This window comes from Stomoxys calcitrans, chromosome 5 (assembly GCF_963082655.1).
Source record: "Stomoxys calcitrans chromosome 5, idStoCalc2.1, whole genome shotgun sequence".
Taxonomy (NCBI): domain Eukaryota; kingdom Metazoa; phylum Arthropoda; class Insecta; order Diptera; family Muscidae; genus Stomoxys; species Stomoxys calcitrans.
Window position 1 is genome coordinate 142,237,838 of NC_081556.1, and position 112,331 is coordinate 142,350,168.

The following is a 112,331-nucleotide window of genomic DNA, read 5'->3' on the forward strand; positions in this document are numbered from 1 at the left end:
CAAGCTAAAAGTAACAGCTGATAACTGACAGAAGAAAGAGTGCAATTACAGAGTCACAAGTTGTGAAAAAATTTGTCAACGCCGACTATATGAAAAATCCGCAATTACTTTTTGGGCAACTCAATACTTCGCGAAATACTCTGGCAATAGGCCTTTATTAACCTGAAACGTATTGCAGCAGCTGACCCCGTAACTCACGCAGTAATCGTAGAAGGCGTCCATCCTACCAAGAAGCTCGCACAGTAGAGGGCCCACTTATACTGCAGCACGATCTGCTGCAATCAGTGATTCATATCTGGCAACTCGTCGGATGCTTCGTTTCTAGCCACACTTTGATGGCCCGGGACTCAGCAGAATCTCTCTCATGGTTCGAAAAAGGTCTATGCATCTTCTAACCAGTTTCGACCTCACATAGCCCGTCGCATAGTGGGATAGAATCAAAAAAAAAAGTCTGCTAGAAGTCCACGTAGTCGTAGTCTCCACTGCAAATCCACTCAAAAAATGCCGATATTGAAACCATCATTGCCCGAAAGGGATATTTAGGGGATTTTTATACAAAACGAAGGACAAAATCTATTTTTGGTTTTTAAGGACACTTTTATGTGTAAAATTCAAAAAGAATTTTAAAGATATCTTTATTCGTTTTTTTTTCATACTTTTTCAAACTGTATGAAAATTGGTGTATTTCTTGTACCTTAAGCGAAAAATTTTGGAAATCGGACAATAAACAAAGATTTTGCAGTAAATTTTCGAAATAGTGAGGTGACAAACTGAGAAGCGTGCCAAAAGGCGCCCGGACATTCTAGGAGCTTGAAATTTTGCACACACTAACATCTCAGCTCTAACCATTTCAAATTTCAAAGATATATCTCTATCCGTTCCCACACGGCATATTGCGGTTCTATACTACTGTGCCCTGCCAGAGCCTTCAACGCCGCCGGACTGTCCATGAATATCGTAACAGTCTGATTCGGCGACCTACGCCTGAAATACGCTGCACCCTTTCAAAAGCCTATAATTCCAAGGATTTCAATGCCTATGATTGCAAGGATTTCCGGTACCCCATACAATGTATACTCAGCTCTTTGCACCCCAGGGTCCCAGGGGAAGGGTGGCATGCCCCAATTTCAGAGTTCCCTTTTCGGAAAAACGACAGATTTACTATCAGTCATGCCGCTACGGAACATTTCCATCTCTCAGCAGAACAGAAGAATGCCCAAAGTTTGAGTAGCACCATATGCCCAACTCCTTTAGTTTTATGGCGATCTTGGTTGCCACAAACCCAACATACAGGTACATAGACCTAAAGTGGAGATGGCATTCAGCGCCTTTTTGGGACACGCCTTCTTGCCCCAGAGATCAACACTGCCGCGGTACCTTTACCTTCTTAAACATCTTGCGGAGGACAAAGTTATCCAATTATTTACCGCACTAGATGGTCAAAAAGGACAAATGCAAATTTGAACATTCCCTTAAGGAACAGGAACAGGGGGCAAACTTCCCATATATATCAATGAGTGTTGTCCAATTCAAGTTTTCAGCTCAATGGTAAGGGGCCTCCTTTTTATAGCCTAGTCCGAACGGCGAGCCACAGTACGATACTGCTTTAGGTAGAAGTTTTTACATGGCATAGTACGCCTCAAATGTCGCCAGCAGCCACAGCTTAAAAATGTTTTTGTTTTTTTATGTTCACCGCAGGATTTGAGCGGCCGGGCTTCAACGTCATAGGCGGACATAGGCTCAGCTCTACGGTGGCCTCTGCCAAGAAGGCTGAGTAAAATCGTTTACGCCCGAATTCGCCTCAATATTTCCAATTACATCATGAAGGGCACTGCTAACCGACCGATCCTTAGTGTCAGCATACTGATAGCCGTATACCAGTGAAGGGTTGAGATGGTTCCTAATAGAGGGTGCCCCGGAGAAACTTTATTGTATGAAAAGAACTCCCGGTGAGTTGGGTGGGGAAGGAGGGGCATTTGGAGGGGGGAAGTCCCCAAGTTTATTTCTTTATCAAGTCAGTTGCCATCATGCTCTGCTCTAGGCTGCAGTGGGCCTTCGCCGTCGAGAGCTTCTTTTCTAACGGTCGCTGCTTTAAAATTCCTCCTCACAGACTTGTTCCTGGCTGTAATTCGACTCAGTCGTGGGTAAACTAATTTCGGGAGTGTGGAAGTGTCGCTGAACTTAGGAATGGACTTTAACGGACAATCAGCACTTCGGAAAATATCGAAGGAGAGTTCCGACACCTCTTAGAATGCTTAAAAGAGTTTTCGGATATTTGGAGAGCAATCTGCGGATCCTGGAGAACTCATTCAATCCCTCTACGCCTCGCAGAAACAGGCCGGTTCTATTTTACGATTTCACCTCGCCCTTGCACTTATTTAGGTACATATTGCTCAGGCCACAGTAGCACAGAGGTTAGTATGTTCCCTTATGACACTAAGCGCCTGGGTTCAAATCCTGGCGAAAACATAAAAAAAAATTTCAGCAGTGCTTTTCCTCCTTTTAATGGTGGCGACATTTGTGAAACTTTTACTTTAATTGACAGAACCTTTGTCCCATTAGCCGAACTTAGAAAAACGTTCCAAGAGCCTCGATCTTCTGCACTCCTTCTTTTAAATCTCCGACACCAATGGCATGCATAGAAGCCATATAAAAACTTCTCCCCAAAGAGTTGTCGCACGAATAAGCGAAGTGTTTATGGTCCGAAGCTTTGTATCCATGCTCTCAGCTCAGCGGTTCTAGTTGGTCTTTCCGGGGTTCCTGTATGGTGAGCCCTTGTCCTTAGACCAATGTCAGTTTAAGAAAAGTTAATCATAAAACAAAATTTTTAGGAAAAATTTAGAACCCTTGTAGCTCTTTAAATACGCGTTTAAGTGAGAATCGGACTCCAGCAATGCTTATATACACTAACACATACATATACATGTATGTACATTAAGCATATACTCACACCAATTGCGACCATATATGAACCCATGCTCATTCATACTCATCCTAACATAAAACACACCGACAGACGGACAGACGGACACACTTGTGTGTATTGTCTAGTTAAGTGTGTTGATTATTATTTGGTGTTTCACTAAATTTGCTGACAAAGAAGGGATTATTATCGTATCCTGTATTCTGTCGCTATTTTGCCATTTACCCCCCTCCCCAGCACCACTAAAATTTTGCGCCATCAAAACAGAGGATATGTGTTTTTCTTTTCATCTTTTGCTGGCATTCGTTCTCGCTCTTGCTTGTTACGCTCAAATTGTCCTTTTTTTTCCTTCGATTGCCACTCGTCTTAAATGAATGCAAGTATAAATAATTGAAAGCATGCTTGGTTGCCAGTGTGGTGGGATGTGGAAGATTTGTTTGGCATCGTTTGATGGTGCCATCGACCAAATTTAATTGTCTCTATGTCTCCCGGCGTAACCATGATTTGTGGCAAACAATGGAGAAACGCCATGCAATGTCCTGCTGTGATTGGTAGCGATATCAATTGAAGAGTATTTAAGGCGATGCCATATAACAAATCCAGCTAAAATAGTTGCCTTGCTGGCTGGAAGGCAGCCAGGCAGGCAGGCAGTTAAGCACAAACAGCTTGCAGAACAAATAGAAGATGAACATTTGCTAATGGTTATCCTTAGTAACGTTCCTATAGTTTAACTGTGAAATTTTTCTATAGCTGGGATTAGGTTGGCTAAACAAAAGTAGTCTCAATGACAACGGCATGTTGTGAGATGGAGTGGAAGCTGTCTGTGAGGGGAAAGTGGTGGCAGCCTTTACCACACTTAAGGCAACTTTGTGCCAAGGTTTTAATAAAAAAAAATTATGGTTTATAGAAATTTTCCAACTTTTTTACGAAACATTTCCTTTGGTGAAAGATATTTTCCTTGAAATTAAAAATATTTTAAGATATTTTAATAGACCCCAACTTTGCATCTTATAATTAAAAATACAAATTTTATATGCTGATCAAAATATCGTTGACAGCTTTGGGACAAGGCAACAGTGTACCTTTGTTAAATACGCAAAAAACATTACAAATAGGAACGTCTTTCAACATTTTAGTTTTTATACCCACCACAGAAGGATTGGGGGTATATTCATTTTGTCACACATTTTTGCACAGATTCCTTTTTTATTTCGTCATTCTGTTTGTAACACCTCGAAATATGCGTCTAAAACCCCATAAAGTATATATGTTCTTGATCGTCGTGACATTTTAAGTAGAACTAGACATGTCCGTCCGTCTGTCTGTCTAAAGCACGCTTACTTTCGAAGGAGTAAAGCTAGCCGCTTGAAATTTTGCACAAATACTTTTTATTAGTGTAGGTCGGTTAAAATTGTAAATGGGCCAAATCGGTCCATGTTTTGATATAGCTGCCATATAAACCGATCTTGGATCTTGACTTCTTGAGTCTCTTAAGTCACGTACTGTTTTGGTATCACTTCCAACAACTGCTCTAAGTATGGTTCAAATCGGTCCATGTTTTGATATAGCTGCCATATGAACCGATCTAGGGTCCTGACTTCTTCAGCCTCTAGAGGGCGCAATTCTTGTCCGATTTGATTGAAATTTTGCATATGGTGTTTTGATAGCACTTCCAACAACTACGCTAAGTATAGTTTAAATCGGTCCATGCTTTAATATAGCTGCCATATAAACCGATCTGGGATCTTGACTTCTTGAACCTCTAGAGGGCTTAATTCTCATCCGATTTGGCTGAAATTTTGTACAACGGCTTCTCTTATGACCTTCAACATACGTGTCTAATATGGTCTGGATCAATCAATAGATTGATACAGTTTCCATATAAACCTCTCTCCCGATTTTGTTTCCTGAGCCCCTACAAGGCGCATAACAGTTCTAATCAATATTCTATGTTTGTCTAAAAAGAGATACCGCGCATAGAACTCGACAAATGCAATCAATGATGGATGGTACATAAGATTCGGCCCGGCCGAACTTAGCACGTTCTTACTTGTTGTGCGATTTAGGGTCTTAGGCCCATAAAAGCTACACTTATTATCCGATTTTGCTAAAATTTTGGACAGTGAGTTGTATTAAGCCCTTCAGCTTCTTTCTTTAATTTGGTCCAGATCGGTCCAGATTTGGATGTAGCTGCCTATAGATCGATCTCTCGATCTAAGGTCTTGCGCTCATAAAAGGTGCATTTATTGTCCGATAGCGCGGAAATTTGGGACAGTGAGTTATGTTAGGCCTTTCGACGTCCTTCTTCATTTTGGTCCAGATTGGTCCAGATTTCGATATAGCTGCCATATAGACCGATCTCTCGATTTAAGGTTTTGGGCCCATTAAAGGCGCATTTATTGTCCGATGTCGCCGAAATTTGGGACAGTGAGTTAAGTTAAGCTCGTCGACTTATTTCTGCCATAACGCCTCTTTACTTGTTAAGGTTAACAAGCTAAGTTAGAAAAAAAGTTTTCCAAACATATGGTTCGGCCGTCAGTAGGCATACTATAACTCACCATTCCAAATTTCGGCGAAATTGGATAATAAATGCGGCAATTATGGGCTTAAGACTTAAAATCAGCAGATCGGTTTATATGGCTGCTATATCGAAATATAGTCCGATTTGGACCATAATCGGTTCGAACATTGGTAGGCATAGTACAACTCACCGTTAAAATCAGCAGATCGGTCTATATGGCAGCTATAACGAAATCTAGTCTGATTTGGACCATATTCGGTTCGAACATTGGCATAGTACATCTCACCGTTCCAAATTTCAGCGAAATCGGTTAAAAAAAGCGGATATCATGGGCTCAAGATTACAAATTGTCAGACCGGTCTATATGGCAGCTATATCGAAATATAGTCCGATTTGGACCATAATCGGTTCGAACATTGGTAGGCATAGTACAACTCACCGCTCCAAATTTCAGCGAAATCGGAAAATAAATGCGGCAATTATGGGCTTGAGACTACAAAACTCCAGATCGGTTTATATGGCAGCTATATCGAAATATAGTCCTATTTGAACCATATTTGGTTACCGTTTTAAATTTCAGTGAAATCGGTCAATAAATATGGCTTTTATGTAATTTTACAAGTCCGATCACGCAGTCCGAGTTAAGGGAGTGGGCTAAAAACGCTCATTTAACACTGTGGAGTAGCGAAACGGTCGGTTAGGTTAGGTTTAAGTGGCAGTCTGCCATCAGACTCAAAATGTAAATTTGCAAATTTTGCCCATGAACATTCCACTAAGGAACAGGGGCAAACAGGAGCAAACTTCTCACATATCAATGAGTGCAGTACGAATTAAGTTTAAGCTCAATGATAAGGGCCTCCTTTTTATAGCCGAGTCCGAACGCCGTGCCGCAGTGCGACACCTCTTTGGAGAGAAGTTTAACATGGCATAGTACCTCACAAATGTTGCCAGCATTAGGAAGGGAAAACCAACCCTAAACATTTTTTCTGATGATCTCGCTGGGATTCGAACCTAGGCGTTCAGCATCATAGGCGGACATGCAAACCTCTGCGCTACGGTAGCCTTCCTGCCATCAGACTCACTCCCAGACTCACTTAGACGTTTTCGTCCATTGTATACCACAGGAACAGAAAAAGGAAGATGGTGTTTAGTTCCTATCGTTGAATCATCCAGATTGCTTTAAAAAGTCCAATAACTTGCGAATGTTCACATCCGCTAAATCAGACAGGTTCTCAAGGAAGTGAGAACCTAAAGTAGTACTCCTTCTGACTGCTAGTGAGAGACACACACACAGAAGGTGTTCTATCGTCTCTTATTCTTTGATGTCCTCACAGCTTCTACAAAAGTCGTTGCTAGCAACCTTCAGTCTGTCAGCATGTTTTCCGATTAGACAGTGACCTGTCATGACGGACGCAATGACTGAGACGTCTGTTTAGCCAATAACAGCAAAGCAGTAGACCTCTTCAAGTCTAGATGTGGTCACATAGTTTTGGAATGCTCACAGTCCCCTCTTTGTGACCATCTCTCATTCATTGTCCTTCGGACCTGGTCCTGAAAATTTAGCTTACATGTCGCTAGAGGCATACCCAAAGATTCCAGTATACCTGGAATGTGTAGGGTTGTTTCTAGTCTCGCAAGCTCGTCTGCTTTACAGTTCCCTGAGATATCTCTGTGGCTTGGAACCCAGAACAGGTGAATTTTGAACCGTTCAGCCATCTCGCTTAGAGATCTGCGACAGTCGAGGGCGGTTTTCGTGTTCAGAAATACGTTCTCCAGGAATTTAATGACTGCCCGACTGTCTGAGAAGATATTTATGCCAATCGTCGTTATGACAATATATCTTAGCCATTACACCACTTTCTTAATTGCAAGGATCTCTGCTTGATACACACTGCAGTGGTCGGGTAACCTTTTTGGTGTGACCGGTTCTAGATCTTAACAGTACACCTCAAAGCCCACCTGGTAATTTAGTCTGGAAGCATCCATATAGAAGCCTATGCAACTTCTGTTACTAGTGATATCGTAGTTCCAATCGGTTCTGTCAGGAATAGTGGTACAGTATTTTTTTTATCAAAAAGCGTCGTGCTTAGTGCGCCTGTGATGCACAAACAGGACATCCTTTGGATCCGGTTAAGTATTAAGCAGCAGGTGGACTTTTGTAGCGCCGCCCACCAGGCTACAACACCATATATCATTATAGGTCTGACAACTGCAGTATATACCCAATGCATGACACGCGGTCTAAACTCCCAACTTTTGCCAATGGCTCTCTTGCAGGTGTATAGGGCAAGAGTTGCCTTTCTTGCCCTTTCCAAAATGTTAGATTTCAAGTTCAATTTCTGTAAGCCATCACCACTACTGTGGTACAGGGTATTATAACTTAGTGAAATTGTTCGTAACACCTAGAAGGAAGAGAGTTGACCCATTGATAAGTATACTTATCTACTCAGAATCACTTTCTGATTCGATTTAGCTATGTCCGTCAGCCAGTCTGTCCGTCTTTCCGTCTGTCTGTCTGTTTGTCCGTCCGTCCATACTATTGGGTTGCCCAAAAAGTAATTGCGGATTTTTTAAAAGAAAGTAAATGCATTTTTATTAAAACTTAGAATGAACTTTAATCAAATATACTTTTTTTACACTTTTTTTCTAAAGCAAGCTAAAAGTAACAGCTGATAACTGACAAAAGAAAGAATGCAATTACAGAGTCACAAGCTGTGAAAAAATTTGTCAACGCCGACTATATGAAAAATCCGCAATTACTTTTTGGGCAACCCAATAATTTGTGTACAAACTACAGGTCGCAATTTTCATCCGATCGTCTTCAAATTTGGTACAAGCATTTTCTTGAACCTAGAGACGAAGCCTATTCAAATTGGAAAAAATCGGTTCAGATTTGGATATAGCTCCCATATATATATTCGTCCGATTTGGACTAAAATTGCAACTATCTCGTCATTTGAGAACCGATTCTCACGAAATTTTGCACAAAAGGTTCTCTTATAAATCTCAATATTACATAAGAATTTCATAGAAATCGGTTAAGATTTGGATATAGCTCCCATATATATGTTCTTTCGATTTGGGCTAAAACTCCAATTATATCGTCATTTGTAAAACGATTCTCACGAAATTTTGCATGAGTAAATCTCTTATAAGTCTCGAAATTATTGCCGAATTTCATAGAAATCGATTCAAATTTAGATATAGCTTTCGTATATATGTTTGTCCGATTTGGACCAGTATCGAAATAATTTGGTTATTTGTTTACCGATTCTCACGAAATTTTGCTCGAGTGATTCTCTTATAAGTCTTGACATTATTGGTGAATTTCATAGAAATCGGTTCAGTTTTGCATATAGCTCCCATATATATGTTCGTCCGATAGCAATAATTTGGTCATTTGTTAACCGATTCACACGAAAATTGGCACAAAGGATTCCCTTATGACTTCCAGTATTGTTATTGAATTTAATAGAAATCGGTTTAGATTTAGACATAGCTCTCATATTTATGCATCTCCCCATTTTCACCTTTAAGGCCTTTGCTAACCCATTTACCAATCGATCTTCTCAAAAATTTGCACAACGATTTACTCTATGGCTCCTACTATTGGGTTGCCCAAAAAGTAATTGCGGATTTTTAAAAAGAAAGTAAATGCATTTTTAATAAAACTTAGAATGAATTTTAATCAAATATACTTTTCTTACACTTTTTTTCTAAAGCAAGCTAAAAGTAACAGCTGATAACTGACAGAAGAAAATCCGCAATTACTTTTTGGGCAACCCAATATATATACGGATTTTGATTTTAAATTCAACGACTTAGTCTGCATATCTAATATGATGTAGGGTATCAGAAGGTCGACTTCGCCCGACTTTAGTACGTCCTTACTTATTTTAACCTAACCTACTCATGTCCGTATATCATAGAATTGCTTTACACAACCACATCTACGGAAAACTTCACACGTCCAACTCATTCCGACATTTAAGAGATATATATGGGATGATTACCTAGTACGCTTTCACCGCTCTGAATTATGTTATGAAAATTTTTCGTTGTTTTTAGTCCAAACATCTAAATTTCCAACCTTACAACAAATGTTGTTGGCCCATTTATCTAAAACTTACCAACATACATAGTAGGAAAGTAAAAATATCGATAATTCGATTGTAAACGCATTCGATTTATTAAAGCAAATCTTATTTTAAGCCAAAAACCTTATCTTAATATTGACATTACTCTGATGTCACACATTTATAAATTTGAACGAACATACCATTCATTACAACGCCATCTTAGAGGCCACAATCATGGCAAGAAAACAGATTTAAAAAATTTCAACTTTATAATTCCAATGGCAAGGAAAACGACAGAAAAACAGACACCATACACAGCAAAGAAAACGGATTCAAAAGAAGAGCTCACAGAGTTATGGTTAGAAAAACATTCGCACATAAAAATGCAAACTTATGCATTTTTATATACGCACATTACAAATACACTCGCACACACACACACAGGCACACATATTTGCTCTCACATAATCATATCAAGTCAAATAAAGGAATAACTTTAGAAGGTACTACAGGCACCCACTAGGCAGCCAACGCTAATATTCATGCATACATTTTTGTCAGAGAGGCAGCGGATGTTTGGGTTTGTGTAGTTGTATGACTGAGTGAGTGTGTGTGTGTGTGTGTATGCTAAAAATGGCATAAGTTTATGTATTTGTGTGACATAATAAAATATTATTATTAAAAGGCACATCAAAGTTACAAAGGTATCTCCAACAACAGCAACAACAACGGCTATATAACATGAATATTAAACTTTGTGAGAGAGAGGAAAATACTACAAGCCCCACCATTGGCTTTACCAACTGTATGCCCCCACACAACGAGTAGCTGCTGCCGCTCAAAAGGTCTCTCAAAACCCTTCTATTCCTCTTTCTCTCTTGCACTCTCTTTTGCCATTAGCTTACTTCAGTTAATGTTTTTGTATAGGGAGTCTGCCAAGCATTCGTCAGCCATTGCCACATCGACGCCCTATTAACTCCCTCAGATTTTTTCGGTATGTACCTCTTCGAGCTCAGTGTGCAAACAAAACACTGACATACGTACAATCAACAACGGAAGGAAAAACAGTGGGAAGGATCTGTAATACAAAAAGGATCTGAAATAATCAAAGCATGGCTTCATACTAACTTCATTACTATATTTGTAACACGTCAAAATATTGGCCTAAGACCCCTTTTATTCTCTATTGTCATTACAATTTAAGTCATAGTTATCCCGGCCGACACGGGATAACTATGAGCACCACACAGGCTGGAACTTTGAGCTCCGACCTGTGTGGAGCTGAAAGCTACCGGGAAGCTTAGCTGAAAGCTACCGGGCGCGTCCACAGGTTGCGGATGATGGAAAGCCCCGGAGTAGCTGCGAATGCGGCCACGGGCAGTCAGCGATTTTCGAGAGAAGAGAGGAGGAGTCAGGTGGCACTGGCTCTTAATTAAATACTGAGTGCCAATAATACTCGAGATGACAAGGCGAGTTATTGGCGCCTTCAAATAACCAATGGCCAATATCAGCTTCTGTTCCCAGGTTAGGAGCGGCTGGAGGCTAGCGTCGGATCTTGTATTAAGCGGTTCGCCACAACGAGGGATACATGTACAATCCCACAAAACCCATGCGGTTGGAACGTGGAACCCGCCCCCGGAAAACTATGAGAACTACTATGAGATACAAAGGAATAGTAAAAACGGAACTCCGCTGCCAACGTTGACAACCCACGTAATAAAAAACCACCATGATTTGCGGATCTGCACTTGGAATGTCCGCAACCTTTATAGAGACGGTGCAGTATACGCGCTGGCGGATGTATTGGAGAAGTATAAGGCAAATATTACCGCCTTACGGGAAATGCAATAGACTGGGAATGGCGTCATTACAACACCAAACGGTGACGAACTATACTACAGCTGCCATAACACAAGGCATGAATTTGGCTGTCGATTTGTGGTTAGTCGGAGACTGAAACACCTTGTCTCCAGCTTTACTCCGGTGAATGAGGGGCTAGCCACAATCCGCATAAAAGCCAAATTCTTCAACATCAGCCTTATATGTGCTCATGCTCCGACGGAAGTCAAGGACAAGCAGACCAAGGATATTTTCTACCAGCGCCTAGAGAGAGAATATGACCGCTGCCCTGCACATGATGTTATAAACGTTCTGAGCGATTATAATTCGAAAATAGGGAAGGAAGACATTTTTGGTCCAACAGTCGGAAAGTTTAGCCTACACGAGATAACGTCCAGTAACGGACGATTACTGGCTTAGGTGTATGTCCATAGTGGCATGGGGCGGATTAATATCTGCACCCTCTTTTCGACCAAACCTAACCCATAAGGGAGCCGGCACCCAAACGATGCGGATTTTCCCATCCTCAGAGATGGCGTTAATCTCCTTCTTACACTGCAAGACTGTTCGTGACCTTACCGTCTGGTTGTTATTGCCCTTCTGGCAATTTTACTGTCAGTAGGAGAAAAGCAAGCCGCATGAAATTTTGCACAAGTAGTTCTTATTAGTGCAGGTCGGTTGGGATTGTAAATAGGCTATATCGGTCCATGTTTTGATATAGCTGCCATATAAACCGATCTTGGATCTTGACTTCTTAAGCCACTAGAGGGCACAATTCTTATCCGATTTGGCTGAAATTTTGCATGAGGTGTTTTGTTATGACTTCTACTAACTCGGACCTTGACTTCTTGAGCCACTAGAGGGCGCAATTCTTATCCGATTTGGTTGAAATTTTGCATGAGGTGTTTTGATATGACTTGCAACGACTATGCTAAGTATGGGTCAAATCGGTTCATAACCTGATATAGCTGCCATATAAACCGATCTTGTATCTAGGCTTCTTGAGCCACTATAGGGCGCAATTCTTATCCGATTTGGCTGAGGTGTTTTGTTATGACTTCCAACATCTGTACTAAACATGGTTCAAATCGATACATAACCTGATATAGCTGCCATATAAATCTATCTGGGATTTTGATATCTTGAGCCAATACAGGGCGCAATTCTTATCCGATTTGGCTAAAATTTTGCATTAGGTGTTTCGTTATGACTTCCAACAACTGCACAAAATATGGTTCAAATCGATACATAACCTGATATAGCTGTCATATAAACCTATCTGGGATTTTGACATCTTGAGCCAATAGAGGGCGCAATTCTCATCCGATTTGGCAGAAATTTTGTACAACGGCTTCTCTCATGACCTTCTCCATACGTGCCTAATATGGCCCGAATCGATCAAAAGCTTGATACAGCTCCCATATAAACCGATTTTGCTTCTCGAGCCCCTACAACGCGCAATTCTTATCCGAATGGACTTAAATATTACACAATAACTTCTACAATGTTCAGTATTCAATTGTGCAACGACTCTCTCATGACCTTCAACATACGTGTCAAATATGGTCCAAATCGGTCTATAGCCGGATATAGATCCCATATAAACCGATATCTATTTTACTTTTTGAGCCCCTAAAGGGCACAATTCTTACTCGAATTGGGTGAACTTTTACAACATGACTTCTACTATGGTCTCCAACATTCAATTCAATTATGGTCCGAATCGGATCATATCTTCATATAGCTCCAATATTATAGCAAAGGATGCCTAAAAAGAGATATCGCCTAAAAAAAGATTCAGTCCGGCCGAACTTAGCACGCTTTTACTTGTTTATCATGAATTCGGTACAATGAGTTGTGCTAGACCCTTACATAGCCTTCCGGAATATGGTGGAGATTGGACTATATTTAGATATAGCTCCTTTGCGTTCCTAACTGAGGCATTATTCACAGTATGATTAATATATATATATATATATATATATATATATATATATATATATATATATATATATATATATATATATATATATATATATATATATATATATGTATATATATCCGAGGTGGTTTATAGGTTTCTTTTTTAAAGAACTTGTTATACGAATGGTCCTAAATCCTGTACCACTGTCAGTGTTGCTGTTGTATTTAACCGAATTGGGATTACGCCATTTTATGTTGTTGTTTTAAATAAAATGATACATAGGAAGAAGAACAACCAACCATGCCAAACTACAACCGAACAATAGCACGCATACACATACGCACATATAGGCCAACATAACTACATCCTGGCATGTACATGAAAAGGAAGAACATCAACATCAACATCAATAACAATAACAACAACAACAGCAGCAGTAGTAGCAGGCGGCAGCTACAGCATACAGTACAGCAGCAGTAGCATAACAACAAAAACAAGCACATCCTTTGTTTGTTTATAAAGCTACAAAACAATCTCAGTAAGCAATCATCCCTTTAGGAAATTAAGCACCCACTTCTCTTCCTTTGCGGTGGGATTTAAGCCAAAAACCCAAAGGGAGTATAGAAGGCACACACAAAACACATGTTCATGGTGTTCTCTCGTTTGCTCCCATCGAAATCAAGAGGGAACTTAAGTCACAACACCGTTACTTTATATCGCTCTCTTTGTCTCTCCCAAGGGCCAGACTATAGGTCAATGTAAGAGTGTGAAAGAGAGTATAGGTGTATGTGTTTTCGAAGGCGGGAAGGTGAGAATGAGTGAATCTGGGGAGCATTTGTTTAACGAAGAGAGATAGAGCACCAGAGAAGGGCGGTCGGTAGCAGGCCGCATCAGTGCTCAATGTTATTTTGTCATAAAACAACAACATAACAACAGTCATCCAGCCAGCCAGCCAGGATGAAAGCGACAGAGGCGGCGGTGGCGGTGTCGGCTGAGACGACAGCTAAGGACAACGATAACAAAATGCGATGAAAACGACAGCGGTTACGGATAAATAAATGTTTGAGTTGTGAAGAAAAACATTTTTATTTTCACTCTCCCCCCTCCCCCTTTGCTCCGCAACAATAGTAGAGTGAGAAAGAGATTTTCAGCGACGTGTTTTTTTTTTTGCATTGTCTACCCTGCCACTGCGCTTTTGTCATGTGTAGAGGATTTGGTCCTGGCTGGTGGATTTGAAGCTGGTCCCAGCCATATTCTTTGCCATGGCAGGCATTTGCAAAAAGAATTCCGACAGCGACAGACAAAACGGCATAACGTAACGGTTGCTGACAATTTGGCGCGTTTTACAAAAAAAGAGAGAGAGAGAGGAAAGAGAAAAATTTTAAAACAAAATCGGAAGTCTGCCAAGCTAAAACGGATGTTAAATGCACTACTCAAAACGCCATACATTAGCAAACGGAAACGAAAACTAAATTTGAAAACTAAACGAAAACGCCAGAGCAGATAAAGTGTTTGTAGAAATTGTTGTTAAAAAAAATTAATGAAAAACAAAAATGTGCAAACTGAAGACCAACAGCAAGAAAAAATTTAATAAAATCCTATAAAAGAACATAAAAAAAAATTAAGAAAAATATTTAAAAAATTTTTAAAAACACAAAATAAGTTCCTAAACTGTGTCAAGAAAAATATAACATATTTAAAAAAACATACCCACAAAGCCCAGATAAAAAAAATTAAAAAAAAAACTTAAATATTCAGCAAAGCTATAAATGCTTGAGTGAAATTTGTAATAGAAAATTAAAAAATTTTATCCCAATTATCAACATGCATACCTCCGCCGATTTAGTTGTACTCAACGCTTGTCCTCCCACCTCGCATTTAACCAACATGCCCTTGTCTCCTCCACCATCACATTTAAAACGCAGATCCGTTGCTTCTAGTCTAGTAACATCATCCGGAGCCTCTTCAGCTATAACGGGTACATCAACAATAGCCGCCGGCTCTAATCATCATGCACATCACCCCGCTTCACACCATCACCACCACCACTCACATCAGCAGCAACCACAACAGCCCTCATCAGCTCCTTCCTCCTCGTCATCGTCGCATGAGGAAAATTCGGCGACGGCTAATAGCAGTGACACAGATGCGGATAAAATCAATTCGCCATTGGTAAAGCCGCCGTATTCCTATATCGCTTTAATAACCATGGCCATTCTGCAATCGCCTCAAAAGAAATTAACCTTAAGCGGCATTTGTGATTTCATTATGTCAAGGTAAGTGCAAGATCTAAGCAGTGCTGAAATAGGAAAAATAAAAGCGCTTAACATTCTGTTATGCCCTATTTTATAAATCGAATTTATGAAGTTTTTTGGATTGATAAATAAACTCAACGAAATCAACGATAATTAAATTCGACGAAATCAGGACCCACATTAGGTTATTGAGCTAAAGTATATCGGAATACTTGGCAAGCTCATTGGAAGCCATAACAGAAATCATTGTGCAATTTTTCAGTTATATCGCTTAAGAACTGTTTTCTCTGGGGTCTCCAAAATCAAATCGGGTGATTGATGGTAGTGATGGTTAATCGACAAAGCGCTTATCAATATCGTAATCTATGACGAATTTTAAGAAAATTTTCCCAAAAAATCATGGTTCTAAAATCAAAATTGAGTTTCCAGTTTTTAACGACAGAGTTTGTCTGTTGCACAGTGGGATAGAGTGGAAAAAAACAAGTGATAAATATACCATTTTAGAACAGATAGGGATAATTCTTTGAAATTTGAAGTGATTAAAGCTGAGATGTTATCGAGATCATGTGGAAAACTTTAAGGCCCAAGGAATTTCGAAAAATTGTTCGGACTGCCAAATCTTCACTTGTGCTCCGATTATCAAAATTCTTTTGTTACTGGATAGTGCTCACAAAAAATCTACTTGAGGTATACAATATCTCAACTGGTTTAGGGGTTATACGACTTTTAATTTTTATTTGTTGATATTTTGACCGAGATTGGCATCGTATATTGCGATTTACGAAGGCATTTGTGGTTCGATTTCAATTTGAAGCATAATTGGGATTGGCGACAACAACATTCGATACATAAAGACTAATCAATGAAAATATTTTTTTTTACCAAAAAATGCAAAAAATCCAATTTTTATACAAGAGAGTTACACATATTGATAAGTATACCGATCGAATCAGAATCACTTTCTGATACGATTTGGGTATGTCCGTCTATCTGTCCGATTGTCCATGTTAATTTGTGTACAAGCTTTACTTACTTACTTACTTCGATTGGCTACGACAGAACATTTGTTCCACAGCCGTTGTATTTTGATAGTTGTAACTATGCTATCGTCGTCATACAGCTCGTGGCTCATACAGTGGAAGGTTAAAAAAATGCACCTTTTATGTGCTTAATAACTTAAATTGAGAGATCGGTATATGTCTATGCTAGTTATATCCAAATATAGACCGATCTGAACCACGCATAACAGTTTGCTACCATTCGCTTTTATAACGCATTCATATTTTCGTTGTTATACCCTCCACCATAAGATGGGGGGTATACTAATTTCGTCATTCTGTTTGTAACTAATCGAAATATTCGTCTGAGACCCCATAAAGTATATATATTCTTGATCGTCGTGAAATTTTATGTCGATCAAGCCATGTCCGTCCGTCTGTCCGTCCGTCCGTCCGTCCGTCCGTCCGTCCGTCCGTCAGTCTGTCGAAAGCACGCTAACTTCCGAAGGAGTAAAGCTAGCCGCTTGAAATTTTGCACAAATACTTCTTATTAGTGTAGGTCGGTTGGTATTGTAAATGGGCCATATCGGTCCATGTTTTGATATAGCTGCCATATAAACCGATCTTGGGTCTTGACTTCTTGAGCCTCTAGAGTGCGCAATTCTTATCCGATTGGAATGAATTTTTGCACGACGTGTTTTGTTATGATATCCAACAACTGCGCCAAGTATAGTTCAAATCGGTCTATAACCTGATATAGCTGCCATATAAACCGATCTTGGGTCTTGACTTCTTGAGCCTCTAGCGTGCGCAATTCTTACCCGATCAGAATGAAATTTTGCACGTTGTGTTTTGTTATTATATCCAACAACTGTGCCAAGTATGGTTCAAATCGGTCCATAACCTGATATAGCTGCCATATAAACCGATCTTGGGTCTTGACTTCTTGAGCCTCTAGAGTGCGCAATTCTTATCCGATTTGGCTGAAATCTAGCACGACGTGTTTTGTTATGATATCCAACAACTGTGCCAAGTATGGTTCAAATCGGCCCATAACCTGATATAGCTGCCATATAAACCGATCTTGGGTCTTGACTTCTTGAGCCTCTAGCGTGCACAATTCTTATCCGATCAGAATGAAATTGTGCACGACGTGTTTTGTTATGATATCCAACAACTGTGCCAAGTATGGTTCAAATCGGCCCATAACCTGATATAGCTGCCATATAAACCGATCTTGGGTCTTGACTTCTTGAGCCTCTAGAGGGCCCAATTCTTATCCGAATGGAATGGAATTTCGCACGACGTGTTTTGTTATGATACCCAACAACTGTGCCAAGTATGGTTTAAATCGGTCCATAACCTGATATAGCTGCCATATAAACCGATCTTGGGTCTTGACTTCTTGAGCCTCTAAAGGGGCACAATTCTTATCCGATTTTAATGAATTTTTGCACAAAGTATTTCGTTATAATATCCAACAACTGTGCCAAGTATGGTTGAAATCGGTCCATAACCTGATATAGCTGTCATATAAACTGATCTGGGGATTTGACTTCTTGAGCTTTTAGATGGCGCAATTCTTATCCGATTTGGCTGAAATTTTGCATGACGTATTTTATTTTTACTTTCAACAACTGTGTCAAATAAGGTTCAAATCGGTTCATAACCTGATATAGCTGCCATATAAACCGATCTGGGATCTTGACTTCTTGACCCCTAGAGGTCGCAATTATTATCCGATATGCCAGAAATTTTGTACGACGGATCCTCTCATGACCATCAACAAACGTGTTTATAATGGTCTGAATCGTTCTATAGCCCGATACAGATCCCATATAAATCGTTCTCTCTATTTTACTTCGTGAGCCCCAATGGACGCAATTCTTATACGAATTGGCTGATATTTTACACAGGTCTCCAACATATAATTTAATTGTGGTCCGAACCGGACCATATCTTGATATCGTTTTAATAGCAGAGCAACTCTTTTCTTATATCCTTTTTTGCCTAAGAAGAGATGCCAGGAAAGAACTCGACAAATGCGATCCATGGTGGAGGGTATATAAGATTCGGCCCGGCCGAACTTAGCACGTTTTTACTTGTTTTTGACTTGGGTTCATTCAATAATAGCGAGTTATGCTGTTGCTTTCAATTTAATTCATATTTTGATGATTGCTTTTTCATGCATACCCACCACCATACTAATCTAGTCATTCCGTTTTTAACACCTCGCAAAATTCGTCTAAGACTCCATTAAGTATATATATTTTTGATTGTCTAGACACTCGGAGCCGATCTTGCCATGTCAGTGCGTCCGTCCTTCTGTCGAAATGACGATAGCGGTTGAACGCCTAAAGCTTACTTTATTTTAATTGGCTATGGCATAACATTTGTTCCACTAGCCGAATTTAGAATAGCGTTCCAAGCGCCTCGATCTTCTGCACTCATTCTAAAATCTCTGACACCAAAATTCGAGGTGTCTCCCACCACTTGATCTTTCAATCGGGTTTTTCGTCTTTTCGATTTGCGTGTACCACCGTGTTTGCTGTCAAAAGACTTCTTTGCTGGAGCTTCTTCACTCATTCTGACAACATGACCTAGCCAACTCAGCCGTTGTATTTTTATGCGTGTAACTATGCTATCGTTGTCATACAGCTCGTGGTTCATACGTCGCCCATATTCTCCATCAACGGAAACTGATTCATATACTTTACAAAGAATCTTTCTCTCAAACAATCTGCCTCGTCTGCTTTCACAAGTATCCATGCCTCAGAACCATATAACAACACGGGTAGTATCAGTATCTTGTATAGTGTAATCTTCGTCTGTCGAGAGTAGGCCTTGTTTCTAAACTGCTTACTTAATCCAAAGTAGCATCTGTTTGTCAGTATTATTCTTCGCTTTATCTCAAAACTGGTGTCATTCGTTTCGGTTACGGCGGTGCCGAGGTAGATAAAGTTGCTAACTATCTCAAAGTTGTGGTTCCCAACTTTCTCCATTTTCTTTATCTGCCCATTTTGGGAGTTGAAACCATCCATTTCGTCTTTTCTCCATTTACCGCCAGACCGGAGTTTTCACTGACTCTCTTTCGATTTTTTCAAAGGCTGCAGTTACTACTTCCGGCATAAATAGTTCGCAATTTTCATCCGATCGTCTTCAAATTTGGTACAGACATGTTTTTCGGCCTAGAGACGAAGCCCATTGAAATTGGGAAAATTGGTTTAGATTTGAATATAGATCCCATTGATTTGGGAGAAGTTTGCCCCTGTTCCTTAGTGGAATGTTCATGGGCAAAATTTGCAATTTATATATTCATCCGATTTGCAGTAATAATGCAATAAAATGATCATTTGATAACCGATTATCTCGAAATTTGGCAGAAAGGATTTTTCTATGACTTTCATCATCATTGGTGAATTTCATAAAAATCGGTCCTCTCATATATACACATATCGCCCGATTTTCATTTAATGACAAATCTTCCCAAAATTTTGTACAACACGTTCTTCGATGACTTCCGCTATAACTAAGAAGTTTGCTCCAAATCGGCTAAGATTTGGATATAGCTCCCATATTTTTATCCGTCCTATTTTGAGAGATATTGCAATAAAGAGTTCATTTGGCAGGAAGGATTTGCTAATGACTCTTAATATTGCCGGTGAATTTCACAGAAATCCGTTCAGATTTAGATATAGCTTCCATATTTATATATATATATATATATATATACAATATACAGAGCCACTGCTAGCGCATTTATTGACCAATCTTGCAAACATTTTGTACAACGCTTTCCTCGAAAACTACCACAATATCCACAATAAGTTTGGTCAAAATCGGTTCAGATTTAGATATAGCTCCCATATATATGTTCTTTAAATTTTGTGTAATTTGCAATAATGTTGTCATTTGTCAACCATATTTGATACGGATTGCTTAATAACCCATCTAAAAACATCCGCCGAGGTCCATTAACATTGGCTCAGAATTAAATGTAGCTCCCACTTTGTACTTATAGGGTAGTTATAGGGTATTATAAAATCGGACTTTTCCCTTTCCTTACTGGTTTTATATGGAGTTTCACTGTGAAATTTGATTTTTTTTATATTCATGATCCGACCACCACTTTGATTACAAAATAAGGACAAAATAAATAAAAACATGGAAGGACGGATATAGCCAACGGTTCATCAATCATTTCATCTGGTCGTAGAAGATAAATAAGTTATGGACAGATTTTGTTGTCAAAAAGAAGCTCGAAGCTTTTTATAGACCTATGAATACTTGGAAAATTTATATCCTACACCATAAGAAGGGGGGTATACTAATTTCTTCATTCTGTTTGTAACTACTCGAAATATTCGTTTTTATGTCGATCTAGCTATGTGCGTCCGTCTGTCCGTACGTCTGTCCGTCCGTCTGTCCGTCCGTCCGTCTGTCCGTCCGTCCGTCTGTCCGTCCGTCCGTCTGTCGAAAGCACGCTAACTTCCGAAGGAGTAAAGCTAGCCGCTTGAAATTTTGCACAAATACTTTTTATTAGTGTAGGCCGGTTGGTATTGTAAATGGGTCATATCGGTCCATGTTTTGATATATTGGGTTGCCCAAAAAGTAATTGCGGATTTTTTAAAAGAAACTAAATGCATTTTTAATAAAACTTAGAATGAACTTTAATCAAATATACCTTTTTTACACTTTTTTTCTAAAACAAGCTAAAAGTAACAGCTGATAACTGACAGAAGAAAGAATGCAATTACAGAGTCACAAGCTGTGAAAAAATTTGTCAACGCCGACTATATGAAAAATCCGCAATTACTTTTTGGGCAACCTAGCTGCCATATAAACCGATCTTGGGTCTTGACTCCTTGAGCCTCTAGAGTGCGTAATGCTTATCCGATTGGAATGAAATTTTGAACGACATGTTTTGCTACGACTTCCAAAAACTGTGTCAAGTATGGGTCAAATCGGTCCATAATCTGATATAGCTGTCATATAAACCGATCTTGGGTCTTGACTTCTTGAGCCTCTAAAGTGCGCAATTCTTATCCGATTGGAATGAAATTTCGCACGACGTGTTTAGTTATAACATCCAACAACTGTGCCAAGTATGGTTCAAATCGGTTCATAACCTGATATAGCTGTCATATAAACCGATCTTGGGTCTTGACTTCTTAAGTCTCTAGAGGGCGCAATTCTTATCCGATTTGGCTGAAATTTTACATGACATATTTTTTTATGACTTTCAAGAACTGTGTCAAATAAGGTTCAAATCGGTTCATAACGTGATGTAGCTGCTATGTAAACCGATCTGGGATCTTGACTTCTTGAGCCTCTAGAGGTCGCAATTATTATCCGATTTGCCTGAAATTTTGTACGACGGATCCTCTCATGACCATCAACATACGTGTTTATTATGCTCTGAATCGGTCTATAGCCCGATACAGCTCCCATATAAATCGTGCTCTCTATTTTACCTCTTGAGCCCTTAAAGGGCGCAATTCTTATTCGAATTGGCTGACATTTTACACAGGTCTCCAAAATATAATTTAATTTTGGTCCCGGACCGGACCATATCTTGATATCGCTCTAATAGCAGAGCAAATCTTTTCTTTTTCCTTTTTTTGCCTAAGAAGAGATGCCGGGAATAGAACTCGACAAATGCGATCCATGGTGGAGGGTATATGAGATTCGGTCCGGCCGAACTTAGCACGCTTTTACTTGTTCTTATTATTTAATGTAGATTTCGATTTTGACAACCGCATAGTGGGTTTTTTTTTACGGGCCACACAAATTGAGCCAGCTTATTTCTATATTTCTACTTGATGTAGGTCGTTGGGGAGTCAAGTACGGTCCGAATCGGTTTATAACCTGATATAGCACCCATACAAACCGATCTCCTGATTTGATTTCATGAGCTCCCAGAAGCCACAATTTTTGTCTGATTTAGCTGAAATTTTGTATGTGGTGTTCTGTTATGATTTTCAATAACTGTGCTAAGTACGGTCCAAATCGGTTTATAACCTGATGTGGCTCCCATATCAACTGATCTTCCGATTTGACTCCTTGAGCCTCTGTTAGCCGCAATTTTTGTCCAATTTGGCTGAAATTTTGCATGTAGTGTTTTGTTATGACTTTCAACAACTGTGCGGTTCAAATCGGTCTATAACCTGATATAGCTGATTTGGCTGAAATTTTGCATGTAGTGTTCTGTTATGACTTCCAATAATTGTGTGAAATATGGTTCATGTCGGTCCAAAACCTGATATAACTCCCATATAAAACGATCTCCCGATTTGAATTTTTGAGAACCTGGAAGCCGCAATTTTTGTCCGATTTGGCTGAAAGGCGGTGTTCTGTTGCGACTTCCAACAACTGTGCCAAATACGATCCAAATTAGTCTATAACCTGATATAGCACCCGCGTAAACCGATCTCTCGTTCTATTCTCTACTACGACGTGTGAGGTTTCAGTGTAAAATTTCTCCACTAAGTAGTATTGCTCTGAAGCCATAAGCGTAAAAGCATCCCCCAGAAAAGTTTAAGCTCCCTCCAGAATTTTAAAAATTACGTTCGTTCGTTCGTTCGTTCTAGACCGGTCGACTGGTTTCACTAATGTCTGCCGTTTGGAAGGACGTCACTTATCATTGAGCTTAAAAATAAATTGAACAGCTCTCATTAATATGAGAGAAGTATCCCCGCTGTCCCTCTATGGAATATTTTGCAATTTACATGCGATGGCTTGTTAGAAATTTTGCATAGAATACACTGTTTTTTTTTTATATCCCCTAATTCAGTCTCTAAGGCATCACTTAAAATGCTTGGATACAAAGTACTTTAACTCACTGAAATAATGAACTGGGTCCCCACAAAATGTATATATTCTTGATCTACTTGAGAGTCTAAGTTAATTAAGTTTTATGCTACCGTTTGTTTGTCGGTCTGTACACAGCACGCTAACCAACGAGTTTAGCTATACGCTAACGAAAGAGTTAAGCTATACGCTAACGAAAGAGTTAAGCTAGAGCCTTAAACATTTTACAGAAATATTTCTTTATTAGTGCAAATCCGATTGGATTGTAAATGGGTCAAATCGGTCCGACCCGAGTTTGGTCTGAACCGGTGCAAAACCGGATATATATTGGCTTCTTGAGCACCATAGAGATGCAATTTTGATCCGATTTCGCTTAAATTTATTATGTGAAATTTTTTCATGACACTTAAAATCTGTGCTGTGTTTGATCTGAATCGGTACTTATCCCGATATAGCACCCATATAAACGTTTTCCCATTTTAGTCTTAATTTCTGCAAAAAAAAGACTTCATAAAGGCGATTCATTTGGGCAGGCAACTAAGCGCAATCATCTGTGATTGAAAGTCAAAGCTCTCTTCCTCTTTAAGAACCTGCATTCTCCATTTTGATGTAATGTTAAACATTTTTTTCTTAAAACATATGCCTCAGTGTATTGGTCACCCCGTTGGGTATTGGTAAACGAAGTATTAAAAATTTTATTTTGGCAAGGCGAAGGTTAAAATTGGCATCGTTTTCAATATAAAAAATGTTTTTTTATTGTCAAAAATTTTCTAAAAAAAAAAAATACTCCCATTTCCTTCAAGTTTTCGCAAACTTTGGCCATGAAAGTATTGGGTTGCCCAAAAAGTAATTGCGGATTTTTTAAAAGAAAGTAAATGCATTTTTAATAATACTTAGATGGAACTTTAATCAAATATACTTTTTTTACACTTTTTTTCTAAAGCAAGCTAAAAGTAACAGCTGATAACTGACAGAAGAAAGAATGCAATTACAGAGTCACAAGCTGTGAAGAAATTTGTCAACGCCGACTATATGAAAAATGCGCAATTACTTTTTGGGCAACTCATATTATCATTTCTTTCCATTTTCACAAATTAGAGGCATTGAGAAAAGTTTTAAGTGCTAATTTGACTCATTTTGATATCAAATCGCCCAGTTATCTTAAAACCAATACGGTCGATTTCTTACTTAATTTCAAAAGTTCTAACGGGAAAAATTTTCACGGGGATTGTTTCACTTTTTTTAAGTTTGAATTAAAGCTTAAATGTTCCAATCTAAGGCATGTCTCACCATGTCCCAGCCATAAATAAGGTTGTGGCAGCCAAAATACTAAAAACAAGTAAAAGCGTGCTTAGTTCGCAGGGCCGAATCTTATATACCCTCTACCATGGATCGCATTTGTCGAGCTCTTTTCCCGTTTTCTCATTTTTGGCAAACAAATGATAAAGGAAGAGAAATGCTATGCTATTGGAGTTATATCAAGTTAGGGTCCGATTCGGACCGTAATCAAATTTCAGCCCAAGCGGATAATAATTGCGCCCTATAGAGGCTCAAGAAGTCAAGATCCCATAACGGTTTATATGGCAGCTATATCAGGTTATGAACCGATTTGAACCATACTTGGTACAGTTGTTGGAAGTCACAACAATATATGTCATGCCAAATTTGAGATAAATCGGATAATAATTGCGCCCTCTAGAGGCTAAAGAAGTCAAGACCCCAGATCGGTTTATATGACAGCTATATCAGGCTATGGACCGATTTTTACTTTACTCACAAGAGTTGTTGGAAATCATAATAAAACACATCATGCGAAACTTTAGCCACATCAAATAAGAATTGCGCCCTCTAGTGGCTCAAGAAGTCAAGATCCAAAACTGGCTTATATGGCAGCTATATAAAAACATGGACCGATATGGCAGTTGCGATTGTAAATGAATCGCAACTGACCTACACTAATAAGAAGTATATGTGCGAAATTTCAACCTTACGTGGCACGAAGTCGTAACGGAACACTACGTGCAAAATCTCAGCCCTATGTTTTAGCGATATGATTAGCAAATAATATTTTGACAAGTATGTTTACATCGAAAATTAGTGGACAAGGTGGCGTATGACGTATAGTATATGAGGAATTATTATTTAATAGTAAACATACGCACCCATGTCCTATAATTAAAAAAGCGTTGGTGTTGTGTCAGCGGCTCTCTCCAAATCATGTGAGTTACGAACTATGAGACATCTCTTCTTCCACTTGGCCATAACCGTGGACATTACACGCATTCCAGATATACAACATGAGGAACACATGGCTTGTTCTAATGATACAAGTTTTAAGCGATAAAGGACCTCCTTTTCATAACCGAGTAGGAATGGGTTGCCGCAGACCTACACCACTTAGTAAATAAGCTTAAACGGTTGCTTACCTGATGGCACCACAGCTCACAATTGTCGCCAGCACTAAGGGGAGGGCCCCTCTAGGCGCCCCACCCGAAATTTGAAAACCAAATTTTTGTTTTTAAGTTACTACAACATAGCACACAAAATTTAGCTTAAATCGCACCAACCATCTCCGATATCTGGAAATTTCCTGAAAATTTGGGTAAGGGGGAGGGTCCGCCCCCCCTGCCGCTATTAAAAAATTTTGTAAACGATTTTCACCACCGAATCATTATGCGCCATCTGTGAAAGTTTCAGGAAAATCAGTTGAGCCGTTTTTGAGTCTATACTTCTATACGAAACAGACAAACAAAAAAACCAACAAACACAAATTGATTTTTATATATAAGATTTTCTTTTTTAACCCCTTTATTACTTGACTCAGAAACCTTGATTTTATTCTCATTGTGATTTTTTTTTACAGATTTGCCTACTACAAGGATAAATTCCCCGCTTGGCAAAATTCCATACGCCACAATCTCAGTCTGAATGACTGTTTCATAAAGGTTCCTCGAGAGCCCGGCAATCCGGGCAAAGGTAACTTCTGGACTCTAGATCCTCTGGCCGAGGATATGTTCGACAATGGCAGCTTCTTGCGGAGAAGAAAACGCTACAAAAGAGCACCGGCTATACAAAGATTTCCCTTTACGTCCGTCTTTGGCACGCTATCACCATTTTGGATACGCAAACCGGTACCCTTGGTGCCGGTACACTTTAACGTGCCCAATTTTCCAGGAGCCACAAGAGATTGTTTCGACATGCTGCATGCGCCTGCGGCGTCAGATGTTTTCGATTCGGTGGCCTTGAGAGGGGTGGACAATAAAAAATTCAACTTCTTTGCCAATGCCGATCTGTCCATGTATCCAAGAAGTGCTGCGGATAAATTTGAAGCCTTTACCCGAGGATCGCAGGTGATGGCAGCTGGAGATAGAGCAATTGTGGACATGAGTGCCACAAGCGATTTGGATAAAATGAAATTGTATAGTTTTGCTACCCTGCCGGCCGGTGGCGATGAGAATGGTTTTAATGCAGCGGCAAGTCATCAACTGCAGCCACATAACGGTCCTGCTGGCCATTATCAGCGCACCCTAAGTTCCCAGGATTCCGATGAGTCCGATGAAGATGATCGCATAGACATTGAAAGTCCCGATGAGCAGGACTCCCACATATCCGACTCCATAGAAAGTTTAAGTACAAATCGTTTAGATGTCCAAGGGGATTCGGATGATGGTGCGGCCGAAAGTGAGAGTGGAGATCTAAAGCAACAGCTAAAGGACACCTCTTCGTGTATTCTGCTATTCAACAACTATGATATCTCGAATTCTCTGATCAACAGCAAATCAAACCGTCCAGACAAAAATGCCAATGAGTTATTGCCGAAACGGCATACAACTTCGCCACCCAGAACGGAAGCAATTCCTGCCACCATCACTGATATAGGCCATACCTACAAGACGACCCTTCTGCCCTATGAATATGAACATGGGCGTACAGCAAAGCATGGTACTGCCAGAGATTTTCGCATAGAAACCCTAATTGGCAACAGAGATGGGCCAGAGGCGGCTTGTGATTGAATACAGAGAGAAAATCGATAATCACTCTAAGATGGGATAAGATACTCAGCACGATTAACACAAGTGAAACACTATACATTGTGACTAATTTCATTTGCCAAGTTCTTGAATGTCCTCACAAAAGACCAATTAGCGAAAGCGGAACTGTTGTTTTTTTCTTTTTATTGTAAATGTCAAACTCATACTCCTCTGATTGTCAAACGAAAATTAAAATAGAAAAACAAAAAAGAAAACTCAGCTAAATTGAAACAATTTTAAAAATCTCTAAACTATAACAAATTATGTACTTAAAGCTAAATAAAAGAAAACAAAAGCAAACATTTAACAAAAATTTTTATTGTATGTAAATGTACTTGTATCTATTTATTTGTCTTGACTAGTCCTTAAGAACAAATCACTCATCTCGCTCACCCTCTTATGTTATTTAACAACAAAAAAAAAACAATAATAACACAGAACACAAACAAAATCAATACTGTAAAAAACGAATAGAGCCAACATATAAAACTAAAAAAAAAGTGTGTTTTATTTAAAAAACTATACTGCCTATGGGTAATTTTGCTAAAATATGGTTTTCGTATACAATTTTGTAAAAATGTCATTTCTAGAGAAATTATGACAAAATTTCATTTCTATACGAAATTTTATCAAAATTTTCTATATAAAGGAAATTTTGTAAAAATTTCATTTCTATAGGAAATTTTGTCAAAATTTCAATTCTATAGGAAATTTTGTCAAAATTTCATTTCAATGGGAAATTTTGTCAAAATTTCATTTCTATAGGAAATTTTGTCAAAATTTCAATTCTATAGGAAATTTTGTCAAAATTTCATTTCAATGGGAAATTTTGTCAAAATTTCATTTCTATAGGAAATTTTGTCAAAATTTCATTTCTATAGGAAATTTTGTCAAAATTTCATTTCTATAGGAAATTTTGTCAAAATTTCATTTATATAGGAAATTTTGTCAAAATTTCAATTCTATAGGATATTTTGTCAAAAATTCATTTCTATAGGAAATTTTGTCAAAATTTCATTTCTATAAGAAATTTTGTCAAAATTTCATTTCTATAGGAAATTTTGTCAAAATTTCAATTCTATACGAAATTTTATCAAAATTTTCTATATAAAGGAAATTTTGTCAAAATTTCATTTCTATAGGAAATTTTGTCATTCATGTATATAGGAAACTAGCTCACCCGGCCCCGCTCCGCTGCGCCTTCTTTTACTTTATATGGAGCAAAAGTTTCCTTGGAATATTTATTTTCGACAATTAAAGAGCTTTTAGTGAAATACCATGCTACAAAAATAGTATTGGGTTACCCAAAAAGTAATTGCGGATTTTTCATATAGTCGGCGTTGACAAATTTTTTCACAGCTAGTGACTCTGTAATTGCATTCTTTCTTCTGTCAGTTATCAGCTGTTGCTTTTAGCTTGCTTTAGAAAAAAAGTATAAACAAAGTATATTTGATTAAAGTTCATTCTAAGTTTTATTAAAAATGCATTTACTTTCTTTAAAAAAATCCGCAATTACTTTTTGGGCAACCCAATATTCATATTTGATCCAAAACGGAACTGATATGGGGCATAGGGTATGCATTTTTTCACCGGATTTTGATGAAAGGTGGTTTACATATATACCCGAGGTGGTGGGTATCCATTTTACTTGTTTTTTTTTTAATTTCTCAACATTACATTTTCAAAAAAAAAAATTCATATACATATGAAATTTTGTCAAAATGTGCGTATGTGCATCCCAAAAGCACCGTACCGGCCTCATTTGAGTGTCTACTCGGTGAGTGCCAACCAGTGGTTCTGCTCGTCTACACATACATGACCGAGTGTGTAGGATTTATCCTATCCTATCGGTTTCTTCTCCGATTTTGGCGATGTCTGTCTCTGGAAAGTCTCCTTAAGTTCGTACTTAAGGAGACTTTCCAGCGACACATCTGCAGATCGCCAAGATCAGAGAAAAACCGCTTACCACAGGGCATATCGCAGCATTGTCCTGTTATAACTCCTCTAATTATACTACAATAAGTAATCTCTTATCAAAGACCAGCAATTCCTTCGTCCTCCCCATATCGATGGCAGCCTAGAATTTCCTGGCAACTCCCATCTCGTCCCCGTTTCCGCACTGGCCACCCCCTCTATTATGTACAGTAGTTTGAAAATTGGCGCATATGCAAGTTCTGCCAATGGCCCTTCTTGGAATATTAGTTCGCCTTTCCAGTTTCCCGAAATACCATCGCGACCGGGAACCCAAGTCAGGGCTATGTCGTTATCTCGAAGTGATTCCAAACACTGCGCCACTCACTTCGACCTCACTCACTTCCTAAGGTTCCCCTCTTTCAATTGATTCTCATATTGTCATGATTGGTCTAAATCAGTGGCGGACAAATGCACACACACACACTATTACACATATTTGTGTCTACGAGAGCAAGATCATAAGCCCATGGGCTTGGAAATATTATGCATACTAGCTTATGTGCCCAACACTGGTCTAAATGGAAAGTTGCTTGAAAAGGGTCTAAAGGGAGGTTATGCGCCTCCCCCATCCTGGCAATTGAGCACAAATTACATATTGTCATATTCGTCTAATATGCCTGCTTAGAGGGTTCTTTGAGGTGAGTCGGCCAGAGTCAATTTAATTTTAAATGTTCAAATTTGAGATTTTTTCTTTCGATTTTACATTGCGCTCAGAAATTTGCGATATCCTTTGAAAACTGTCTAGATAATGCACTTCTCGAAGTAATTCAAGTTGATTAATATGCAAAATGGTCATAATATTGAAAAATATTAGTAAAAAAAAAGTAAAAGCGTGCTAAGTATGGCTGGGCCCAATCTTGGGTACCCACCACCATGGATTCCGCTAAAAATGTACCCTTACTAACTGAGTTTGTATTTGAATTATTTTGATCTCAAGAAGTCATATGGGGTCGTCGGAACTTGGAGGGGCCTATTTCACCACGTTGACCGATTCGAATAAAACTTGACACTGATGTTGAAAGTCACAACACAAGTCTTTGTTTCGAATTTCAGCCAACTCGAATGAAAATTGAGGTTTATAAGGGGTGAAGAAGTCAAATCCGGGGATCGGTTAATATGGGTGATATATCTGTTTATAGACCGATTCGGATCATACTTGACACAGATGTTGAAATTCATAATTCAAGTCGTTGTTCCAAATTTCAGCCAAATCGATTGAAAATTGAGGCTTCTAAGAACTCAAGAAGTCAAACCCGAGGATCGGCTTATATGGGGGCTATATTTGTTTATAGACCGATTCGAATCATACTTGGCATAGATGTTGAAAGTCATAGCTCAAATCTTTGATCCAAGTTTCAGCCAAATCGGATGAAAATTTAAGCTTCTAAGGGCTCAAGAAGTGAAATCCGGGGATCGTTTTATATAGGGTCTATACCAGTTTATAGACCTATTCAGATCATACTTGGCATGGATGTTGAAAGTCACAACACAAGTCTCTGTTTCGAATTTCAGCCAAATCGAATGAAAATAGAGGCTTCTAAGGGCTCAAGAAGTGAAATCCGGAGATCGGTTTATATGGGGGCTATATCTGTTTATCGACCGATTCGGATCATACTTGGCATGGATGTTGAAAGTCAAAACACAAGTCTCTGTTCCAAATTTCAGCCAAATCGGATGAAAATTGAGGCTTCTAAGAACTCAAGAAGTCAACTCCGAGGATCGGCTTATTTGGGGGCTATATCTGTTTATAGACCGATTCGAATCATACTTGGCATAGATGTTGAAAGTCATAGGTCAAGTCTTTGATCCAAGTTTCAGCCAAATCGGATGAAAATTTAAGCTTCTAAGGGCTCAAGAAGTGAAATCCGGGGATCGTTTTATATAGGGTCTATACCAGTTTATAGACCTATTCAGACCTATTCATGGATGTTGAAAGTCACAACACAAGTCTCTGTTCCAAATTTCAGCCAAATCGGATGAAAATTGAGGCTTCTAGGGGCTCAAGAAGTCAAATCCGGGGATCGGTTTATATGGGGGCTATATCTGTTTATAGACCGATTCAAATCGTACTTTGCATGGATGTTGAAAGTCATAACACAAGTCTTTGTTTCGAATTTCAGCCAAATCGTATGAAAATTGGGGCTTCTTAGGGTTCAAGAAGTCAAATCCTGGAATCGGTTTACATGGGGGCTATATCTGTTTATAGAACGATTCAGATCATACTTGGCATGGATGTTGAAAGTCACAACACAAGTCTCTGTTCCAAATTTCAGCCAAATCGAATGAAAATAGAGGCTTCTAAGGGCTCAAGAAGTGAAATCCGGAGATCGGTTTATATGGGGGCTATATTTGTTTATATACTGATTCAGATCATACTTGACATGAATGTTGAAAGTCATAACACAAGTCTTTGTTTCGAATTTCAGCCAAATCGTTTAAAAATTGAGGCTTCTTAGGGTTCACGAAGTCAAATCCTGGGATCGGTTTACATGGGAGCTATATCTGTTTATAGAACGATTCAGATCATACTTGACTTAGATATTGGAAGTGATAATTCAAGTCCTTGTTCCAAATTTCAGTCAAATCGGATGAAAATTGAGGTTTCTAAGGGCTCAAGAAGTCAAATTCGGGGACCGGTTTATATGGGGGCTATATCCAAATCTGAACCGATATGGCCCCTTTGCAATCCCCTATGACCTACATCAATAAGAAGTATCTGTTGAAGCGGCTAGCTTTATAAATTCGTGATTTGGACAAACGGACGGACGGACATGGCTGTATAGACTCAAAATGTCGAGACGATCCAGAATATATTGGGTTGCCCAAAAAGTAATTGCGGATTTTTCATATAGTCGGCGTTGACAAAATTTTTCACAGCTTGTGACTCTGTAATTGCATTCTTTCTTCAGTCAGTTATCAGCTGTTACTTTTAGCTTGCTTTAGATAAAAAGTGTAAAAAAAGTATATTTGATTAAAGTTCATTCTAAGTTTTATTAAAAATGCGTTTACTTTCTTTTGAAAAATCCGCAATTACTTTTTGGGCAACCCAATATATACTTTATGGGGTCGCAGATCAATATTTCGAGGTGTTACAAATAGAATGACTACACTTGTATGCCTCAAGGCCACCGCAGGAAGAGGTTAACATGGCCGCCTATGACGCTGAACGCCGGGGTTCAAATCCTGGCAGGAACATCAGAAAAATTTTCAGCAGTAGTTATCCTTTTCTATGTTGGCTACATTTGTGAGGTACTTTGTACAACTTCTCCCCAAAGCGGTGTCGCTCTGCGGCACGCCGTTCGAACTAGGCTATAAATAAGAGGTCCCTTACCATTAAGCTTAAAATTGAATCGGGCAGCACTCATTGATTTGTGAGAAGTTTGCCATTGTCATGTTCATGGGCATTCCATTAAGGTGGGTATAAAAAGTCTTTAGACATTTCAAAAGTACCATATTTTCATTTAAAATAACGGTTCTAGGATTTTTTGACACTTGACAGCTAATCTGACATTAAAAAAATCCCACACATGCGCTTTGCCAACCCTCGAGTACTTTCACACAGGACGGTTCATAAATTACATGTGTTTCGCCACGGAGCTTTTATCAAATCAAAAGCTTTTATCAAAGATTATGCGCATTGGGCATCCTGCCACATTCCAACAATGACGAAAGAGACAAACCGAGTTGCAGTGGTCGTCAGGTGAAAGATGTCAACTCTATTAGCAAACAAATACATTCCAAAACTTCATTTTCGCAGGACACGTTGCCCCCTCCATCCATCCACAACGTAGTGGCGAGCGAGAACATAGACGCAAGAAGGCAAACGAGCTACAAGAATTTTCGCATTAGAGAGTCACACAATTATAAAATCGCACACAAAACTCTGAGTAGCAAAAAAAAAAAAAAAGTGAAACGTCGAAAATTGACAATCGAATAAAGTGCATAAATGTCTGGGGCCAAAGGATAAGCGATGCGGCAGGATAACACCAGCTAACTCCACCAGCAATTCTCCCCCAAAAGGCCACAAAATGAGTTAAACGGCAACGACAAAGGAAAAAAACAATTCCAGGACGAAGGAAAAAAACTGGCGAGGAAGCAAAAAAAAAACAATAGGTACACATAGCGGAATAATACATTTCGGCCAGGCTCTCGAAGAAGAAGAGGAAGCAGCGTAAGGATACGCAGAGGGCCATAGGGGGTAGGCAAGCGAAAAACGACAACGACAGCGGCGCGGGCAGCAGCAGCGCAGTAATACTCGTAACACACTGAAAAATCCACAAGGATAATTTTTTGTTTGCCCATAAAGGAAAAGGACGACTTTCTCATAAAAGGCAAAAAAGGAAATATAGAACAGTGAAGCGAAGCAAACACGACCAAGTCTTAGAAGTTCTAAAAGTCAATTAATCAATTAAAATAGTTGTAGATATTAACGCGTGTGTCTTTGTATGTGTGCGAGTGCGTGTGTGTGTGTTTTTTTTTTATGATAGAAATAATTGCAAAAATCCTTCCGAACAAACTTCCTACACCCACTGCCCCTGCAAACCCTACTCACAAAATGATTCAACGATGTTTGCGTCCTTAGGCTAAAACAAGAAACTGGAATTTTGAAAGGCCACCCCAGCAAACAACCGAAAAAATCGCAATGCAACGCTCCTTGCCCTCCAATATACAAAAGGGTGATTATGGCCAAAGCACCAAAGACATAGTGTAACACGTCAAAGGCAACTCAAGCAAAACACACACAGAGCGGGAGTCAAGGATTAGGAGTCAGTAACATTTGAACACTCTGCCAGTCAGTCAGTAAGCCAGTCAGCCAGCCAGCCAGCCAGCCAGCCATCCAGCAATTCAAGCATTGAGGAGACAAATCCTCTAGGCTTGCAACAGCATCACGGATACAGCGATTAAAATAAACGAAATCCCGGCACTCCCTGCCCACCCCCACACTCTGCCGAAGTATTAAACGAAACTCATAATTTTTTTTTATCCAAAGTTAAACTTTGGATTTAAAAAAAACACAACAAAGGCTAATGAATGCAACACTGCGTTTATATCCAATGGCGCTAAGACGATATCTAGTATGTGTTAGCATACTAACATGGCTATCGTTGCTAACAAGTAAGTCAATATTTAACTCTTGCCTTCTTCAGCCCCACACAAACACACAGGTTTCATACACTGCGAAAAACTTAATATTTTGACGAAAAAAATAGTTGCCCCTAGTTTTTAGTTAAGCAAAACTGATTTTTTTTTTTGGTCAAAAATTCTATAATTTAATTAAATTTCAAATATTATTTTGGTCTGCCAATTTTAATCTATCTTGCTTATATGGTGGTCTTCAACATCAAACCTCTATCGTGTTAGTGATAAATAATTATTTCATTTTTCAACGAAGTTGGTTTCAAACAAAAATTTCTGGAGGTCCATCTTTATGAAAACTCCTTTAGGAACTATCCCTCTTTATTGTGAACTAGCCTACTCAGCCACGCTGTGTTCTCTTTTACAATTACTTTACTGTACTTTAATTGTCTATGACAGCACATTTGTCCCATTAGCCGAACGTAAAATAGCGTTCCAGGCGCCTCGATCTTCTGCACTCATTCAAAAATCTCGAACACCAAAATTCGAGGTGTTTCCTTCAACAAACCTCAAGAGACATACGTTCGCAAGTTCACCCAGATCACAGAAGAAAAGGCTTCCCACAAAGGAGAGCCTACGTCTCTGCATATCAGGACAGGAACACAGCAAGTGATCAATAGTCTACTTCTCATCCTCATCGAGACAACTCCTACAGAAATCATTGTGCGGTATCCCCATGCGGCCTATGGCACAGTGTCCGGTTATGACCCCTGTCAAGGTACTCATCGACCTCGTATCGAACGCCAGAAACTCCCTCGTCCTACTCTGGTCGATGACTGGCCATAGTGCCTTTGCAGTCCTGCAACTATCCACCGAGTGCCACCTCGCCACCGACGCCGCCCTGTCCATCCCCTCGACTGTGCTCAGTAACTCGACAAATGGCACGTAGGCAAGAACAATAATTGGCCCGCCCGGCGCAGACGAACCCCTCCTGGCGCACTCGTCCGCCCTCTCATTTCCTGGAATCCCCTCATGGCTAGGAACCCATGTCAGGATCACATCGTGGGCCTGGAGCCTCGCATCTCGACCTTACCATCCTCGACTCTAAAGCCTTGAGCGCCGCCATACTGTCCACATAAATTCTGAGTTTCAATTGCGGTAAGTCCCTTATCAGAATTTATATTGCGGCCACTGCAATGGCACAGACTTCTGCCGTGCACTCGTCCGGTAGTCTCAGAGACATACTGATATTGAGTGCATCAGAGTAGACTACCAATCCAATCTCTGACTTCATCTTAGAGCCATCTGTGTAGATCGAAGTCTCACTCTCCTCCAGTACACCATTCGTCTTCCATTTCGTCTCCTCTCAGGAAATTGAATCACGAATGCGCTCACTCCAGTCGGCACTGATGCCAGGTAGTCGGAGATCCTCCTCAGTCTACCCTCCGCATCCATAATACCCAGAATCGAAATGTGGCCGAAACCATTCTTCTTCAGCATGCGGAGCTCCCTCAGCCTAAGAGCAAGCCTGGCGACGCCGTTCAAAATATAGGCCCCAATGAGCTGCATATCCAGCATCGCCTCCAGGCCTGCCTGCGGTGCGAATCTGAGAGAACCTGTGATCACCTGCGCGTAAAACCGGATCTCAGCGCCCCTGGTCAGTCTCTGGACCTTCTCGAACTCCCTCGCATGCGTCCTCTTCCCTATGGCATTCCACCATACCAGTGCCCCATATGCCAGTACCGGTCTCACGATGGCCGTATACATCCAATAAAGCAACTTGGGAGTTACCCCCACTTCCTACCGCTGCATATCCATCCTACAGTAGAAAAAAGCGCACAGTGCCTTACGCCTTCTTTCCTCGGTTTCCCTCTTCCGGGTCACTCTCGAATCGAGGACTATGCCTAGGTACTTCGCCTTCATCGACAGCCGTAGGGTGACCCCATCCAGACGGGAATCTGAACTCCGGTATCTTATATCTACGCGTGAAGAACACCAGCTCCGTCTTGCCTGGGTTGATCCTCAACCCATTTCTGGTAGCCAATCGCGTCAACCTCCTCAGTGACCCATCCATGATCTCCCACCATTAGATTTTTCCTCTTTCTTTGCGTATACAACCGTGATTGCCTTCAAAAGACTTCTTTGCTGGGGCTTCTCCATCCATTTTGACAATATGGCCTAGCCAGCGCAACCGTTGTATTTTGATACGTGTAACTATGCTATCGTCGTTATATAGCTCGTGGTTTATACGACGCCTATATCCTCCAACATATTTTACGAAGCATCTTTCTCTCAAACACTCCAAGCACTGTCTCATCTGCATTCACAAGTACCCATGCCTCAGAACCATATAACAACACGGGTAGTATCAGTGACTTGTTTAATGTAATCTTTGTGTGTCGAGAGGTGGCCTTGTCTCTAAACTGCCCACTTAATCCAAAGTAGCATCTGTTTGCCAGTATTATTCTTCGCTCTATCTCAAAACTGATGTCATTCGTTTCGGTTACGTTGCTGTTGCTGTCTATCTCAAAGTTGTGGTTCCCAATTTTCTCCATTTTTTTATCTGCTCGGTGATACCATTTATTTTATTTTATCTCCATTCACTGCTAGACTCATTTTGATTGTCTTTCGATTCTTTCAAAGGCTACAGTTACTTCTTCCGGTGACCGACCTATGATATCGATGTCGTCGTCATGCGTTCCCTTGTGAGTAGTGTGTCATATCTATTCCCATCTGCATCTCGTATTATCTTCTACAGCAACTTATTAAAAAGATCTCACGATGGACTCTCTCCTTGTCTAAAACCTCGTTTTGTATTGAATGGCTCGGAGAGATTCTTTCCTATTCTTGGTGAGAAACGCGTATCAGCAAGTGTCACCCCGCAGTGTCTTACTAATTTTGCAGGGATACCAAACTCAGACATGGCTTGAAATACCTTTGAACGTATAGGGCTATCAAAAACGGATGGAGATGGTGGGTGTTGATTTGTCTTTTTCGGGTCTCCAGAATTTGCCGCAGTGTGAATATCTGGTCCAGGGTGGATTTACCAGATCTAAAGCCGCATTGATAGGGCCCAATTATCTCATTGACTTTAGGTTTTAATCTTTCACACAGAACGCTCGAGAGTTTCGTATATGCGATGGGGAGGAGACTTATTCCTCTGTAGTTGGCACATTCCGTCTTGTATCCTTTTTTGTGTACGGGACATAATATGCTGAGGTTCCAATCATCGGGTATGCGTTCTTCTAGCCAGATTGAGCAGATAAGCTGATGCATATGCTATATCAGCGTGTCGCCTTCTGTCGTAAATAGTTCAGCGAGTAACCCATCGGTTCCTGCTGCCTTGCCGGGTAACCCATCAGCTCCTGCTGCCTTGTTGTTCTTTAGTCGGTTCAGTGCTACTTGGACCTCATTCTGACTAGAAGGCAAACATACCATCATCATTGATAGGTTCTGCGGTATGTTCTACGCCGCCAACGTCGGACACTAGCAGTTGGATGAAATGTTCTTTCCATATTCTCATCATGTTATCTGTGTCAGTTACCAGATTTCCTTCTTTGTCTCTGCAAGAGGATGTGCCTGCGCCAAAGTTATCGGTTTGATGTTTAATTCTTTGAAAGAATTTCCGGACTTCATTCTGACACCTGTAGATCTCAATTCGCTCACACTCACGTCTTTCAATTTCCTTTTTCTTTCTGCGGAATAGACGTTTATACTCTCTCCTTTTCTCCCGATACCTCTCCTTCATCTGGCGCTTTGCTACTGATTGCAGGGTTGCTCTATATGACGCATTATTGGCTTCAGTAGCATCTCGATACTCTTGGTCGTACCGGCTGAAACTTTGCACAGATTTTATTTTTGTTTATAGGCAGGTTAAATTCGAAGATGGGCTATATCGGACTATATCTTGGTATAGCCCCCATATAGACCTATCCGCCGATTTATGATATTAGGCCCATAAAAGCCACATTTGTTATCTAATTTGGCTGAAATTTGGGACAGTGAGTTAAGTCAGGCCATTCGACATCATTCTGTAATTTGGCTCAGATCGGTCCATATTTGAATATAGCTGCCATATAGACCGATCTCTCGATTTAAGGTCTTGGTCCCATAAAAGGAGCATTTATTGTCCGATGTCACCGAAATTAGGGGCAGTGAGTTGTGTTAGGACCTTCGGCACCATTGTTTAATTTGGCCCAGATTGGTCTAGATTTGGATATAGCTGCCATATAGACCGATCTCTTGATTTAAGGTTGTGGGCCCATTAAAGGCGCATTTATTGTCCGATGACGCCAAAATTTGGGACAGTGGGTTGTTTAAAGCGTCCTCGACGTCCTCCTTTAATTTGGTGCACATCGGTCCAGATTTGGATATAGCTGCCTTATAGACCGATCCCTCGATTTGAGATTTTGGGCCATAAAAGGCGCATTTATTATCCAATTTCGCGGAAATTTGGGACAGTGGGTTGTGTAAGGCCCCTCGACGTCCTCCTTCAATTTTGTGCAGATTGGTCCAGATTTGGATATATCTACCTTGATTTTTGGTCTTGGGCCCATAAAAACCGCATTTATTGTCTGATGTCGCCAAAATTTGGGACAGCGAGTTTTGTTGGACCCCATGATATCCGTTTTCAATTTGGCTCAGATCGAATCAGATTTGGATATAGCTGCCCATAAAAAGCGGCATTTATTATCCGATTTCGCCGAAATTTGGGAAAGTGGGTTGTGTTAGGCCCCTCGAAGTTCTTCTTTAATTTGGCTCAAATAGGTCTAGATTTGGATATAGCTGCCATATAGACCGATCTCTCGATTTAAGGGTATGGGCCCATTAAAGGCGCATTTAATGTCCGATTTTGCCAAAAATTGAAACAGTGAGTTGTGTTGGACCCTTTGACATTCTTCCTCAATTTGGCTCAGATCGGTTCAAATTTGGATATAGCTAGCTCGATTTTTGGTCTTGGACCCATAAAAACCGCATTTATTGTCTGATGTCGCCGAAATTTGGGACAGCGAGTTATGATATCCGTTTTCAATTTGGCTCAGATCGGATCAGATTTGGATATAGCTGCCCATAAAGAGCGGCATTTATTATCCGATTTCGCCGAAATTTGGGACATTGGGTTGTTTGTGTAGGCCCCTCGAAGTTCTCCTTCAATTTGGCTCAGATCGGTCTAGATTTGGATATAGCTGCCATATAGACCGATCTCTCGATTTAAGGTATTGGGCCCATAAAAGGCGCATTTATTGTTCGATTTCGTCGAAACTTAATCCAGTGACTTATGTTAGGCTATTCGACATCTGTTTGCCATGCGCCTCAGATCTGTTCAGATTTGGATGTAACTGCCATATAAACCGATATCTCGATTTAAGGTTTTTGGCCCATAAAAGACTCATTTATTGTCCGATGTCGCTGAAATTTGGGACAGTGAATTGTGTTAGGGCCTTCGACATCTGTCTTCAATATGGCCTAGATCGGTTCAGATTTTGATATAGCTGCCATATAGACCGCTCTCTCGATTTAAAGTCTTGGCCCCATAAAAGGCGCATTTATAATCCGATTTAACTGAAATTTGACACATTGACTTAAGTTAGGCTTTTCGACATCCGTTTCGTCAGATGGTTCAGATCGGTCTATATTTGGATATAGCAACCAAAAAGACCAATTTTTTGTTTACCAAAATTGAACAATGACTTGTTCTTATAAGATCACTCAATGTCTGTGCCGAATTTGGTCAAAATCGGACCATATTTCGATATAGCTGCTATGGAGGCATAAGTTATGCATTTTTCACCGGATTATGACCGGATTATTTTTTTCTATCGAAATAAGTGTCAAGATCGATGATATAGACGTTACAACTTTCGCATATATCATCGGGGCCTGATAATATAATCGATGTACGTCCGGAGGGAGTGGAATATAGTGTCAGATATATTACCCCAGTTTGGGGAAATCGTTATTCCACATACGACAAGCGATGGTGCCAGTAATTCTACGTTCAACGTAGTTAGCCTGGCTGGAAGCACTTGTTGATGTCCTTAAAAAACGTGGCAAGGCTGGTTGTATAGTCTTCAATGGGTTAAGAGACCCTTGGACAGGTGGTGGTTTACATATATATATTGTATATATTGACATATATACCCAAGGTGGTGGTTATCCAAAGTTCGGCCCGGCCAAACTTAACGCTTGTTTTATTTCATTTCGTTCTGTGTACTTTAACCCATCCCATTACAATAACATTCCATTTAATTTTATTATTAAGTAACCATATCTCAACGTTTTGTTGTTGCATTCGTTTCTTCGCATTGGCCACGGGTCACTGTAATTCAATACATTTCCGGCCTTTCTTGGTTAAGAGCTTAGCTTTGTTAATTGGCTGCATTGTCGTTTTCTTACTTTTTCTTCTTCTTCTTCTTTTTCTTCTTGTATATTCTTATGTATCGCCTGCTAATTAGTTACCCAGTCTGTAAGAATAACAAACCTTAAGGTGCCTCATACCTACACACTGGAACGGCACACGGAGCCGGAGCCCTTAGTGCTGGACTGTGAATATGAATTGGGGCCACGTGAGAAGGGGTTTGTGCTCAAATGGCTGTTCAACAATCATTCGATATATCAATGGATACCCTCCGTAAAGGGATTTGCTATGGTAAGTATGAATGAGGCTTTAATCTATTGTTTAGCCAAAAACGAAGAAAAAAACAAAATAACCCATATTAGAAATGGGATCATGGAATATTTGTCATGAAACAATTCAAAAAACCAAATGAATATTTGATAGAAAAATTATGTTAAAATTTTATTATAGAAAATTTCATTAAATTCTAGTTTTGTAGATAGGATCTTAAATTTGCCATAATAAGTAGACAGTTGGAAATAATGAAAAAAAATCGAAAATGTTCACTATGAAAGAAAATATAGTTTAAATTTTATTTTCATAAAAGATTTCATTTAAATACATTCTAGTTATAATAAATAACTAGACTGACTGACTGATCATCGCCCAGCCCAAACGGCTAAAGCAAGAATAATGAAATTTTGCATGAATGTTGGTCTTGGGTCTTAGGCACGCATTAAGGCTGGATTTGCTGATGTTCGTACCTTCAGGTACTAAAAAGTACCAAAAAGTACGAAATGGTACATATTTATCCAAAACGGAAAGGGCTAGAATTATGTTCTTAGGCTCCAATTTAAGAGCGTCTCGAAAAATAAGGTTTGCCAAATTTTTTTTTGGAAAATCGTACCGGAATTGGGAGAAATAGTACTTTAGTACCGCATTGGTACTATTTGGTACTTTCTTTGCTAATTGAACTAGATCACTGAATTTTGGAACTCTTGTACACTATAGCAAACTTAATTGGGGACTATAAGAGTTTTTGGAATTTTGTATATTTAAGTGCTAAAAAAAGTACCAGAATGGTACGATATGGGTGAACTTTGTGCAGGGCGGATTGATAGAGGTAGAATTTTGAAATTTGGCTTAATAGTATGAGGGAGAAAGGCCAAATAAGAAAAATAGTACTGGTAACTCTGGAAAACGCAATTGGTACCATTTGGTAATTTCGTTACAGATGAAGCAAATATATGATGGGTGACTAAATGATATATTCAGAGTTCGTACATTTTGGTACCAAAATTGGTACCATTTAGCACTATCTTTTCGGATGGAGCTAGAGGTCTGAATTTTGGCATGCAGGTACAGTTAGGAAATATATAATGAGTGACAATGATCTTTTTACAATTCGTACATTTTGGTACCAATATCGGTACCATTTGGTACTTTCTGTATAGATGGAGCTAGATTACTAAAATTTTGGATGTAGGTAATACTTAGAAATATATGATGTCCAACTAAATGGTTTTTTCACAATTCTAACATTTTAGTACCAAAATTAGTGCTTTTTGGTACTTTCTTTGTAGATGGAGCTAGGGGTTCGAAATTTGGGATGTTGGCACAACTAAAAAATAAATGATGGATGACTAAATGGTTCAAAATTTTTACATTTTTGGTACTAAAAATGGTACCGTTTTGTACTTTCTGTTCAGATGGATCTTGAGGTCTGAAATTTGGCATGTGGGTACAACTAAGAAATAAATGATGGGTGACTAAATGATCTATTAAAAATGCATACATTTTGGCACCAAAATTGGTACCATTTAGTACTTTCTTTGCAGATGGAGCTAAAGGTCTGAAATTTCGATTGTAAAAAGGAATTACATAATGGGTGACTACATGATCCATTCAAAATTCTTACATTTTGGTACCAAAAAGTGAAAAATAGGTACTAAAACGTACAAAATTGTACATTCTTTATGAATTAAGCTAAAGAGCTCAAAATTGGGATTCGTTTATACCTTGACAATAAATATTGGGCGACTTAAAGGGTTTTCCGATGTATTGTTATTCTTGGTACTATTTGGTATTTTTCTCAAAGAAAGGGAACAGATTTCTACATTTTTCTTAATGTTTATTATTAATTGCCATAAAAATCTGTGTAAACATAGTCTTTTCATAAATTTTAAAAAAATTCTTATTTTTGTAAACTTTAATTAACATTTTTTTTTTTGTTTTTCCCCCAGGGTATCATGAAATCGAAAATAAATACGGAAATTTTCACACTAGAAGGCAGTCCGGGTGTGATATCAATACGTAGGCCAGATTGGAATATGACCGGAGAATACACGTGTTTTGTGCAAACATTCGAGTCAACAGATAAACGAAGTAGCCGTCTTCAAATAATTGGTAACACATCCTCAGAATTTATATATGAGGAGTGAATGAAAAAACTTAATTAATGTTTCGAAACAATTTTTAAAAATTCCAGTTCCTGAATCGGACTTTTTACTAGAAACCAAAATGGATGGGGCACGGGAGAATGTTGAAGTAATGTGTGCCGTTCAAAATGTATTCCCCCAACCGGTGCTATCTGTAAAGTAAGTGATCTTAGGGCTTGAAAGCTTTTATATTGCTATTGATTTTTAGAAAACTCTGTCAATTTGGATGAAATTTTGCATATAGACTAGACCGACCCACGACTTGAAGAAGAATATTTTTTTGCAAATAGGCAAACGCGTGCCCTGCATTATTTCCTTTTGATCCCAATAAGCAAATTACAAAATATTATAGCGATGGCTTAGCGACAACCCTTACCGACACTACGTCCAAAGTCGGATTTAGTTCATTGTAGGTATCCAGTTAAGGATTTTAGGTCTTAAAATGGAATTCGTAAACAAAGTACACGTTTATATGGCATTTATGGTTTAAGCATAAACTGTATACTGCGTCAATACTGTGGTTGCTACACTGTGCGATTCGACTCGCAAATACTTCTTGATTCGGCTTAGCTTAGCTATCTAAAGTCAGACGAAAAACAAGATTTTTTGACTTTTGACATTTTTCGATTTAAGAAAAGTCGACTTTTTTTCCTATTATGGAAAAGTCAACTTTTCCACTGTTTTTTCGAAGCAAAAAAATCGACTTATCGACTTCATTCGATAATAGAAATGTCGATTTTTCAACTTTTTATATTACAAATTTAAAAAAGCAGCAAAATCCCATTATACTTCATATGCACTATCTTCGACAAAGATTTCTAGGGTTCTAAAAATTTGTGCATTTTAGGAATCTTAGGTTATTTCTCGGCAGGTGCAACTTTTAGTTTTCCCGCCAACACAAGCAATGATCGATTATGGAAACTAGAATCGACTTTCGACTGATCGATTATTCGACTTTTAACTATTGAACATTTTAGGCTTCTATTGGGTTGCCCAAAAAGTAATTGCGGATTTTTCATATAGTCGGCATTGACAAATTTTTTCACAGCTAGTGACTCTGTAATTGCATTCTTTCTTCTGTCAGTTATCAGCTGTTACTTTTAGCTTGCTTTAGAAAAAAAGTGTAAAAAAAGTATATTTGATTAAATTTCATTCTAAGTCTTATTAAAAATGCATTTACTTTCTTTTAAAAAATCCGCAATTACTTTTTGGGCAACCCAATATTTTAACTAAAAACCAGTAAGGAAAGGCAAAAGTGGGGCGGTGCCGACCTTATAATACCCCACTCCTAATCTACATGTACAAGCTGAGAGCTATATCTTATCCGGAACCTCGATGGATGGATGATGGACCTCGGCGGATGTTTTCAGATGGGTTATTAAACAATCCATATTAAATTTTGAGCAAATGTTTTTTTTTTCTTTTTTTTACGTAACCAACACGCAGGGGATGTCTCCTATGTATGCAGTGAATTGTGTTGGCAATTAGGAAAGTTGAGGTTTGGAGGGGGGTAAAGAAGGTGTAGTGTTTAGTGATATTCGTCTTAACTTTCTGAACGTCATTAGCCGAAAGTTGAATCCACATACCAATGGTTCGGTAAAGCATGGTTCGGTCGACTGGCCAATCAATTGCAAACGGGTGTGAATTCCCAGCAAGTCTTGTATTCCTGGTGAACATCCTAACATCAGAGATAAGAAGACGAATATCCCTGGAACACATGCCATGAAAGTAACAATAGAGCAGTATAACGCTACCCACATTCCGACGATGTTCAAGAGAAGCAATATAGTTGGATACTCTACTGTCCCCAATCACCACCATAGCTCTCCGCTGAGACCGGTCAAGTAGCTCCAAGGATGAGAGTTATATTCCATCCTTGGTCTGATGTAGATAGTAAAGATATTGAGAAGATCAGAAGAGGTGAAATACTTCCTGCACCGTGTGAGAAAGCCCAAACACTTGAAAGCTTCTTTCGACACTTCGAATACGTGTTTTGACCAACGGACATCACATTGTATCTTCATCGATCTAGCGGTGTTGGCATCAGTAACGTAGCGCACGTAAAATAACTGGGAGTAACTATTTCATAGAGGATGGGTTTCATGGTCCATTTGAATTGAGGGAAGGAAAAGATGACAGGAGTAGCCGAAATAGCTGCGAGGGTCCTGAGAAAGAAGGAGTTCCTCTCTTGTCGAAAAGGGTCTATGATGGCTTGCTTGTGTGAAGGGCTATTTCGACAGATGCAGAACCAATTTTGCTTGACATGCCTCCACTTCATTTACTCGTGAGTTACATGGCTGTTCTGTACAGAGTGAGAAAGGGAATTCCACTTTTTCCATTTTCCATTTAGAGCGTCTTTATGATAGGTGTAAGGTCATATGGACGAACAGTTCCGACAATGGTCGGGTTGATTTACGAAATTTTTCTTGATGGGACGTTCGTACGGGTCTGCCCGGAAATTGGCTTCGGCTTTAGTCTGGGTTTCATACTGAGGGATTTCATACTGCATCAGAGGCATTTGTCCGCAACTGATTTGTGCGACTGTGGAAGACCTGAAGACTTGAGGCATGGACTGACACGCACGCCTGTACTATGCAGACACAAGAGATTTAAACACAACTGAAATTTGTGAGGTAGTGTCGGATTTCAGTAGGGTCCTTGAAAAAACGACTGTTGCAGGGTTGGCCACCTCTTCCCGGTAGGAGACGAACATAATTAAGTGGAGGCATGTATGCACTCTAAATATACATAATGAACCCACAACATGGTGTTGCTCTACAAGCGCGATAGTGGAATTTTGTGCTGCGCTTGCCATGTCCTGGCACCTGTTTTGCCTAAGTTGATGCTGCGGCGTTTGCCATTCGTTGTTTCCGGTTGCTTTTGTGTTTGTGTTCGATTATCCGTGGGGATGGCCGTCAGGGCTGTCGTTTGTGTATATAGTCCTGGTGTATGTTCTTTTTGTGCAAATTCCACATGCTGGCTATAGGTCGGTTAAAGGCGACTTCTCTTTTTTTCCTAGGTGACCGGACCGGAACTGTTTCGGGTTCAACTGGTAGTAGTCTTTTAGAGTTACGAAGTCCGAGCGGAGTCCGATCTGATGCCACGGGTGTCGGGAGCCCCTAGAACTTCGGTTCCAGCCTAACTATGGTGAGGCCCCAGTGGGGTATATTAGTGGCTGTGATTAATACCCAAATCGTAGTAGAGGGCCGGCTAGACGTAGAGTTGCGTTTTCAATCGGATGCCATGACCCATAGATCACAAGAGTTGGGGGTGATACTACGCTCCTAACTAAGAAAGTGAACAAGTCGAAATACGTGGGATTAAATGTGGACCCATGAACAAATGCGGTTTTTATGAGTTTAAGAACCCTAATCTGTTGATCGGTCTATATGGCAGCTATGTTTAACTAAAGTCGAATGTAGTTCATTCTCGCTCCGTATATCGAGAGGGCTAGTGTAACTCACTTTTCAAATGTCAGCGAATTCGGGTTATAAATGCACCTGTTATGGCCTTAAGACATTATAGCTGGAAATCGGTCTATGTGGCAGTTATATCAAGAGACAATATTTGACATGGATGTCAAGGGCTTTAACAGAATTCACTGTTCCGAATTTCACTGAAATCAAGTAATAAAAAAATGTTTTTACTGGCTTGAAACCCAAAATGGATTTCGGGAGGCCTTATAAAACTTTCTGTTTAAAATTTTAGCGAAATCGGGTTATAATTGCGTATGTTATGGCTTAAAGACCCTATACCGGCAGATCGGTCAATACTGCAGCTATACCTAAATATAGTACGATCTGAAAAATATTTGGCAAGTATGTCGAGGAACTTAGAACCCACCGAAGAACCGGCGTATGGAGGAAATACGAATTTGTGCAAAAATTTAGCTCAATATCTCAACTTTTTAAGACTGTAGAGTGATAAAAACACATAGACGGACAGACACACCGTAAGAATTAAATCGCTTTAGAATTTTACGACGATCAAGAATATATATATTTTGTAAGGTAGGAAATTCATATTTCGATGTGTGCAAACGGAAAGACTGAATGAATATACCCCCCCTAAAAATGTGTTTTTAAAAGAGGGTTAATCCGTTGCAAAATATTGTAGTGCTGAAACTATGGCATTTTAAGATGCCTCCTCTCCCACATACAAAGCTTTGGTTAGGCACAACCTTTAATGAAGGATATAACATGTAAAGATTTTAAACAATCATGGCAGTTATATAAAAAAGACACAAATCAATAGTGGTTATGATTTCCTATTCTCCATTTTGTGCTTCTAAAAGCGCTGAATTGCATACATAGGGGAAGCGCACTCAAGTGACACATTATCCTTCACCTATGAATTTAGAGCAGCAGTAAACGCTGAGTAGTTTGAACTTCCCTTACAAAGCTGTTTTTGATCGGTTGTTCAGGTTTTTGATCGGTTGTTGGAGTCTCATATCCAATCTACAAACAATTTGGAATAGTTAATTGTTTAAGACTCCTAAATATCTGTGCCGAATATGGTTTAGATCAGCTACCATATTGACCTTCATTCTAATGAGGGGCCTACTACAACTACTAAATTTACCATGAATATTCCATTTAGGAACAGGGGATACTTTAATGAGTACAGTCCAATTCTTGTTTAAGTTCAATGATAAGTGCTTCCTTTTTTATGAGTCCGAATGGCGCACTATGGGCCAAAATGGGAAAATTTGGCCAAAATTCGATAGAACCCACAAATGTGCTCCGATTTTGATGAAATTTGAAACAATTGCAGAAGACACGTTATATTGGGTTGCCCAAAAAATAATTGCGGATTTTTTAAAAGAAAGTAAATGCATTTTTAATAAAACCAAGAATGAACTTTAATCAAATATACTTTTTTACATTTTTTTCTAAAGCAAGCTAAAAGTAATACCTGATAACTGACAGAAGAAAGGATGCAATTACAGAGTCACAAGCTGTGAAAAAATTTGTCAACGCCGATTATATGAAAAATCCGCAATTACTTTTTGGGCAATATTTTCGAATTTTGACCTTGAAACACTCTGTATTGGCACAAGATTGAAATTTGAACGTTGTGGCCATACATGGTGTCAAAATTTACCATTTTTACCATCATTTACTTTACAGGACTTATAACTTTTGACGTACAAGACCAAATTACATGATTTTATTTTGTGTCACGAAAGAACAAATAGATAAACAAAATGAAGTCAAACAAGTAAAAGTGTGCAAAGTTCGGCCGGGAGGAACCTTGGTCCGGCCGAAAATGAAGGGCACGTTTTATTCTACATACCAAACTTCTGTCAAACCAGCAAAAATTAAAGCTTCTAGGAACCGAAGAAGGATTATCGAGAGCCAGGTTTACATGGGAGCTATATCAGGTTATAGACTGATTTGGACCGTAATTGGTCAACAACTATGCCAATTCGTAGCAGAACACCACAAAATTTCCACAAAATCGGACAATAATTGTGGCTTATTGGGACTCAAGAAGTCAAATCGGGATATCGATTTATATGGGAGCTATATCAAGTTATAGACCGATTTGGAACGTAATTGGAAATCGTAACGGAACATCACATGCTCAATTTAAGCCAAATCGGATAAAAATTGCGGCTTGTAGGGGCTCTAGAAGTCAAATCGGGAGATCGGTTTATATGGGAGCTATATCCAAATCTGAACAGATATGGCCCATGTGCAATTCCCAACGACCTACATCTATGGTGGTGGGTATAAAAATGTTGCCTTAATATACCCATCATCATAGGCGGTATACTAATCTAGTCAAGGGGCGGGCTGCAATGATCGCTTTTTCGACCATTGCCAGGGGCCTCGTCAGACTGCTATGCCACAAAAAGATTACACGCTTCCACCTGCCCACTGATTAGTGAGCAGCTACCATTTGCATTGCACTGCTCACTAATTAGTGGGTAGGTGGAAGCATGTAATCTTTTGGTAGCATAGCAGCCTGACGAGGCCCCTGGCAAAGGCCGAAATCGCGAGCATGGCATGGCGAGACTCTTAAAAGTGTTTTTCTTGTTTTGTTTTGAAATAGAAGCAAGAAATAAAAACACATTGGTCCAAGCTGGTTAAACCAACAACAAAATTAATTTATTTTGTATAAATTTTTAACAGAATCCATGGCGGTGGTTTCCCAAGATTCGGCCCGGCCGAACTTAGCACGCTTTTACTTGTTTTAAACTAAAATGGCTTTATTGTACATATCTGTCAACCAATCTCCACGAAATTTGGCATGGATCATTTTCTTAAGACTCTTAATATAGCCGTTAGATTTTATAGAAATCGGTTCAGGTTTAGATATATCTCCTATATATATGCATGCCCGATTTTCACCTTTATAGCCATGGCAAGCAAATTAATTAACCAATATTCCCGAAATTTTGCAAATTATTTTCATAAGCATTTCACACTATGCGTGCTGTTAGAAATCGGTTCAGATTTGGATATAGCTGCCATGTATATGTACCACTCAAATTGAACTTATGGATCTGGATCCAGTTTAAGGATCTATGCAAAATATCAAGTGGTTACCTCTCTCCCCTTTCATGCTATAGTGATTTTATTTAAAGACGGACATATATGTCTGTCTGAAGCTGTTAAATTAGAAAAAATTTTATATCAGTCAAAACGAAAAAAGTGCACGAATGTATTTTGCTAATGGTAAAGGGAACTTTGCCGAAGTTATTTAACTTAAATTTTGGTTAACGATCGGTGATGCTAAGTGATTACAGGAGAAGTTTTTCCAATTATGTTAGAATATCGGATCAAAAAAGGGTTTTTAAAAAAACATTTTTTTACAACTTTTTTAGTTGTAAAATTTGATTTATAAACAAAATTTTGTAAAAATTCTAGTTTAAGGAGAGAAAAAAAGAATATCACAATTTTATTTATTTAAATTAGAAAGTAAAATTCTAAGAATATGTAAAGTGTTACATTGGGTTGCCCAAAAAGTAATTGCGGATTTTTTAAAAGAAAGTAAATGCATTTTAATAAAAAATAAATAATAATAAAATAAAATATTTTTAATAAAAAAAAAAATATACTTTTTTTACACTTTTTTTCTAAAGCAAGCTAAAAGTAACAGCTGATAACTGACAGAAGAAAGAATGCAATTACAGAGTCACAAGCTGTGAAAAAATTTGTCAACGCTGACTATATGAAAAATCCGCAATTACTTTTTGGGCAACCCAATTTGGGTAAGATTCATGTCGAATTTTGGACAGGCATAAACCAAACTTACAGTCAATATACTACGTTCATATTTTAAGAGAGATCAATATGTGCTTAATGCAATTTCATATGCTAAATTTTGATATACAAAACATCAAAAATTTCTAATTCTTTTCCATTTCCATTGTCCATTCCACTTCCGCCAATAGTGCGATACCACTTGGTAGAGAAGTTTTAACATGGCAAGATACCCCACAAATGTAGCCTGATGTTTATGCCGAGATTTGAAGCCAGTTGTTCGAAGTTATACTCCGACATGCTAACCTCTGCGCCACGGTAGAGCCTGCATAATATGCACTTTTTCTCAGATTGCAATCAAATTTCAATTAGTTGTTCTGCTAGCCCTGCCCAATATAGTCTTAGTAAGAGCATATTTGGATCTGCCTATTTATCTTGAACTTATAAGGGGCGAATTTATTACCCGATACTGATCATATTTAGAATACTGGCATACCCCTAGGCATACGTATGATCCAAATGGTACCCTTTTATAATATAAGCTATGTGTAACTAATTGCACAAAATTTTCAATATTTCCATTTGACTAACTTTCCCTTTCATCTTTTCTCGTTTTTCTTTCCCTTTCTTTTAATTTGTACTTTTTCATAATTAGCAGATTTGATACGAAAATATTGGATTCGGTCTTAACGCAAATGGATCAGAATGCAAGTGGCCTATATAGTATGACAGTTAGAACGCGTATACCTAGAGATAAATTTGAATCACCCACACCGATAACATGTGCATTTTACCTGCTTGGTACTAATTATACTAAAAGACGGGAAACTATTTTCTATGGTAAGTAGAGGTAAGACATTTTCACAAAAACAAAAACCCCAAAAACCAACAAACCAAACAAACCCAACAACTAAAACAGGTCGAACAACAAACTCAGGCTAAGTAAATAACAAAGTTTAGTTTCCAAAAGCCACAGAAAATCAAAACAAAAATCAATAAAACTTAAGTGACCCTTTTTTTCTTTAAAATAAAGTCTAATGGCAATCTTAAATGGCCATCAACCTTTAAAATTACTCTGAAGGCAAATATGTTTTAATGGAATAATTTCAGTAATTGCTGTAATTTCACTTCGAATAAAGGAAATAATTAAAAATGACTGCCGTTTAAAATTGAAAAAGAAAATAACCCCCTCACTTGCTGACCACCTCATTTCACACTTGGGAGGATATTGGTGGGCTGTCATATTAAATCACTTTGTTTCCTTCAAATGTTCATGTTGCCTAGATAGGACAACTTAAGCAGCAACTCTTAAGCCCTCATATCCTTTTGTAGCCACCCTTGACTACACAGAAATGCTATTAAGACAATGATTTAACAACGCCCACCCCTTATCCCCTCAACACACATATGCCATACCTCAACGAAAGGTAATGGACCGAGCCATCAAGCTAAGGGCCAACATTCGAGTGGCCAAAGGAGCAGACAGACCGACATACAGCCAAATTGACATGTAATTCGATGTTCCTGATGACTGACGCACATTTGTCACCAAATAATTGACTAAAAAAAGACAAGACCTGCCCAAAATAAAATGTTGAAAAAAAAAAAAAAAAAAAAAAAAGTAAAACAAATTGGCCGTTGTTTATTTTTAAATCTCCATAACAACCAATTTTTGAATTTCAAATTAACTTTGGTTCTCATTTCATGTTCTTCTTCTTCTTCTTTTTTTTCTTTTCTACTCTGTCCCTGTTGGCCTTTGCCAGATAAAGCAACAAATATACAACGTAAATGGACAACAGTCGCTGTAGTCATGTCGATCGCGTCTTTAGCTTTAAGCAGTTAGTTTGGATAATTGTAATGATATTTAAAACAAATTAAAAACAAACAAAACTGATAAAAAAAAAAGAAACAACCAACCAACTGAAAAGTAAAAACCAAAAAAGTATATTTGTGTTCGTATAGGATATTTCTATTTAGAATTTTAAATGAAGGAAACAAAACCACACAACAAGAAGAAAAACCAACCACAAAAAACCAAGAAGAAAAAAAAAGCGTAAAATAAATTTTGCGGTATTTTTAACGAAAAAGTGCTTATTTTGTAAATGCATGTAAATGTAAGAAAATAAAAACAAAAAAACCAAACAAATACAAAACAAAAAAAAAACTATACTAAAAAAAAACAGCCGGATTTTGTGATTGAAAATAACAGCGGGGATTGGATAAATCAACCTAGCAGGCTTTTATTGAAAGTAGGTAAGTAAGGGAAGGCAAACACACAAAAGTAAAAATTATAAAATAAAATTTTAAAAACTATTTCTTTATATAATAAACGAAAATAAAATAAAAAAAAATTATGCTTGAATAATAAATTAAAAAAAAAAAAACCAAAAAAATAACTTTTTTACTTGAAAAAGAAATTTAAAGGCCTTATGGGTAATTTAAAGACTATATGAAAAACAAGTAAAAAAGCGTTAAGTTCGGCCGGGCCGAACTTTGGATACCCACCACCTCGGATATGTATGTTAACCACCTTTCATCATAATCCGGTGAAAGGTGCATAATTTATGCCCCCACAGAAGCTATATTGAAATATGTTTCGAATTGGACCAAATTCGAGACGGACATTGAGTGGTCCAATAAGTACAAGTCATTGTTCAATTTTGTAGAACGGCCATAGCCATATCCAAATATAAACCGATGTGAAACATAAACGACACGAATGTCGAAAAGCCTAACATAAGTCACGGTGTCAAATTTCAGCGAAGTCGGACAATAAATGCCTTTTATAAGGCCAAGAACTTAAATCGACAGATTGGTATATATGGAAGCTATATCCAAATCTGGGCCGATCTGAGCCAAAATGAAGAATGACGTCGAATAGCCTAATTAAAACACTGTCTCAAATTTCAGCGATATCAGGCAATAAATTCGTCTTTTATGGGCCCAAGACCTGAAATCGAGAGATCGGTCTATATGGCAGCTATATTCCAATCTGAACCGATCTGAGCCATATTGCAGAAAGATGTCGTAGGCCTTAACACAACTCACTGTCCCAAATTTCGGTAATATAGGACAATAAATGCGTCTTTTATGGGACCAAATCCTTAAATCTAGACTGGTCGGTCTATATGTCAGCTATATTCAAATCTGCGCAGATCTGAGCCAAAATGAAGAATGACGTCGAATAGCCTAATTAAAACACTGTCTGAAATTTCAACGATATCGGACAATAAATGCGCCTTTTATGGGCTCAAAACCTTTAACCGAAAGATCGGTCTATATGGCAGCTATATCCAAGTCTGGACCGATCAGGGCCAAATTGAAAAAAAAAATGTTGAAGGGCCTAACACGACTCACTGTCCCACATTTCGACGATATCGGACAATAAATGCACCTTTAATGGACTCAAAACCTTAAATCGAAAGATCGGTCTATATGGCAGTTATATACAAATCTGAACCGATCTCAGCCATATTGAAGAGGAATATCGAAGGACCTAACTTAACTCACTATCCCAAATTTCGGTGATATCGCACAATAAATGCGCTTTTTGTGGGCTCAAAACCTTAAATCGAAAGATCGGTCTATATGACCGCTATATCCAAATCTGAACCGACCTGAGCCAAAATGAAGAATGACGCCGAATAGCCTTTTTCGGTATAAAAGAAAGTTCAAGGCCTTATGAGGAGTTTTAAGACTACATGAAACAAGTAAAAGCGTGCTAAGTTCGGCCGGGTCGATTCTTGGGAACTCACCACCATAGATTCTGATAAAAATGTATACAAAATTAATTTGGTTGAAGGGCATTATTTTATTCTACATACTAAACTTCTGTCAGACCAGTAAAAATTAAAGCTTCTAGCTTCATCCTTATTCGGATGATCCGGAGACCGGTTTATATGGGAGCTGTATCAAGTTATAGATCGATTTGAAGCGTACTTGACACAGTTGTTGGAAGTCATAACAGACTACCACATGCACAATTTCAGCCAAATCGGACACAAGTTGCTGCCTGTAAGGGCTCAAGAAATCAAATCGGGAGATCGGTTTATATGGTAGCTATATCATGTTCTTGACCAACATGGACCGCACTTGGCGCAGTTGTTGAGAGTCAAAACAGAATACTACATGCCCAATTTCAGCCAAATCAGACAAAAATTCCGGCTTGTAAGGGCTCAAGAAGTCAAATCGGGAGATCGGTTTATATGGAGGCTATATCAGGTTCTTGACCGATTTAGACCACACGTGGCACAGTTTATGGAAGTCGACATGCCCAATCTCAACCAAATCGGACAAAAATTGTGTATTCTATGGGCTCAAGAAGTCCAATCGGGAGATCGGTTTATATGGGATTTATATCCAAATCTGAACCGATGTAGCCCATTTGCAATCCCCAACGACCTACATGAATATTAAGTACCTGTGCAAAATTTTAAACGGCTACCTTCACGCGTTCGACCGCTATCGTGATCTCGACAGACGGACGGGCGGACATGACTAGGTCGAATAAGAATGTCGAGACGAGACGTGTTTTGGTATGACTTCCAATAACTGTGCTAAGTATGGTTCAAATCGGTCCATAACCTGATATAGCTGCCATATAAACCGATCTTGAATCTTGACTTCTTGAGCCACTTGAGAGCGCAATTCTTACCCAATTTGGCTGAAATTTTGCATGAGGCGTTTTGTTATGACTTTCAACTACTGTGCTAAGTATGGTTCAAATCGGTCTATGACCTGATATAGCTGCCATATAAACAGATCTTGAATCTTGACTTCTTGAGCAATTATTGTCCAATCTGACCGAAATGTTGTACAACGTCTTCTCCCATGACCTATAACAAACAGTCTTAATCGGTCTATAGCCTGATATAGCTCCCATATAAACCGATCTCCCTATTTTACTTTTTGAGCCTCAAAAGGATGCAATTCTTATTCGAATTGGCTGAAATTTTGCACAATAACTTCTACCATGATCTCCAACATTCAATTCTATTATGGTCCGAATAGAACCATAACTTGATAAAGCTCCAATAGCATAGCAATTATTTTCTTTCATCTTTTATTGGACAAAAAAAAAAAGATGCCGGGAAAAGAACTCGACGAATGCGATCCATGGTGGAGGGTATATAATAAATACCCATCTTTTGGGTATATATCGGTAAATACCCGAGTACCCACTGTGGTATAGGGTATTATAACTTAGTGCATATGTTTGTAACACCCAGGGGGAAGAGAGATAGACACGTTGATAAGTATACCGATTGACTCAGAATCGCTTTCCTATTCGATTAAGCTATGTCTGCCTGTCTGTCCATGTTAATTGTGTACAAAGTACAGGCGGCTATTTTCGTCCAATCGTCCTATAATTTGTTACAGGCTTGTTTATCAGCCTAGAGACGAAGCCTGTCAAAATTGGATATAGCTCCCATATATATGTTTGTCCGATTTGAACTAATATTGCAATAATGTGGTGATTTTTAAACCGATTCCATCAAAATTTTGCAGGAAGCATTTTCTCCTAACTCTCAACATTATCAATCGCTTTCTCGATATTCCTGATCAGGATTCTTCTCTCCACAGACTAAAGCCCGTCAAACACTCAATACGTGAAAATCTTCCAAACCACAACGGTAAATATCCTGCAAAAGCCACCAACTCTCACGTATCGAGCTACGACAGGAGTACATTCGAGGTGGCTTGACTTTAATTTTTTAATCATAAATAAATTTTCCCATGAACATTCCATTAAGGAACAGGGGCAAACATCTCGATTATCAATGAGAGTTGTCCGATCAAGTTTAAGCTACGCTTTTATAGCCTTATATAGTTTAAGCTTTTTATAGCCGTGTCCGAACGGCGTGGCGCAGTGCGACACCTCTTTGTGGAGAAATTTTTATATGGCTTCCATACCAAATTATCGCCAGCATTAGGAGGGGATAACCACCGCTGAAAATTATTTCTGATGTTCTCGCCAGGATTCGAACCCAGGCGTTGAGCGCTATAGGCGGACATGGCAACCTCTTACTTACGGAGCCTCTGGTAAATATTTACTCCTAGAAATTATCTAGATCCTAACCTATGAAATTAACTAGAAAACGAAGAATTTTTTAAGTATTTAAAATCAAATCTATAAACCACAAACAGATTTTGTATTATTTGCAAACGTTTACAGTTTACCTGTTTTCCTTAAAAGAATTGCTTTCAAATGCAAATCATTTACATGACTTACAAGTAACCTAACACACTAATAACAAAGAAACGCGCTTTGTTCATTTTCACGTTTGCTGATGTTATTTATCACTTACATAAATCAACAATCAAATATTCATAATTTTTAAATTATTATGACTATTATAGCATGAGATTATCCATATTAGCCTTCTTTCGACAACCAACTCCCACCCAACAACGAAATATAAACTTAAGTTGCCGATTTCCCTCCACCAGGATATCTTTACATAATCTCCTTATCCTAAACGCAAGGATTCACCCAACGGAGAACGCTAAACAGCCAACTCATATACATTTCCAACAAACACAAAAAGAAACAATGTCCTCTAATTTACGTTAAAGTTCCTGACTTTTTTAAATTAGTGGCATGCCATAAAACTTGAATGTTATCTGATTTCCTCTCTATTGTATGCGTGTGTGTGTGTGCGCTCGCTCACTCTCTGCAGCAGCTACGACAGACAGTCTCTGTCGCTGTTGCTGCTTATGTTGCTGTTATTATGTTTGCTCTAAGGTGTTACTGAAACGTTATGTCTTTAAATTTGCCGTTAAATGAGCAGGGCTCTCGGTCCTCTTCTTGCAATGTGAGTTAGTGTGGGGGATGTTTACAACAAACAACTGCTGTTTGTAAAACTTTGGTGCCAGATAAAAAAAGGAAACACGTTTGTTTCTCACTAACCGAAGAGCAGGGTTGCCGTTGAAAATGCCGATGAAATTAAACTCTGAAATTGATTTCGACAAAATCTTCTATAAACATCTAATATATTTGAATAGAGTCACCGTTTTTGCTATTTTATGAAAGGCGTTCAGATAAAAATAACTTCTACAATATGTTTGAAGAAAAAGTATCAACGATTTTTTTTAAAACAAAAAATTATAGACGCAATTTTTCTATAGAAAAAAATTTTGACAAGTTTCAATTGATTAAAAAAATACGTGGAAAATAATATTTCAAAATTGACAATTTTTATTTACAATAAAAATAAAGTTTGGATCAAAATTTTTATTGAAAAAAAATTCTTAAAATTTGTTTGGAAACTCTATTGAACAAATTTTTTTATAGAAATAAGATTTGGGGAAAATTTTCTTCAGAACTTAAATTTAGAAGAAATTTTTTAAAAGAAAAAATTTTAAGACATTTTTTAGCAACAATATTCAGACTTAATTTTCTATTGAAACAAAATTTGAATAAAATTTTCCTTAGAAACCAAATGTTGCAAACAAATAAGAACGTGCTTAATTCAGCCGGGCCGCATCTTGGGACCCCATGGGAAATTCTAAGAAAAGCTAATAGGGATATCTCTGAGCTTTGCAGACAAAATTATCCTTAAACAAACAAAAATAAATTTGGCACGATTTTTTTTTTTCAATGTTAAACCCCGTTTACGCTGCGCTTTAAATCCTTTTTTTAATGGCTCGATTATCTGTTTTCCCTTAATAAAATCATCTGACGAGAGCCTTAAATACGGATTTAATGAGCAGTGTAAACGGCGTTCAATAGACGTTAAGCCCCTCCAAGCGAGTAGTAGAATTAACATTTAAGTGAGCGCCATCTACTGGCTGTTTTCAAATGGATTTAGTTGATCCAATTGAAAACAGCCAGTAAATGGCGCTAATTTGGGGAAGCCAACAGGAACAGAAAAAGAGGAGAATGGTCAAAATTGATCATACAGCATCTTCTTATGACTTCGTTGGGGTTGTTTGCGGTATTATTTTTAATTTTCCCGCTCTAAGACGGATCTTAACAATAATCTTCAAAAAAACCAGATCTCGGAGATGGGTTTGGCGATTTAAGCGAAATTTTCTTTGCACACTTACATTAACCTAAAATCAAAAACAAAACAAAAATCCGAGGTGGGGTGCCAAGAAGGGCAGCCCACTTCCAAAACCCGCCAATCAGATTTATAAACCAATCACAACAATATGGGTATCAAATTAAAAATATTTGAGAAAGCGATTCTGATATCCAATTGTGGGAGTAAGTGTTTCGTGGATCACCTCACCTCCCAAAAAACCCCTCAAATCAAAAACATTTACCGGCAGTATGGATCTTAGATAAAAGGTCTTTGGGAGTAGAGCACAAAATTTACTTCTGGGGATGCACCACACCTTTAAACAGGTCTTTAACTGATTGGGGTTTAAATAAGACGTATTTGAGATTAGAAAAATCCACAGGAAAATTGAAATACAGAAATTTCCAAATTTGGAGTAATTTTCTCCAACATAGCATTATCGGGCGCAGCAGAGCGGGCTGGGCTCCGCTAGTCCATATATAAAAAAATGAATTTGTGTTTGTTTGTTTTTCTGTTCCGTATAGTCTCAAAAACGGCTTAACCGATTTTCTTAAAATTTTCTCAAATGAGGCATAATGATTCTGTGGTGAAAATAGGGTACTACATTTTTTGATATCGGAAGGGCGGCGGAATCTCCTCCTTGCCTTAATTTTAAAATAAATGAAAGTTATTTGTGATTAGAAAACGAATTTGATATCCACTATTGGAGCCAAGCGTTGGCCTCGCTGAACCAATGATAATATGAGGTTCAAATAAAATATATTTGAGAGTAGATCACGAATCGGATATCAACATTCCTGACCAACTGTCTAGGGGGCGCCACACCCCCATAACAACCTCAAAATAGAACATATTTGCTCACCATGACAATTTGGGCCTCAAAGGGAGTAAAGCTCGATGTTGATAATTTTTGGGACCCCAAACCGAGGCCACCGCTGCGCAGAGTTAGCATGTCCGCCTACGACGCTGAACGCCTGGGTTCGAATTCTGATGAGACCATCAGAAAATATTTGCAGCGGTAGTTTTCCCCTCCTAATGCTGACAACATTTGTGAGGTACTATGCCAGGTAAAACTTCTCTTCAAAGAAGTGTCGCACTGTGGCACGCCATTCGGACTCGGCTATAAAAAGGAGGCCCCTTATCATTGAGCTTAAACTTGAATCGGACTGCACTCATTGATATGTGAGAAGTTTGCCCCCGTTCCTTAGTGAAATTTTCATGGGTAAAATTTGCATTTTACCCCCCAAACCGAACATATTTGCTGACTTTTGCAATAAAGTGCTCAGAAAGGGTATTTGGGATTGGAAAACAAATTAGATATCCTATTTTGCCGATACTTTTCAGGGCTATGTGTCTGGAGAACTACTCCATCCCCTAAAATCCACCTAAGTCGTATAAACATATTTACCAGTCATGGCTCCAAGGAAAGGCAAAGGAGTAGAGCACAAATCTGATATCAACATTGGGGAAAAATTGTTTATAAGGCAACCCCACCCCCATAACACCCCCAATTGAGTGTTATGGGGGTGTGACCATTGCAATATGGGGCTCAAATAAAAGGTATTTTAGATTAGAACACGAATCTGATATATATTTTCAAGTCACTGGGTGGAATTGATACCCACTTTCGGCACCAGGTTTCTGGGGGTCCACACTACCCTCTAAACCCATTAACCAACATTCTGGGGGCCCTCCCACTCCGAAAATCCCCGTTAGAATAACGGGCCCAAATAAAGTCTTTTAAGAATGGAGTACATCTAACATCCAAACATAATTAACCCTAAACCGTCCCGGCGAATTTATAGACCGATAAAGATATTACGGGAATCAAATATAGGCGTTTATTCTGATATTGTTAGTCAAGTGACATTTGTACCATTTTCGTAGCATGGTATTTCGCTGAAATCTCTTTAATTGCCTAAATATTCAAATGATAGTTTTTTTCCATACATTGTAAAAGAAGGCGCAGCAGACGGGCCGGATTCAGATTATTCCACAACTTTTTCGCCAGATAAAATTTTTACAACATTTTAATAGATTTTTCAGATTTTATTTTTTTAATAAAATGTTTACTAAATTTTTTTAATTCTAATTTCAAATTTAAAAATATTTTTGAACTTTTCAAAGCAAAAATGTCACAGTGGCAACTCTGCCAACAACCAGCCAACATGTTACAACATTTCTTGGCGACTTTACAGCCCAACTATACACACACACACACACACATGCATATACATACATATGCCAGAATATTTCAAATTAGGGGAGTTTTTCGTATATTTGTTTTGTTGTGGTTTGATATGCTAGAAACAACTGTCAATTTGCTATCGAAAACACATGGTCTCTCCAGGTGTTACCACTTAACAGTTTGACATTGCAGCTTGCAATATGGCAATACCCAAAAGCCGGATGTTATTTGTTACAGTAGTGGTGGCAAATGCAACTCTGCGATTTCGGTCTGTATTGGAATACAGGTTTTTCTTTTCGTTGCTTCTTCCACAGAGCATTTTTATCCTATAAGTATGCAGTGACAGTGTGTGACAGTAGTGTAAAAAGGCAAATCACCATTCGAGAGTAGTGGCCCCAAGGTTTTTTTACATCGGTTTTTTGTTCTTTTTTAGTTCAATTCACAAAGTGTTTGCAACAAAAGAAAAAGCCAAGCAACTAACCAATCAACCAACCAACCAACCAGCCAAGCCAAGGCAGTAGTGATTAAGTAACCCAACTCAAAAGCAATAAATCAAAACAATTTAGTGCAAATTCGTTTTTAAGCAATCTCTGTAATCGAGTTTCGTCGTTGCCGTCGCCTTCGTCGTTGTCGATATCCAACCTCCTACTCCTCTGCTCGTCCTAGTGCTACTACTCCTGTTTGAGTTTGTCAGTGTTAAATGAAAAAAAAATTTAAAAACAAGAAGAAACCAACAAAAAAAAAATAATTAATCTTAATTAAACCTAATGAAATGGGGAAAAAATAAATTGTGAAAAGCTAAATAAGAAGAAAAACCCCTTTACTAGTCGCAGGACACACACACACACACTCACACACAATACCAGCACTCCCTGCATTGCAACCCAAAAAAAAGGGTCACAATCCTCACTTTGGAAAACCCCGAAAAAATCCTGTTGCAAACCCTCATCGTAAAAGGAATTAAAGGTTACAAAAACCTTCACTGCAACCATGGCTTCGGGAGGTGTTGGCATCAGCTCCATAGATCCAGAAGTATCCTCTACATCTAATACCAAATTCACTTCAGATAATCTAAGTCACAGTCGAGAAGGTAAATATCCCTGGCCATAATAAATGTTGAACGTTACATAAAAACCCATCTCATGCTGTGAACAAATGTAGCATAAATTTTTTTTTTTGCATAAATTTTTCATGAATATCCCATAAAAAAGTTGGGCTATGCTTTGGAGGAGGTGAGAAAAAAATCATATTACGATGAAAAAAATCAATGAATTCGTTCAACTGACAAGTACGTATTCCTATTGGAATACAAACGCAAAGAGAGCGAGCACACCAACCGCATTCTGCGTGTGTGTGTGTGTGTCTGAATAAATTAAGAGATAACAGTCCATGAGGGTTAGGGAAAGAGAGTAATGAATATTTTTTCTCTTTGCTGAGTTTTAAACTGTAGTGATTTGTTTATGCGAAAAATTAGGGGAGAAAAAAGAGGAAGGTGTTAATATTAAAGTAAGAAACTTATTCAAATTAGATTAAAACAAGGTTTACAATTAATGCAAACATAAATTGGAGTTTTTATACTACCCACCGCGGTAGGATGGGGAGAACACTAGTCAAGTCATTACGTTTGTTACACCACGAAATATAAATCAGCGGTTTTTCAAGGAAATATATTCTTGATCCTCTTAACATTCTAAGTCGATGTAGCCATGTACGTCCATCCATCAATGGAAATCAGGATAGTAGTCGCACAAATAAAGATATTTCGCAAAGGAGGCCACCGTAGCGCAGAGATTAGCATGTCCGCCTATGACGAAACCACGGCGAAACCATCAGAAAAAAACCATCAGAAACCATCAGAAAAAAATGTTCAGCGGTGGTTTTCCCCTCCTAATGCTGGCAACATTTGTGAGATACTATGCCATGTAAAACTTCTCTCCAAAGAGGTGTCGCACTGCTGCACGCCGTTCGGACTCGGCTATAAAAAGGAGGCCCCTTATCATTGAGCTTAAACTTCAATCGGACTGCACTCATTGAAATGTTCATGGGCAAAATTTGCAATTTGCAATATCTTATAAGTGTAGGTCAGTTGCGATTATAAATGAGTCAAATCGGTCCATGTTTTGATATAGCTTCCATATGAAACGATCTTGAATCTTGATCTTCTAGAGGACGCAATTATCATCCGAGTTGGCTGAAATTCTGCACGTAGTGTTTTGGTATTACTTCTAATAACTTTGTTAAGTATGGTTCAAATCGGTTCATAACCTGATATAGTTGTCATTTATACCGATCTTTTGTCTTGATTTCTTGAGCTTCTAGAGAGCGCAATTGTATATCTGCCATATAAACCAATCTTGGCTCATGACTTTTGAGCATCTAGAGGGCGCAATTCTTATCCGATTTGGCTGAAATTTGGTGTTTTGGTGTGGTGTTTTGGTATCACTTCTAGTAACTTTGCTAAGTATGATTCAAATCGGTGCATAACCTGATATAGCTGCCATATAAACCGATCTTGAATCTTGACTTCTTGAGCCAAAAGAGGACACAATTATTATCCGATTTACCTGAAATTTGGCACAAAGTGTTTTGTTATGACTTCCAAAAACTGTGGTAAGTATGGTTCAAATCGGTTCATAACCTGATATAGCTGCCATATATACCGATCTTGGACCTTGACTTCTTGAGCCAATAGAGGGCGCAATTCTCATCCTATTTATTTGGCTGAAATTATGCATGAGGTGTTCTGTTATAACTTCCAACAACTGTGCTCAGTATGGTTCAAATCGGTACATAACATGATTTCACTGCCATATAAACCAGTCTGGGATTTGGACTTCTTAAGTCCCTAGAGGGCGCAATTGTTATCCGATTTGGCTGAAATCTTGCAAAAAGTTGTACCAACAACTGCGATAAATATGGTTCAAATCGGTCCATAGCCTGATATAGCTGCCATATAAACCGATCTTGGGTCTCGACTTTTTGAGCCACTAGAGGGCGCAATTCTCTTCCGATATAGCTGAAATTGTGCATGAAGTGTTGTGTTATGACTTCCAAAACTGTGCTAAATATGGTTCCAATCGGTTCATAACCTGATATAACTGCCGTATAAACCGATCTGCGATCTTGACTTCTTAAGCCAGAGGGTGCAATTTTTATCCGATTTTACCGAAATTTTGTATAACGGCTTCTCCCATGACCTTCAACATATATATGCAATATGGTCTTAATCGATCCATAGCCTGATACAGCTCCCATATAGACCGATTATGCTTCTTGAACCCCTCCAAGGTGCAATTCTTATCCGAATGGACTGAAATATTACCCAATGACTTCTACTATGGTCTTCAACATTCAAATCACTTAACTTAATATATCTTCAATAACATAAAAATTCTTATCTATTATTCTTTGTTTGCCTAAAAGAGATACTGTTCAAAGAACTCGACAAATGTGATCCATGGTGGAGGGCATATAAGATTCGACCCGGTAGAACTTAACACGCTCTTCCTTGTTTTATTTTAAACTTTAGTCGTGATTTTCTCTTTAGATTTGGATCTCACTAACGAATCCCGCAATTGTAACCGTGCCAAGTACGGTCTAAATTGGTAAATTACCCGATATAGCTCCCATGTAAAGCTATCTTCCGATTTGACATCTTGAGCCCCTTGGACTTTTACGATATCCAAGCGTACAAGCGTATTAAATATTGTCCAAATCAGTCTTCTAGGGCCATACCACTGGCCTAAGTTGGTTCATGTCTGGTATTGTGTCCCCACCTAGGTACCGGTGCCTGTTAGCAGCGAAAGCCTAACAATGATGTAGGAAATGCTCCAACGTCTTATAATCTTTCCCACATGCCCTACACATGCTATCACTTGCCGCACCAATTTCACATAAGTGAGCTCGTAGTCCAATGTGTCCCGTTATGACACCAAAAGCTATACTGACTTCCTTCTTACTTCGCTTCAGTAATAGCCTCGTCCTCTCACGATCCGGATCACCCCATAGGCTTTTCGCCGTCCTATCGAATGTTTCGCTGTTCCACAATGTTGCAAGCGCATTTGTCACCCACTCCCTTTACTCGGACTGCGTCGACCCGAAAGGCTTCGGGTTAACCAAATTTATTGACGGCAGTCCTTTGGCCTTCAACGCCAAATCGTCTGCCCTTTCTTTCTCCCTCACTCCGTTATGACCCGGCACCCAAATGATTGGATTGTGCCATCCTCAGAGAATGCGTTAATCTCCTTTTTACACTGCAGGACTGTTCGTGACCTTATCCTCCGGGTTGTTATTGCCCTTATGGCCATTTTACTCTCTGTAAAGATGTTCACTCTCGACGTTTTCGCGTTAGTACCACACCACCTCACGCATTCCGTGATCGCCCGAATCTCCGCCTGCAGGACCGTATTATGGGCAGTCAGTCTAAAACAGATCTCAGCCCCTGGGTTTTAAATGTACAATAGACCGCCAGGCCCTCTCTGTCCTCTAGCTTTGATCCATCCGTGTAGCATGATCTTCCAGACGGCAATGCTAAAGTACCGTCAGTCCAAGACTGTGACCCTGGCAGCAGTGCCTCGCACTTGACCTCAAATGTCATCTCAGGTGTCTGATAGGAAACCTCTTCCCTTCCTTCCAGGTTTTCTATCGTCGCCTCAATTATACCGCGATGGTAGGAGCTGCTGCCATCCTCAATCCATTCTCTCCCTTCGCCTTAAGTCTCATAGCCGCAGTGGCTGCCTCACATTTAATCTATATGTCAATAGGTCGGATATCTAGAAAAGTCTCCAGTGCCCTAGTGGGAGTGGTCCTCATCGCTCCGCCTATGCCAAGACAACATGTTCTCTGAACTTGTTGTATGGTCCCAACGTTGTACTTTTTCTCCATAGCAGTCCACCAATCTACAGAGGCGTAAGTAAGTAGACCAAAACTTAGCACGCTCCTGTAGAGCCAGTGTACTATCCTCAGATTCAGGTCCCATTTCAAGTCTACAGCCCATCTACATAGTGTCCAACATCTGTGAGCCTTCTCAGTACACTCCTGAATGTGACACTTTCAATAAAGTTTCCTATTCAAGATCACTCCTAAGTATTTGACCTTGTCAGATATCGAAATCGTTCTAGTAAGGAAACCTGGTGCGTCATAGTAGTCCACCTTCGTGAACAGGCATATTTCAGTCTTCTCTGGGTTAACATTGAGAACCCTCGGTCTAGCCCAGTCATATGCCATATGCAGGATCCTTTCGGCCCTTCTATTGGGTTGCCCAAAAAGTAATTGCGGATTTTTTAAAAGAAAGTAAATGCATTTTTAATAAAACTTATAATAAACTTTAATCAAATATACTTTTTTTACACTTTTTTTCTAAAACAAGCTAAAAGTAACAGCTGATAACTGACAGAAGAAAGAATGCAATTACAGAGTCACAAGCTGTGAAAAAATTTGTCAACGCCGACTATATGAAAAATCCGCAATTACTTTTTGGGCAACCCAATACACAGCTGGTTCGGATTCTTACCCCTAAGAAGTATTATAACATCGTCTGCATAGCAGACGGCTTCAAATCCCTCCTCAGTCAGCATCCGTAATAGGTTATTTATGGTGGTCATCTACAGGAGTGGCGACAAAATGCCCCCTATGGCGTGCCCTTTGTGGCCCATAGTGCCAAACATGCAAATGCAACCACCTCCTACTGGGCTAGGATTGATGACAACGCGAGGGATGTGTGACTCGCTTCAAACCAGGCACCATATGACATATGTCACCCGAGAACTTTGGCACCCCACTCTCGCACCCCGCACAATTTCAAAGTTCCTAGAACCGAATATTTAACATAACCCAATAAGCAAATTAAGCATGAGGATACTAATATAAGAACAATAACTTGACCTAGCTTAGGTTTTATCATATTTGAACTAATTGAATGTCAATTAGGAAAATTTAAGGCTACGGGGAAGGGTTTCTTGATGTTGGCGAAGCCCAGCGATAACTTCGCTGCAAAATATGGGGTGAGACTCTTTTCCTAAATAATTTTTATTTCAATTACCAATAATGGTACTACGTAAGCAATTTTGGAGTTCTCTGTGGAGTGGGATGGCTCTCCAAACACTTGATCTAAAGTTTGGATTCCACATTTGAACTCTTCCCAAAAAATTCCTTTCATTGCAGTCCTAAATTATCTTTACGGTCTAAATGTCTTGGTGGTGGAATGGCCCCCTAGATACTTGGACCCAAAATTTTATATCTGATTCTTACACTGCCTCCAAATTCTTTCGTTTTGAGCCTCATACTAACTGAAATGGTCTACACATAATTTTTTTTATATGTTTTGGGGAAGTGCGTTGCTCTCGTTTAGTTGATTTAAGATTGATTGGCAGTCTATTTTCCAATCAGACTCACTTAGACTATTGAAGTCCATTGTTGTTGTTGTAGCAGTGTGTTGTATACTGAGGCCGCAGCCCTAGCCGATAAAGGACTCCATCGGCCATTGTAATACCACTGTATCGATAGACCAGGTCTCTGATGGGAATCGAATCCCTGCGCTGATAGTCTAAGCACTATACCAACTCATCTTCCGAGGAGACCTTCCCCTCAGTTACTTCACCCAAAATTTGGATTTCTGGTTATTATTACGTTAGTAAATAAGATATGATCGGTCCGCCCATCTTCGACATATTGCATTTTTAAACACGCAAAAAGGCATTAATTTGGACACCCACCACCTCTGGTATATATGATAATTTTACTTTAATTGGCTATGACTGAATATTTGTTCCAATAGCCGAACGTAGAATAACGTTCCAAGCGCCTCGATCTTCTGCGCTCATTCTAAAATCTCTGACACCAAGCTTCGAGGAATCTCCCACAACTTGATCTTTCCATTGGGCTTTTGGTCTGCCCGGTTTGCGTGTACCACTGTGTTTGCCTTCAAAGGACTTCTTTGCTGGAGCTTCTTCATCCATTCTGACAACATGACCTAGCCAACGCAGCCGTTGTATTTTGATGCGTGTAACGATGCTATCGTATGACGACGGTTTACGCATCGCCCATATATTGTCCGTTGTCCGTTAACGCACACTGGAAGAATCTTTCTCTCAAATACTCCAAGCACTGCCTCATCTGCTTTCACAAGTACCCATGCTTCAGAACCATATAACAGCATATATATGTTAACGACCTTTTATAATCTGATAAGAAATGCATCATTTATGAACCCATAGCAAATATTTCGAAATATGGTCCAATTTGGACCAAACTTGGCACGGACGTCAAGTGGTCTAATAAATACAATTCGCTATTCAAATTTGTAAAATAGAATATTGGTCTGTATGGCAGTTATATCCAAATATACTCCGACCTAAGCCATATATGGCACGGATGTCGAAAAGCCAAACATAGGTCACTATGTAAAATTTCATCGAAATCGGATAATAAATGCACCTTTTATGGGCTCAAGGCCTTAAAACGAGAGATCGCTCTATATGACAGCTATATCCAATATGGAGCGATGGGGGCGATATTGAACGAGGATGTCGAAGGGCCTAACAAAGCTCACGGGCCCGAGGACTAAAACCGTGAGATTTGTATAAATGGCAGCTATATCGAAATAAAAACCGATCAGAACCCTATAAGACACGGATGTTGAGAAGCCTAACACAGCTCACTGTGACAAATTAGAGCGAAATTGGATAATAATTGCGCCTTATATGAGCAAAAGACCGTTAATCGCTAGATGGGTCTATATGGTATCCATTAGCGCTGAAAGGCCTCTGGGGAGTAGACTAGGCATCCCCAGAAAAGTTCTGGAGAACTCACCAAATGTCAGCCAAATCTCACCTAAATCGGATAAATAAGGCGCCTTTTATGGGCCCAAGAACTTAAATCGGCAGACCGGTCTATATGGCAGATATATCCAAATATAGCCCGATTTTGAACATGCTTGGAACGAATGGCCTCGTGAGTTCATTAGTAAACTACAGAATCCGGAAACACAAAGAGAAACTTTAGAAGTTTCCTTTTTCCTGTATTTTCTAACTATCGAGGATTCAAGTTTGCGTTGTCTATCTTAAAAGTGGTAAAATCCGTTTATTGGCATCCAAAATCTCCGATCAACAATTAAAACATGTCTCAAAACGACATCTTTTGGTGAAAAGTTTTAACCACAAACTAATCTTTGCATAGAAATTTTATGAAAATTTTCAACTAAAAAATCTCTACTCTCTCTACTTACAGATGCGCTGGATTCATCCATATCGGAGGTATATATCACACAAATCTAATTCCTAATATAAAATATCTATCAAATAATACAAATATTTTTCCTCTATTCAGGCCCAAGGTAAACAACGCACTAAAAGCGATAAAGAGAGAAAAATCGGCCACAGACGTGTTGGTGAAGGTGGTGAAATTACCTATAAAAAAATTCAGACATCACAAATTATGGGTTCCATACAATTGGGAATACAACATACGGTAAGCTAAGAAACGCATACCCAAATGCTTAGGATGACTTTAATAACTTCTTCTTGTCTCTTCTCATTGTTTGGCTAGGTTGGTAGTTTAGCATCAAAGCCAAAACGTGATTTACTTATGATGGACTTTTGGGAAATCGAAAGCATTGTCTTTCCGCCCGAGGGTTCTAGCCTTACGCCTGCCCACCATTATAGTGAATTCAGATATAAAATCTATGCACCAATTGCATTTCGTTACTTTAGAGACTTGTTCGGCATACAGCCGGATGATTTCATGATGTCGATGTGTTCATGTCCCTTGAGAGAGCTATCGAATCCGGGTGCTTCTGGTTCCATATTCTATTTAACGCATGACGATGAGTTCATCATAAAAACCGTACAGCACAAAGAGGGTGAATTCTTGCAGAAATTATTGCCTGGGTAAGTATGATGAATAAAAAGTAGAAAGAAAATGTTATGCCATGGTATTGGAGCTATATCAGGTTTTGGTTCGATTCAGACCATATTCGGCACGAATGTCAAGGATCGTAGAAGAAGTTTTTGTATAAAATATCGGCCAATCGGATAAAACATTGTGCCCTCTAGAGGCTCAAGAAGAATATTAGGGAAGCTATATCAACACGGATGTTAGAGGTCATAAGAGAAGTCATTGTAAAAAATTTCAGCCAACACGGATAAGAATAACGCCCTTTAGAAGCTCGAGAATTATAATCGGGTGATCGGTTTATATGGGAGCTGCATCAGGTTTTGGACTGATTCGGATCTTACTTGGCACATCTGTTGAATGCCACAAAAAACCGTGAATGTCATAGAAAACGTCATAGTACAAAATTTCGCCTTATAGAGGCTCATCAAGTAAAATCGGGAGATCGGTTTGTATTGGAGTTATATCAGTTTCCGTATTGGAGTTATATCAGGTTAAAGACCGATTCAGACCATATTTGGCACATATGCAAAAAGTTTTAGAAGAAGTCGTTGTGAAAATGTCAGCCAAATCGAATGAGAATTGTGCCATCTTGAAGCTAGGGAAGTTTATTAATAACTTACTTCCTAAAAGATGCATTACGGCAGGCTTGGGATCTGTAGATCTAAAAAGATGGGTCAGCAGTGGAAATCTTCTAAGAGCTGCACTGTCTCCTCTACTTTGGAATATAGACAACAATATATTATTGTCTCTGGAAGAAAAAGGTGTAAAAGTGGTAGCGAATGCTGATGACGTGGCAAATGCGGTATGGGGAAAATTTCCTAGCACTCTTAGAGATATACTTCAGAAAGCTCTACGTGCGACAGCGAAGAGGGCTACCGAAAGTGGTCTATGCGTAAATCCGTGCAAGACAGAAGTAGTTCTTTTCAGCAGGAGATACAAGTTGCATACAGTGGCACCTATCTCCTTGGATGGAGAGAATGTTCCATTTAGTGAAAACGAAAAATACCTGAATGTTTTGCTGGACAAGAAATTGAACTTCAAATCCCACATTTTGGAAAGGGCAAGAAAGTCAACTCTTGCCCTATACACCACCAAGAGAGCCATTGGCAAAAGTTGGGGGTTTTGACCGCGCGTTTTGCATTGGGTATATACTGCAGTTGTCGGACCTATAATGCTATATGGTGATGTGGTCTGGCGGACGGCACTTCAAAAGTCCACTTACTGTTTAATACTCCACCGGATCCGAAGGATGGCTTGTTTGTGCATCACAGCCGCACTGAGGACGACACCATCTAATGCACTTAATTTAAAGCTACAGCTAATGCCTCTGGACATTGTGGTTAGACAAATTGCGGCGTCTACTGCTGTAAGACTAAGGGAGCTTTCCCTTTGGCCATGCGGCGACTACGGACACTGTGTTGTCCATGATACAATGCCTTATATCCCAAGAAGTGTGGAATACACACTGCCTGAGCCGCTTTTTGGTAAAAAGTACTGTACCACTATTCCTAATAGAACCGATTGGAACTACGATATTCCTGGTAATAGAAGTTACATAGACTTCTATACAGATGGTTCCAAACTAGACGACCAGATAGCCATTAAATCCTTGGAGAATGCATTATTGAATTCAAAAAACGCCTTGGTTGTCGCAGATCTTTCAACGAGATGGCTGTTCTGCATGTCGGACAACAGATATATCCCAGGGAATTGTAAAGCAGACGAACTTACGAGATTAAAAACTTCTTTACACATTTCAGGGGAACTGGAATTTGTGGGTATGGCTATAGCGACATGTAAGCTAGGTTTTCAGGAACAGGCCCAAAGGGCAAGGGATGATATGTGGCTTTATTGTCGCTGGCTAGAGCTGACGTGTGTCCATCATGACAGGTCACTGTCTGACCGAAAAACATACTGGCAGACAGAAGGTTGCCAGTAAAGACTTTTGCTGAAGCTATGATGACGTCGAGAAGAAGAGAACCCATGTCCGTCCATCTGTCGAAAATAAGATATCGTTTGCACTAATGAAGTTTTCCCATTGAAATCCGGCTCTATTCCAACATTTATCAGAGCTTTAGCATATAACTTTTTGTCCAGGTTGTTCTTCAACCGCTGAGACTTGACTAGCCTAAAATTGAATCCCCTAACATTTTAACGGACAGCACATATTGGCATCAGAAAAGTTTTCCGGGTTTGTTGGCAGGATATTTGTGATTTTGTAACTAACTTAAAATGCTAATATCTCCTTAAATACATATGTATGTAGGTCAAGGTTCAATTTTAAATCAATATTTTCAAATTCGTTGTTGATGTTGTTGTTGTAGCAGTGTATTATACACTGAGGCGGCAACCCTTGCCGATGAAGAACTACATCGGGTCAATCCGGTACGTAATATCAATTTGCTTCGAATACTATTATGGGCCACCGAAGCTCCAAGGTTGTCAATGGTTATCCCCTCCTAGTGCTGGCGAAACTTGTGAGGTATTACCTTAGGTAATCGGCAGTGTAAAATTCTCTAATAAGTGGTGTCGCTCTGCCGCAAACCACTCGGACTCGCAAATAAGAAAGAGCTCTCTTATAGCTGAGCTTAAATCTTGACATGAGAGAAGTATCCCTCTGCTCACTAATGAAATACTCATGGGCAAATTTGTGGTTTCACTATTCCGAATTAAGATTATTACACTTTCTTTTTCGCGAAATCTTTAATCTTTAAATGTAGTACTTTATTTTAAACACATGTTCCTATGAAAATATAGCTCCTCGTTTCTTCTGTTCATCATATTTCCTTCCTTCTTGTTAAATATATGAAAACCTTTTATACATTTTCCAATTTCTGTTTCAGCTATTACATGAATTTAAATCAAAATCCACGTACCCTCTTACCAAAATTCTTCGGCTTGTATTGCCTGCAAACGAACAATGCGAAAAATATTCGCTTAGTTGTTATGAACAATTTGCTGCCTTCCTATGTGAAAATGCATCTGAAATATGATCTCAAGGGTTCAACATTCAAGCGTAAAGCAAATAAAGCCGAACGTGCCAAGAAATCGCCAACATTTAAGGATTTAGATTTTATGGAACAACATCCAAATGGCATATTTCTGGAAGCAGAAACCTATTCGGCTTTGATTAAAACAATACAAAGAGACTGTACGGTCTTGGAATCGTTTAAAATTATGGATTATTCTTTACTATTGGGAGTGCATAACCTGGACTTGGCCTCAAAGGAGAAACAGAAAATCAAGAAACAGCCAAAAACTTCACAATCAGAAGAATCGGATAATGATGATACTCCACGTGGGGCAGAACCTTCATCGGATAATCCAGATGAAGAAACGCAAAGCAATATACAACGCAATAGGTAGCTATATCAAGAGACAGAGTACATAAAATACAATTTGAGTTAAAATTGTTTTGTTTTCCATAGTGCGGCTTATCGTTCGAATCGCCAACGTCTGGTGGCCCACTCAACAGCTATGGAAAGTATACAGGCCGAAAGCGAGCCTATTGATGATGAAGAAGATATGCCGTAAGTTTTTAATGAGCAACACGTTTCAATTAACACTGTGTTTTATTCATCCCCTTTCAGTCCCGGTGGCATTCCCGCTCGCAGTGAAAAAGGCGAACGTCTGCTTTTATTTATTGGTATCATTGATATTTTGCAATCCTATCGTTTAAAGAAGAAACTCGAACATACCTTCAAAAGTATCATACATGATGGCGTAAGTATGCTTTCCAAAAAAAAAACCAAGCCTTATATATATCATTTCTGAGAGCTGTTTACATTTGAAGATATTTTATTGCATTAATGTCAAATATCTAAGCCAGGACTCACTAAATATCCCAGAAAGCAATCAACTGACATATAATCTTTGGAATTCTTGGCCAAACTCGTTACTTGTCAAGATTGTAAAATTGTTCTTTGTTTACATCCATTGTTTGTTTAAGATTTCTCATTTTTTGACATTTTCAATCGTTAAATTTTGACAGCCTCAATATTCATGGGGCTTTTCAACTTTTCATGTCCGCCGATTAAAGTAACCGTCTATAGTTAATACTGACACTAAGCTAAATAATTATTCCTCAAGCTTCCGAACTATAATTTCAATTGGCTTTTCTTTAATAGAACTCCATTGAGTATGTACATTTCATGGATAATACTTTTGTCCATCAAATTGAACGATTTATCTTCAAATGTAAACAGCTCTTTCAGCACGAACTTGAATTTTGTATTTAATTTCTAACTTCTTTTCCACTGAAAATCGAAAACAAAAAAAAAGGATACTGTTTCAGTGTGTCGTCCTTCATTTTATGCTCAAAGATTTCAAAATTTCATGGCCAAAACTGTATTCCGTAAAATACCGTCTCGTAAGTTTTTCCGAATCATTACGATTATTGATAATGAGATGACGAAAAGAAAAATGACAATACTAAAATCTGTATAACATGAAGAAGCAAGTGAAAAAAGAGAAAAATTGTGTAAAATCTACAAAATGTCATACCACTCATTGAGCCATTCAGCCTAGAATTTAGTTTGACTAGCAGCGACATGTCGCTGTGTCACTAAAGATTTCAAAGTGTTTTATTTAAGCTGGATATGCACCTCTAGCAAAATTTTCGCCAAGACATTTATGTCGTCACTGAAAAATAGCTGTGTAGAATACAAGATGGCCACAAACATCGATTTATAATCTTGGCCGAATTTTGCCTCAAGCGATTGAACCCCAAAAGGAAATGCCCGCAGAAAATACAGCCTTCGGTTAACATCTTATCGAACATTATCCTTCAGGAGTAGAAAACGAGCAGTACGTTATGGCTTCTTATCCTTTCCACGGCAGCTTCCAATCGAGGAATAGATTTGTATTACCTTAGGCATTTACAGATCGATCCCATTCTCAGATAGGTCTCTAAATACCGATACATGGGATTTAGAAGTGGAGCGAGGACAAGGTTTAGGTAAGGGCTGCAGAGTATAGCCCTCGACTTCAACCCAGGTCGGAGTATTAAGACGAAATCAGAGAGAAGTTCAGAGTAGGAGCAAGCGTGCCTAACTGTAACTCCAGCCTAATAGTCCGGCTGCGACTTCGCAGGCCTGGTTTAGGTTATTTGCTCTCATTGACTGTAGAAGTGAGAAAACTATTAAGGGAATCTAAAATCTGATATCGAGGTCCAATTCAGTAGCTTCCTTATCGAAATTTCAATAAACTTACTAATCGATTTCAAAAAGTTACCTTTTTTGGTGCCTACGGACTATACCATATCCCATGTACGCGTTAATAATTCTGCTGTTATCTTCGATTATAGTGGACCATCGTGCTCTTAAGAGCAACGCGTAGATTGGAGCAATCCTATCTCTACATTGTTAAATGTCTCCCTAACATTTAGAAAGGCCACCATGATATAGTCGTCCCGTCGGACTATAATATGGCTTCGAAATGTAGAAATGTTGAATAACTTCATAAAGGGCCAACTTTAGACTTTAAAGTAAGCGTGTTGTTCAGCACTAGGTCTAGAAATGCTAGATTTTTTAACTTAAACAAGAAAACTTAAAATGCCTGTATCTTCCCAAATTGAAAATCTACTTCGTGGTGGATCCTGTTCAATCATCTGCCTTATAGTCATACATGTTGTGCCGGATTAAATTGTTTAGGTGTCAGTGTTTCCCTTGCCTTCCAGTGTTTTTAATTAAATGTCGTCTGGTGCACCTGCAAGGGCTGCTTTATAAGATTCTGGCCTAACCAACACAAAGTGTTGCCAGATGCAATCAGACAGTTTCATTGGAAAGTTTGATATTTTCTAGCAGAATCGTAATCAGAACATTTTGACGTTCCCCCATCATTTGTATTGTTTACAGTGACTTAGAACCCTATTGCATATGCTGGGGTATTAAAGACTTCCTCGAAGACATCGACTACGCAGATGATAATGCCTCTTTGTGCATCGCTTCGATCGCATAAAGGCGTAACTGGAACGATTGAATGAAAATGCTGCCAAAGTAGGCCTGAGGATAAACATAGAAAAAACGAAAGTTGATGAGGATAGGAACATTAAATCTGACACCGCTCACTATAAACGACCATGTCATTGAAGACGTTGACATCTTTTTCTTTCTTGGCAGCAATAAAACAAATGAAGGAGGATAAGAGATGCGTACGTTTCACTAAGGCTAGAACCCCGCTTAAACTCATCAAAGGTTGGAGATGCAATAAAATCTCACATAATATAAAATTCGGGATCTTCAACAGTAGTGTGACATCTATTTTATTATATGGTTGCACAACTTGAACAAGCGACTACTGGCAAAGTCCGAGTTTTAAAAAAACGCTGCCTACTACAAATACTTCGAATTTTGTGGTGAAACCGTATTTCATATGAAGAATTGCAAATATGAACAAAGACTTCCCCTGTCGATGTATAAATCCGGAAGAGGAAATGGGCTTGGTTGGTTGATACAGCGAGAAATGTCCTAGACTCGAACCCGCAAGAACAGCGAAGGAGGGGAAGCCCAAAAAACAAATGAATCCTCTGTACGAAAGGAGAATTGGAATCAACCCATATATCGTGAAATCAAACCAAGGCTTTGGCCAACGATAGAGCTCGATGGAGAGAGCTTGTTGATGCCCTATGTTCACACTGAACAGTTTACTGTTTGTACTCCGATTGTAAAAAGAGGACAGTGATTTAAAAAAAATTCATTTGACAAAAAATTTAAGTAACTCCTGAACATTATCGCGCAAGAGTGCATTGATGAACTTCAATCTTTGTAGGGCGATGAACCCAGTTATATAGCACTGTGGAAACCCGATTTGATGAATTCAGATATGGCCGACGCTCGCTCAGTCGAATTCCCTGAAGATCATCCAAGAACAGCCATTATATCAGAGAACATTAATACCGTGCGTAAACTTATAATGCAAGATCATCATGTGAAATACCATCAGAAAGAAACATTGTTTAAGGGAGTTTGACTTAATCAAATGTTTGATGTTCGCAACACTTCTAAACATCATTGAATAAACAGTTGATCTAACGGAGGATTTACACATTGAGATTTTTTTAACCACAAAAGTGAAAACGCAAATTTCTATATACTTGTCATTTCTCTTTTCGTCTCATTGAATTTTTAAGATAAATTTTCAAAATAAAGCGCCTTGATCGCTAGAGTTTATTGTATTCGAATTGTCATGTTGCAATCAAGCCCAGCCAAAACAAACATGCGATTTCATATTCTCGTCTATTCTTTTCTTTCATTTCACATTCTATATGAATATTTATTTTTGTATTCTCTGATAAAAACGCACAGTGGATCTCCCCGAGATCAAAGGAAATCATAGAAAATTTCGTACTTTGGTATCCAGTTATATAGGTAAATGTGAAAAAAATGACAAAAAAATACCAACAAAAACTAATCCCTCAATAAATTGTCCAAAATTACTAATACACACTTTAAATAATAATAATATTAATTAAAAAAATAATTTTATTTGTTGTCAAGTATACAAACAATACAAAATTAAAATTAATCAAAAAAAAAAGTGGAAAATTCCGGTTTAAGAAATATGAGCACTTACACAGTTCTAAATACGGTCATAAATCTACCAAGATTTAAAAATAATAAATTAAAAATTATCAGGTCAAGTCCGGTACTGCCGAGATAGAGCTATACAACGTGGTAGCTGTGTCCCAATTAATGGATAAGCTTGTAAACCCGACATAGGTGGGTTGCTATCTGGCCATAATCATCTGGTTCTATGGGACTTTAATGCGCATCACATTTCATGGCATTCTCCCCTAGGTAACAACCAGCGGTACATAGCTTTGGCAGAGTAGATTGAGGGCTCCACACTTTGCACGATGAATGAGGATGCTTCCACTAGGATTACGAGGAGGTAAAGAGGCAGCTCGCTAGACATTTCCATTGCATCCCCTGATCTCCTAAGTGACGTTTCCTGGCAAGCTGTCATCTCCTTGCGGCCAGACCACCTTCGCATAATTCTCACCATCAATCAGAAGAAGGCCGATTGGGCTGGCTTCAGAGAGTACGCCAATCGCCGCTTCAGTGAACTGACACTCCTCTCGGCTGTGCTATTTGCCGGGAAATTCCGAGATATATTATCGCAGCAGCCACTCGCTTTACATCAGCTGGTCAAATACCCCAAGTGCGGCGCAATTTCCCGGCGCAGGTAGTTGCACTCGCGAAAGAGTGTGGTGAGATTCGTTGCACGGGCCCCACTAACCCCAGAATCAACGAGCTGAATCTGGAAATTAACAGGGTAATCAAGGAACATAAGTGAAATTTTTGGCTGGAACACTTGGAGCAATGTAATTTAGGCACCGGTTTCGGCAAGCTGTGGTCTACCGTTAAGTCTATCTCGAACCCCGGTATATGGGATGAGAAAACCTCAGTCAGTTTTGGCGAAGAAACCGTCACAGATCCGAAGATCTGTTTGTTCAATAGTCAATTTATTGTGCATCCCGAGAGTTACAGGGCCGTGGTCTCCAAACCGATGAACAGCCATCACAGTTTAGCTTGGGCGAAGTTACGAATGTCATCCGTGGCGCCAAATCATCCAAGGCGTTGGGCCCCGACGAAATCTCTACACTGATGCTGAAGAATCTGGATTTTTCTGGAGTTTACTACCTTACTACTGTCCTCAACCTGTCTTTGTACACTCTTATAGTTCCCGATGTCTGCAAAATGGGGAGAGTAATCCCGCTACTGAAGCCTGGAAAGGACCTGAGTTTTGGGCGAGTCGTACGCACCAATCTCTCTTCTATCACCAGTAGCCAAGACGCTTGAGGCATTACTTCTCCCGAGCCTTGTAGGAGAATTTCCATTCGCCGAGCATCAACATGGATTTCGAAAACTGCGTAGCACACCTGCTTTGCATGCCATCACGGCACCCATTTTCCGTGACTTCAATCAGCCTAGGCCAGATGATAGGACGGTCCTCGTGGCACTGGACCTATCGAAGGCATTCGACACGGACAGCCGTACCAAACTATTTGAGGACATCGCCAACACATCCTTCCAGCCAGGCCTGAAACGCTGGGTTGTGAATTATCTGTGTGGTCGCCTCTCATTTGTGGAATTTAGGGATAAGAAGTCGAAGCACCGTATAGTGAAACAGGGAGTACTTCAAGGCGAGATGATATCTCCGGCACTGTTTAATCTCTACCTATCATCCATTCCACCCACTCCAGACGGCATAGAGATCGTATCACATGTGGACGATTGTACGTTCAAGGCATCAGGCCTCCATCCATTTTTGATAACTGCGTTAGGTTGAACGTCTACCTCAACGAACCTGCCTCATATTTCGCTGCAAGAAATCTGAAGATATCTGCCACCAAATCTTCAGCCACATTCATGTGATGGTTGATGGTCCATTCCACCCACTCCAGACGGCATAGAGATCGTATCACATGCGGACAATTGTACGATCAAGGCATCAGGTCCTCATCCATTGTTGATATCTGCGATAGGTTGAACGTCTACCTCAAAGAAACCTGCCTCATTTTTCGCTGCAAGAAATCGGAAGATATCTGCCACCAAATCTTCAGCCACATTCATGTGATGGTCGATAGTCCATTCCACCCACTCCAGATGGCATAGAGATCGCATCACATGCGGACAATTGTACGATCAAGGCATCAGGCCCCCATCCATTGTTGATAACTGCGATAGGTTGAACGTCTTTCTCAACGAACCTGCCTCATATTTCGCTGCAAGAAATCTGAAGATATCTGCCACCAAATCTTCGGCCATATTCATGTGATGGTCGATGGAGAAATGATTCCGACCATCAAATGTCCCAAAATATTTGGCGGCAAATTTGACAGGTCTTACAAATTCTACTTAGATGCCACAGCAATTTGCGATAAAGTCAAAAATAGAATCAAGGTCCTCATGTCACTTGCCGTCAGCACTTGCAGACAAAGATACCTTGTTGACCACGCACAAAGCAGTTGGGCGGTCTGTGGTAAGTTATGCAGCGCTAGCCTGTGGTCTCGTCAGCTTTGTGACACGCTGTGGAATAATATTCAGATCTGTCAGAATGCCGCCTTTCGAACTGCGATGGGCTGTCTCCTCAGTTCTCATGTGGGCCATCTCCATCAGGAGACAAAGATCCTACCAATGCGAAGACATAACTACAGGCTGTCTAAGCAATACCTTTTGGGCTGTTATCGCAGAGACCATTCAAATCATCATCTTGTGGATAGGTATCCACCGCCCAGAAGCCTATAGGAAGATCTACATGAACTAGAGCGGGAGGTTTAGCGCTACAAGAGAGAACCTTTAGATCAAGCGGGTCTAGACAACATGCATGCAGTCAAGGTAGCAGATTCGGATAATAGCTACCGGGTGAATGTAGTCCTTGGAGAACGACCGCCTCCCATTGCACCTGAAGAAATTGACCTCCCCCGGTAAACCAGAGTACTTCTGGCTCAATTACGTTCCGGCAGATGCAGCCGCCTCAACTCTTACAGAGCAAGGATTGATGCCCACGTGCAAGACGTATGTCCCGATTGTGACCAGGGACCACATAATACACGTCACCTGTTTATCTGCCCAGCCAGACCCACTCGACTTAGACCCAGATCCCTCTGGACGCACCCCATTAGTCGCCTTAGACCTTAAATCGGTCGGTATGGGGGCTATATCAATATAAAGTCCATCTTTGAACTTAACCTTGCGTGATTTAACCCCCCGATGAGTGACAGTTCTGAACTTCACGACCGTGTGAAAAGGTCCCTACGGACCTTTTTTGTAAATCATGTTTTTTTTCATATAATTTTTTTTTTTGATTTTTTGTTTTGTTTTTAAATTCTACATACAAAAATATTTTTTTTCAATTTTTTTTTTTTTTTTTGCTTAAATTTTCTTAAGACTATTATAAAAAAAATTTAAAAATTATTAAAAAAAAATTTAAAAAAAAAATTAAAAGTGTGCTATGTTCTCCGCAAACAGCGTTGCCGCAGCCGAAGCAGTATGCCCGCGTTTTCCGCTGCCGCCCGTACTCAGAACGGCAAAACCTACATGACGGTCTACTTGACCTAGCCGCAAACGACGGTACATTGCCTTCCATCGGTCTTGGTAATACCTGAAATAAAAAACAAATGAATATATATTCTATTCTTGAATTTGGAGATGTTTTCTTACCCTGACATCGAATGCTTCCATCGCATTGCGTATCCTTGGATAGGAGGTTATATGGTTCAGGGCACGTATATTTGGTGTGGCCAATTGTTTCGTTAGCAGTAACAAGAACGACCGCCGTCTGTCACTCCTTTTTATAGGCTTCATTTCGTTGTAAATCGTAAAAGCAGCCAATGCAGCGACGTCCAGCATATTATAAAAAATGGCCAACGGCCATCGTTGTGTTACTCTTTTGCAGCTGTAAGTGCCTAGCATTTGATCCATAGTTTTAACGCTGCATTTGTTGGCGTTGTAATCTAATATGGCATAGGGCTTCCGCTTCTCGGTTTGCTCGTCAACGAGTCAGGTGTAGTGCATTGTGGAGAGCACGTTCACCACTTTATTTTTTTCGGCACGTATGAGCAAAACGATATATCCCCCTCGTTGAACCCAAATAATGTACTATTGATGGTGCGCTTCGAGTTCTTCTTGAACTCCTGTGGAATGAATGTTTTGTTGTAGCGCACTGTACCAATATATGCGGTCTTCCTCCTCAACAAAATACGCGCCAAGTCAAGAGTGGTAAAGAAATCAATCGCGTATACAGTACGGCCAGCATCTAAATATTTTTCCACAAGATCCAGCACTACGTTCTGCCCTGTCAGAATATATCATTCCCTTCACAGGATAATAACTCTGTGAGTGTGAAGCGGGTGCGGCCTCTGTAAGGGAACAACTGCACAACTGCAACAAAAATATGTGTATTTTTGTTCTTCGAAATTCGAATTTTTTTTTTGTCCTTAGAATTTTTTGTTTTTATCATCATCCCTAATGTCTTTGAGTTTAGGTCTTTGTGTTCAGAACAAGTAAATTATGTGTTGAAACAATAAAAAAATTATAATGATGCCCAAAAACATGCGTTTATTAGTGAAATTCAGTACAAGGACCATACGGACCTATTCACACGTCCGCGTACTATTCTCACTAAAACCTCAATACCTCCTAAAGTAATAATCCGATCGGCTTGATTTTTTTCCAAAAGATGCACAACAAAATACTCTTGGAATACATTGTAGTTGCCGAAGTGGAGTAATTTCAGTTTGAAAAGGCAAAAAGGTCCCTAGGGACCTTCTCACTCATCGGAGGGTTAAACAGATAGACGGACAGACATTGCAGGATCGTCTTAAATTTTTACGAATATATATACTTTATAGGATCGGAAATGGATATTTCGAGGTGTTGCAATGACCCCCAAATACCCCATCCTTCGGTGGTGAGTATAAAAATGGAAAAGTCCTTACATTAAATCAAAACCTAAAATTTTTACCTGTTTTATTACCTTATATAAATATATACCAAACTGAAAACACGAATAATGTATGACTGATTTAGAACTGTAACTAGTGAATCTGATTGGCTTTGTATAAAACCACAGGAATTTAAAAAAATTTCAAAAAAAAATCTTTAAAAAATCTGTTGATTATTAATTTAAGAAGAAAAAAATCATTAACAAAAACCATTAACACCCATATTAAATCATTTTTTAAAGCGTTTTTTACAATAAGTTGCGTGCTTTTTTTTGTTTAAAATTTGAATTGAGCCAATAAAACTAATAAAATATAAAACAAAGTGCAAACTTTATCATAATAAAGAAATGCTAATCAAAATTCATTTTTTTCGCCTTTCAATAAAAAAAACCAACAACAAAAAATTAAAAAAAAAAAAAACGATCTACAGCTCTGAAGCATTCACCATCGAAGCGAAAAAGTCTCTCAAAAGCCATACAACGTTCCATAGACAGTGAAAATGAGGCAAGAGGTAAACAAAGAAACAAACAACAACACCACTACTCTTTTTTAACAAAAAATAAAAATTCCAAAAAACTAACCTTTCCCCAATCCAAAAACTAAGCTAATAAACGATATTGAATTTTTTGAACGCAGATCATGGTCATACACATCATCCACCAACATCGACAGTACAGCAATTTAAGAAATCACATGTCTCCAGCGGTAAAGCGGCAGCGGCAGCAGCAGCCACGGGGGCTGGAGTAGCCACCACATCACACTCGGGCACCACACTGAAATCCATGGCGGCACCGCCTGTCAAGCAGCGGAACCCAGGCAGCAGCAATACTGCGGCCGCTGCCAGTGGTGGCGTAGGCGGCAGCACTCTTAAGACCAAAGTTCCCCCACCAGTACCGCCAAGAGGTTCGCCACGCAAGCGAGGCGACAGCGATGCCTATCAACACCAGCAGCAGTTACTTGAAGGAGGCGGCGGCGGTGGCTCCTCGAGGGCCCTTTCCACCACTCCAGGTATAGAAAATAAAACGAAACTGAAAAAACATAGAACCAAAGAGAAAACACCCAAAGCCTCGCACAATGACAACAACTACAACAACGTTGACGACGTTAACGACAGGGACAACACCAGCAACAAAAATAGCAACACCCTACTACAGGTTCCCCTCAAAGATATACCACAGCCCCGCTTCGGGGAACAGCGTTCGCCCAGCAATGTAAGGGATTGGCTTGAATTGCATGATCTATTCGAGGGCATTGGTGGTGGCGATAGCCCCCAGCAAACGGCAAAGCGACCGCCCATACCACCACCTCCACCACAGCTAGCCTCCATACAAAAGCTAAGGCGCAAAGATTCAGTGAGATCAACCGCTTCTAGTTCATACTCAGCAGCTAGATCACGCATTTCCCATGTTGTTCGCCCGCTAAATCATATCGATCTATTCCAAAGGCAAAATAATCTTATCGCCGGTAGACGTCCTTCCGTTGCCACCTCCATAGTCCATAGCTTCCCACCCATACCATCCGAGGTTAGCGAAGAGCGCGGCAGTGTTATGCGGATCAGCAATCGTGAGCAGCTTCAAAGTCGGGCGCTGAAGAAACGCGAAAAGCGTCTGCAATATCTGCAGTATGCCGATATGGCCTTGGCCGATGATGCCAATGAATCGTACGAAGACAATCTATTGCAGTCCATGCATGCCTTCATAGAAGTCAAACAGGATTTGGAAAGATCCCATAGGCCCAGAAGAGTACGAAAAACCATAGCTCTGGACCCGGAGGAGGGGGATAAGGAGGGCGCCCAGGGGGCTAATGGGAATGTAGATGACGATGAAGAAGACGATGATGCTCTTCATTATGGTGGTGGCGCAAGAGGTGACGTCAGCGGCGGCGAAGGCGTCGTAGAAGTCAGCGGCAGCCGCAAATATAGATATTATCCTCATACCCGTTGGGATCAGGACAAGCGTACTGGCAGCAATGCCAAAAAGAAACAAAAGAAGAACCGTACGGACACGAACCATGATACTACCAAAACGACCACGAACCACCCAAACATGACCGATGGCTTTCCATCTAATTATAGCCTATATCCACCACTTAGTAGTAGACGCAGTAGTTTTGTTGAATTTTAGTTCTTACTATTGTTGTTGTTGTCGTTGTTGTTGTTATTGTTGCTCTACTCTACTTCTTGTTTACATTGAGATCCCTTGGGAGCTCGGCCTCATCCAACTCAACTCATACGTATTTTATTTGTGGATATTATTTAAATATTTGATCTGTGCTGCTGCTGCATAAAGGCTTTTCTTAGCCCATTTTGGCATTTTTCTTTAAATTTTATTATTTTTGTAAAGAACACAAAAAGCTTCTCATCTCTTTTTTTAATACATTTCCCTTTTTATAATTTTTTAAGCATTTTAATGCTCTACACAGAAAAAAATTAAAAAAATGTTTACTTTAAAAATTGATCCAATTAATTGAAAGATAAATATGCCATCTATAAACCAACTTGTCAGAAACAATTTGAAAGCGTTTCAAATTTGTCCTGGACGGATCTGATATTCTCTTTACTATGGATTCTATGAACTTGATAAAGGATAAGAGCTAGGCTCTTTGGTGCTAACTCGAAGTTGAATGCTGGATAGCAGAATTCGACGCATGAAATTCCTGCCAAATTGGTTAAGAATTGTGTCTACAAGGCTCTCAAGAAATCAGATAGGTTTATATGGGAGCTATATCAGGTACTGGGCCGACTCTGGCCATTCTAGGTAGGAAACCTGAAAGTCATAACAAAACCTAGCACATAAAACTCCAATCAAATTGGAAAGATCGGTTTATATCTGCTTGTTCCAGTTATGAGCAGAATTTACCATACTTGACTTAGGAATTCTAATCATATTGGATAAGAATTCCTTCTCCTAGGAGATACTTCTAATTGAGTGACCAGTTATATGTCATGAGCTCAAAGTTTATTCAGGGATTCTGTATATTCCTTAATGCACTTCGACTTGTCATGTTACTGTTCTGAAACTCGAGTTTTAAGCGCAGTCATACTTTTCGCAATAATTCCGAGTTTTGAGGATGGTAGATCCCCAACCAGCATTTGCGGCTATCGTATGACAAAGATCTCTGCCTGAAATACCGAACGATGCACTCATCTCAATGACATACCAACGCCAAATGCACCTCCAATCACGTTCTTCAAGGTTAGGTTTCGTCATCCCTTCCTTCCTCTAGTTGTGTCCTGAAGATCCTATCTTAAGCTGTTTCAGAGATCGTTCTCAGTTTTCGCTTCGCATCTATAGCTTCCAGTTAACGCCGCCCAATCTACCCTGTTAGAGAGCGTATAGCAAAGGTCCTATCTTAAATTGGTCTCAGTGTCAGATATTCTGAGACCTTCCCCTTCTCTTTAAGAATATGGAGTTTACGTCGCACAATACTCCCTGCTGGAAATGCATGTCCTGAAGAACCTGAGAATGCGTTATCTATGAATACCATCTTGAATTCCTTTCAGTATCAGAGACTTTACCCAGTTTTCGCTCAACAACCCTAGTACTCAGCATGGAAATGTGGCCGTACCCGTCCTTCCCTTAGCCTTCGTAGTATACAAAGCCCAATCTTCCCTGTTGGGAATGTGTATCTTAAAAGTCCTTTTTTGAGTTGATCTCGCTGTCGTGAAGTATGGGACCTTACCCAGGTTACCCTTCGCTCCCATAGTATTAAAAATGAGAATCTGACCAAACCCTCCTTTTCAAACACGTCAAGTTTATGCTGAACCATCCACCCAATCTTCCTTGTTGGGAATGAGTATGTCTCAGATCATCTGAGATCTTCTCCAACTTACCCCTTTGCGTCCATAGTATTTAGAATGGAACTCTACCCTTACCCGTCTACCGTCTACCCTCCCTAGAGCGTCGAGTTAACTACGCCCAATCCCCTTTGTTGCGGATGCATATCCTACCGAACCTTGAATTCGTGTCCTTAAAATCCTCTCTCGTATTGATCTCAGAGTTGAAGTTCCTCCCCAGCTTTATTTCCGCAACCATAGTAGCCAGCAGGGAATTGTGGCCATAGCGGTCTTTCTTTTAGCCTTCCTTGCCTACGCAGCCTAATCTTCCTTCCTATGAATACCATCTTGAATTGCTTTCAGTGTCAGAAACCTTACCCAGCTTTTGCTCCACAACCCTAGTACCCAGCATGGAACTATGACCGTACCCGTCCTTCTTTTAGCCATCCTAGTGTACATAGCCCAATCTTCCTTGTTGGGAATGTGTATCTTAAAAGTCCTATCTTGAGTTGATTTCGGTGTCGTAAAGTATGGGACCTTCCCCAGGTTACCCTTCGCACCCATAGTATTAAAAATGGGAATCTGGCCAAGCCCTCCTTTTCAAACATGTCAAGTTTATGCTGGACAATCCACCCAATCTTCCTTGTTGGGAATGCGTATGTCTCAGATCATCTGAGATCTTCTCCAACTTACCCCTTTGCGTCCATAGTATTTAGAATGGAACTCTACCCTTACCCGTCTACCGTCTACCCTCCCTAGAGCGTCGAGTTAACTACGCCCAATCCCCTTTGTTGCGGATGCATATCCTCCCGAACCTTGAATTCGTGTCCTTAAAATCCTCTCTCATATTGATCTCAGAGTTAAAGACCCTTCCCAGTTTTATTTCCGCAACCATAGTAGCCAGCAGGGATTTGTGGCCATAGCGGTCTTTCTTTTAGCCTTCCTTGTCTACGCAGCCTAATCTTCCTTCCGGAAATATTTTAACACATTTCCAACAAGGAAGATTATAATGCATATCCTGAAGAACCTCTAGTGTATTGATCTCAGTATCAGACACCATCTCCACCTTTTACTCTGCAAGCATAGTACCCAGCAGGAATCTATGCCCATACCCGTTTCTCTTTTAGTCTTCCTAGTTTGGGTAACCCAATCGTTCTTGTTTTGAATACTTGTAATGACGTGATTTAGCCTTAGAGATAGGTAGTCTCAAAACCTTCCTCAACTTTCGCTCCGCTATCGTAGTATTCAGAATAAAGCCGGCCTCGATTAGTTCTCTGCGATCGCGGAGTTCTGGCTCCGATCAATCTCTGGACTTTTCGGACTCTGCTATAAAAAAGAGGTCCCTTATCATTCCGCTTAAAGTTGAATTGCACAGCACTCATTGATATGAGAAGTTTGCCCCTATTCTTTCATGGGCAAATTTGCATTTACCTGTTGCAGGAGTGGAATCTACACAATGCTTTAGCTCTATATTGCTTTTTTCGGATGATTTGGAGTCGAGGACTTAGCATAAGTATTTTGGCCTCCTTCGACAATTGTAGAATGATTTTTTAGTTGCCACACTTATTGTTCGATAGAAATATTGCCTAACAGCACAACATCGTTAGCATATGCTAATAATTTTATGCCATCCATGATTAGATGCATTAGAACCTCGTTTATAACGAGAATGCAAAGAATCGGCGAAACTTAGATTATTGGAGCGTCTCCCTTGTCAACAGCCTTCTGGCCACACTATCTTTCAAATTTGAGCTGATAATTGTGCCTCCTAGAGAGGGAATACCATCGCTGAACTTTTTTTACTATATCGCCAGGATTTGAACCCAGTATTTTATTTTCATAGCCTTTGCGGCATAAAGGCACCTAAAGAAAATGTCTCTCTGCGACCCAATGTTCGTACTCGGGCGTAAGCTTGAATTGGTACTTCGAGCGTAAGCTTGAATTGGCTAGCACTCATTGATATGAGAGATGTATCCCCACTGTTCCTAATTGAAATGTTCATGAGCAAATCTGTCCTACTCTCTAGCATATCATTTTACCACTGGGAGATATTTGCGGTCCAGAGCCTCGAATAGACACTCCATATCCACGTTGTTCAATTCCCCCTCCATATCCAGGCAAACAGCAATGATCTACTACCTCTGTCGAAGAGACATCTCAACAACTCGAATCACTTTGTAGAAGGCCGTTTTCAACGACATGCCCTTGAGGTATGCATGTTGTACGACCCTTATATTATTCGCAGTTAGTCCCTCTTTAAAATTTAGGTCGGTCAGTTTTTCGAGTGTAAGAATTATGTACGTGTTATGATTCGTCGTGTAGTGATTTCTTTTTTCCGCCTTGGGAATAAAGGCCACCCAGACGTTTTCCATGCCACCCTTAACTCTCACATGTCTAGTATGTAGGACCAGTGATGCCAACAATTTACCAACAAAAAGCGTATCCAAAATTGTAAAAAACGTAAAAAATGAGTAAAATTTTGCGTAAAATTTTGCGTAAAAAAGCACTAACTTACATTTTGGACATTTTTGGGAATAGGCGTAAAATTTCAATGAAAAATATTTGCTATCGTAGCTTGGAAGATTTCAAAAAACTCAGAAAATCACAACAAGTGAGCGAATTGGCGGAAATTAATGGGGCGTCCCCTTTGAATGTTTTTTTTTTTTTGACCGTCCAGCTTTGATTTAGTTGACCCATCAGATCGTCGAAATTCAAATACTGAGTTGACCCTCAGTTGACGTTTTCCTCTCGTAAATGTTGGCGACATAGATTATGTATTCAGCCATTTAAGACTTTTCTACGAAGAGATGTCGTTAAGCTGCGCTTTGTTTGCGAAGAAAATGCAACATTAAAAAAAAAAAAAGAGTAAAAAGCACCAGCTAGAAATGGAAAAATCGTCCACTTAGTGCCTTTTCTTCGTTTGGCATAGGTGGTACCTTTCCAGGATTTTGGTGACCTAAAAAGCACCAAATCTAGTCCAAAAAGCACTAAGTTGGCATCCTTATGTAGGACCACGCCAAATGCGCCCTGATTATACGTTTCAGCCGAGGACATTTAATTCTTACATTCTTGCGACGGTCCATCCGTCAATATTTTGATCACTTGACTGAAAAATACGTTTTCCTCAGAAGTTCCTCTAACTCTGGAGGATTTAAAATAGCTTAAAATGCAAACACATTTCAAAAAACTCTTATTGGATCAATAATTTTTTCTTTTCATTTCTTTTTACTTCTATTCATTTCCCTTATTTAAATCACTATTTCCCTTATATTGTTTCCCTGTACATCATTCAATCAGTTGGCCTATGTTGAATTTTTGAAACAAAACCAAAAAAACCATACGTACATATATGTATTATTCGAATTATTCATTTTGTATTTCTCTCATCTACTTGTATATCGCTAGGCACAACACCATCATGCAGTTCAACACCACCCCCTGCCTTCGATGATATATCCGAGGATAATAGTTATAACAAACATAGTTCCTCAACAACTTCGAGGCGTTCGCATCAGCATCACCACCAACAACAACAGCAACATCACTCCTCCACCTCACAACAATCGTCGTCGTCGTCCCATCAGCAACAGTACCACCACCATCACCACCACCACCACCAACATCACCATCAAAACGATGGGCTGTCCTCGTCATCGTATCACGATCGAAAAATGAATGTGGGTCCAGCCTATCGGAGTTCATCGTCCTCACAAAAGGACGATATGGTCAGGTATGTCTCAATGAATTTTATTTAAAAAAAAAAATCTACTATTACTACTACTATCGATTTATGTTGTTCTCTTATTCTATAATAAATTGTGAAAAAATTTAGTTTGACTATTTCTGAATTTTATATTTTTAAACTTAACTGGAATATAATGGAGGTTGTTGTGGAACATGAATTAAAACTTTGACATTGTTAAGCCTACTATGTATAGATTTGCTAAGATTTACCAATCAAATATTGAGTACAAGGTTTGTGATTTACGAAAATGTCTTAAAAATTACAATAGTTCTAGAGAATGGGTTATGAATCTTTTATGAAGGGAATGCCAATACCTAATGTATGGGCTATTGGTGGGAGGTTACATTAAAATCTGGAGCCGAATTACCGCATACGTGATTAAGTGTGCTTTCGTATCGAATGGAATTGAATCTTGTATTTAATGGGTCTAATACCACCTGTTTATACATTTTTATATTCAAGTTTTTATAAAGAGTGCCTTAGATTTAAACATTTGCTTTCTTAAATTTCAAAAATTCCCGCTCAATAAAGATATATATTATTCACAATGGAGAGATTTCGAATGATTTTACTCATTCACCTATGGGGTAAATCGGCTCTTGTTCTGTTAAAGTCCATCTGTGATAATAAATAAGAAAAATAGTATTTTTTCCTATTTTCCAAAAATTTATTTTCTTTTATTTAATAATTTTTAAATTCAATTTAGATTTGTTCAATTTTAATTAGAAAAACTTAAAATGTCGGTATCTCCCTAACTAAATGTTTGATAATTATCGGCTTATTAGAATGGTCAATTCAAAGTTTGATGCAATTTCTTTGTTTAGCTGAAATATTTCACTTTTGATTATATGCGTTGAGATGGTGTTTCTTCAACATCTTCAGTCTAAAGCTTCAACACCTTCAGTATACAGATATACATTCAGTATATACTCCATCAATGTTCTATTTAATGCCACAAAACTTTGCGTTTTGGATTCCCAAGAAATCAAACAACTTCCATGACATAATACACAGATAAAAACAAGTAAAAGCGTGCTAAGTTCGGCCGGGCCGAATCTTATATACCCTCCACCATGGATCGCATTTGTCGAGTTCTTTTCCCGGCATCTCTTCTTAGGCAAAAAACGATATAAGAAAAGAGTTGCTCTGCTATTAAAATGATATCAAGATATGGTCCGGTTCGGACCACAATTAAATTATATGTTGGAGACCTGTGTAAAATTTCAGCCAATTCGTATAAGAATTGCAACCATTGGGGCTCACGAAGTAAAATAGAGAGAACGATTTATATGGGATCTGTATCGGGCTATAGACCGATTCAGACCATAATAAACACGTATATTAATGGTCATGAGAGAATCCGTCGTGCAAAATTTCAGGCAAATCGGATAATAATTGCGGCCTCTAGAGGCTCAAGAAGTCAAGATCCCAGATCGGTTTATATGGCAGCTATATCAGGTTATGAACCGACTTGTACTTTATTTGACATAGTTGTTGAAAGTAACAATAAAAAACGTCTTGCGAAATTTCAGCCAAATCGGATAGGAATTGCGCTCTCTAGAAGCTCAAAAAGTCAAGTCCCCAGATCGGTTTATATGGCAGCTATATCAGGTTATGAACCGATTTGAACCATATTTGGCACAGTTGTTGGATATCATACTACGTGCCAAAATTCATTCAAATTGGATAAGAATTGCGCCCTCTAGAGGCTCAAGAAGTCAAGACCAAGATCGGTTTATATGACAGCTATATAAGGTTGTGGACCGATTTGAACCATACTTGTCACAGTTGTTGGATATCGTAACAAAACACGTCGTGCAAAATTCCATTCCAATCGGTTAAGAATTGCGCCCTCTAGAGGCTCAAGAAGTCAAGACCCAAGATCGGTTTGTATGACAGCTATATAAGGTTATGGATCTATTTGAACCATACTTTGCACAGTTGTTGGATATCGTAACAAAACACGTCGTGCAAAATTCCATTCCAATCGGATAAGAATTGCGCACTCTAAAAGGGTCAAGAAGTCAAGACCCAAGATCGGTTTATATGCTAGCTATATCATGTTATGGACCGATTTGAACCATACTTGGCACTGTTGTTGGATATAATAACAAAACACGTCGTGCAAAATTTTATTTCAATCGGATAAGAATTGCGCACTCTAGAGGCTTAAGAAGTCAAGACCCAAGATCGGTTTATATGGCAGCTATATCAGGTTATGGACCGATTTGAACCATACTTGGCACACTTGTTGGATATCATAACAAAACACGTCGTGCAAAATTTCATTCTGATCGGATAAGAATTGCGCACGCTAGAGGCTCAAGAAGTCAAGACCCAAGATCGGTTTATATGGCAGCTATATCAGGTTATGGACCGATTTGAACCATACTTGGCACAGTTGTTGGATACCATAGCAAAACACGTCATGCAAAATTTCATTCCAATCGGATAAGAATTGCGCACTCTACAGGCTCAAGAAGTCAAGACCGAAGATCGGTTTATATGGCAGCTATATCAAAACATGGACCGATATGACCCATTTACAATACCAACCGACCTACACTAATAAGAAGTATTTGTGCAAAATTTCAAGCGGCTAGCTTTACTCCTTCGGAAGTTAGCGTGCTTTCGACAGACAGACGGACGGACGGACATGGCTAGATCGACATAAAATGTCACGACGATCAAGAATATATATACTTTATGGGGTCTCAGACGAATATTTCGAGTAGTTACAAACAGAATGACGAAATTAGTATACCCCCATCTTATGGTGGAGGGTATAAAAACTATCTAACCAGCCAACGCTTGTGTGGTGGTGTTTTTGTTTTCTTTGTTCGACTCGCGCTGCTTTGTCTCGTTCGTTTAACTGCTGCTCTCGGGTTTTCCTCTATCACTCTCTACTATTACCCTTAAAAACAATGATCTCGCATCCTCTAGCCTACCGACATCATCTTCTTTACGACGAAATAAATCAATAAATACTTACTTTAATTGGCTATGACAGAATATTTGTTCCACTAGCCGAACGTAGAATAGCGTTCCAAGCGCCTCGATCTTCTGCGCTCCCCTTTGCATTTGCACAGATACTTAATATTGATGTAGGTCATGGGGGATTGCAAATGAGCCATATCGGTTCAGATTTAGATATAGCTCCCATATGAACTCATCACCCGAGTTGACTTCTTGAGCACCTGGAAGCCGCAATTTTTGTCCGATTTGACTGAAATTTTGCACATTGTGTTCTGTTACGACTTTCAACAACTATGCCAAGTACGATCCAAATCGGTCTATAGCCCGATATAGCTCCCATATAAACCGATTTCCCGATTTGACTTCTTGAGCCCTTACGAGTCGCAATTTTTGTCCGATTTGGCAAAAATTTTACACATTGTGATGTTTTATAATTTCCAACAATTGTGCCAAGTACGGTCCAAATCACTCTATAACCTGATATAGCTCCCATATGAACCGGTCTATCGATCATCCTTCTTCGGTTCCTAGAAGTTTAATTTTTTCTGGTATGACAAAGTTAGGTATGTAGAATACAAATTTGCCCTTCAACAAAATTGATTTAGTATACATTTTTAGTAGAATCCATGGTGGTTGGTTCCCCAGATTCGGCCCGGCCGAATTTAACACTCTTTTACTTGTTACACTCATAGAAAAAAGTTTTCTGAACATAGCAAACACTGTCTGGCTGATAGGCCTTAGGTGTCGCATAACTTGCCTAGCCAAGCTTGGCTATAAATACCACCCTTGCCTCCTGCCAGGCTTTCGGAGCATATACTTTGTTGGGTCTCAGATCAATATTTTGATGTGTTAGCAGAATGGCGAGATTCGTATAACCCCATCCTATAGTGTAGGGTATCTTATATAACAAGTAAAAGCGTGCTAAGTTCGGCCGGTCCGAATCTTGGGCACCCACCAACATGAATTATGCTAAAAATTTATAGAAAATAAATTTAGTTGAAGGGCATGATTTTATTCTACACACTAAAAATCTGTCAAACCAGCAAAAATTAAAGCATCTAGGAATCGAACAAGGATGATCGAGAGATCGGTTTACATGGGTTCTATATCAGGTTATAGACCGATTTGAACCGCATTTGGCACAATTATTGAGAGTCATAACAGAAAAATTTCAGCCAAATCGGACAAAAATTGCGGCTTGTAAGGGCTCAAGAAGTCAAATCGGGAGATCGGTTTATATGAGAGCTATATCCAAATCTGAACCGATATAGCCCACTTGCAATCTCCAACGACCTACATCAATATAAAGTATCAGTGAAAAATTTCAAGTTGTTTGCTTTATGCGTTCGAACGCTTTCGTGATTTCGTCAGACGGACATGGCTAGATAGACTCAGAGCGTTGAGACAATCAAGAATATATATACTTTATGGGGTCTTACGACGAATATTTCGAGGTGTTACAAACTGAATGACTTGATAAGTACACCCCCATCCTACGGTGGTCGGTACAAAAATCCAATTTCTGTTTGTTCATTTGTCGGTTTGTTTATTTGTTCCGTATAGACTAAAAACGGCTGAACCGATTACCTTGACATTTTCACAGATTGTGTACATCTTTTGATATCGAAAGGGGGCGGACCCTCCCCCTTATGCCAAAAACATCATCCAAAATCAAAAGAAAACCAATCGACACAATATGGGTATCAAGTGAAAGGTATTGGAGAGTAGAATACGAATATGGCATTAAATTTTGAGTCTAAGAACCCATTGGGCCGCCCCAACCCCTTATCTCCCCCAAACAGACATATTGGACGTCCATGTCAATATAGCGCTCAAATGAAAGGTATTCGGGAGTAGATTGCGAATCTGGTATACAAAATCAGATCAAAATATAGGGGATCACTCCACCCCCCAAATACGCCCCAAATGGGCATATGACCCATCATGACTATTTGAATTCGGTTTGTTCCGTAGAATTAAAAACGCCTGAACCGATTTTCTTAAAATTTTCACAGATTGTGTAGGTTTCTCTGGTAGACCGATAGACACAATATGGGTATCAATGAAAGGTATTGGAGACTGCAAATGCAATTTTTGCCCCTGAACATTTCACAAAGGAACAGGGACAAACTTTTCACATAGCAATGAGTGCAGTCCGATTCATGTTTAAGCTCAATGATAAGGTACCGAATGGCATACCGCTGTGTGTCACCTCTTTGGAGAGAAATTTTACATTGCCAGCATTAGGAGGGGAAAACCACCGCTAAAATTTTTTTTTTTTGGTCTCACTAGGATTCGAATTCAGGCGTTCAGCGTCATAGGCGGACATGCCAACCTCTGCTCTACGTATTGGAGACTAGAAAACGAATACCGTATTAAAATTTGAATCCAAGTACGCAGCGGGCTGCCCCAACTCTAAAACTTCTCTAAACAGACATATTCGACGTTCATATCAATATGGAACTCAAATGAAAAGCATTAGGCAGTAGGTTACAAATATGGCATAAAAAATTATGTTCGAGTAATGGGAAGTCGCCCCACCTCCATATACTCCCAATTGAGCATACTAGCCGAACATGGCTATATGGGACTCAAATAAAAGGCATTTGGGAGTTGATTACGAATATGACATCAAAATTTGCGTTCAAATCTAGGTGACGCTTTTCCTCCTTCTAATACGTCATATTGGTTAATTGGCCCATTATGGCAAAATCTAAATCTTTTATTTTTGTGAATATCAATCACTTACGATTTCTGGGGGTTCAGAAATACCATTTGCTGTAGGCCACTTATAGACATGGGACAGGCCCTCGTTGAGTTTTGCAACGTATTCACGTAATATTATTAACAGAGCCGCTAAGGAATAACTGAACGTCATCAGCATACATAAGGATTTGGCTATGGACCAGCTGGGTAGGAAGATCGTTTGCGTAGAGCGAAAAAAGGAGCGGAGCCTTGTGGAACTCCCATAGGCACTAGAATTGGCTCGGATATTGAATCACCTACGTACACTGACTGTTGCCGATTAATAAGATAGGATTGAACTAATTTGCTAGAAGCATCGCTAAAATTTAAAAATCTTCTGAGCTTCATATATAAGTTATGATGATCAACCGAGTCGAAAGCCTTTGAATGATATAGTAGAACGAGAAAAGTAACATTGCCATCATCAATTTCGCTTCTAATTGATGCCTTCAACTAATGCACTAACCAACTATGATGGGCACGAAACCCGGATTGTCTATCGGAAAACAAAGATTCATGATGGAGATATTCGGACATTTGTTTATGCAAAATCTTCTCGAAAACTTTCGAGAGGTAACATAATATAGAAATCGGACGGAAATCATTATTCGATTTAGTGATTGGGATTATCTTTGATCTTTTCCAAATAGTCTAATATGCACTGGTGATTAGAATTGAATTAAAGAGATGAGTAAAATAGGGTAGAAGGTAATGAACTTATATTCTAATGAATCTTGGGTCAATGTTATCAAAACCAATAGCATTTGGCTTGACTGATCTAAGACAACGTAAAACTTCGTAGTGCGATACACATCTAAACTCAAAACTGCAATCAACATTTGTGCTTTCCGAAAGCCTATTAGTGTCCTTGTAGAAAGTCGAGTCTATATCTAAGGTCGGAATATTAACAAAAGTTTCACTCAACTCATTTATATCACCATGGTAATTAGAAATTGCCTTAGCATTTCCAATCCCGATATCGTTTATAACCCTCCACTTGCCTTTCGTGTCTGACGCTGAATAATATTTGGTTGAATACTTTTGTAATTTTACATCACTAATGAGTGCATTAACTTTATTTCTTGCCGTGCCGAATTCCTCATGAAGTTCAGGCGTTTTAAAACGTTTCCACCTGGAGTAGGCTAGATCTCTGTTAGGAATAAAATTCCTAATAGTGGAATTAAAGCAAGGCTTAGTATCCGATTTCTTCATCTTAGTCCGAATGGGGACTGTTGCATCATAGAAGAAGAAAGCTACATTTCTCATTGATAGATATAGGATCATATATGACATTTCTTGAATCCTTTCAATTCATGAAGTCTGTTGGAATGGAATATCCAATTTTAAAGCCAAGTGTTTGGGGATACGCCCTAAAGCATCCCCTTAATTGATTTTCATTTACCGAACATGGCAATATGGGGCTCACATTAAAGGGAATTGGAAGTGGAGCACGAATTTTACATTTATATTTGAGTCGAAATGTCTGAGGTACCATCCCTCCCCAAAGCCCTTCTCATTATCCTAATTTTGAAAAACACCAGATGTCGGAGATTGGTAATGCGATTCGATGGAAATTTTTTTCAATCGGAAAATAGGCCTATATGTTCAGCTTTATACAAATATAGTCGGATCGTGACCATATTCGGATGTTGGGGGATCCATTCATCTCCCTAGGACTGTGACATATACCAAATTTTTGACTGGTAACATATTTGGTAGTTTTTGGTAGGATCTTAAATTTTGCTAAGAGGCAACGCTGGCTAGAATAAGAATTTTTCGTTGTTTTCACCTTATTTGTAGGCTACACATTTAAACTCTCTAAATCGACAACAGCCTCCAATTATACCAGGTTTATTATCCTATTACTTTTTCAAAAAAAATAAAATGTTTTAACTTATTTCGGCACCTGTATACATACATAAATAGCACCTACGCACACACTCACACATATGTACTCCAGCACACCCACACAATGAGACTCACAAAGAGAAAACAAAAATGTGTTTTAATTACTACTTAGTTTTTAAGTATCATGGAATGGAATGACGAAGATTGTATTGAATGTGATCTGCTCATTAACTCATCCGGTAGTTGAAATGAATTTTATTTGTATCTATGATTTTAGTGTTTCCGAAATACATTTAGACACCTATTTAGCCGTAGATACATCATCCAGTAGTCACTATGGTTCAAGGGGCGGTCTGGCCTGGACACCACCAGCGTCTGGTGAGGGTTCAACACCCACATGGACCGAAGGTACGCCCAGTTTTACCGATTCCAGTTCGAGCGGTGACTTTGGTAAGTAACCCAAAACCAAGTTTTTGAACAACAAAAATAAAAAACACTCAGACACTCCCGATTCCCTTATAATGAATTATTTCATATTTTTCACAGATAACAATTCATTACTTTCAGAGCATTTTTCGCCAATAAACTCATCGAAAATGGATCGCTATAAGCCCACTGTGGAGGATGCCATTAATTCCTTGTCGGCGGAAATTGTCAATGATCGCCATTGAGGGGCCATCGCAGGCCTTGGCACGGAAGGGAGGACAAATCAGGAGATGTTAAGCCAAAAGAAATCCCCATGAAATGTAACAAAGCGTTGTTACCAAATATATTTTTGAAGGATATTCTAGAGAAAACCAGCCAGCATACTTCTAAAAGTTCGTGGCGAATCGAATCGAGTCGGATCGTATCGGGGTCGTCCCGGGTGCTAGATTCCTTTTTGGCATAGCTGTTCATTTTAGCTGTTTTTTCTTCTCGCATTGCATAAACAAAAAGGTAAACCAAAAAATATTCATTCAAAATGAATTGTGTTCATTAAAGTTGACTGTTGACTGTGTGCAAGCAAATACACACCAGTGAATGAAGTGATGAAAACTCGAGGCCAGGGAAGTGCTTCGGTAATGTTAAACGTCGAGTAAAAAAACAAGAATCTCATAGATAACGATCGAAATGCTGTAGGACATATACACTAACACATACATATAAACAAATAATAATTTGCATAATGAAATGTTATTATGTTAAATTAACATAATTAGGATATACATACAAACAAACAAACGTACATACATACAAACATACATATATATATATACAAACAACATGTGGCTAAATACGAGTTGAAACAAATAATATCCATGCTAAACGAAAGAAAATAATAAAGAGTTGGTTCATTGACAAAAAATCCATAATTTAAATAATACATAGTTCATGTACATAATATACTATACATATTCATAAATGAAAAAACAAAAAATTTAAAATTAATAACAATAGTAATACATTCAGTTACATACATGTAAAGTTGTTTCAAGCAAATGTTTTCTTTTTCTGAATTTATATATTTATATAAATATATACACATACATACATATATAGCGTTCAAAAAATGTTTATATTCCAAAATATTATGGCGGCATAACATTTTTAAGCAAAATTTTTGTAGATGTTTTATTGTTAATACTTTAAACTCATTCTCTCGCCTGGCTATATATAGAATTTTTCAATCGATTTTTTTTTGTTCAGTTATTTGGATCCTACGCAAGATTTCTAAGTGTTTTTTTTTATTTCTTACAAAATTTTTATATTTGTATAAAATATATTTAAAAATGCAAAAGCATCATATAATATAAACAATAACAAATGAACAAAAATAGTTATCCCCCAGCAAAATATATTAAAAAACATATGAAAATATATTTTTATTCTATATAAAATATTTTTTATTTAAATTTAAAATTTCTTATGTTGACTCTAAGACCATGTGATTTCTTATTAATTTATTGGGCAATTAAGAGGTGTATTTATTGCGATACCTAAAATTAGTATTCTGTGTTTTGTGCATCAATAATGTGATTTAAGGTGGGAAATATCTTGTCCTAACTTTTAAATTTGTTAAACTGAATCTTAAGATGCAAAAAATTTTCTAACTTTCTCATGAAAAATTTCCTTTGGTGAAGAATTTTTACTTAATGTTAAGTAATTTTTTCTTAAATAGTGTTATAATTGATACTTAAATTTGCATCTTATTATTAAAGACAAAAATTTTGTATATAAAGTGAAATTATCATTAAATTTTAGAATGGAATGGAAGATTGATTCTTCAAAATTTTGAAAGAAAAATTCTTTGAGAAAAGATTTCTACTTGATATTAAGTAATTTTATCTTAAGTATTACTATACATTTCAACTTTTTAAGGAAAATTGGCTTTGAGGAAAGATTTTTTACTGCATATTAAAAATAAAACTTTTAAGTTTAGTCATTAAAGGTTAGGAAGGAATAGAAGATTGGTTGTTCAAAATTTTTAAGGGATATTATGACTTGATATTAGGAAGTTTTATCATTAATTTCAGTATACATTTTAACTTTTCTAAGGAAATATTTCCTTAAAGAAATGATTTTTTATACCCATATCGAAGGGGTATATTCATTTTATCATTCCGTTTGCAACACATCGAAATATCCATTTCCGACCCTATAAAGTATATATATTTTTGATCAGCGCAAAAATCTAAGACGATCTAGACATGTCCGTCCGTCTGTCTGTTGAAATCACGCTATAGTTTTTAAAAATAGAGATATTGAGCTGAAACTTTGCACAGATTCTTTTTTTGTCCATAAGCTTAAGGTTAAGTTCGAAGATGGGCTATATCGGACTATATCTTGATATAGCCCCCATATAGACCGATCCTCCGACTTAGGGTCTTAGGTCCATAAAAGCCGTATTTATTATCGGATTTTGCTGAAATTTGGGACAGTGAGTTGTGTTAGGCCCTTCAACATTATTCGTCAATTTGGCCCAGATCGGTTTTGATTTGGATATAGCTGCCATATAGACCGATCCTCCGACTCTAGCCCGAGATCCTCCGACTTAGGGTCTTAGGTCCATAAAAGCCATATTTATTATCAGATTTTGCTGAAATTTGGGACAGTAAGTTGTGTTAGGCCCTTTGACATCCTTCGTCAATTTGGCCTAGGTTGGTCTAGATTTGGATATAGCTGCCATATAGACCCATCCGCCGATTTAGGGCCTTAGGCCCATAAAAGCCACATTTATTATCCGATTTGGCCAAAATTTGGGACAGTGAGTTGTCTTAGGCCCATCGACCTCTTCCTTCAATTTGGGCCTGATCGGTTCAGATTTGGATATAGCGGCCAGATTTTGGGCCTTTCAAAGGCGCATTTATTGTCCGATTTCCCCAAAATGTAGGACAGTGAGTTAAGTTAAGCCCCTTGACATTGCCATATGGCACAGATCGGTACAGATTTGGATATAGCTGCCATATAGACCGATCTCTCGGTTTTAGGTTTTGGGGCCATAAAAGGGGCATTTATTGTCCGATTTTGCCGAAATTTGAGACAGAGAGTTTTGCTAGGGTCTTCCACGTCCTTCTTGAATTTGGCCCAGATCGGTCCAGATTTGAATATAGCTGCCATATAGACCGATCTCTCGATTTAAGGTTTTGGGCCCATAAAAGGCGCATTTGTTGTCCGAGTTGTTCGCCAAGATTTGGAACAGTGCGTTGTGTTAGGCTTTTCGACATTTTTCTGCACCTTGTCCCAAATCGGTCATGATTTGAATATAGCTGCCATTTAGACCGATATCTCGATTTAAAGTCTTGGCCCCATAAAAGGCGCATTTATAATCCGATTTCACTGAAATTTGACACAGTGACATATGTTAGGCTTTTCGACATCCGTGTCGTATATGGTTCAGATCGGTTTATTTTAAGATATAGCTACTAAAAATACCAATATTTTGTTATGCACAATTGAACAATGACTTGTACTTATTAGTATTTTGTCCAAATCGTAACATATTTCGATATAACTGCTATGGGACATAAGGTATGCAATTTTCACCGGATTTTGATGAAAGGTGGTTAACATATATACCCGAGGTGGTGGGTATCAAAAGTTCGCCCCGGCCGAACTTAACGCCTTTTTACTTGTTTTTTTGCCTGTTAGAGCGAAGATCATCAAATTTTACAATTTTTGTTTGTTTCTCTTTCGAGACGAGCTCAATGATCGGAGATAGCAAGTGGAAAAGGTTAAAATATCATAAAATTTTAGCAGGGAATAGAAAATTGTTTCTTCAATATTTTTAAAGAGCAAAGACTTTTACTTGATATTAAGAATTTTATCATAAGTCTTAGTATACATTTTAACTTTTAAAGGAAAAATTTCCTTTGAGGAAAATTTTTTACTGCATACTAAAAAAGAAAAACTTTAAGATATGTCATTAAAGAGAGAAATTACTTACATTACTATAATTGGCAATTACAGAAAATTTATTCCTCCAGCCAAACGTAGAATAGATTCTCAAGCGCCTCTATGCTTTCGACGTCATACAGCTCGTGGTTCATACGACACAAAGTTATAGTTTCTAACTCTCTCCAGTTTCTTTATCTGATCGGGTTTACAGGGCTTGGTGGGACTTGATATCATCCACATTGTCTTATCTCCATTTACTGCCAAATCCACTTTCGTTGATTTTCTCTCCGTACTTTCAAAGGCTGCGATTGTAGGAATAAAAGATTGTTTATTTTTTAAAATTTTCCTTGGGGAAAAAATTTCACTTGATATCAAGTAATTTTATCATAAATTTCAGTATACATTTTAACTTTTTTTCAAGGAAGTATCTCCTTAGAGAAATTTGCAAGTTCGTCTATTTCCATTTTGGGACGATCTTTATAATCGAAGATTTTATTTCAATGGAAAAGGAAAGCAAGATATATTAGACCAGTATATACTTACGCTTCAATAGTTTTGTGGACTGCTATGGGGAAAAAGTGCAACATAAGGACCATAAAACAAGTTCAGCGAACATGTTGTCATGGCATAGGCGGAGCGATGAGGACCACACCCACTCAAGGGCACTGGTGACTATTCTAGATATCCGACCCATAGACATACTGATTGAATACCGGAAGGGAACCAGATCGTGAGAAGGCGTGGCTATTACTGATAAGAAGTAAGAAGGAGGTCTGTATAGCTATTGGTATCACAACGGGACACGGACTACGAGCTCACTTATGTTAAATCGGTGCGGCAAGTGATAGCATGTGTAGGGCATGCGGGGAAGATGATGAGACGCTTGAACATTTCCTTCGTCATTGCCCGGCTTTCGCGTCTAACAGATACCAGACATGAACCAACTAAGGGGAATTGAAAACAATTAAGGATTTTGTAAGTCGCACGGAATTCCTAACTTAAAATTTTCTATCTTTTCAACCTAACCTAGATTTGAGTCTAATTTTTAAACTATCATTAAAGGTAAGAAAGGATAGCAGATCGATTTGTTTGCCCTCAATTTTATAACTTGTTAAAAAATTCAAGGATTAACACTTTTGAGTCTTCAAAATTTTTAAGGAAAAATTTCTTTAAAGATAAGTTTTAACTTGATATTTGGTCATTTAATCATAAACTTTAGTATAAGGCGCTTTGGCCTGTCATCGACTGGAGGAGGATGAGGGAGTAGCTGGCGTTCGATAAGAGGTCGATGAGTATCTTAACAGGGGTCATAGCCGGGCACTGTGCCATAGGGCGCATTGAAATACCGCACAATGAAATACCTCTATGAGGATGAAGAGGAGACTATTGAGCACTTGCTGTGTTCATATTCGGGTCTGCAGGGACGTAGGCTCTTCTTTCTGTGGAGCCGTTTCTTCTGTGATATGGGTGAACTTGCAAACGTACTTCTGGTAGATCTCCTGAGATTTTTTTTTAAAGAACAGGATGGTTCAAACGGGCAGTGCCATAAGCTCCGGCGTAGGTACATCCGTGCTTGCATGGTGATGGACGTTTCTTCACACCCCGCTCGGGATCTCCATTCCTGCTGTTTTTCTTTTATTCTTTTATAAACTCTGTTCCGAGGTATCACATCTTCCCTTTATTTCTACCACAATGGGCCAGACTGGCCTCTGCGTTAACTCACCTTTGGTGGGTGACCCACTCAACCTAACCGTAGGAAACATTTCAACTTTTTAAGAAAAGATTTCATCTGGGTAAAAATTTTTTACTTGATATTAAAAAAAGAGATTTAAAGATTTGCAAAACATTACAATGAATTTCAAAGAACACAAACACATGTCAAACATCAACAAGTGCTAAGCGTGCTAAGTTCGGCCGGGCCAAGCCTTGGAAACCCAACACCATGGATTCTGCTAGAACATGGGAGCTATTTCTGGTTATAGACGGAATTGGACCTTACTTGGCGCAGCTGTTGAGATTCATAACAGAACAATACGTACAAAATTTCAGCAAAATCGGACAAAAATTGCGGCTTGTATGGGCTCAGGAAGTCAAATTGGGCGATCGGTTTATATATGAGCTACATCAGGTTCTTGACCGATTTGAACCGTACTTAACACAGTTATGGGAAGTTATAACAGAACGCTATGTACAAAATTGAGGCTTCCAGGGGCCCAAGAAGTCAAATCGGAAGATAGGTTTATATGGGAGCTATATCCAAATCTGACCCGATATAGCAGTGTTTATCCCCTCCTAATGCTGGCGACATTTATGAGGTACAATGCCATGTATTGGGTTGCCCAAAAAGTAATTGTCGGTAATATAGTAGTAATATAGTCGGCGTTGACAAATTTTTTCAACGGCTTGTGACTCTGTAATTGCATTCTTTCTTCTGTCAGTTATCAGCTGTTACTTTTGGCTTGCTTTAGAAAAAAAGTGCGCGAAATTTTGTTTACATTTGTTTGATTGGCGTCAATTTTAATATGGGTACCACATGTATTGAAAGAAATTCATTTAACAAACCGAATCAACGCTTGTGATATGCACCTTAAACGCAATGAATTCGATCCGTTTTTAAAACGAATCATAACTGGAGATGAAAAATGGATTGTTTACAACAACGTTAGTCGACAACGATCATGGTCCAAGCATGGTGAACCAGCTCAAACCACTTCAAAGGCTGATATCCACCAAAAGAAGGTTATGCTGTCTGTTTGGTGGGATTGGAAGGGTGTGGTATATTTTGAGCTGCTTCCAAGGAACCAAACGATTAATTCGGATGTTTACTGTCAACAATTGGACAAATTGAATACAGCCATCAAGGAGAAGCGACCAGAATTGGGCAATCGTATAGGTGTCATATTCCACCAGGACAACGCTAGACCGCACACATCTTTGGTCACTCGCCAAAAACTGAGTGAGCTGGGCTGGGAACATTTGATGCATCCCCCATAAAGCCCTGACCTTGCACCATCAGACTACCATTTATTTCGATCTTTGCAGAACTTCTTAAATGGTAAAACTTTCGGCAATGATGAGGCTATAAAATCGCACTTGGTTCAGTTTTTTGCAGATAAAGGCCAGAAGTTCTATGAGCGTGGAATACTAAATTTGCCAGAAAGATGGCAAAAGGTTATGGCAATTATAAGTTTTATTAAAAATGCATTTACTTTCTTTTAAAAAATCCGCAATTTCTTTTTGGGCAACCCTATACGTAATAACTACTCAAAGTTTGACAAACATATTTATGGAAGCTATATCTAAATCTGAACTGATTTGGACTAAAACTTCTTAGATATAGTGGTAGTTTAAAAGGCAACGTTACTGAATCCTGTGCCATGTTGAAGAAAGCTTACCAATTGTGGGATTTATTAATTTCCAGGCTGACAAATGTTATCCTGTCCTTAAAGATACATTAAATTTTCTTACTGTTAAAGAAAAAATATCCTTTGGGAAAAGATTTTTTACTTGAAGTTAAGAGAGCCAAAGTGTTAAAATGCAGAATACTAAATTTTAGAAATTTTTTTCAAATTTCTTTAAGCCGATTCTTTTCAACTTTCTTTTTATTAAACTTATAAAAATTTATAAATTGATAACTGAATATATTGTACAATAACTACTGGCTACTATATATATATATATTTATCTAATTGTTATTATGATGGATATTATTAAAAAGAAAAATAAACATTAAATAAAATGCAGAAGAAAACTAATTAAAGTGACAAAAGACAACCAAACATACCAACCAAACAAACAGACAGTCAAATGAATTTCAATAACTAAGAATAATGACAAATTATTTATAATTAACAATTTATTTAATACTATATATTGTATCTATATATATATTCTTGGTCCTTCTTCTCTCACTCTATCTATCTCAATCTCTGTATTCTGCCCCTGCCTGATTCTTTTCTCAACCTCCTACTACTCCGTCTTGTTCTAGCCACATTTAATATTTGTTGTGATGAAAGTAATATTATTGTATTCATATATATAAAGAATTTGTTTAAACGATATTATATATACATAAAAAAAAACTAACCAAATCAACAGAATGAAGAAAGGTAAAAAAGAAAACTACAAAATTGTAAGACCGATAACAAGTAAAAGGGCAAACAGATAAACATTACAAAAATTACATTGCGATATCATATTCTTTAGCTAAACCAATGAAGGAAAACCGAAAACAAATTTAAAGCCATATTTAAAGTAATGATTATTTAAATAAATAATAATAATAATAATTAAAATAAATTAAATATATATATATACATACACTCCGTGGCAAAAATAAATAATAAAACAGATAAAAACAAAATTGAACGATACAAAACAATTGAGGGAAGTTAGACGAGACGATGTATTAGTAAGAAACTGTTAAAAATTATACATAACTAAAATATTATATATTATTCTGAATTAATTTATTTAAAAGACAAATACTGAAAACATATAAAAATAAAAAGTGGAATTATACAAAAAAAAAGTTAAATATATATCATGCATTTTTAATTTTTTAATTTTTAGTGTCCACCTATGACACCGAACGCCTGGGCTCAAAATCCCTTACTTATGCCTTGCTACATTTGTGTGATATCCTGTCATGTTAAAACTTCTGTTCTAAGTGATGGCGCTATGCTTCACGCCTTACGAACTCGGCATAGAAAAGGAGGCCTCTTATCATTGTAAGTTCAATGAGAATTAAACTTACAATGCCCTCATTGATATGAGAGAAGTATTGGGTTGCCCAAAAAGTAATTGCGGATTTTTTAAAAGAAATTAAATGCATTTTTAATAAAGCTTAGAATTAACTTTAATCAAATATACTTTTTTTACACTTTTTTTCTAAAGCAAGCTAAAAGTAACAGCTGATAACTGACAAAAGAAAGAATGCAATTACAGAGTCACAAGCTGTGAAAAAATTTGTCAACGCCGACTATATGAACAATCCGCAATTACTTTTTGGGCAACCCAATATGAAACCCAACGAAATGGCGATCGGGGATACCAGTAAAATGCTATAACAGTAGCAAACACAATTTCTGCCTATCTTTAACAAGTAAGAGCGTGCTAAGTTCGGCCGGGGCGAATCTTATATACCCTCCATCATGGGTCGCATTTGTCGAGTTCTTTTCCCGGTATCTCTTTTTAGGCAAACAAAGAATATTGAACAAGAACTGTTATGCTATTGGAGCTATATCAGGTTATAGTCCGATTCGGACCATAAATGAATTGAATGCTGAACATTGTAAAGGGTGATTTTTTTTGAGGTTAGGATTTTCATGCATTAGTATTTGACAGATCACGTGGGATTTCAGACATGGTGTCAAAGAGAAAGATGCTCAGTATGCTTTGACATTTCATCATGAATAGACTTACTAACGAGCAACGCTTGCAAATCATTGAATTTTATTACCAAAATCAGTGTTCGGTTCGAAATGTGTTCATTCACCGTAACGTTGCGTCCAACAGCATCTTTGAAAAAATACGGTCCAATGATTCCACCAGCGTACAAACCACACCAAACAGTGCATTTTTCGGGATGCATGGGCAGTTCTTGAACGGCTTCTGGTTGCTCTTCACTCCAAATGCGGCAATTTTGCTTATTTACGTAGCCATTCAACCAGAAATGAGCCTCATCGCTGAACGGTGAATGAACACATTTCGAACCGAACACTGATTTTGGTAATAAAATTCAATGATTTGCAAGCGTTGCTCGTTAGTAAGTCTATTCATGATGAAATGTCAAAGCATACTGAGCATCTTTCTCTTTGACACCATGTCTGAAATCCCACGTGATCTGTCAAATACTAATGCATGAAAATCCTAACCTCAAAAAAATCACCCTTTACAAGTTATTGTGTAATGATTCACTCCATTCGGATAAGAATTGCGCCTTGTAGGGGCTCGAGAAGCAAAATCGGGAGATCGGTTTATATGGGAGCTGTATGAAGCTATTGATCGATTCGGAGCCATATTAGACACGTATATTGAAGGTCATAGGAGAAGCCATTGTACAAAATTTCTGCCAAATCGAATAAGAATTGCGCCCTCTATTGGCTCAAGATGTCAAAATCCCAGATAGGTTTATACGGCAGCTATATCAGGTTATGTATCGATTTGAACCATATTTAGTGCAGTTGTTTGAAGTCATAACAAAATACTTCATGCAAAATTTTAGACAAATCTGATAAGAATTGCGCCCTGTAGTGGCTCAAAAAGTCTAGATTCAAGATCCCAGATTGGTTTATATGGCAGCTATATCAGGTTATGGACTGATTTGAACCATACTTAGCATAGGCGTTGGAAGTCATAACAAAACACCTCATGCAAAATTTCAGCCAAATCGGATAAGAATTGCGCCCTATAGAGGCTGAAGAAGTCAAGACCCCAGATCGGTTTATATGACAGCTATATCAGGTTATGGACCGATTTGAACCACACTTGACAAAGTTGTTGGAAATCATAACAAAACACCTCATGCAAAATCTTAGCCAAATCGTATTAGAATTGGCCCCTAAAGAGCCTGAAGAAATCAAGATCTAAGATCTGTATATATGGCAGCTATATCAGGTTATGGACCGATTTGAACCACATTTAACAAAGTTGTTGGAAACATAACAAAACACCTCATGCAAAATTTCAGCCAAATCGGATAAGAATTGCGCCCTCTAGTGGCTCAAAAAGTCTAGATTCAAGATCGGTTTACATGGCAGCTATATCAGGTTATGTATCGATTTGAACCATACTTAGCATAGTCGTTGGAAATCATAACAAAATACTTCATGCTAAATTTCAGCCAAATCGAATAAGAATTGCTCCCTCTAGTGGCTCAAGAAGTCTAGATTCACGATCGGTTTACATGGCAGCTATATCAGGTTATGCATGGATTTGAACCATATTTAGTGCAGTTGTTTGAAGTCATAACAAAATACTTCATGCTAAATTTCAGCCAAATCGGATAAGAATTGCGCCCTCTATTGGCTCAAGATGTCAAAATCCCAGATAGGTTTATATGGCAGCTATATGAGGTTATAGATCGATTTGAACCATATTTAGCGTAGTCGTTGGAAGCCATAACAAAAAAACCTCATGCAAAATTTCAGCCAAATCGGATAAGAAATGCGCCCTCTAGTGCCTCAAGAAGTCTAGATACAAGATCGGTTTATATGGCAGCTATATCAGGTTATGGACCGATTTGAACCATACTTAGCAATTGTTGGAAGTGATACCAAAACACTTCATGCAAAATTTCAGCCAAATCGGATAAGAATTGCGCCCAATAGAGGCTGAAGAAGTCAAGACCCCAGATCGGTTTATATGGCAGCTATATCAGGTTATGTATCGATTTGAATCATACTTAGCTCAGTTGTTGAAAGTGATACCAAAACACTTCTTTCAAAATTTCAGCCAAATTAGATAAGAATTGCCCCCTAAAGAGGCTGAAGAAGCCAAGATCCAAGATCAATATATATGGCAGCTTTATCAGGTTATGAACCGATTTGAACCATACTTAGCTCAGTTGTTGGAAGTGATACCAAAACACTTCATGCAAAATCTTAGCCAAATCGGATAAGAATTGCACCCTCTAGATGCTCAAGAAGTCAAGACCCAAGATCGGCTTATATGGCAGCTATATCAAATCATGGACAGATTTCGCCCATTTACAATCCCAACCGACCTACACTAATAAGAAATATTTGTGCAAAATTTTAAACGACTAGCTTTACTCCTTCGAAAGTTTGCGTGCTTTCGACGGACGGACGGACGGGCATGGCTAGATCGACTTAAAATGTCATGACGATCAAGAATATATATACTATATGGGGTCTTAGACGAATATTTCGAGGTGTTACAAATGGAATGACTAGATTAGTATACCCCATCCTATGGTAGTGGATATATTTGGTTGCCCAAAAAGTAATTGCGGATTTTTCATATAGTCGGCGTTGACAAATTTTTTCACAGCTTGTGACTCTGTGATTGCATTATTTCTTCTGTCAGTTATCAGCTGTTACTTTTAGCTTACTTTAGAAAAAAAGTGTAAAAAAAAGTATATTTGATTAAAGTCCTTCTTAGTTTTGTTAAAAATGCATTTACTTTCTTTTAAAAAATCCGCAATTACTTTTTGGGCAACCCAATAAAAATAAATTAATAATGATAACCCCACTTCTTTTGAAAGCAGATGCGGTTTTATGTCATTCAAATCCACTTTTCTTCGCTTAATGGTCACAGAATATAAGGTTAGGTTGAAAAAGGGTGCAGATATTAATCCGCCCCATGCCACTAGGGACATACACCTAAGCCAGTAATCGGCTTGTTGTGCGCTCTAAAAACTATAAAGTAACCTCTAAGAAGAAAATTTGAAGTTAGGAATTCCGTGCTACTTACAAAATCCTTAATTGTTTTCAATACCACTTCCCTAAGTTGCTTCATGTCTGATATTGTGTCTCCACCTAAGTACCGGTATCTGTTGGACGCGAAAGCTGGGCAATGACAAAGGAAATGCTCCAACGTCTCATCATCTTCCCCGCATGCCCTACACATGCAATCACTTGCCGTACCGATTTTACATAAGTGAGCTCGTAGTCCTATGTGTCCCGTTATGATATCAATAGCTATACTGACCTGCTTCTTGCTTCCTTTCAGAAATAGCCTCGTCTTCTCACAATATGGATGCCCCCATAGGATTTTCGCCGTCCTACCGATCGTTTTGCTGTTCTCCAATGTTGCATTCGCATTCGTCGTCCACTCCTTTAACTCGGACAGCGTCGACCCGAAAGGCTTCGGGTTAACCAAGTTGATTGACGGCAGTCCTTTGGCCTTCACCGCCAAATCGTCTGCCCTTTCATTTCCCCTTACTCCATTATGGCTCGGTACCCAAACGATGCGGATTTTCCCATCCTCAGAGAAGGCGCTAATCTCCTCCTTACACTGCCAGACTATTCGTGACCTTACCGTCCTGGTTGTTATTGCCCTAATTGCAATTTTACTGTCGGTAAAGATGTTCACATTCGACGTCCTCGCGTTAACACCACACCACCTCACGCATTCCGTGATCGCCCGGATCCCCGCCTGCAGTGCCGTATTATGGTCAGGCAGTCTAAAACAGATCTCAGTCCCTGGGTTCTCAATTTAAACCCCCAGGCCCACTCTGTCCTCTAGCTTTGATCCATCCTTGTAACATGATCTTCCAGATGGCAATACTAGGGTTCTATCAATCCAAGACTGTGCCGATGGCAGCAGTGCCTCGCACTCGACTTCAAAATTCATCTCAGGTATCCGATCGGAAATCTCTTTCCTTCCTTCCAAGTTTCCTACCGTCGCCTCGATTATACCGCAATGGTATAAGCTGCTCCCATCCTCAATTTGTTCTCCCATCGCTTTAAGTTTCATAGCCGCAATGGCTGCCTCACACTTAATGTCAATGGGTAGGATATCTAGAATAGTCTCCAGTGCCCTAGTGGGCGTGGTCCTCACCTGCCTATGCCAAGGAAACATGTTCTCTAAATCTGTTGTATGGTCCTTATGTTGCACTTTTTCTCCATAGCAATCCACCAAACTACTGAGGCGTAAGTAAGTATTGGTCTAATCACGCTTCTGTAGAGCCAGTGGGCTATCGTAGGATTCAGGCCCCATTTCGAGCCTACGGCCCGTCTACATAGTGCCCACAATCTGTGAGCCTTCTCAGTACGCTCCTGAATGTGACACTTCCAATTCAGTTTCCTGTCCAAGATCACACCTAAGTATTTGACCTTGTCAGATATCGAAATCGTCCTATTGTGGAAACGTGGTGCGTTAAATTGGCCCACCTTCGTCTTCCTACTGAACAGGCATATTTCAGTCTTCTCTGGGTTTACATTAAGACCTCTGGGTCTAGCGTAGTCATATGCCATATGCAAAACCCTTTCGGCCCTTCTGCATAGCACGTTCGGATTCTTACCCCTTATAAGTATTATAACATCGTCTGCGTAGCACCCGTGTTCAAATCCCTCCTCAGTCAGCATCCGTAATAGGTATTTTATGGTGGTCACCCATAGGAGTGGCGATAAACACAGAATATTAAGAAAATTATTTCCATTTTAAAATTATATTGGCTTAGGAAATGAAATGTTTTTTTTTTTTAATTTTTTTTTTTTTTTTAATGTTGTTAAAAAAAATTAAGGCTACGGAATCGACTCCGTAGCCTTGTTCTTGACTTCTTGAGCTTCTAGAAGGTGCAATTCTTATCCAATTTGGATGAAATTTTGCACGTGGTGTTTTGGTATCACTTCCAACAATTGGGTTAAGTATGGTTCAAATCGGTCCACAACCTGATATAAGTGCCATATAAACCGATCTCCCGATTAGACTTCTTGAGGCTCTAGAAGGCGCAATTCCTATCCGATTTGGCTGATATAAGTGCCATATAAACCGATCTCCCGATTAGACTTCTTGAGGCTCTAGAGGGCGCAATTCTTATCCGATTTGGCTGAAATTTTGCACATATCGTTTTGGTATGACTTATATAAATGACCATATAAACCGATCTCCCTCCCAATTTGGCTTCTTGAACTTTAAAGAGGGAGCAATTTTGATCAAATTTGGTTGGAATTTTGCATATGTCGTTTTGCTATGACTTCCAATAACTGCGTTAAGTGTGGTCTATGGTCTAAATGGATACCTGATATTGCTGCCATATAAACCGATCTCCCAATTTGACTTTCTGAACCTCTGGAGGGCCCAATTATTACTCGTTTTGTCTGAAATTTTGAAGGTGGTAATGATCGGAGGAGGTGGTAATGACCAATTACCCCAAAATACTTGCTGCCACATATAACAGTCTTTCAGGTACTCCGAACATGTCACTGCAATT

The 112,331-nt window shown here is 38.8% G+C and overlaps 3 protein-coding genes across 8 annotated transcripts; all 3 read left to right on the forward strand.

The window, feature by feature from the left end:
- The first annotated feature begins 15,010 nt into the window (after positions 1-15,010).
- LOC106088765 (fork head domain-containing protein FD3) lies at positions 15,011-27,850 on the forward strand. The gene is made up of 2 exons (XM_013254435.2): positions 15,011-15,562; positions 26,213-27,850. The coding sequence occupies exons 1-2, from the start codon at positions 15,111-15,113 to the stop codon at positions 27,360-27,362; spliced, it is 1,602 nt and encodes a 533-aa protein (XP_013109889.1). The 5' UTR covers positions 15,011-15,110; the 3' UTR covers positions 27,363-27,850.
- A 5,209-nt stretch (positions 27,851-33,059) lies between these two features.
- LOC106088764 (uncharacterized) lies at positions 33,060-52,439 on the forward strand. Of its 3 annotated transcripts, none has more exons than XM_013254434.2 (6): positions 33,060-34,469; positions 40,886-41,079; positions 43,011-43,173; positions 43,256-43,364; positions 51,072-51,266; positions 52,180-52,321. In XM_013254434.2, exons 1-5 carry the CDS (start codon positions 34,382-34,384, stop codon positions 51,262-51,264), a joined length of 747 nt encoding a protein of 248 aa, XP_013109888.1. In that variant the 5' UTR covers positions 33,060-34,381; the 3' UTR covers positions 51,265-51,266; positions 52,180-52,321. The 3 variants fall into 3 exon arrangements, with proteins under 3 accessions (XP_013109888.1, XP_013109887.1, XP_059226483.1); XM_013254433.2 differs by having other exon boundaries at positions 33,061-34,469; positions 51,075-51,256; positions 52,180-52,439; XM_059370500.1 differs by having other exon boundaries at positions 33,064-34,469; positions 51,072-51,256; positions 52,180-52,439.
- Positions 52,440-60,952: 8,513 nt separating this feature from the next.
- Positions 60,953-98,461, forward strand: LOC106088770 (phosphatidylinositol 4-phosphate 5-kinase type-1 alpha). 4 transcript variants are annotated; one of them, XM_013254439.2, is made up of 14 exons: positions 60,953-61,718; positions 68,855-68,880; positions 68,954-69,094; positions 69,173-69,513; positions 72,364-72,882; positions 72,949-73,050; positions 73,111-73,243; positions 73,802-73,889; positions 76,825-76,887; positions 82,399-82,479; positions 82,605-82,976; positions 89,149-89,473; positions 97,335-97,507; positions 97,604-98,461. In XM_013254439.2, exons 1-14 carry the CDS (start codon positions 61,619-61,621, stop codon positions 97,726-97,728), a joined length of 2,589 nt encoding a protein of 862 aa, XP_013109893.2. In that variant the 5' UTR covers positions 60,953-61,618; the 3' UTR covers positions 97,729-98,461. The 4 variants fall into 4 exon arrangements, with proteins under 4 accessions (XP_013109893.2, XP_013109894.2, XP_013109895.2 ...); XM_013254440.2 differs by having other exon boundaries at positions 97,625-98,461; XM_013254441.2 differs by lacking the exon at positions 76,825-76,887.
- The last annotated feature ends 13,870 nt before the right edge of the window (positions 98,462-112,331 follow it).

Excerpts from the sequence above, each read along its gene's own strand:
- LOC106088765 (XM_013254435.2), top strand. The coding sequence starts at position 15,111 with ATGCATACCTCCGCCGATTTAGTTGTACTCAACGCTTGTCCTCCCACC. Across the intron at positions 15,563-26,212 it reads TGTGATTTCATTATGTCAAG|ATTTGCCTACTACAAGGATA; the intron begins GTAAGTGCAAGA and ends TTTTTTTTACAG.
- LOC106088764 (XM_059370500.1), top strand. The coding sequence starts at position 34,382 with ATGAATGCAACACTGCGTTTATATCCAATGGCGCTAAGACGATATCTA. Across the intron at positions 34,470-40,885 it reads ATGGCTATCGTTGCTAACAA|TTACCCAGTCTGTAAGAATA; the intron begins GTAAGTCAATAT and ends CCTGCTAATTAG. Across the intron at positions 43,365-51,071 it reads CAACCGGTGCTATCTGTAAA|CAGATTTGATACGAAAATAT; the intron begins GTAAGTGATCTT and ends TTTCATAATTAG.
- LOC106088770 (XM_013254439.2), top strand. The coding sequence starts at position 61,619 with ATGGCTTCGGGAGGTGTTGGCATCAGCTCCATAGATCCAGAAGTATCC. Across the intron at positions 61,719-68,854 it reads TCTAAGTCACAGTCGAGAAG|ATGCGCTGGATTCATCCATA; the intron begins GTAAATATCCCT and ends CTCTACTTACAG. Across the intron at positions 76,888-82,398 it reads TTTGGTATCCAGTTATATAG|CTCTGAAGCATTCACCATCG; the intron begins GTAAATGTGAAA and ends AACGATCTACAG.